We start from the raw sequence: 126638 nt of genomic DNA, 5'->3' as shown, positions 1-126638 counted from the left end.
GAAGGAAAGGCGGCTTGTGGAAGCTGTTGTGCGCAACTCTTACTTATTCCCTTCTCCCAAGTGAATCAAAACAGCAAAACCAGGAAAGCTACGCAGATCTAAAGCTGGAAGAGACCTTAGAGGCCGGCGAGTTCAACTTTCTTGTTTTTCTTATGTGGAAACTGAGGCCCAGGGTGTTTACGTCGCCTAATACATTACAATTGGAAAACACCGAATGTGCTCCCTCCCCAATGAGCCCCGAGATTGAATGCGTGTAATTATAGTGACCCGTCTGGATCCAGAGATGACTTGAGAAAATGTATTCCTCCGCTCTTTGCAGAAATAAAGCAGCAGGAGGATGTGGAACTCTGCCCGCTCCCCATGATGTAGTATTCCGTTTTGCTGACTAGACTTTTTGCTATTTTTCTAAAAAGATCTTATTACAAAGGATAGCTAGATGGAGGGATACATTTGGAAATAAAGGTGATTTAAACAAATAATTTGTCAAGGGAAAATAAAAATACCCAATAAAAGTGTAAGGATTAAATGGAATAATTTATGTCTAGGGGTTTTAAATGCTCCCACCACAAAACCATAAGACGGATTGCATGATTTTTTTTGTCAATGCATAATTAAATACCTAAAATATGCCAATCCTGAGTTAAGCGCTGAGTATACAAAGGGGGACTCTCCAAAATAGAAGGCATTAGAATAAAGGGAATTGGGGAAAGCTTCATTTAGAGCTTTTAAAAAATCAATTTAATTTTTACATCTGAATTCTCTCCCTTCCAAGTGTCCTTCCCTAACTCACTGAGAAAGTAAAGGGGAAAAAAAACCCATTAAAAATATGTATGTTTAATCTGCACTCCGAGTTCATATCTCTAACAGGAGGTAGGCAGCATGTTTTTATCATGAATACTCTGGAACTATGAAACATTGTGCTGATTAAAGTTCTTAAAACTTTCAAAGTCGTGTCTCGTTACAGCACTGTTGTTACTGTATAATTTGTTTACCTGTTCTGATTTACCAAAAAAAAAAAGAAAGATTGCATTTTTATCTAGATTTTCGAAAATGACTCTGCTGATACACATCAGCAACAGTTCGTACGGAGCACTTGGAGGCAGTCAGAGAGACGCAGAGACAGACACACATTGACACTAAGTAACTTGCTTTGGCTCACCTAGCCACAAGCACGATCTGAAGTCTTCCTAACTTCAAGGCCAACCATGCAAGAATACACCATGCTAGAATGTTTCTTTGTTTAAATATTGTCCCCATTTTCTAAATGAAGAAACAGTTCAGGAAGAGATTGTGGTTTGCTTAAAGTCCCATAGCTTGGGATTCAAGCATATGTAACAACTCCACAGTATATATCTTGGCACATATGACCTTTGGCACAAGAATAAAGGCAGCTTCCCAAATTGACACGTGTGCTGCCTTCTTTGTAGTTGTTCAATTGTTTCAGTTGTACCCAATCTTTCCTGACCTCATTTCCTTGGCAAAGAGCGATTTCCAATTTCCTTCTGTAGTGGATTCATTTGGTCAGTCAATTGAAGAGGAAGTGCTTGAGGGGACTGGAACTCAGGTTTTCTTGACTTAAAGCCCATCATCTACCTTTACTCCTTTCTTTAAGTCTGGGGAATGGTAACATGTGGAGAAAGGCACTAGATCAGTATATATTAATTATTTGAGGAGGAGGGTAGAATATCTAAGTTGTGCAATATCCCTCTTCTTGAGTCAACTTTTTGGTCCCAGTGTGATTGTTGTTCAGTCATTTCAGTCTTGTCTAACTCATCACGCTCCTTGATCTCCAAAGTTTGCAACTTAAGAAACTACTAAGAAAGGACTTCCCCTGGATAGGACTTTCTCCTTTTCTCCCTCTCGCCCTCTTACTCTCACTCTCTTTGCATGTCTCTCTCTGTCTGTCTCCATCTCTGTCTCTCATTTTGATCTGATTGGACCCTCATTTCTAAAATACTTGCCTTGGATTTAGATTCTGAAGAGTCCTATAAATTAGGATATCACATTTTCGATTTTTTTTCTATCTTTTTTATTTATTAATTTTATAATTATAATTTTTGACAGTACATATGCATGGGCAATTTTTTTTAACAACATTATCCCTTATATTCACTTTTCCAAATTTTCCCCTCCCTTCCTCTACTCCCTCCCCTAGATGGCAGGCAATCCCATACATTTTACATGTGTTACAGTATAACCTAGATACAAAATATTACATTTTCAATCAACACTCCAAAGTGCAATTTTAAGAATTGGGGACAAAGAAATTCATATGCTTTCTGGGTTACCTAGTAAGTAATTTAGAAAATTGGATTTTAAAAAAAATTGTAAATGGCAGCAGAGCAGACTGTAACTACCTTATAAAAATGTAAGAAACTTAGGGCAGCTAGATGTGGTAGAGAACTTGTCCCTGAAGTCCAGAGGACCTGACTTCAAATCTGCCTTCAGACATCTAACACTTTTTAGCTGCGCAAGACACTTAATCCCAATTGCCTTGCCAAAAAAAGAGAAATAAATAAAATAAAAAAGAAATTCTTTACATGGAGCTTTGGTTTACCCAACTAAGCCTCTGACTAGAACAAAAAGATATTTTCTAAGATGGTCTATGAAGCTCGTTTTCATGCTATCCTGTATCTTTAACCTTAAGTCAGATTTCTGCCTTGTAAGTATATAAAAAACCTTGTTTAGACATAAAATTACTTTCATATGATTAACTAAATGAATGAATGAGTGAGTGAAAAACATTTATTGAGTGCTTACTAAGTGCTAAGCACTAGGGGCATATCACTTTAAAGGTACTATACTGGGGATAAAAACAAACAAAAAGTAAGAAAGGCCCAATCCTAAAGGCTAAGTGTTTGGGTGTTTGTCATTGCTTGCTGGTGTTTGTTTTTGTTTTGCTGAGGCAATTGGGATTAAGTGATTTGCCAGGTCACTTCTCACAGCTAGGAAGGGTTAAGTGTCTGAGACAAGATTTGAACACCACTTCAGGGGTGGTGCTCTATCCATTTTGCCACCTAGCTGCCCCCATTGTTTGCTTTTTAAAGTTTATTATTATTATTATTATTATTATTATTATTATTATTATTATTATTATTATAAAATGACAATCCTGGAACTCAATATCCCCAAAGCATAAATTACTTAGGAAAAAAACTGCCCTTTTGATTAAAAAACTTTTGGGAAACTGGAAAGCAGTCTGGCCAAAATAAGGCTTGGACCAACATCTTATGCTTATAAGCCATAATGCATACATGACCTTAATATTTAAAGATCATTCCATTAAAAATTAGAAAAGATGCAGATCACCTATCTTTCTCCACTACTGGTAGGAGCTGCTAATCACTTTGAAATATAAATATATAAATGAAGTGATGTGCATACCATTTGACCCACAGATTCCACTATGAGACATACCTCAAGCAGGTAAGAATAAAAAATAAGAAGTCTTTATATACATCAAAACATTTGTGTCAATACTTTTTATTGTGGCAAAGAACTGGAAACAAAGCACATGCGTATCAATTGGGGAATGGCTATAAAAACTGTGGCACATGAATATAATGGAATGTTATTGTGCTCTAAGAAATTATGAGTGTGATCAATACAGAGAAGCATGGAAAGATGTATATGAACTAATGCAGAATGAAGATGCAAAATAAAGATATACACACACACACACACATACATACATGCACGTGAAACAAAGGAAATGGAACAACTACCTCAAAATGATAAAAAAAAAAATTAGTGATGCAAAATTACAAAGCACAAATATGGATCGAAAGAAGATATGTATAAATATATCTCCTCTCACTCTCTTTCAGAAGGAGGAAGTTCAATTATTTCAGACTTTTTCCCTGTATTGATTGGTGTTGATCTTTTTTGTTGTTGTTGTTTTCTTCCTCTTTTTCTTTATTTAATTTAATTTTTATTTTTTTATTCTTTTTTTTAAAATTAAAGCTTTTTATTTTCAAAACCTATGCATGGATGATTTTTTAACATTAACCCTTGCAAAACCGTGTGTTCCAATTTCCCCCTCCTTCCCTCACACCTTCCCCTAGATGGCAAGTAATTCAGAATATGTTTAACATGGTAGAAATATATGTGAAATTCAATATATGCATACATATTTATTCAATTATCTTGCTGCACAAGAAAAATAAAATCAAACAGGAAAAAATGAGAAAGAAAATCAAATACAAACAAACAACAACAAAAATGCTATGTTATCAACCACACTCATTTTCCACAGTCTTCTCTCTGGGTGTGGATGACTCTCTTAATCACAAGATCATTGGAATTTTTTCCTCTTTTTCTTAAAAAAATGTATGTAAACATACAGAGAGGCACACATATATCTCTGAAAGAGATATCCTCTGAAAGAAAAAGGATAAGGGGGAAATGTAAATGGTATAAAAGTAAGAGATATCAATAAAATTTTATTTTAAAAAATTAATAATCATTAGCAAATGATATATCCAAAGAACAAAATGCATGACAGCATTTTAAATATGTTGACTTGAATAAGAAAGTGAAATTCTGTTATGTATAGTTAGTTTTTAAAATATCTTTCCTTGTAGCCTACTTTATACTTCCTTTTATGTTCTGTGATTTATTAAATGTTTTATTGCAACTCTTTAAAAAAAATAACAATTGTGCCCATCCACTCATCTTCTCTGCTGAAGCTCTCTCTTTTAACAAGGTTGTATAGTAAAGCATATAGTAAAGCACAAATCAAAACATTGGACATTTTTGAAATTGTTTATATAATTCTTTTCCCTAGTCTATATGATCTTTCTGACAAGTTATAAGAGGCATGCTTCTGAATTATAGCCTACTTTTCTAGGTTTGGATCACGCTACTTCCTTTCATGAACTTCACTTTCCAGACAAATTAGATTATTTGTTGTTGCCCCTCAATTTCCTCAAGGATCTGCAATTGCCTTGTAATGTATATGAGACCCTCAGGTGAGGAATCTCCCTGTATCTAACAAAATACATTGGCATTTATAGCTTTAGAGTTGATTAGAACACTGAGAAATTGTGGCATTGCCCATGATTTCATAGGCATTGTATATCAGAAGCAGGACTTGAACCCAATTCTTTCTGGTTTCAAAAATAGCTCTCTGTACAATTTACCACATTTACCTTTCTTGAGTAGAAGATTGAGTATTAATCACCCTTGTCTACTTAGATATATTTATAAGGTCAAAAGAGATCTCATTTGTTCACTAGATGTGAATAAAACCTGGACATCTCTTTTGGTATGATAGAATATCAGTTCAGATTGATGGAGGATATTGGTCATATCCTCTATCACCTGTATAAAAACATCAGCCTAGTTGGAATTAGATATGAATGCCTGGCAACAAGGTAGAGAGAGTTTTCCAGCTAAACCCCTAAGAAGGAATCTATCAGAGGAGAGAATAGATTCCCCAGGTCTTGGGTTTGGCCTTGGTCCAGGGTGCTTTTACCCTCCTCCTCCCCCCAGCCATTGACCAGAGTTGCCTCATGAACTTTGAATGGGTCTGAAGGATTTATATATATATATATATATATATATATATATATATATATATATATATATATATATATATATTTTTTTTTTTTTTTTTGTGGAGTCTTAGCAATGTCTCAGTTTTCCATCAAATCCTCTCTCCAAATCCTCCCTCTGCTGAACACTTGGTGGCAGTGTCTGCATTGGGAACCAAGGATAGACTAGCTAGAGATTCAAAGCTCTACAAAGAAAACCTAGAAGAAAAAGGGCTACAATAAAAGGTCTTCGAACTGAGTTACCCTTTTGCCACATGTACTCTCTAAACTAAAATTCCCATTCCACTGTGCTCTTTGTTAATGGGAAAGAGTATCACGAACTTTTGAGGGGGAATATTTTATACTCATTGTTCCTACAGTACCACATGGGTAAATAAATACTCTCTAAAAATTAAGTCTGACTGTCTAATTGGTATCAGCTGATAATCATGAGGGAAAATATACTTGTGGGAACTCAAGAACTACTATACTATAGTCTTCAAATTAGAATTTAAAAAAAATCCAACATCTTAGAGCTAATGCTAGATTCTTAGGGAATGAATATCAGCTAAATTTAACATGCCAGTGCAATTTGGAATTAGGAGAGAAAATCTAGAGCCTGTGCTATACAAGTAAAGAAAAACCCATTCTGCCATTCAACCCAGCTGAGGCCATCTAATTTCAGAGAGATCTGTGTAGCAGTGGAGAAAGAAGTCTAAAAGTAAATAAGAGAACCATGAACAAGAGACTGGAAATGCAGTAAAATGGCTGAAAGATCAAAAATCCAAGGGAGAAAAACTGATTAACAGAGAAAAAGATGAGGAGTGAAAAAGACTAAAAACTTAAAAAAACTGATTAATGTGACTACAGATTAATCATGACTACAGAGATATTATGATGAATCACATCTCCAATTCTGTGCCAAAGAAGTAATGGACTACATATACAGAATTGGACATACATTTTCAAGTACGGCTAATGGATGAATTAATTTTGTATAACTATACTTATTTGTAAAGAGAGAGGGAAGATGGGCTTTTATTTTTCCTTTCTGTGGGAACAGTAAGGAGATATTATTAAAACAAAGAAGAAAAAATGAAATTGTGTCAATGAATCACTTTAAAAAACAAGCAGAAGGGAATTCAAAAGGGATACAGACAAGCAAGGCATATTGTAACTACTTATTGTAACACTTATGTCCTGTTGTTCAGTTATTCAGTCATGTTCAGTTCTTCATGACTCCATGCACCATAGCATGCCAAGTCCTTCTATGTTCCACTATATCTCCAAGTCTGCCCAAGTTCTTGTTGTTATTTCTATCATACTATCCATCCTCTCCCACTCCCACCCCCTTTTCTTTTTGCCTTCAATATTTCCCAACCTCGGGATTTTTTCCAATGAGTCCTGTCTTCTCATTACGTGGCCAAAATATTTGAACTTCGGCTTCAGTACTACTTTAGAATTGACTGATTTGACTTCATTGCTATCCAACCAAGGGACTCTCAAAAATCTTTCTACTACCATAATCCAAAAGGGTCAATTCTGCGGCACTCAGCTTTCTTTATAATCCAATTCTCACAGACATACATTGCTACTAGAAAAAACAAAGTTTTGATTATATTGACTTTTGTTGGCCTGGCAATATCTCTACTTTTTAGTATGCTGTCCAGATTTGCTACGACTTTCCTTTCAAGAAATAAACATTTAATTTTATGACAGCATTTGCTGTTTGCTGTGATCTTTGAGCTCAAGAATATGAAATCTGATGTTACTCCCATTTCTTCTTCTATTTGCCAGTAAATGAAGGGATTGGTTGCCTAAATCTTTGGGTTTATTTTTGTTGTTATTGTGGTGGTGGTTTTTTGATGTCAAGCTTCAGGGTGGCTTTTGCACTTTTTTCACACTCATCAAAGGGCTTATTAATTTCTCTTCACTTTCTGCCATCAGAGTGGTATTGTCTGCATATCTGAGATTGATGTTATTTCTCCTAGCAATTTTAATTGCAGCTTTTGATTCATCCACTTGGCATTTTGAATGACATACCTCTTCATTTATAAGTTAAAAAAATAAGGTGACAACATATAGCCTTATTATGCTCTTTTTTTCCCATCTTAAACCAATCAATCATTCTATTTTTGGTCCTAATTATTGATTTTTGACCCTCATACAGAGTCCTTAGAAGATTAGTAACTCCCATCTCTTTGAAGACTTTCCATATTTTATTGTGATCCACATAGTCAAAGACTTTAGTGTTGGCAATGAAGCAGAAATAGATTGGTATTTTTTTCTGGAATTCCGTTGCTTTATTTATAATCTAGTGACTGTTAGTTAGCAATCTGGTCTCTAGTTCTTCTGCTTCTTCAAGAACTGGCCTATTCTTTTGGTAATTCTCAGTTTACATTGTGAAAAAATTTATAATTTTCATACTTATCAATATGATATGTGTAATGAATGTACTACTAATAATCGTGATTTTTCAGAGCTACCATGTCCTAAGCAGATTCTGACTTCGGAGTCAGAATCTCACTTTGCAGTCAATTCTTAACAACAATCTCCATTATATCTTAAGTGAAATGAATCAACAATTGCAGAACCTGTACTGCAACTTTTCCTGCCCAGAAAAGTTTCTAGCTTGCAAACTGTTCTTCACTCTTCAAGTACATAATTAAACCAATACTTGATCTCTAATAACCTGTCTTTAGGCCAGCTTTATGTGGCTCCAGCTATTCGATTTAGAGATCAATACAGTAAAATTCTGTAAACAATATATTCCTGAAGACTATCTTGCACTATTTTAATCATAATCTTGCTGGAATAGAGCAATTGCTCCATAATTTGGACATTCTTTGGCATTGCCCTCCTTTAAAATTGGGGTGTAAACTGATATTTCCCATCCATTGGCCACTATTGTGTTTTCCAAATTTGTTGGCATACTAAGTACAGTACTTTAACAGCATCATATTTTAAGTTTTAAATAACTCAGCTGTGATTCAAATTATTTATATTATTTTAAGTTTCAAATTCTCGCTCTTTTCTTCTTCTTCTTCTTCTTCTTCTTCTTCTTCTTCTTCTTCTTCTTCTTCTTCTTCTTCTTCTTCTTCTTCTTCTTCTTCTTCTTCTTCTTCTTCTTCTTCTTCTTCTTCTTCTTCTTCTTCTTCTTCTTCTTCTTCTTCTTCTTCTTCTTCTTCTTCTTCTTCTTCTTCTTCTTCTTCCACCTATTCAGAAGACACAAAACCCAAAACCCATTACAAATATGGATAGTGATGCAAAACAAATTCACATATTACCATGTTAAAAAAAAAAAAAAGGAAAAAAAAAGAAAATATGATTTCATTTTTACTCAATGGACACCAGTTCTCTGACAGAGCAGAGAATGTTTCATCATAAGTTCTTTGGAATTATTGTTGGTCATTGTGTTGATCAAGTTACTAAGTTTTTCAAACTTCACTTACAATAGTGTTGTTACAGTGTAAACTGTTTTCCTTGTTCTGGTTGTTTCATTTTGCATCACACAAGTCTTCAATTCATACAAGTTTTCTTTTACTTTTATGAAACCATTTCCTTCATCATTTCTTATATCGTAATAGTATTATATCATATTCATATACCATAATTTGTTCAGTTATTCCACAACTGATGGGCATCCCCTTAGTTTTCAATTCTGTCACCACAAAAAAAGAACTGCTATAAATGTTTTTTGTTTGTTTGTTTTGGTAAACATAGTTCCTTTAATCTTTCTTTGATCTCTTTATGTATAGACCTAGATACAGTATTACTTGGTCAAAGGGTCAGGGACAGTTTAATAAATTTGGGGGCATAATTCTAGATTGTTTTTTTAGAGTGGATGAAGTAGTTTAGGGCTCTATCAACAATGTGTTAAGCTACTTGTTTTCTTATAACCTCCTGAACATTTGTCATTTTCACTTTTATGCCATCTTAATTAATCTGATGAGTGTGAAGTAGAACCTTAAAGCTATTTTAGCATACATTTCTCTAATATTGAGTAGCTTAGAGCATTTTTCCCCTGAGGCAATTGGGTTAAGTGACTTGCCCAGGGTCACACAGCTAGGAAGTGTTAAGTGACTGAGGCTAGATTTGAACTCAGGTACTCTTGACTTCAGGGCTGGTGCTCCATTCACTGCACCACCTACCTGCCCCTTAGAGCATTTTTTATAAGAAAAAAAGCTCCTAATGATTAGAATTATTCAAAAGAGAAGACAAATGTTCGAGTCATTGTGTAGAGCAGTTTTTTTTTCATGTCTATTGATAAATTGGAGTCCTTCCTCTGAATTCTGCCTAATTTATATTTTTTGACCATTTATCAATTGAAAAATCAACTGGAAATTTTACTTTTACAAATTTGACACAGTTGCTTATATATCTTTACTAGAAAAAAAGATTTCCCCCTTAATTATTTGCTTCTCTTATAGTTTTACTACATTGATTTTGTTTATTAAATACCTTTTAAATTTTATCTCATCAAAATGTGAACTTTTCTATCTCTTTTTTGGTCAGAAATTCTTTACCCTGTTCATAGATCTGATAGGTAATTTCTTCTACCTTTCATTAATTTGTTAATGATATCAACCCTTATGTTTAAATTGTGTAGCCATTTGGAATTTATATTGATAGATAGTGTGAGTTGTTGGTCTGTGCCCCATTTCTACCAGACTACTTTCCAGTTTTCTCAGAAGTTTTTTTTGAATAATTAGTTCTTATCCCAGTAGCTAGAATCTTTGGGTTTATCAAATGTTAGATTATTGTGTGGCAGTTAGTTGCATAGTGGCTAAAGTTCAGGGGCCTGAAGTCAAAAAGATTCATCTTTCTGAGTTCAAATCTGGCCTCAGACACCAACTGCATGACATTGGGAAAAAAAATCACTTAATCCTTTTTACTTCAGTTTGCTCATCTGTAAAATGAGCTGGAGAAGGAAATGGCAAACCATTCCAGTATCATTGCCAAGAAAACTCCAGATGGAATCACAAAGAGCTGGGCACAACTGAACAACAGATTATTGTGCTCATTTGCTTCATATATTATGTGCCTAATTTGTTTTATTGAACAATTTCTCTTTCTTATCTAGTACCAAATTGTTTTGATGATTAAAACTTTGTAATATACTTTGATATTTCATATTGCTAAGCTGACTTCTTTCCTACTTTTTTTTTTCCAGTGGCACAGTTGATACTCCTAACCTTTTGTTTCTCCAGATAATTTTTATTATTTTTTCTACCTTTATAATTCTTTGGTGGTGTGATTAGTGTAGCACTGTATAATCAAATTAATTGTCATTTTTATTATATTGGCTCAGCCTCCCCATAAGCAATGAATATTTCTGCAATTATCTAGAGCTGTTTCATTTGTATGAAGAATGTTTTGCAATTGTGTTTATATAGTTTCTATATGTGTCTTAGCAGGTAGACTTCCAACTATTTTATACTATCCATGATTATTTTATATATTATATTAAAATTCATGATTATTTAAAAATTTTGGGGTTTTTTTGTTCCTATTTATCTAGTTTGAGGGAGGTAAATTAAGGTTCATCACTATTAAAATTCTACTGTAATTTTTCCTATAACTCATTTAATTTTTGCTTTAAGAGTTTAGATTCTATGCCATTAAGTGCATATATTTTTAGTAGTTATATTATCTATAGCACTTTTTCACAAAATGCATTTTACCTGCTTATCTCATTCAATTAATACTATTTTTGCTTTTGTTTCTGTCTGAGATTATGATTGTCACCACTGTCTTTTAAATTTAGCAAAATAAATATCTATTGTAGCTCCTTATTTTAATTCTGTGTGTATCTCTCTGTTCCAAATATAGTTCTAGTTTAAAAAAAAAAAATAAAACTACTGGATTCTAGTTTCTAATCATTCTAATATCCTCTTTTGTTTTATAATTTAGTTGATCCCTTTTACATTAATAATTATTATTGCTGTGTATTTCCTTCCATCCTATTCTCTTATATTTATCCATCTCATTCCTTCCCTCCCCCTTCTTTAATTGTCTCTTTTACTTCTGATTAATTCTTCCTTTATTCCTCCTCTCTTTTAATCTTCTATTTTCCTATTTCTCCTCTCCTTGCTATGTCCCTTTTGGGTAAGATGTATTTTTGTACTCAAATTGTGTATGTATAATTATCTCTTCCACATCATGGAAGTTAGGGGCAAAGCACCCCCACAATTGGAAAATCCATATAAAATTTTTTGATCTTTCCCTCATACCAGAGAAGAAGTCTGGATTATTATGATATTGAAAATAAAATGTTGATAGAAATTCATAAAATATATCTATAGCATTGTTTACTGAGTTTCCAAACTTTTTTTTTTTTTTTTTTTTTTTTTTTTTTGTCAAAAGCTGGCTTTTGATGTCATCTATGGCATTCACAAAACTCCAAAAAAAAATTCCAATTTAGTTTCTTATGCCAACTCACAATGTTTGGAAACTGTAATGGGGCAAGTCTCAATGTGGAAAGGATAACTGTGTATGTATTTTTTTTCTTCTTTAATCAGCACAAATAAGAGTAAGGCTCAAATATCACCTATTCTATGCCCCCTTGCTCCATAGACTATCTCCTCAATTGTTGTATAAACCAGTGGTTCTCAAAGTGTGATTCAGAGAATACTGGGAGAGGAGTGTCTTTGAAACCTTTTCAGAGGGTCTACAAATTCAAATTTAATTTTTATTTTTAATATGGTAAATATTTATCAAACACAACAGAATTATATCCAAGCCCTCTAATTAGATTTTCTTCTATGATCTTTGGTGATGACATGTTTCATCTCTCCATACAAGAAAGTAAAAAGTTTAATCTTGTTTAGTATGTTATGATTTCTCACTCATGGTAACCATTTTATACTTCTCTTAGTTCCTGTTTGTATGTCAAAATTTATACTTAACTCTTGTCTTATCATGAATGCTTAGAAATCTTCTATTTTGTTAAAGGTTCATTTTCCTCTGTAGGATTATATTTGGTTTTGCTGAGTAGATTATTCTTGTTTGAAAGCCTAGATCTTTTTCTGTCTTTTGGAATGTCACATTCCAAGCCTTCCATTCTTTTATTGCAGTACCTGCCAAATTTGATGTAATTCTGATTGTGGTTTCTGGTATTTGAATTTTGGTTCTTTCTAGCTGCTTTCAGCATTTTTCCCCCTTGACCTGGGAGTTCTGAATTTTGGCCATTATATTACTGGAAGTTTTTATCTTGGGGTTTCTTTCAAGGGGTAACAAATTTCTATTTGGACCTCTGGTTCTAAGATATGTAGAGAGTTTTCTCTTGAAATATGCTATCTAAATTCTTTTTTTTGTTGTTATTCAAGGTTTTCAAGGTAGCCTAGTGATTTTTTCCCCCCAATATTGAAGCCAAGTTGTACTTTAATTACAATAATTGAAGAAACTATTTTCACAGTTTTAATGTCACTTTTAATGGCACAAAATTTATAATCATAAGTTGCACATGAAGGGTTTATTTTAAATATCTAAGGATAGAGTTACATCATAATTACAAAAACTACTTACAGAATTAAGTAACATATTTGAAGTGTTTATACTGGTAAATGCAGGGAACTTTCCACATTGTTTAAAATAAAATGAAAGTTTAAAATGAAACCAAGCTCTAAAGATGAAGTAATTTATCTAATTTTAAACATATATATGAAGAAATGTGAACTGTATACATACCAAGAAGATCCAAATTGCACTACTGATGTAAAGTACAAAAAACCCAGCATTTCCAAAGAACCACAAACTGCTTTAACAATAATTGTTTTCCCTGAAGTAATTTAAATTGTTTTGTTTTATGAACACCTTTATTTTTAAGGATAATTAGCTTAAGAAGGCATGAGCACTGCCATTTATGATTCGGCACACAAAAGAAAAGAAAATTGAAGTAGATTTTTTTTATTATTATTAGATGTAACTGTGATTTTAAATATGCATACATATTTTAACAATGCACGGTCTCTTCAGATGCTGCATGACATATATAACTGGAAATTACCTTCCATTGGCACTATGCTCGCCTCAACTGTACTTTTTAAAAAATTCTACTAACAACCATTAAAATAGCACAGTAAGTAAATTCAAACAGAACTAAAAACAAAACTAAAAAACAGAAAATAAAAAGGCTAAACATTTTAACTTTTGTTTGTTATACTGAACATTCTACTTCTAAGCATGCAAAAAGAATGGTCTGCATGAAAAAAAAAAATTTTTTTAAGCTTTACATGGCAGCCTGATATCACACACACAATGTAACAATGCTATAGCAGTTAATTAAGAAAGCTCAATAAATTTTATACACAGATCCATGGTTTGTATTGTTACAAACCCCATGATATTTTGGAAAATAATGTTGAAGTACTAAAACAAGGAATCAACATTTTGCTTATTAGGATAATACAAGCAGTGCTTGCAGATCTAAAACATGAGTCTGAAACAAAGTCCAAAGTAGATTGGATTAGTTTTAACCTCAATAAAGGTTGTTTAACTGAATGGATGCCCATCAATTGGAGAATGGATGAATAAATTATGGTTTATAAATGTTATGGAATATTATTGTTCTGTAAGAAATGACCAGCAGGATAATTTCAGAGAGGCCTGGAGAGACTTACAGGAACTGATACTAAGTGAAATGAGCAGAACCACGAAATCATTATACACAGAAACAACAAGAGTATCTGATGACCAATTATGATGGATGTGGCTCTCTTCAACAATGAGATGATTCAAACTAGTTCCAATTGTTCAGTGATGAAGAAAGTCAAAGAGAGGCTTCACTGATTGTTGCTACACCTATACCTTTACTTCGGTCTTTCAGAATTTGTAGTTTACTTCAAAAGTTCAGCTTGAGTACCTGAAGTCTTACCTGGTTCCTATTGCTTTTCCCCATGACCTCATATTTATTTTGTGTATACATACATACACACACACACACATATATATATGTATGTATGTATACATATATACGCGTATGTATATATACATATATATGTGTATACATACACACATATATGTATTTATATATACACATACTATATATATATATATATATATATATATATATATATATATATATATATATATATATATATATAAAAAGGGTTGATTCCCTCAGCTATTGGTAAATTCAACCCTGCTTTTAACTACTGAATGGAAGTTGCTTCAGACAAACTGAGTTTAAAAAGACCAAAGTTCCCCATTGCATCTGGAGCCACTGTCGGTCATCTTAACTTGCATCTTGCCACTGGACTCTAATGATTCTGGAGGAAAAAGTAAGGCTGATGACTCTGCACAGCTCTGCCTCACTTAAATCCAATTCACTTGCAAGTCAAGAAATCATGCCCTCTCTTCTTACTCCTCCCCTCCATAAGATCCTTCTTTAAAGCTCAACAAGTTTCCCAATACTAGCAAATTTCCTCCTTAGAGATTTTGGATCATCCTAAGGGCTTTCTTGGAGAATTTTTCACTCTCCTTGCCTTAGGACACAAAGTCTTGCAGGCTCCACATATCTTTTGCAGTGTCTGGTTGTGCAGTAAGATTATCCTGCCCTGATATTGTGGAGTCCTCTCTCCTAATGACCTTGAGTTTCTAGCTGACTTCTTGTGCAGTTCTAGGAAAGAAGAAGTTTTTCTTAATGAGTATTTGGTTGGTGTAAACTATAGTTTTGTTGGAGTTGTCATATGAGAACTGGTGGTATACCTCCCATCTAGCTGTAAGGATCTCAGAATTGTCTAGAAGTCTTTGAGTGGAATATTGAAGAATCATATTAGAAGCATACGTTTTAAAATAAAAATTTAAGCAAGTTTAAAACAATTAGCAAAGGTATAGCACAAACATTTTAGACACTCAGGAAACCCAAGGGATTTAGGGCTCCTCTACTAGGAATACTAGCACTAGAGGAAGCTCTAGGGACATAATTCCTTTCCAACCCCAAGCCTCATTTTGAGGTCAAAAATCTGTCTATTTTGCTTCTAGATATTTATCTTCTAGATACACAAGGGAAAATAAAGAAGGATGAGTTCATAATAAAACAATAGTGTTTTAGGCTTGAGCATTATGGGAAGTACAGTCATACAAGAAATCTTAGGGGTCATCTAGTCCTACACTTTAATTTCAAAGATGAAGAAATAGAAGAGGTTTAGAGAGATGAAGTTACTTGTTCAAGGCTACATAGTGGCAATGACAGAGTTGGGATTTGAAATCAGGACCTATGATTTCATTTAAAGCCAGCAATTTGTCCACTGCACCACATTTAGCATATTTATAAGTCTTTTCTTACTGTAAAATTTAAAAATTTCCCAGTCACCAAATCAATCATCTTTTAGTTCCTTATTCCAAATGTTGGAATTCCAACAAAATAGAATGGAGGGCAGGAGAGAAGAGGGGGGCAGCTTTCTTCTTTGGTTTTCTTTCCTTTTTTTTTTTTTTTTTTTTCCCATAGAGCATTCTACCAACTTGATTGGTTCATCAGCTGACTTTTGTATCATTCTTGCTTAAGGATTTCTGTTGGCCCAAACTCTTTTCTTCTCAGATAATATTTCTATTTTTAAAAAAGTTCCTACCTACCATTTTTGAAGGTATAACTTCTTGTTCCTCTTCTACCCTTTACCATCTATAATCTTTTAACATCTCTAAAGATATAGTTTTAAAATGGGTGATAGGTATGCTGGTAAATATTTAACAACCAGCTCTCTAGTGGGGGGGAGAGAGGAATATAAGCAAAATGCATTTTAAAATTTAGTCAGTGTTGTTAACATTTTCTCCATCACTTTCTTATATCTAGACTATCAACGAAACAATAAAACAAGCTCTCATTAATAGCATTTCCTTATTTTAACAATGTAAATTTAAGTCACCTGAGTGTAGGAAAAAGGAAAATTATTTATTGTTCTATAATAGCAGCTTTCTTTGTGGTGGCAAAGAACTGAAATTGCAGGCATACCTCTCAATTGGGAAATGATTAAACAAAATGTGATATTTGATGTGATGAAATATTACCATACTATAAGAAATTATGAGCTTGATGATTTTATATAAATATGGAAACACTTGCATGAAATGCTGAAGAGTGAAATAAGCTGAACCAAAAGAATGTTGTATATAATAATAGCAATATTGTTTTAAGAACAGATTTTAGCAACCAAGTTATTTTGACTGTTATAAATACCCAAATTAAATTTAAAGGGCTTATGAAGGAAGATGCTATTTGCATTCAGAGAAAAAAATTATAAATAGAAGCATATACTCTCTCTCTCTCTCTCTCTCTCTCTCTCTCTCTATATATATATATATATATATATATATATATATATATATGCATGTCTACTAATGGTAGCCATTTCTAAAACCAAGGAGAGGGAGAGGAAAGGAGAAAAAAGAAATTTATAGGAAAAGAAAGTTGCACATAATAGATTTAAAGTTTCACATGCAATCTTCTTTTTCCTATTTTACTTTGCTTGTTTTATTTCTTAAGTTCAGAATCTAATTAATTTATTATTTTAAGAAAGAAAAGAAACCAGGTTACCCACCCTCAAAATTTGACAATTGACTCTCCAGCAGGAATAAACTGGCTCCAGCATATCCCTCTATTTATACCCTCATGAAATATTATGCATTAAGAAATAACTCCTTTATTATTGTTCAGTAAGAAATGACCAGCAGGATGACTTCAGAGAGGCCTGGAGAGACTTACATGAACTGATGCTAAGTGAAATGAGCAGAACTAGGAGATCATTATACTTCAACAACAATTCTGTATGATGATCAAATCTGATGGAAGAGGCCTTCTCCAACAATGAGAGGATCCAAATCAGTTCCAATTGTTAAGTAATAAAGAGAATGGGCTATACCCAGTGAAAGAACTACGGGAAATTAGTATGGACCACAACATAGCATTTCCACTCTATCTGTTATTGTTTGGCTACATTTTTATTTTCCTTCTCAGGTTATTTTTACATTCTTTCTAAATCCGATTTTTCTTGTCCACAAGATAACTGTATATATATATATATGTGTGTGTGTGTGTGTGTGTGTGTGTGTGTGTGTATAGTATTTAACATATACTTCAACATATTTAACATGTATTGAACTGCCTGCCATCTAGGGGAGGGGCTGGGGGAGAGGAGGGGAAAAGTTGGAACAGAAGGTTTCACAAGGGTCAATGATGAAAAATTGCCCATGCATATGTTTTGAAAATAAAAAGCTATAATAAAAAAGACATAATTCCTTATTTTAAAATATGTAATGGGAAACTTATTGGGCTCAAGAAAACTAGGTTCTAGTTTTTTGTTCCACTACATGATCTCCAAAATTCCTTAATTAATTATTAACAAGTGACCAAAGTTCATATTTAATATTTTTGAAGTTGGTATTGAGTGGTATCAAATAGTAAATAAAAAGCTTACAGAGTATATGCAAGAGTCTGGAGGTAAATCAAGAAGAGAAAAAAAAGGCAAACATCCCTCAAGAATTAACTGGGTAGGTTGCCAGCAGTCACCTTTGGGTTTTGAAGAACATAGGAACGAACTGGATGCAATGTTAAATAACAATGTGTTCAGAATGTTATGCCTAACATTGTTACACAAAACATATATATTATATGGTATATATTTCATACTTCTAATAAGAATATGTACATGAATACATATGTTCTATTGTTCGGTCCTTTTAGCCATTTTTGACTCTTTGTGATTCCATTTGGAGTTTTCTTAGTAAGAATATGGATAGTGGTTTGGCAATTCCTTCTTCAGCTCATTTTACAGACAAGGAACTAAGGCAAACAGGAAAAAAATGACTTAACCAGAATCATACAGCTAGTAAATGTCTAAGGCCAGATTTGAGCTCAGATAGATAAGTCTTTCTGATTCTAGATCCAGCACTGTGCCACCAGACAGACAAATGATTATGCATATATGTATATACCATATACATATACTGATGTATATATGTGTATGCATGTGTGTATCAATAAAATCACAGGTATAGGCCAAATACAAACAGCAACCAGTGAAGAAACTTCTTCCACCAAAGTAACTAACAAGTCTAATAAGTATTACTAAAATAATAATAATAATAAATTTCTTTTTAGAATTCTTGGAACATCTGAGCATAAAATGTATGGTAAGTAATCACAAGAAGAATGTAACATGATGTTAATCTTTGAGCAACAGCACTCTGGGGGAAAAAAGCTTGAGACGTAACTTTAAAAGATCTAGCTGTTATCATTACTCACATATCTGTGCTTATATATCAGAAATATGCAAAAACTCCATTGCCAAAGCAATACAATTCTAAACTTTATTTCTGAAGATGGTTTGTTTGTTTTTTACTTAGTAGTACTTTTTTTAATTACATGGAAAGATAGTTTTCAATGTTCATCTTTGTAAATTTTGAGCTCCAAATTTTGTTTTCTTCCTTTCTTCCCTCATACCTTCCTAAGACAGCAAGCAATCTGATATAGCTTCTACACTGTAAATGTTTTAAAAGCAATTCCAAATAGTTTATAAAAACATTTCTTATAGAACTTGGTGTCTATTGCACTGAATATTGTACTTAATCAAGGTTTGGTACACATTTTCATTAAAATAAAATAAAATGAGAAGTTTCTGCTTTTTCCTTAAGTCAAGGTGAGTGTGTTGTATAGCTCAGAGACTTGAACTATATCACCTGAACTTTGCTAATCACAAATAGTCTTAGAAAAATCACAAATAGTCTTAGAAACCATTTCTATTTACTCAAGATAAAATTCAATCATATGTGTAACTATTGATAGCTAAGAAGTACTATTAAAGGTTCCTAGCTGGAACCAAATATAGAGCAAAAATCTGAATCTGTCTTTTGCATATCCAGTGCCTTAAAGCTTTAGGTTATAGATATTAAAATATACACATACTCACACTCACATATACATATGCTTTTTTATTTGAGACTGGATTTCCCTATTTCACCCATGCTGGAAGTGCAGTGGTCCCTTGTAGGTCCAACCTCAATAATGAAAAACACAAAAGCTTTTACTTACTCTATCTTTCCACCTTGGGCCAGTTAGCCAGTTAGTCCATACTTAGATTGGTGACCTTCCACTTCCATAGGCTTACCATATTTGCATTAGAATTAGTGCAGATACCCCATCTTCTTTAGGTTCATTGCAACTCGATTCTCCTTTTTAAAAAATTATTCTCAGTTGTATTTTTAATAGCATTTTACTTTTCCAAATACATGTAAAAATAGTTTTAAACATTCATTTTTTTATAAAACTTTGTGTTCTAATTTTTCTTCCTTTCTTTCCTTTCTTACCTCCTCTTTCCCCAAGATAGCAAGCAATTTGATATAAATGTGTACAATGCTTTTAAATCTATTTCCATATTTATTGTGTTAAAAAAAAAAATCAGACCAAAGGGGAAAAAAGAAAGAAACCATGAGAAAGAAAAAACAAACAAAAAGATGAAAATACTATGCTTTAAAACACATTAAGTCTCTATAGTTCTTTCTCTATGTAATTGGGTGGTGTTCTCCATCTTAAGTCTATTGGGATTACCTTGAATCACCTCATTGCAGAAAAGAGTCCATCACAGGTGATCATCATATAATTTTGTTGTTACTGTGTACAATGTTCTCTTGGTTCTACTCATTTCACTTAGCATCAGTTCATGCAAGTTTTTCCAGGCTTTTCTGACATCATACTTATCTTTTCTTATAGACCAATAAAATTCTATAATATTCATATACCATAACTTATTCAGCCATTTCCCAACTGATGGTCATCCATTCCATTTCTATTTCCTTGCCACTACAAAAAGGGCTGTTTCAAATGTTTTTTCACATATGGGTCCTTTTCCCTTTTTTATGATCTCTTTGGAATACAGACCCAGTAGTGATACATAGTTTTATGGGCATATCTTCCATCACTTCTAACTAAACTACCATACAGACTAGCCAAACTGAAAGAAGTAGAGAGAGAAGTCTCAATTGTTCAAAACCTTGATTAAATTAAATCTTTAAAATTTATCATGTAAAAAAGCCCACAGGATTTCAGGTTGGCTGGAAGCTTATATTCCAATCTGGTGTCCAAGTAATTATATTATAGATGAGAAAACTGAGCCTGAGGCCTACATAGGGAAATGATTTATTCAAGACCACACTGGTGGTAAGTAGTAAAGCTGATGTTCGAATCCCTGTCTTTTGACTCCAAATCCAGATCAATTTCTCTTTTTACTCCATCAAGAGCCTTAATATGTAATTATGCACACAATAATTTGGCAGCAGCTTTGAGAAGGATGGATCAGACCTGGTATAGAATGGAAACAAGAAGACTTCTTAGGAGACCACTGTAAATTAAGGAGAAGAAAAAAAATAGGGAACAGATGTCAAAAGATATTGCAGAAGTGATTCCACTAGATAGGATTAGCAACTGATCATTTGTAAAGAAGAAGAGTCAGAGAATATGCCAAGATTTCAAATCTGAGAGAATGTGATGCCACTGATAATAACAAGAAAGTCAGAAAGAGAAGCAGGTTTAGTGGAAAACATAGTGTCTGATTTTGGACATGTTTGAAGTACCAAAGCAATATGTAGACAGAGATGAATGAAAAAAATGAAAAAAGTACTTACTTATTAAGTTTTTACTATGTTCCACACACTGTGCCAGTCCTATAGACAATTGTAGCTGCAAATCGGAAGCCCAGGAGGAAAACTTGAGATCAGTTTTAGATCTGGAAGTCATAAAATGGTATAAAAATCATTTTATCCAATCTCCTCATTTTACAGAGGAGAAAACCTTTTAACTTCACTGTTTATATCCATAGGATGAAAGGGTTGGATGAGATGGCCTCCGAGGCCCCTTCCAGCTCTGAAAAAGAATGTCCTTTGAAGAAAACAATCAGGATTGTAATGGAAAGCCAAGGGAAGAGAGAATATTTGAAGGAATGATTAATTAATGATGTCAAATTACTCAAAGGTTTAATGGCATGGAAGTTATCAGTGGCCTTTGAGAAAGGAATTTCCATTGAGGATTAGATTTGGAAATCAGATTGCCCAAAGGTAGAAGCAGTGGATGGCAAAACAGTGAAGGATTAGGCATAGACAACTTTTTCAAGTTTAACAGTGAAACTGATGCATTGTTGGTGGAGTTGTGAAAGAATCCAACCATTCTGGAGAGCAATCTGGAATTATGCCCAAAAAGTTATCAAAATGTGCATACCCTTTGACCCAGCCATACTACTACTGGGTTTATATTCCAAGGAAATACTAAAAAAGGGAAAGGGACCTGTATGTGCCAAAATGTTTGTGGCAGCCCTTTTCATAGTGGCTAGAAACTGGAAAATTAATGGATGTCCATCAATTGGAGAATGGTTGGATAAATTATGGTATATGAATGTTATGGAATATTATTGTTCTGTAAGAAATGACCAACAGGAGGAATACAGAGAGGCTTGGAGAGACTTACATCAACTGATGCTGAGTGAAATGAGCAGAACTAGGAAATCATTATACACTTCAACAATGATACTGTATGAAGATGTATTCTGATGGAAGTGGAAATCTTCAATAAAGAGAAGAGCTAATCCAATTCCAATTGATCAATGATGGACAGAATCACTACATCCAGAAAAGGAACACTGGGAAATGAGTGTAAACTGTGAGCATTGTTTTGTTTTGTTTTGTTTTGTTTCTCTTCCCAGATTATTTTTATCTTCTGAATACAATCCTTCCTTTGCAACAACAACAACAACAAAATTCAGTTCTGTACATATATATTGTACCTAGGATATACTATAAGATATTTAATATGTATGGGAATGCCTGCCATCTAGGGGAGGGGGTGGAGGGAAGGAGGGGAAAAACTTGGAACAGAAGGGAGTACAAGGGATAATGTAAAAAAAAAAAAAAAAATACCTATGCATATATACTGTCAAAGAAAATGTTATAATTATAAAAATTAATAAAAAAAATTTAAAAGAAAGTTTAACAGTGAAAGAGAAATGGGATAGTAACTTAATGAGATAGAAAGAAGTCTTTTTTTTCAGCATTGAACATTTTTTGTAGCTAAATAGAAAAGAAGTAATGAAGAAGGATCCAAAGGACCTATATTCTTAATTCTTAAGAAACTCAAGTTTCTCAAGTAATAGAGATTATTCATATTTTGCAACATTCTTACATGCCCCCTTATTTCACCCATCTCTATTTATAAAGTACATAAATGTTAGTCTCAAGGAAATTTTATTTTTATTACTCATTAAAACATGTCAAATATTAGATTTTCAAAATCTGGAAACTTCAGAAACAAAAATGTTAACTGATATATATTTAAAAATGCACTATATTTAGTTCTTCTATAATTAAAGACAATTATCCATTAGCTTAGTACAGAAAATATTAAATACATAAAACCTTCATATATAGGCATATATTTTTTCAGGTTATATGTTAAAATAATATATACAATTTTTTTACAACAAATATTTTAAAAACATTTTCCATTTTGAATGATTAAATATCTGTACATAAAAGACTATATTTTAAAATAAATATATAATATATATAACATATCTACATATTATATATATAAGTATATAATATATATAATAGCTTTTTAATTTTTTTAAATACATGCACAGATAGTTTTCAATATTTACCCTTGCAAACCTTGTATTCATATTTTCTCCCTTCCTCCCCATTTTCTTTCTACCTTTGACTGCAAGTAATTCAATATATGTTAAACAGCACCTATGAGTAGAATTCCTTCTAAAAAACCCTCCCTTATTCTATTTCCCTTTCCTATCCTATTACCCTTTTATTTTTTCTGAATTTATAATTTTTATACCCTTAAGTATTCCTTAAGTAGGGTTCCAAACTCCTAACCCTTCTACCCCATTTAATCCCTCTGTGTTACTTCTTTTTCTCACATCTCAATTGTATAGCTTAATTATTCTACCTTTTTCTACATGGTTTTGCTTTTTAGAACTATATCATACTCAGCTCTACCCCAGTCTTTCTTTTGAACTGCACAATTACTGACAGTCTTAGAAAAAGACTGTCTTACTTTACATATATAAAACATAAACAATTTGTCCTCATTGAGTCCCTTGTAAATAGTCTTTAATGTTTACTATATATTTCTCTTGCTTCTCGTATGTCAGATTACCTATTAAGATCAGGTCTTTTTGCAACAAAATCCTGAAAATCTGGCAATTCACTGAATATCTATTTTGTTATTATTTTTTCAGGAATATGCTTAACTTTGCTGTATATATTTTTGGCTGCAATCTCTGTTCTTTTGATTTTTGATAGTGTTACAAGTCCTGTGGTCTTTTAATGTAGCCACTGGTAGAATTTGTGTGATTCTAATTGTAGCCATGATGTATTTTAATTGTTTTTTTCTTGTTGCTTGTTATATTTTCTCCTTCACCTGGGGGTTTCAGAATTTAGCTAATATGGTCCTGTAGATTTTCTTTATAGTATCTGAATGAGATGAGGTGAGATCTTTCAAGACAGTTGTGAAAATCGAGTAAGGCTTCATCTACTTCAGAGTTCGAGCAGGCCTGAAGGACTCTGAAGTTCGAACAAAGTTTCATCCAAATATGGGCAACTATGTACTTATTGGTCAAGTTCAATTTCATGGGTAGATCTCGCGTTTAGAATGTAAGACTCTCAGCCAATGAGGATGAGGGTCAGTGGTGGGAGGGGGCGTTTTGCCCACAGGAGGTGCTTCTGATGAGGTAATAAGGAACCTCAAAATGATGAGGTAACTTGAATCAAATACCTAATAATGAGGTATATACCTCAATAGGATTAAGTGAGGTCTAGTGGCAGGATTCGGGGTACAGGGAGTCACATGGAGCTCCCCTGCAACCCCCTTAGGATTCGGCGCAAGGATACAAAGTTAAATCAGGTCTAGTGGCGGTGGGAGTCCCCTGTAAATGAATTTACAGGCCCGAAAACCTAGATGGGTAAAAGAAGTTTATTGCAGGGTTTGGAAGCAAAGTTAAGGTCTGGTTAGTAAAAGGCATTAGATAGAGGAAGATATTTCGGCGGGGACAGAGAATCTCTGATGCAAGCATCTTGGCTGGCATCTTTCAAATCTCTGAACCAAAGATGGTTCTAGCTTTGCTCTTTTTATCTGCTTGAAGAAGTAATGGGCGGAGCTCAGGTTAATTCCTAGAAGGCCAGATTTTTGGCGGGCTTTATCCAAGCCAGCTCAGATCCAGTGGGGGGCTGGGTACAAGCCCAGACTAGTTTGACCAGATCTTGTATCAAAGGTCCTAGTCCCAAAGGAAGTTGTAGATCAAACAAGGAACATCACTGGGCTACCGCCCTCAAGACTTCCTCTCTTCGATTGTCTACTCGAAGGGTGGGACGCCCTTCTCTCGAGAATGTACAATAAACTTTGCTTTTCTCTAGAGCTCTCTCCAGCTTTTTTTATTAAATGGTGTTCCCTCACCATTTCCGAACCACACATATCTCTTATAGGATAGCTAATCAGCATATTTTTTCTGTTTCTACTTGTTTTGTTTTACTTGTTCTAATACTTCAGGACAATTTTCTTTAATTGTTTAATTTATTGTATTATCAAGATTCTTTTTTTTGATTGTAGTTTTCAAATAGCCCAATTATTCTCATGATTTCTCTTCTTGATCTGTTCTCCAGATCAGTTTTTTTTATAACATCACACACTTCTATATTTTTTTCATTTTTTATGTTTTGTTTTGTTTTGTTTTGTTTTGTTTTATTTCTTGGTCTTTTATAACTTTACTGGCTTCTCCTTGCCCAATTTTAGTTTTCAAGGAGTCATTTTCTTCTTTAAGATTCTGTATCTCCTTTTCTGGTTTCTTCTCATTATCTAGTTTTTCTTGAGTTGCTTTAAAAAAAATTTTTTTTTCTCAATCTCTCATTTGATTTTTAAAGCTTTTTTTGAGTTCTATGAATTTTGGGGGGCAAGTGACCATTTGATGTTACTCTGGGGTAAGAGAGGGGTTTTTTTTGCTTCTGTATCCTCAACCAAAGAAAAATCCCAATCTTCTTATTAGTTTATGCAATAAAGTTCTTTTTTCTTCACCTATTCTTTGTTTGTTTAAAGCAGTTTGTTGGTATAATTACCTCTAGTCCTGGTGACTAGGAGAGTCCCGAAATTCTTTCTCTTTCCCTCTCTCTTGAGTTTGTTGGGAATGCTAAACTCTCCCTAGAGAGACCCACCCCAGGGAAATCAAGCATTCTGATGTCTGGGTTGTTCTAGTTGAGTCCAGGATCACTCCTAACCTATTGAGTTGGAAATTAGCCCAGAGACACTCATTCAGTTCCAAGATTTTCTATTCTGATTCCAGCTCAATCTGCTCCCCGCCCCCAAAAAGAGCTGCCCCCAGCTTCTAGCCAAGGCTTCAATTATTATTACTATTCACCCACTGCTTCTGCACTTACCAGGGTGTGCAACTCCTTCTTGCCTAGGGCACAGTTCAACAGCACTATTGCAGCCTGTCATCCCTTGAGGTTCCCTCAATCTTCTCAGACACCTAACTCCCCACATGCTAAGAGAGATAAAAATTCTGGTGGCTAAGACTGAGGTTACCACCCAGTTAGCCCTAGGGTTCATCTTTGAAAGTTTCATTGGTACTGTCTGGAGGTATTTACACTTCAAAGGGGTTTGCCTCTGTCCTGGAGTTGTGCTTTCTTTCTCATATCTTCTCTGATTGCACTAAGAGGCCACTGTTCTGCCCCAAATTTCATTGCTTTTTTACTGTTTTTGCTCATCTCGAGATAATTTGTGTTTGTGGGAACAATCTGGAGAGCTTGGAATTTTTTGATGCCCAGTATGCTTTCCAATTTTTCAATCACTAGTCTTAAGTTTTTTAATTTTCAATAAGAGCAAAATCAGCTAAAACAAATTATCAGCTATTACATAATCAGTTATTACATAAATAATCAAATAATAACAAATAATCAGTTATTACATAACTCAATAGCAAGCTGTTTATTGTAATTGCATCCTCAGATCTCACACAGCACACTAAAAGTCTATCCAAGGGAAAATCCCCAGGTGTCTTACTATTGCTGGAACTTATTCTCCTTTATAACTTCTGGGGGGAAATAGACTAAAAGCCAAAATTTAATCCTAAAACTCCCCACTCACTGGCACAAACCTAATCTGAACCTAAACCTTCTCAATCCCTGGGGCAAATTAAATCCAATTTAAACCACTCAAATTCTTTGGACAAATTTAATTTAAATCTAAACCAACCTATACTCACTGGAAAACTTAATCTAAACCTTATCTTCTCCAATCTTTGCCACAAACTCAATCTGAAACTCAATTTCCCTAATTCTTGAGGTGGACCAAAATCTAAAAATATCCCAGTCCTGGAGGCAAAGTTAAATTTTAACCCTAATCTTACACCATCACTCCCTGGGGCAAACTTAATCCTAACCTATGCTCCTCCCCTAATCCCTGGGACAAACTGAATCTAAACCCAAACTTCCCCAATCCCTAGGGTGGGCCCAAATTTTTACTGCCTTGGTCTCTGGGTAAACAGAACCTAAAGCTAAATCATCCTAGGTTATGGGGCAATCTTTTTTTTTTTTTTTTTTTTTTTTTTTAAGTTTCAGTAGTATTTTATTTTTATTATTAATTTTATAATTATACATTTTTTGACAGTACATATGCATGAGTAATTTTTTTTTATAACATTATCCCTTGTATTAATTTTTCCAGATTTTCCCCTCCCTCCCTCCACTCCCTCCCCTAGATGACAGGCAATCTCATACATTTTACATGTGTTACAGTATAACCTAGATATAATATATGTGTGTAAATCCAATTTCCTTGTTGCACATTAAGTATTGGATTCCGAAGGTATAAGTAACCTGGGTAGATAGACAGTAGTGCTAACAGTTTACATTCACTTCCCATTGTTCCTTCTCTGGGTGTAGTTGTTTCTGTCCATCATTGATCAACTGGAAGTGAGTTGGATCTTCTTTATGTTGAAGATATCCACTTCCATCAGAATACATCTTCATACAGTATTGTTGTTGAAGTGTATAGTGATCTTCTGGTTCTGCTCATTTCATTCAGCATCAGTTCATGCAAGTCTCTCCAAGCCTTTCTGAATTCATCCTGTTGGTCATTTCTTACAGAGCATATTTTATTTTTCTGATCTAATCATTCTGGAAAGCAATTTGGAACTATGCTCAAAAGGCTATAAAACTGCATATTCTCTGATCCAGCAATGTCTATACTGGGTCTATATCCCAAAGAGATCATAAAAGAGGGGAAAGAACCTAGGCGTGCAAAGATGTTTGTAGCAACCCTTTTTGTAGTGACAAAGAACTGGAAATCAGGTAGATGCCCCTCAGTTGGGGAATGGCTGAATAAGTTATAGTACATGAAGGTAATGGAATATTATTGTTCTATGAGAAATGATGAGCAGGCTGATTTCAGAAAAGCTTGGAAAGACTTGTATGAACTGCTGCTGAGTGAAGTGAGAGTTACCAAGGAAACATTGTACACAGTAACAAGATTATATAATGATTAACTGTGATGGATGTGGTTCTTTTCAACAATGAGATGATTCAAGGCAATTCCAATAGATTAGTGATGGAAAGTGCCATCTGCATTGGAGAGAACAAGATTGACTATGGATCAAAGCATAGTATTTTTCACCTTGATGTCGTTTGTTTGCTTGCTTATTGTTTTTTCCTTTTCCTGTTTTTTTCCTTTTGTTCAGATTTTTCTTATGCAGTATGACAAATATGGAAATATGTTTAAAAGAATTGCATATATTTAACCTATATCCGATTGCTTGCTGTCTAGGAGATGGGAGAGGGAGAAAAATTTGGAACACAAAGTATTACAAAAATGAATATTGAAAACTATTTTTATGTATATTTTGAAAAATAAAATACTATTGTAGGGGACACAAAGACTCTTATCAATAATTCCAGAGCCTCAGAATAAGTGTAATAAAAAGAAAAGTTTATTAGTTTTCTCAAGAAAGACACTCTCTGAACAGCAAAGAAAGTGTCAACAAAGAAGTGTACATATGTGTTCATCAAAGCAGACCCTAAACATAAATTCCCACCTCCCTTCTTCCCCTTCAACCCATCTGTTGGGTCTTAGGAGGTACAATCTATTTGTGGAAATCTTAATAAGTACAACAGCAAAGAAAACAATGTTTTTCATAACGTCTCACCAGACGATGAGGTGACAGCCCCCTTTCTTCTAGTTTTGGCTAGAAGATATATGGTTTTTGGGTCCTAGAAAATGAGAAATACTTTCCTAGAATAAACATCTCTTTAACCTTGAGAGTACTTCATTAATATCACTCAAATCCCCCCTCTTATTTCTTACTACTTGAAGTCCTCTCACACCAGTGCTGTCATCCTCATCTCCTTCAGGATCTCTTCTTTCTTCTTGCCCAACTAGGACCCATCCATTTCCCTTTAAAACTATAAGTTGAACAGAATCTTCTGCCTTTTCTTCTATCCTAACCATTTTAGATATAGTGTTTTGGATAATTCAAGTTATTATTATGCAAGGTAAACAAATAGGGAGCAAAATTATTCCATTAACGGCAATCAGAAGGAATTATAAGGCTTGTTTTTACCAACTTGCCCTAAACCAAAACCACTGAAATGGTTTTTTACTGAGACACGAGCTATTTTCCTGATATTTCTGTAATTTCTTTAACCAATTTATTTTTCATGCAACAATTTCATAAGTTTAGCTTTTCACAGACACTCTTTTCTTTGGCCAATAGGTAATCTAATACTAGTCTGTGTTGAATGATTACTTCCCAGGTCTGGGTAGCCTGATCAGCTAACAAAGCCAATGCCTTCAAGGTGTGGTTAGTAATTATTTCCAATACTGTTTGAATTCTAATTAGTCTATTGAGAATATAAATTGGAGTTCTATAACCCCAACTCCCATCTTGGGCTCAGATAACAGGGCCACTGTCCATTTTCGTCCCTAGTAATTGGAATAAGTAATCCTTCACAAATAAAGATGCCTATCACAAAAGTCAACAACAATAGAAATGCTAAAAGAAACAGACATATGCATCCAACAACAGATAGATGACTGGGCCAAATACTCACTTACCTATTTGTTTAGAATATAATGACCATATATTTTCAGATAGGAAACTGGCAAGATCTTACATACTTGAATTGTGCTCATGGTTTCTACTGACCACTTGCTCTCTGATTATAGAAATTTGCTATAGGAGGAAAAAGCAGGGACATGATTATACTACTATTAAAACTGGTCCTTCAGGACTCAGCCTAAGAACACATATATGACAGAATAAAGCATCCTTAGCTCAGGTTGACTTCAGGTCATTGTCAATTTTCAACCAATCATGTAGTAACAATTCTACTTTATAGTCAGACTCAGGACTAATTATGAGGGTTCTTACATCACTGGGAAATTGAGTCAGAAGGATCCCACCTTAAGTAGAGGCCAAAGTTGTCTTCCCAAATCTTGCCCAGATACTAACCTCCACCTGTAAAAATTCAAGATCACATTCTTCTGAATAACTTGTGGCATATTCCTTTTAGATAGTGAGTTACTAGCTGATGATCCATCAGGCAATCATTCCTGAATTAAAAACTCCAAATAATATCAGCTACAGTCCCAAGAGATTTTATCTCAAATAGCAAATCTCATTAATCAAAGCTTCAGGTAAATTTAGCTCTCAAGGATGACATATCCTTAATAAGTATTGACTATAATCTTACAATGATAACAGTAAGAGATTCATCCTAGAAAATTCACAGTTTATCTTTTATATGTAAGTAGATGGTTCTAAGGTCAACATTACACAAATCATTTTGCTTTAAGATGTTCAATAACCAATAATCAAAAATCAAGTTTTAGAAATATAAAAAAATCTTCAGTTATTAATCATGTTCAAAGGGACAAAGGCATAGACTTCTATTCTCAGAATTGCTTTAAATAATAGGTTCAGCTTTAAGATGACATTATACAATCAATTAAACAAAGCTTACTAAACCTCACATACATAAGAGATTCCACTTAACATGTTCGCCCTCCTTTCTTTCTTTCTTTCTTTTTGTAGTAAAAAGCCATTCTGGTGTAATAGATAAATATTAGAAATCATTTTTATATAACAAACTTGTAAATTATCAATAAACCCATTCCTTGTTTGGACTCTATAAAACTCAAACTCTTTTTCCCCAGGGTTGACAAGATGGTTTCAAGAAACATGTAATTTTTCAAATTAGAGAATCAGGGGCCGAGCCTGATGTTCCCATTTGTTCACCCAACTATTCTCCAAGCACAATTAATCCCCCCCTACCAAAACATTCTTAATTGCTCCCAATTTTAGAGATTATAAATTGACTTTAACAGTCTGTTCTTGAGGTTCCAGATTCTTTAACTCTAGTGTAATGAATTCAACCCTTCTCAGCCTCTGGACTGAAGTCTTGGTCTTCAGTAACATCTGATAAGGTCCTTCCCAATCTGCTCCTTCAAAGATTTAAAAGACACCCAGTCTCCTGGAATTAGAACTCCAAAGGTATTTCTGGGCCAGCAGTTCTTGTTTCCCAAGAGCTGAAAAGGATGAGGACACTACCAGTATATAATTCCTTAAAAACTTAGTTTTTGTTTCAAAAGAGAGTATTTCCCTTTCTCATATGGGAAAAGTCCCAGATCTTTTCTGGGGAGTAGTTCTAATTCTTTAAAAAGCAATGGGAAAACATTTGGTCCAAAGCAATTTAGTATTTAACATCAATTTAGTAATCTGGGTTTTATTAATTTATTTTTTTTAATTTTTAAAGCTTTTTATTTTCAAAACATATGCACGGATAATTTTTCAACACTGACTCTTGCAGCATAGTTTAGTAATCTGTTTTTTAAGAACCTGATTAGTTCTTTCTACTTTCCCTGATGAGGGCAATTGCACTCAATTTGCAAACCCCCCCTCCCTTTTTTCTTGTAAAAACCAATAATGTTTCATCATCAGAATTCAATAGTCTTTAGCAATCCATACCTAATTATAATTTGTTCCAATGTTATTCTACTAAACCCTCTTGAGGTAGCAGAGTTCAGGGAAGTGTCCACCCATCCTATTAAATGATCCACTATAATCAATAAAAACCTCACTTTTTCCATCAGTGTCATTTCAGTAAAATCTAACTTGAATATTCTGAAGTCATGTTTCCTCCCCCTAGAGGGATGCCTTCTTAATACGTTCTTATTTGTCTTTAGATATATTACTATACCTTTCACATATTTTGCAATTGTACATCTATATAATATATTATATATTATAAATATACATAATATATATACTGCAAATATATATAATATAAATATAATAATATATATAAAATATACATATAACCAAATTTTCTTAAAAGACATCATACATTGCTTGAGTACCACAATGGCTTCCTTAATACAATATAGTTAAAGTTTCCTTAGTCATGGCTTTATTCAACATTCTTCTCCCATTAGGTAATTACCAATATCCTTCAGGAGGGTGTCTATTGCTCCAGTATCTTCCAATCTTTTCTCCTCTTCTCTAGAAGATACTGGAGCTAGCTTTATTTTAGACAGAGTAGGCAGAAGAACAAACACAAAAATCCTTTCTCCAATCCTCCCTCTCCAAAGCCACTTTCTTTAAATATTTTCCTCATCAGTTAAACAGTTCCCCACTATCTCAGGGGTTTTCTTTTCTGATGCTTTCTAACATGACATTAAATTATTTACTGCCTTACTAAGGTCTTGCATTAATCCATAAGTCTTATCTGATTTCTTAAGAGGCAAAATAGAGATATTGAAAGGGGACATAGAAAGTTCTAATAATCCATCCTTCATAGATCCCTTTATTACTGATTGCAATCTTATTTTTCCCTCCAATGCTACAGGGTATTGTTTAACACATACACACTACATCCTCAGGGTTTTTCAGATTGGTTTTAAGTGGGGAATTTTTAAGCCTCTCTTATTTTTGCCATTCATATGCTAGGGATGAGGATGCATTTTAACTACAACCAGATGGTTCAATACCTTTAATTCCAATACCAATTGAATAATCCAATCTCTGCCTAAAAAATTAATCCCAACCTCTGGGATTTATATCTATCCTTTACTTTTTCCCATATACAGGAAGTGACTTCTATAATAGATATAGAAATCTTTTCCTTTAATCCCATTCATTAATAATTCCCAAAATTCCTTACTAACTTATAGAGCAAGGACTTCTCCACTCCAATAACTATTAAATCTTTCCTTTTTGGGGCGCAGTGGATAGAGCACCAGCCTTGAATTCAGGAGGACCCAAGTTCAAATCTGGTCTCAGACACTTCCTAGCTGTGTTACCCTGGGCAAGTCACTTAACCCCAGCCTGGGGGCGGGGGGGGGGAATCTTTCCTTTTTACCCTTGTTGTACATACACATAGTAATTACCAATTATAGGTTTTAACATAATGAATAATCTTAGAATTTTCAAAAGTCACAGCCAAATGGTCTTAGTTATAATTTCCTCAATTCACAAGCAAAGGCAGAAATACCCAATCTTCTGAATTACATTTACTGAGTTAACAAGGTTGATAAGAACAAAAGATTCTTAAACACATTTTTCACCTCTTGTTAGTTTTTCAGTTTATATTTTTATAACATTCAGGATACTGGATAACAAATCAAATCTGGGTTCTACAATCTCAGAAAGAACCCATTACTTACCAGTTAGTATTCACCGAGTCATTCAGTAATGGACTCAAATGGTAGGATTTTCTTGCCCAAGCTATCACAGCTCTGGAGTTTTCAGGAAACTTTCCCACCTGTTACCTTAGACAAGTTTCCCCTTTAGTTCTGGGAGAAAACAAGACAATTCTTAAAATTCAGATAGAACAGAATCTATCACAACCAAGTAAATTTCCAATTTTAATACACATACCAATTTAAAGTTATTTTAAAATTAATCAGTACTTTAGTTTGGAGATTCCCTAAAATCTACCCTATGTGTTCCATTCAAACAAAATTACCTTGCAGTTGTTTTCCCCAATTCACACAAACCTTTTTCATATGGGTTTTTACCTTTAGATTCTTCCTGACCTGGTTCCATATAACCTGGTTCTGATAACAAAGTTACAGGTTCCTTGCCTGCAGAGGGGTTTTAAATTGATAGCATCCTGCTTTTTCCATTTTTCCAAAAGTTCCCAAACTCTCTAATCCTTTTCAGTCTATGCTCTTCTCATTTCTACATGCTTAAACTTTCTCACTTGCCTTTCTATATGTTTCATTTCTTTCTCACTCTGCCTAAACTCTTCCATTTGCTTTTACCATCTTCATTTTATTAAAAACATTTTCCCCTCCTCTGCAAAGCTATTACAGTTAGCCAGAGACAGAGGGAGAAAAAGAGAAAAAGATTCTTTTCTTGCACTATCCTAATCCCTAAGGAGCTTAGAATTAGCTCCCAACTTACCTTGCCATGATCAAAGACCAATACACTCACCCAATCCAAAGTGACTTCACTTTCAAATGAATCACAACCTCAAAGTTGTTTCCATAGGATAGCTCCCTTCTCCTTCTATGAAACAGGAGAGATAGTTCTTATTTCTAAAAATACAGGCTCCCATTCCCAAAGTTATCTGACATTCCAATCTATTCTCCTATGTTCCCTTGCTCTCCGACATTTCCCAAACTTAGAGTAGTCTCCTATTTAAAGGGAACTAAGAAAACCACTTCCTTCCGCACACACCAAGTCTGAAGTGGAGAAATTTTAGGCCAAGGATTTAGAGCCTTGTCACTAGAGCAACAGGATGATCTGAAACTTCTAAACCTCTTATCTTGAGCCACTCTGAAACAATTACTACTCTGAACAAATTCCAGCAATTCTGATATTTTTTCAGGTCAGCAACATAGAAGATGAATTCTCATTCTCTCTCTCTCTCTCTCTCTCTCTCTCTCTCTCTCTCTCTCCCTTTCTCTCTCTCTCTCTTCTCTCTCTCTCTTTCTCCTCTCTCTCTCTCTCTCTCTCTCTCTCTCTCTCTCTCTCTCTCTCTCTCTCTCTCTTTCTCTCTCTCCCTTCTCTCTCTCTCTCTCTTCTCTCTCTCTCTCTCTCTTCTCTCTCTCTCTCTCTCTCTCTCTCTCTCTCTCTCTCTCTCTCTCTCTCTCTCTCTCTCTCTCTCTCTCTCTCACACACACACACACACACACACACACACACACACACTCACATACAGAGCTTTCCAGCTTTTACATAGATTTATGCTTGACATACCCAATGAGTTCTAGGAGCAACCTCTCAATTTTCTTCCTTTCTTTCCTTATAGGTTGGGAATTCATCCCAATCACTAAGTTTGGATCTCAAGGGGCTATCAGCCAGAATTCTGGTAATGATTCCTTTCTGCCAGATTTTGAATTTACTTTTCCCATCCTTATGGAATCTAACTGCTTACGAGTATTGTCTTAACTGCTTAGGATGACTTACCGGACACCTTATGTATTCCAACCGCTTAAGCTCAGGGACCTCTGGTCACCTAGATCTCACTTACTTGGGTTTGTGTGCACAAACTTACATGACCTCCATTAACAGTTTTGTTTCAGGCAGTTTACAATGGTTTTCTCATTATCAATTTCAAAAAGGGTGGATGGGGGGTATAGAGGTCAAAGAGATGGGGAGGAAAGATATCTTCCATTTTATGAACCTGAGATCTCTCCTTTTCGGGTTCTTCTCTCTTTCAATGGAGGGTCCCAAATCCAGAGCCAAACACAAAAGCCACCAGAAGTTCTGGCATGGCACTTGCTTTTGAATTCTGGTTAGGGGACTCCCAAGAAAGGAGTTGAAAATCCAGAGTAGTCTCCAGTTGTGTGGGACAAAAACCTTTACCAATAATTCCTGTGCCTCAGGATCAGTATAGCAAAAAGGAAAGTTTATTAGCTTTCTCAAGAAAGGACACTCTCTGAACACCAAAGGTAGTGTCAATAGAGAAGTGTGCATGTGTGTTCAGCTGTATTGGGCCAGAACTCTGGAGAAATATTCTTGAGGCAAGGATTCTTACAAGGTGTTAACTAAGTGGAATTGATAAGACAATGGTTATCTAGTTTAGCATGATGATTAATAGTTCTCTAGTTCAGTATGATTGATTTAATCTTACAACAAATAATGGTTCCTTAGTGATATAATGATTGGTTTGTACTCAGTATGATGAATTTATTTAATTGTAATAGAGTATATAAACTGGGGACAAACTCACCCACAGAGAAAGAAGACTTGACCAGTCTCATGGTGGCTCTCCTGTCTTTATCACTTCTCCACTAAAAGACTAAGGACTTGGGCTGGTCCCGAGATCCTCCAGACAGCTAGTCTGGACACTATATTTTAATCCACCACAGTGTGGGGGCTCTAGAAAGCAGGACATTACATTTGGATGTTCAGACTGCTGACTGACTGATTGGCTGAGACTGCTGACGCAGACTGGGAGATTGAAGGAGACAATAAAGACTTTAGACTTTATCCCTGACTATTCTTGAAGTATTTATTCTGCTGAAACCAAGGCCCATTTGGAGAACCTTCAGTAAGCTATCCAGGACATTACATTCAGCAAAGCAGATTATATAGACCTTAACCACAAACTTCCCCCTCCCTTCTTCCCCTTTAGCCCATCTGCTGGGTTTCAGGAGGTACAATCTATTCATGGAAATCTATACCAACACAAAAGCAAAAAAATAATAATGTTTTTCATAACATGTCTCATCAAATGGTGAGGTGACAATCCTCTTTCCTTCTAGTCTGTTTGTTTAAATAACTTTTTAGTTTTGATTAGAGGATGTATAGTTTTCTGGGCCTTTAGAATGAGAGATACTTTCCTAGCATAAACATCTTTTTAACCCTGAGAATACTTCATCTCACTCACTATTAATAAAAAATTAATAAATTCTAAAAAAAAATTCATTTTTCAAAATACATGTAGTTTTCAACATTCATTCCTTTAAGATTTTATATTCCAAATTTTTCTCTCTCTCCTTACTTCCCCTCCTCCAAATAAAATTTTCCAAAAAAACTCACTAAAAATCCATTGGGAAACTAGATCCAAACACTTAAAAGCAAATCTTCTGGGGATACTTAATCCAAACCTACATTTCCACAATTCTTGGAATGGACCCAAACTAATTCTCAAAATAAAACAAAACCAAAAAATACAAACCCCAAAACCAAATTTTAAATTTTACCTGAGCTTCAAAGAAGAAAGGGATGAATAATGGGAGTCCTACTCCAGAGGCAGTCTTCCTCAAAAAAAAAATCCCTCAGTGAAAGATTAACCTGACATTTCTAGGGAATTTTCCTGGAAGGCTGTTGGTGAAGGTTTGGGTCCTGATGACCTAGCATAACTCAACAAAAATTATGGCTGGAAAAAGGAAATGGCTGAGGAAATAAAGATTTGATCTTCTAAGTATATTGATTTATTAGGCCAATTACTCAACAAACCAGAAGCAAACCCCCTCAGTTTAGGCCTGGACCCCAAACACCAGGGACAGACTTTTATACATTAAAAATAATTAATGAAATAAGGCCAATTAATTAAATGGAAACAATACACTTTTTTAGGTAATCTGATTTCTAATTGGATTGAAAGATTAGAGACTTTCCAAATAGAGAGTGGGAGAGTAAACCGTTGTAAATTTCTGAATTAGGAAATTGAGATGTTTTACTTCCCAAAGTTTGTATAAATGATCAAAGGAATATGGAAATAATAACTGATTGATTAGTATGGGGATAGTTTTAAGATAAGACATTTGTGGGGCAATTAGGAGGCCTAGTAGATAGTTATGGACCCTGGAGTCAGGAGAATCTGAATTCAAATCTGGCCTCAGACTAAAAACAAAAACAAACCAACCATGTGGGTTGCCTTAGGTATACAATTGTGAGAAACTCCTATCAATCTTTGGATCAGTATAACCTAGGTACTTGATTAAGGGTCTCTAGGCAATAGGGAGAAGTGGTCAGTTTCCTAACAATGAAAGACTAAATTTAAACAATCCAATAATTCCCACAATTACTAGACAAATAAAATTGAGTCACAAGATTTGGAGTCAGTGTGGTTTACTCAATTCTTACAATAAAGCACTTTTTGTTCAAATCCCCTCAATTCCCTCAATATAAAAGATAGATAAGTTTTTTAAGTGAAAGGGAAATTGTAGAATATGGAGATAGAGAGAAGAAAGAGCACATTAGAGAACACTAAACATGAAAATAATGCATGAAAATCCCTAGAAGTATTCAAAGACAAGCTGTGTAAGATTGGTGGAATGACTTAGTGACTGACCTATAGTTAAGGCCTATGGATCTAGTGAAGTGACCTCATTATCTGGATTCATGCTTATATTTCCATTGGGTTGGACTGAACAACTTGGTTTTACACAATTTCTGATATATTTTGCAAACAAACAAACAAAAAAACCTCACAACTTTTTAATTTAAAGCCAATGTACTGAGGGCAACAAATCTATTGCTATTTAAAATTACATGTAATCTTGGTGGTTCTTAAAACTTTAACTGTGATTCAGGCTTTTCTTTTTCTTTCTTAAAAGCTAAATGGAGATAATAAATGAAATTTCTTTACACACTAAATATTGCACAATTTCAAACTTTAACTACAAGTTTCTTTCTGATTAACTTAATCTTTTATCTATTTCATAAACTGTATAAAGATTATTATGATAGCATAAATATCTCCTTAAACCTAGATTTGATCTATTGCACTAACATATTCCTGAGATTTTGTTTGGTTTTTAACAAAACTTGGTCTTCCTTCCTTCTACCTTTTGTTTTCAAATCACTCTATCCATACTGCAACAAAATAAAATAATTCCCCTGCTTTATCATCTACAGAATATGTAAATGGAGGGAAGGGGGGGGGGCAATATTATTTATGGTAAAAACAAGAAATGCTGTGAGAGAAATCAAGTTTTTAGATTTTGTTCAATATTCAACTGCACCTCTTGTTTTAAATACGAATGATTTGGAATCAAAGTGCAGAATGACATGGAATCAGAATGTAGAGATTTGTTTTATGGGATTTTAATAATCACCTTCTTCCCTTAGTGGACAAAATACAGGAAGGAGGGGGAAGGGGAAGAGAGGGAGGAAGAGAGAGAGAGAGAGAGAGAGAGAGAGAGAGAGAGAGAGAGAGAGAGAGAGAGAGAGAGAGAGAGAGAGAGAGAGAGAGAGAGAGAGAAATTTTTTTAAAAAGGGTAATTAAAATTTTTTTTTCATATACAGAATTTAACAGAAAACAGATTGGAAGAAAACAAAGACAGAGGACAGCTTTGAAAAGTTACAAGTAAATTATTTACTTAAAAGGAAAAGCAAGCTGTACATAATAGAAATTTACAATTTCATGTAAAATCCTCTTTTCCTGTTCTACTATACATATGTCAGTGACCATTTATATTGATGTTGATTACATTCAGAATTTTTTTAAACCCCCAAATTTAAATCACCATATGAGAAATTAACGAAAACTTCTTGGGCTGTGGATTGAATTCAAAACAAGTGTAACTTTACAAAAGCTCAATTCACAGATCACTTTTGTTCCCAAAGTAACCGGGTGTGGGTCAAATGAGGAGAGAAAGGGCTGGGAAACAGAAATTTAAATGAACACAAGAAAGTTCCACAAGCAAACCATACATCAAAGTGAGAAAAGGATATTTTTGCGATGAACAAGTACTGATTCCAATCTCTTTGTATTTCCTTTCACGTTTTCTAATATTCATGCCAAGAAATAGGATTAAATGGGATGCTAAATCCTTGCTTCAAGTCTTATTCATAATACTTCAAAGGCCTATTATTTCATTGGTGTGCTTATTACCTTCTCTGATACAGCCTGAAAACTTCAGTGATGGCACAGCTAGGTGATGCAGTAGATAGAGCAACCAGCTCTGAAGTCAGGAGGACCTGAGTTTAAATCTGGCCTCAGACACTTAACACTTCCTAGATGTGTAACCCTAGGCAAGTTACTTATCCCCAATTGCCTCTGGAAAAAAAAAAATTAAATTAAAAAATGAAAACGTCAGTAATTAGTTGCCATGGCCAAAAATTCATTACTCAATAATTAATGGGCCTCTCCAAACTGAGTTCAGTAATATAACTTACTATGCACCAGGCATCATGTTAAGCACTTTATATTACCACACCACAACCCTAGAAAATAGGTGTCTGATGGGAATTTGAACTCAGGTCTGACTTTAGACCTTCTGTGCCAGGTAGCTGCATGACAAAAGATAAATATCACTGGGCTCATACTTAAAGCTTGTAAAACCTTCTAGAGCTTCTGTTTGATGGCAGGGATTTTGAGAATGCAGGATGATCTCCACACCCAAATGAAGCAATCAAGTAGGACTTTGGAAAAGGTCTGGCTTATTTTAAATCCATTTAATAGATTCTAAATAGGGAAGAGAATTATTAATGGCTCATCTAATGTTATTATTCAGTCATGTCAAACTCTCCATGGCCCCATTTGGATTTTCTTGGCAAAGAAACTAGAATGATTTGTCATTTCCTTCTCTAGCTCATTTCATAGATGAGGAAAATGAGACAAAAAAGGGTAAGTGATTGCCCAGCATCATACAGCTATTAAGTGTCTGAGGCTAGATTTGAACTCAGGAAAACTGACTGCAGGCCCAGTACTTTATCTACTTGCTACCTAAGTGCTTTAATGTAGCACAACATATTCTAATTACCTTAGAAGGCCAGCCAGAATCAGGAAGACTGACAAATAACTAGCTGTGTGATGCTGGGTAAATCACTTGACCAACCAATTCTTTAAGACTAAAAATTTCAGGCGCTACCAATGTCTTTTGATAGGAAGGGGCTTCCTCCCCAAGAGTTCCCTACATAGTAAAACCACAGTATTAGTAATTGGCCTCAAGTTGTTCCCCTCTTTAATCAATGTTCTATCCAGCTGACAAAACAGCACATATGCATCCACTCCTCAGCATGAAAAGCTTCAGGGACACCCCTGCCACTAGGATGAAATACAGTCTCTGCTTGTCATTTTAAATTCTTATCAGCTTTATGGTATTATTATTGTTTATTATATCCATAATACATTACATATTCTTTTATATAATTTTATATGAGCTTATAATAGATTATTATTTATTATATTATTGATGTTCATTTATTCCAAAGTTACCTACTTGCTATTTCCCTTTCAGAACATCAAATTTTCCATCTACAGATGCTGTTGAAGAATGAATTCTTTTATGAACTCCCAAATTTCATTTAAAACTCAGCTCCAGAGGCAGCTAGGTGGTGCAGTGTATAGAGCGCCAGCTCTGAAGTCAGGAGGCCTTGAGTTCAAATGTGACCTCAAACACTTACCACTTAACCAGTCCTAGCTGTGTGACCCTGGGCAAGTCATTTAACCCCAATTGCCTCAACAACAAAAACCCTCTAAAACCAGTTTTCTCTTAGGAAAAAAAAGTCTTCCTCATTGCCCTCCAGATTTGATAGTACTAACACCCTTCAAATTAATTTGAATTTATTCATATAGGAATGTTATTTTCCTCAAAGAAAGTAAATTGGTCGAGATCAAGAACTTTCCTTTTTGTCGTTTTTGCCTGGAAAGTCTACCATAAAATAGTTCCTTTTTTTTTTTTTTTTTTTTTCCCCCCTGAGGCTGGGGTTAAGTGATTTGCCCAGGCTACAGGGATGTGATGGCCTTGAAAGGTTCCTTCTTGTACAATGAATGTCTCGTCATCATTGGAACATTGTAAGAAGTATTGATGTGGCTCCGATTAGGAGGAGAATAGAATGGAAGTGAAATCATATGGTGAGTCCAGATGTAAGTGTTAGTGGAAGTAGGAAGTGTTAAGTGTCTGAGACCAGATTTGAACTCGGGTCTTCCTGAATTCAAGGCTGGTGCTCTATCCACTGCGCCACCTAGCTGCCCCCATAAAATAGTTCCTTAACAAATACTTGTTGATTAATTAACATCTTGCTTTCTTAAGGAAATGGATTCAAATCCAAACTTGTGAAACCTAGAGTAATATAGTTAACATTTTCTTTCTACAAAAAGCTTAGGTATCACTTTCATGATTTAGTGGACTGGACAAAAATTTCAATAAATCTATCCACAGGATTAACTAAAAAACCACTATAAGCCATTATGGGCAATATGCCTGTCTCATTAATTCAGTCAGTATCTAGATTCATCAGTCAAAAAAAATTAGTTTAACAAAAGAACTGGCTTCCCTAAGAAGCCTAACATTTCTGAAATCTCAAAGGATCACAAATTTTGAAACAATTAAGGAATAATTACTTTAATATTCTTCTAAAAGTACTCACTTGGAAGATGGAGAAAAAGTTCAAATGGAAGCAGCAGGACGAGCTACTCGAAGATGATTTTTTTTGTTTGTTTTTCCTAATTGAGGTTATCTCTTGCTGCTAGTTGGTAGTATGATGGTGTGAATAATAGAAGGCACAACTCCGGGGCTTGGAAGAGGAAGTTAAATATTAAAGGCTCAAAATGATTATGGTTTAATTTAGATATATGGCTGGTATTGAATTTCCTGCTAAAGGATAATGAAAAAGTAGCAAGAGATTGAGGCTGAGGATTTGGGCTAGAGTTGGAAAGTTTCAGAATCTTGCAGCTTTTCCATGGGGCGTTCCTCCAAGTTTGGGAAAAAAGATTCCTTGGTAAAGAGCACTGGCTTCTGTTTTATCCATAGAGAATTTTCTGGCTGGGAGCTTCTGATTGGGGGCTTTCTGCAGGAGGACTTCTAATTGAGGGTTTTCTGATTGGAGGAAGGTCTTCTAGTTGAGGGTTTTCTGGTTGGCTACTTTTTGCCTGAGCGCTCTCTATTTGGAGGATTTCTGGGGGGGAGCTTTCTGGATGTTGGCTTTCTAACTGGGAGTTTTTTAATTGGGGATTCTCTGATTGGAGGTCTTCTGGGTTTTCTCTTTGCGGGGCTCCTGGCTGAGAAGTATTGACCGTCTTCAGGGTTAACTGCAGGGGGACTCTGTTTTTAGTCTTCTTCTTCTTGGTGTTCCTCTGCCTAGAGTACGTTAAGCGTTGGCTAATGCTATTTCGAAGGGTTTGGAGGTAGCTGGAAGACCTCAGTTGGAGCCGTTTGCTGGGCAAGAGGGAGTGGTCCGGCGGAGCCTCAACATTGCCAGTATACCAGAAGACCCACCAAATGAGACTGAGGAAAATGATGATGGAACCCGCATACAGCAGCAAGTCGTAAAAAAAGACCTCGGAGAAGACTCCCGTTATCAGTACCGCCAGCCCCACCAAGTCAAAACTCACAGCCAGCCAGAAGGCGAAAGTGCAGCGGCCCAGTCCCAGGTGCCACGCGGTACCCTGCTTGGATACGATGATGTGTCTGGGGAAGGTGTCGTCTCGGATCTCGTAATCCCGGCCGGGCATGGGGCCAGTGGTCTGCAGGGATACAATCTCCGAGATTTTTGCAGTCTCGGCGGCCTTTGCAGCCTCCGCGGCAACTGCAGTGGAGGCAGCCACTGCAGCTTCCACAGCCTCCGCAGCTTCTGCAGTGGCCACAGCCTCGGAGCTAGAATTCGCTGCAGAGACTCTGGAGCTCCGGGGCTGGAGGCGCCGCCTACCTGGACTCAGGTAAGGCCTCCGCGTTCCCATGGTAACGCCCTGAAGGTGTGCTTCAGATAAGGGGGCGGGGACAGCGAGCTGGAGAGGTTGGGCGTGTGTCCAGTTTCCAGGATTTAAACCTGCCCGGAAGAAAAGAGTCTTAAGGCCGGGTTTTAGGGGCGCGTCCCCCTGCATCTCTCTCCAGAGAGTGTTCAGAGCACATCTGGACCTCAGAATTCGGTTCTGCACGCCACGCAGTGACAAAGGGCTTTGGCTAGAGGATCAGCGTCTTGAGCGAGGGGAGTGGGGTACCGAACGGGTGACTGCCGTGCGAAGATCGAAAATCGGTAAAAGGAACTGAAAAGAGACTAGGAAGAGGAGAAAGAAGGAAGAGGAATCAACTCCTGTCTTCAAGTATTTTGAAGGGCCGTCCTGTGGAAAAGGAATTAGCTATTCGACTGTTTTCCTCAGAAGACCGAACTAAAGAATGGGTGGGAGTTTGGTTTTAGAGAAGCAAATTTTGTCTTGGGAAAATTTGATAATTTAAAAGGCAACTGCCTATAAAAAAGAATTTCTGCTGTGGTTCATAGAACTGTTTTTGTTTGTTTTTTCAAGCGTCGCATAGACAACTTTCCTCATAAACTTGAAAGAAGGTCCGAAGTTTGGAGGTGGGGGGAAAGAGGAGGAATGGGATAATTTTGGGGGATTGGAAGCACTATTAGTTCAGGAGGGTGATAGAGCCAGAGCTTCTTGTAAGAGGATATTGACTTTTGATTTGAGTTTTGAGGGGAATTAGGGAGTCTGGCAAGATTGGTTAAAGTGATGTTGAAGGAGATGTGAAAAAAAAAAAAATTGGACCACTAATATATTGTTGGTGGAATTGTGAACTGATCTAACCATTTTGGAAAGCAATTTGGAATTAAGGCCAAAGAGTTATAAAATTGTGTATGTTTTTTGACCCAGCACTATCACTATTAAGTCTCGTTCTCAAGATGACTGGGGGGAAAAGAAAAGAACCTATATGTTCCAAAATATTTATAAGCAGTTCTCTTTGGAAAGAGGAGACTGGCAAGTGAGAGGGGAATGCCCATTAATTAAAGAATGGTTAAATAAATTGTGATGTACTGTACTGTAAAAGAACTGAGCAGATTGATTTTTAGAAAAAAAACAACATTGCACGAAATAACGCAAAGTGAATTTTTAAAAAACCTAGAGAAGGTGGTATTTAGTAACGACAATGTAGTTCTTAGTGTAATTGGGAATGACTAAGCTATTCTGAGTTAGTGATATTGATCTTGTCCCTGTCCTGAGGCAGATTTTTTCCCTTCCTGCTTCAGATCTGTAAATATCCCCAACTCTTCCCTCCCCAGATTCCCTTACTTTTCTCATTATTTTGTGAAACCTTGGATTGTTCCAATTCTCTGCACCTGAAGCCTCTTACCCTCTGTCCTGATACTTTTTAAGAACTCAGCATCCTTACTTGTTGCTGAGTGGAACTCCAATTGCAGCAACTTCCTTGCTCCGACTAAAGATCCTAAATTTTGCTCCATTTGCTCTTTAATTCAGGTTGATACAAACAAGGATTTAGGAAGGAAAATGGCTATCCATCTCCAGAGAAAGAGCTGACATATGGAAATATGGTTCCATATATGTCTGTATAAAATGTTGGCCTTCTTTAAGGGGCTGGAAGGAAGGAAGACAACTTAAAGCTCAAAATATAACAAACATTTTAATAAAAAAATATATGTATATATATGTATATACCAGTATCCTTTCAATATTGTGACTTTCCCATCTAGAATTTAGATATAGTGCTGGTGTAAGAAATTAAATATTTAGAATATTTAGGGAATATTTAGAGAGTTTTGCTACAGATTGAAAAGACCAAAACAGAAACAGAAAAAGTTTAGAAATTCAGAAATGCATAAAATATATGTATAGTGTTCTATAGTGTCAACATTTTATTTTTTTAATATCATAATTCAGGTTTCTCGAGTACAAAGGAAGGGACAAAATTTTTTACTCAGATTTTCCAGATTGGGGTCTGACTGTGTTGATGCAGAAGGGAAAACAATAAAAAAGAAGTACATTTGATAAAAGAATACTTTTTTCCAATACCTATAGCTGGAAGATGTGATATCATGTAAGGGGAATAGCAATTGGGTGAGGTTGACTATAATCTTGAAGTGAAAGTTAACAATGTACAACAAAGCTAGGAGCCAGATTCTAAAGGGTTTTAAATGCCAAGTAGAGAAGTTTGTATTTAATCCTAAACAAGAGGATTTAATCCAGTGGCAATAGGGAAATAAACAGTTGAAATAAATCACTGTTCCTCCAGCCAAGCTTCTCTACAACTCTGTGCTAAATTTGAAGTGACTGTGTTTAGGAAAAAGAGTAGGAGAAAGACCCATGTAGTTGTTTGAGTTGGGCTTCCTCTTCTTTAATGTCAGCAACTCAAACCTGTCTTACTATTCCCTCCCTCTTATCCTCTCAACCTTGCCTCATTTTTTTTCACACACAAAAAAATTGAGGCCATTTGCCTTGAACTCTCTCTTTGCCTTTCTTCATTTCCTGTTATTCATATTGCTTCTGCCACTATCTCCTCCTTCACCCCTGTCTTATGAGATGATTCTGGCCTTATTCCTTTCCAAGCTAACTCTTCTACTTATTCAAGCAAATACATTTCATCCCATTTCATTCTGTTTCCTCCAACAGATTGTTCCCTCTCTATCACTTAATTTTCTCTTTCCTATCTTAGAGAACCTTTACTCAAACCTCTCATTCCTGCTATTGTACTATATGGCCTTCTGTGACTAAATTCTTTGGAAATGCTTTGTAAGACAGGTGCCACCATTTGCTCTCAACTTTCATTGTTTTTAACTTTTTGGGTTTTGGCTAAAGGGATTAATTTTATTCTCTTCATTTCTTTTTTAAGAGATTATTTTGGTATAATATTTTATTTTCTCCAGTGACACATGAAAAACAATTTTTAAGCATTAAAAAAAAGTTTTGACTTTAAAATTCTATCCTTCTTTTCCCCCGTCTTAACTTCTTAAACAACCCAGTTTCCAACCTTATCATTCCAAGGAAACTACTCTCTCCAAAATATCCAGTGGTCTCTTAGTTGGCAAATCCAAAGGTCTTTTTTCAGTTCTCAAACATACTCCTTGACCTCAGCACCTTTTGACAGTCATCCTTTCCTTGATATTCTCTCCTCTTTAGGTTTTTAGGACACCACTTTCCCTGGTTCTCTTATCTATCTGAATGTTCCTTCTCAGTCTCTTTTGCTGGATCCTCATCCAGATCATACCTTTAACTATAAATGTCTGACAAATTTCTCCTGGATTTTTTTCTCCCTTTCTCCCTCCATCTCTCCCCCAGCAGCCCCCAGGGACTTAGTTACCATTTCTTTGCTGATAATTTTCATATGTACCAATCCTGCTTCAACTTCTGCTAACTTATAAACTCATATTTCCTGCTTCCTTTCAGATGACTTAAACTCAACACAGCCAAAAGGAAACTCTTCTTATTTATTTCTGTAAATATCTTCCATACCTCAGGCATAATATTTGGAGTCATCTTTAACTCACTATCTCTTCTCAGCCTCCCCTCACTGCCACACCCCCACACACCATATTCAATCTGTTCCCAAGGGCTGTTGATTTTGCCCTTGCAATATCTTTTCAATATATACCCCCCTTTCTCCTCATATCTCACAACTCTAGTGCAGGCCCTCATCATTTTATGCCTGGATTATTGCAATAGCCTGCTGGTGAGTCTGGCTGCCTCAAGTCTTTCCTCAGTCTAATTCATCTCTATTTAGCCACTAAAATGATTTTCCTAAAGTGCAGGTCTGATCATGTCACCTCCACCATACATACTCAAGCCCTTGTGGTTCCCTGTCACTTCCAAGATAAAATACAAAATCCTCTGTTTGGCACTGAAAACCCTTTTTAACCTCTCTCCCTCTACTTTTCTAGTCTTTTTTTCCACCTTATTACCCATCATGTTCTCTTCTATTCAGTGACATTGCTTCCCTGTGGTTCCACTAATAAGATACCTCATGTCTCAACCCCAGGCATTTTCTCTAGCTGTTTACAAGGGCTGGAATGGTCACCCTCTCTCCCTCTTGTACCTCCTGACTTCCCTGGCTTTCTCTAAGTTCTAATTAAAATCTTATATTCTATAGAAACTCATCTTAATTATAACACTTTCCCTCTCTTAATCAGATCCTCTTTATCTTGTTATCTTGTATAAGATTTAGTTGTGTTTATCTCTTCGTTTTTGTCTCTCATTAGATTGTGAGTTCCTTGAGGGCAGGAACTGTCCTTTGCCTTTTTTTTTTTTTTTTTTTTTTTAATTCCCTAGTACTTAGCACAGTGGCATGTAGCAGGCTCTTAATAAATATTTATTACATTGAAGATGTATTAGTATTATTAATTTGTACTTCTCCAATAAATAATTTAGAGCATTTTTATATGAATATAAATTGTTGATTTCTTCATCAGAAAACTGCCTGTCCATTTGGACATTTGTCGATTGAGAAATGATTTCTGGTAGATTTGTCAAAGTTCTTTGCATATTTTGAGATATTTAGCTCTGTATCTGAGAGAATATAAAAATTTTTCTTCTGATCTTGGCAACATTGGTTTTATTTGTATAAAAGCATTTTAATTTAATGTAATAATTATCCACTTTATACTTCACAGTGCTCTCTATCTCTTGTTTATTCATAAATTGTTTACCTATTCATAAGTCTGATAGCTTCTTGTAACATTTCTCAAACTCTTTTTTTATCTCATTGCCGTATAAAACATTGGTTTATGCCCAATTTCTGCCAGGGTGCTCTCCAGCTTTCCCAACAATTTTTACAAAATAATGAAATCCTGTCCCCAAAACTTGTCTTTATATTTATTAACCACAAGGTTACTATAGTCATTTATGGCTATAAATTGTATAATCTGTTTTATTGATCTATTTTCCATTTCTTAGTACTAGATAGTTTTGATAATTACTGTTTTATAGTATAGCTTAAGATCTGGTACTGATAAACCTCCTTCCTTTATTTTTTTTTCATTAGTTTCTTTGATATTCTTGAACTTTTGCTCTTCTTAATGAATTTTGTTACTGTTTTTTTCTAACTCAATATGATACATTTTTTTGTAATTTAATTGAGATAATATTAAATATATAGATTAGTTTAGGTAAAAATTGTCATTTTTATTATATTGTTCCTGGCTCCCCAATTAAGATTTTACTAATTATTTAAATATAAGGTTTTTAAAAAATTATGTTCATATAATTCTGGGGTTTGTTTTGGGAGGCATCTTCCCAGGTAATTTTTACTGTCTACAGTTATTTTAAATGGGGTATTACTTATTATTTCTTCTTTAAGGTTTTATTTGTGGTAGATAGAGGAATGTTGATGATTTACATGGGCTATCTTTATATGCTACTACTTAGCTAAAATTATCGTTTCAACTAATTTTTAATTGAATATTTGAAATTTCCAAAGTATAACATATTGTCTGCAAGAAGAGACAGTTTTATGATCTTATTTTCTATTCTGATTCATTCTATTTCTTTTCTTATTGCTATTGCTAGGATTTCAAATATAGATGACACTGGGCATCCTTACTTCACACTGATTTTGCTAGTTAAGGTTCTAGCTTATTCTCATTTCAAGTAAGTCTTGCTGGTGTTTCAGGAAAATTCTTTTTACCAATTTTAGAAAAAAATACATTTATAGCTATATTTTCAAATGTTTTGAATAGAAATGAGTGTTATACTTTATCAAAAGCTTTTTATGCATCCACTGACATAATCTTAAGACTTTTGTTATTTTTATTATTGATATAATCAATTATGTTGATAGTTTTCCTTACAATAAACCATTCCTGTATTGAAAGTTATGCTGATTCAGTTATACATTGTTCTCAGCCCTGCTTATGAAATAGTGTTGGAGGAGGCTGTGGTGGAGGAGACACCAAATTTGCAGCTTTTCGTATTATCTGCTTTTTGTCATGTACTTGTCTCTTTGAATTGGCACATTTTTGCTCTCTTGGAGAAGAACTGAGTTATAATGGCCCAACCTCTTTTGCTGAAGTGGACCTATGTGGATTACCTAAAAGTTAACTATAAAAGCTTGTCCCTGTCTTGAAGCTATTGTTCATAGCCAGTGACCAGCTCATCAATGTGTTGCTTCCTTACATTGTGATTAAAAAGTTCAAGAGATATAGTTTCTGGGTAATTAATTGTTTTATTAAAGATGCTTGCATTATATTAATAAAAAGAATGTTTTTTTTAGACATCTCTTTTGGAGCAAAGCTGAATCATGGTGGTGGGCTCATAGTTTACATGCCTGTGAAAGAACTGGGTATTTCTGAGGGTGGGTAGCTATCAATTCTGACTGGTTAACAATGAGAAAAGTAAATATTACAATGATAGGTGAACCTATTCTAATGAAGAACTAGGGATGTGATTTGTTATTTAATATTTTTATTCTCCCCAGTTACAGTTTTTTTTAGATTTGCTTTTAAAACTTTGAGTTCCAGATTCTCTCCTTTCCTCCTCACCCTCAACTTCCTTTAAAAAGATACATGTGAAGTTATGCAAAACATTTCCATAAAACACATTGCGAAAGAACACATAGATCTCTAACTGCTCCCCCCCCCCAAAAAAAAACTCTCAAGAAAAATAAAGTAAAAAATATATATATTTTTTCCTGGGTATGGATAGCATTTTTCATCATAAAGTCCTCCAGAGTAGTCATGTGTTGTGGCCAGTACAACACAAATGGGCTAGAGACGGGGTTGCTGATGATTCAATCTTTTATTGAGACTTTTATTGAGAGAAATTATGTTGCTTCTATATCTTAAAACCATACCTTATGAAAAGCATTGTTTTGTGACCAACCCTGTTTTCTGTGATCTAACTCTGAAGCATGTTAGTTTCTAGAAATTCAATCTTATGTAAAGTTAACAATGCCCTAGTAATTGTGCCAGAATCTTAATTTTCCCATGATTTCAAGCTTAAATGCACTCGTGATTAATCTTTGGAAGAGGGGACCATCCCAGTTATCGAAGTTTCTAGCTTCCTGGAAGTTCTCTATAGTCATAGATCATTATATTGCTAAAATTAGCAGTCATTCACAGCTGATCATTCTGCAATATTGCTATTATTTTGTACACCTACATTTCACTTTGCTTGAGTTCATGGAAGACTTTCCAGGTTTTTTCCCGAGAGCACCTTGCTCATCATTTCCAATAGAACAATAATATTCCATCACAATCATTTACCACAATTTATTCAGCCATTCCCCAGTTGATGGGCATTGGGAATGTGACTTTGTTATATCTATTCTAAATTGCAGTGTTTTGGGCAATCTAATAAAAGAATTTATTCCAACCCAAACTTACGAAGACTAATGGGCTTGCCCACTTTTTTTTTTTTTTTAAATTAAAAAAAAAAAAAAAGTTTGGCACAACCTTTTCTTCCATTATTCCAAATGATTTATTTAATATTAAAATTAATTGATCTTCAAATGTTTGATATGATTAATTTGTAAATCTGTCAGGTTCTGGTGCTTTTTTTTTTTTTTTTTTTTTTTTTTTTTTTTTTTTTAGGAAATGTATTTATGACCTGTTCAATTTCCTTTTTCAAAACAGGTCTACTTAGATATCCTAGCTCCTCTTCTGCTTATCTATCTAGGTAATTTATGTTTTTGTAAATATTCTTCCATTTCACTTAAATTATTCACTTCATTGACATAAGATTAGGCAAGATAACTCCTTATAATTGATTTTATATTATCTTAGTGTTATATTTATCCTTGACATTTTAAATAATTGTGATTTGATTTTCTTTGTTTAATCACATTAATCAATGGTTTCTCAATTTTATTACTTTTGTTATATGAACTAAGCTTCTTGAAAGGAGAGACAGAAAGACTTGATAATTTAAAATTGTTCCTTTTGGAAACTGAATAACTACCTGACTTTTGAAGTTCTTCCAAGTCCTGGACACAAACTCCAATCACAACCACAACCTAACTTCACCTCTATTCTGCCTATTGTATAACAATTGTAGAAATGACCTGAGGCCCCACTACTAGAGAAGACAAACACATTTCTGAGCTTGGAGAGATAGTCAAGCCCTAAAAATTCTCCCCCATTCCAAAAATGGGGAATTTAGGGAAATCATATTTAGGTAGAAGAAAAACACTACAGATTCAGAAATATTTATTAAAAAGATAATTTTAATGTTTAAAACTTCTTGCAAGAGTTTTTCCAAAATTTCAACAAAAAGCTTTCATTTGATGTCACAGGTCCTGCCAAACTGGAAATGACACTTCTGCACTCAATGCAGTCTCCAGGTGGGCAGCAGCTGTAGTGGTTGTGGTGGCAGGTACAGTGTGTCTTAACAGAGAGGGGATTCATGGAAAGTGAAAACTTTAGATAAAATGCTTCCAGGAAAGAATGGAAGAAACAAGAGAAGGCACAGGTAAAACACATTAAATTCTAATGATGGAAAATATAAGTGGGAAGATTTGGTTACAGTCAGCTGGAAGATGATCTCAAAGATGCCTGCTCTTCCACCTCCTCATCTGGCTGAGCATCTAGCTATGGCCCAGGGTTTAGCCTCAAGTTTTAAAGTCTATATCAAAGCACAGAACAAAGCAAACCCTTCTATGAGCTGCAGCCCAGCCATGGCTGGAAACATGTGGAGGAGCTGGAGAATATAAAAATGTACATAATACTTATTGGGGAAACAGTTGAAAGGATGGGAGCCCCATCTCCCTTCCTGGAGGCAGCACCATGTGTAGTAGCCGTTTCTCAACCTTAGGATTCTGCAGGAATCTTCGTATTGTATGTTCTTTCAACCTTTTCTTGAGTCTCTAAATGAAGAACTAGACCCACTTCCTAGAAGTAGGGCAAATATCTTTAGTTTGATTCCAATTCTATACAAAGTTGGACATTCCTGCAAACTTAACCACAATGAAGTTTCTGTATATTTAGATTGTCATGAACTTAAGATGTACAAATGATTAAACCTCAGTAGTAGCTTCAGTTATATCCCGAGTTGTGGTAGAGGTTGGGACTAAATTCTGCATCATGATAGAGGGTTGGGTTGGGTTCCGCCTTCTGATAAAGGTACGAACTCTATTCTGTCTTCTGTAAGTTCTATTCCAAATCATGACTGGGTCTTCTGGTTTATTTAGCTCCTCAAATCTCATCTTCATTTGCTGTATGAAAATAACCAGTGTAAATCCAGCACCTATAAGAGAGATGCTATTGCTTAAAAAAGTTGTTCCCAAAAATGGGTATTGAGGGATATAGCCCATGATAGTACATATAAAAATAAATAATCCAATTGAATTTAATATTCCTCCCACTAACATCATGATGATTGGTTTTTTGTATATGACTAAGATAGATTCTTGTGATCGCTCTTCAGAAGTGAGAGGTGGAGAACCAAAAAAGTCCATGTCTTCTTTGGATCTTGTCTTACTAAAAACAGGATGAATTTTATGCCTAGAAAAAGAAAATTCAATAAGTTGTGAGAAGTAAAATTATAAGGTTTTATTTTCACAACTGAAAAGTCTCACATCCTGGCTGAATTAAAGAACATCCTAAGTCAACAGAAGTAACCTCAAGTTATGGATTACCAATGACTTGGATTTATGCCCAGCAAGCAAAATTTAATTAAAGATGCTTAATAAGCCTCATATATATTGCTTTCTCCTCCCTTAAGGAGGAGACATGCACTTTTTTCCCCTCACATATGATGATGTGGCAACAGGAGGAGGAAACATGGAAACATCAAGGAATACATGTAGTGGGAATTCATGTAATATTAGATTTCAGAAGGGTCTCCTCCAGTAGAAATTCTGGGGAGGGGATGAGAAAGCAGGGAAATGGTTTTGGCTGTAGAGGGCTGAAACTCCAAAAAAGTAGGTTTGAATCGACTATTAGCATATATTTGGATATGGCTCTTCTCACCATTGGTGCTTCCTGAATGTTAAGATAATCATAGGCAAGGATTGAAGGTGAGGGGAGGCCAGAGGCATTCTTATAGGACTAACAGGCTTTTTCTGTAATTGGCAGTAATCCTGCTTCTTGCTAGAACACATTTAATTTCATCCAACTTGAATGTAATCAGATGGTTATATCCCATCTGGGATTTTTTCCTGAACTATGGCACTGAAAAAAATGACTTTGAATTATTCACTTTCAGAGTTCATATGAAGATGTTGTCAGTAAGAATAGCCAGGAAGTTGCATACTGATGAATACCTAACTTCACTAATTTTGCTTTTCACTGTACCTTTAAAAAAATATATCTATCTATCTACATATCTATATATGTTGGGGGGAACTATTCTCAAAGAAGTTTCAAAAAGTTTTTTTTTTTTAAATGGTGACTATTTAATTATTGTATATAAAAAAAAGCTGTAAGAGAGGGGAGGATTTTGTGGAGGAAGGAATTTATGGCCAAAGAAGAACTAGGGTATTTATGAAATGCAAAATAGATAATTGATTATATTAAGTTAAAAAGTTTTTGTCCAAAAAAACCAATGCACGTAATATTAGAAGGGAAGTAGAAAACTGGGGGAATTTTTTTTATATCTAAAGGTTCTGATAAAGGCCTTATTTCTAAAATAGAGGGAATTTACTCAAATTTATAATTCAAGCCATTCTTCAGTTGATAAACTGTCAAAGGATAGAAGAGAATTTTCAGATGAAGAAATTGAAATCCTTTCTAATTATACAAAAATATTCTAAATCATTATTGATCAGAAAAATGCAAATTAAGACAATTCTGACATACTACTACACACCTCTTAGATTGACTAAAATGACAGGAAAAGATAATTATAAACATGGGAGGGGACGTAATAAAACTGGGACACTAATGTATTAACATTATTAACATTATTGGTGAAATTTTGAACTTATCCAATCATTCTGGAGAGCAATTTAGAAATATGCCCAAAGGGCATACCCTTTGATCCACACAGTATCCCAAAGAGATACTAAAAAGTGAAAAAAGACATCAGTTGGAGACTGGCTGAATAAGTTATGGTATATGAATATTATGGAATATTATTGTTCTATAAGAAATGATCAGCAGGATGATTTTGGAAAGAACTGGAGGGGTGGGAGGAAGGAAGGGGAAAAAAATTTGGAGCTCAAGGTTTTGTAGAGGTGAATGTTGAAAACTATCTTTGCATGTGTTTTGAAAATAAAAATATGTTTAAAAAAAGGAGAGGATTTGATCCCTCTATCTTAATGTGATTAAGAAATATAATCACAGATTAGGCATTAAGTATATTTTAAAATCTACTCTATCGCATCCTTTAAAATATGACCCTCTCTGGCTGAGAAAGAAAGAAAGCAGTATCTTTGTCAGAAAAGTGATTGTGACTTTTAAGGGTCATTTGAGGTCAATCTAGTCAATCTGATGCGGCTGATATAGAAAATACTGTGGTACCAAGTGATATGATTTAGAAGAAGCATAAAATGTTGGGGTCCCATTGTATGAAGAATTCACAATGACCATTCTCTTTAGCAAAAGGAAGGTTAACTTAGGGAAAAGTTACAAATAAAATAAGTGATGCAATAGACACTAGGAATAGTAAATATGAAATAGAGTTGGAAAAAGCATAAAAAGGGATTTTATGTAAAATTCCATTAGGGAACTTGCCATTTACCAGGTAAAAGGAAACGTCCCATGAGATTGGGGCATGCCTTTAGTTGACAGGTCAAATGAATGTTATTAATATTACTTATGAATAGTTATAATGAATATAACATATGAATATATGTTATTCTATAAGGAATGATTAGGGCATATCCTAATCTAAATCCTGAAAGGAACTTAGTATCCTAAAAGAAGTGGGGTCTGAGAGAAGAGGTAACCGAATGGCATGGGGCAAGGGTAAGGGGAAAGACCCAAGAGGGATTAAACTTTTCTTTCTAATTCTCTCAAGCACTTAGTAAAATGGTGCAGAGCCTTAGGAATAGTATAATATAACCCCAAGGCTACCTGGTCTGGGGATGGTTCCACCCTTTGGAGGTGATCTAGTAAAAAAATCCAAATTATGTAAAGTCCCTAAGGCTAATTTTCCTTATGAAATAGCTTATGGGACATGGCTTCCCTACTGCCTTCCTTTGAGTCAGTCCCCCCAGCACTCTGCTTGCTGGTGTCTCTCCTTACCATAGCTCAGGCTGCATAGTATCTTCTCTAACCCTACTATGTTTCTCAATCCCATTTCTTCTCCTTATAGCTATCTCTTTTAGGGTGCTAAATTCCTTTCAGGATTAGCCTGCCAGCTAAGGGCATGCTCCAACTTATGAAATTGTGAGTTCCACTGAGGAACTTATCTTTCATATGCGCTCTCACTTTATTTCATATTTACCATTCCTAGTGTCTATTGTATCCTTCCATTTTGTCCATAACCTCTTTCTCCTAAGAAAACCTACTTTTTGCCAAAGAGAATGGCCATTGTGAATTCTTCACGTGACCGAACCCCAACTTTTGGGGCCTGTCATCATCCAGTGTCTATATCAGCCACATGAGAAGCAGGTGAGGCAGGAAAGAAACCCAAATACTCCAACTATTTGAGCTTTCCTGAAGGGAAAGATCACTTTTAATACCTTGAAATTTGCTTTCTGTTCGTCTGTGACTGAACTGGCATCAGCATATCATAAAAGTACAAAAATTAATATCCAAAAACATTCTTGGGATACTAAGAAGAAAGGAAGCTAATAATTGAGGATTATAATTTGCATTATAAATGGCCTCTAACATTATATGTAGGTATCATCACTAGAAATTCCTGCATTAGACAAGGAGAATCATGTTGGCTCCTACCCCATCTCTGTCAGCCTACACTATAAATCTTCAAGCAGAGCCTTGATGATTACTTGCAGAAGGGAAAGAGAGTACAGATTCTTTTTGTGCCTTGGGTAGACTAGATGGCCATCAGGATTCTATCTATCTGAAGTTCTGGTGTCCCTTCAGCCTCTTCCTAAAATCAGACCTAGTCCCAATTCTCCACCTGGCTGTCATATCCCACACAGAACTGGACAAAAATGGTGCTCAAATTCACACCTACTCCTGATTTCCCTGTTTCTTTTAGTGGCCCTACCCCCTCCAATCAACCAGGTTCATAATCTTTAAATTACCTTCTCTCAGGAACTGGATTGAACCACCTTTATAGAATCTCTTAATCAGAACCTGTTCTGTTCTTTAACAGCTCACCCCATTTCTCTTTTATTCTAGACCATTGGTTTTGAGCTCAATCAGAAATAGAGCCTTAAATCACATATAAAGATCTCTGGGATGGAGGACACATATTGAAGTCATTATATTTCAGTCTTATTCAGACCACAGTGGAGACCTCGGTCCTAAAGACAATTGTAATGCTGCCCATCTGTTAATCCCTCTGCCAGTCCCATCCTTTCTTCAAACCACTGCCCAAGTTAATATACCCATTGCATTGCTGGAATCATGCTATTCCTTCCCTCAAGAGTCTTAAGAGGTTCCCTCTTATTTTCTTTGTTGGTTAATTTGTGATTCTGGTACTCAAAGCCAATATACCTCCTCATATTTCTCTACAATCTACTTTTCTCATCCCTTTAAAAATATCTTACATTTTAGCCAATATATCTTACCTTGCCCCATTTCGATGTGTTACATTGTCCCACAAACCTAGAATGTATGGATTCTCCTTCCTCTTTCCCCATTTTCCCCTCTCCTTCTCTCTCCCACCCCATGAAATTTCTTCCCTTCTTCAAAGTAGAATTTAGTTATTATATCTTTGAAGAAGTTTTCCTGGAGTCAAAGTATTTATACCTCAAATTTGTCACAGTATTTCCCCTGACCCTCTTTCTTTTTCTTCTCTACCTTTTGGCCTAGAGAAGGTTAATCCATGTCTTTCCTTCTTTACTGTGCAGGCTAATAAAGACCAGGGTGGTTTTATTTATCACTCCCTTCCCAGGGACTTACAAAACAGTAGGTGGAATTCATGGAATTGATTCAGCACTCCTCAGAGAAGTCAAACTGAAGCCTAAGTTATCTACAAGCAGAAAATTTATTTTGTGTTTCAGTACTATTTATAGGTGGTGGTTTGGTAATTAAATAAGTTTCAGCATGTGAGTCTTAAACCTTGAATGAATATACTTGAATAAATACATTGTCATACAGAAGTGAAAATATTGTGGTCCCTCATTTAATACCCATATCATAGAAGGAAAAAAAAATACTACCTTTGGAAAGCATTCATGTTAAAGGAATCTCCATTTTGCTAGTTTGCAGCTCAATTTAGCTAGTTAACTAGTTTGCTGGGTTTTTTAAACATTATAAGACCTTAAAAATAACCAAAGCAGCCATTTCCAGCTCATTTAAAATAAGTCTGGAAATAGTTCATTTTTGTCTGAATCATTTACAAAAAAATAGAGATATCCTCATTCAAGTAGGAAACAGCACATTGGTACCATATTTCATTTTGTACCAAATAGATCTTGGGGAGGATGGGGAAGTAAGTGGGTGTCTAGTAGGAGAAGAAAATAAAACAGGTTTTCTTGTTAAATATCAGTAGGAAACTATTGGGCAGTAGAAATAGTTTCTGAGGAAAAACAAACATCATCATTGAGGAATCATGAATCAGATCAACCTAAAAGCAGAAACATTTTAAGAATGCTTCTGAGATGGAGCAGAGAGGGCAGAAAAACCTAGAAGAAACAAGATGTTCATTTATGGAACAATTTCAAGTTTTTCTTACCTGATTTATTTTTGGAGGTGACTGGGTGACAAAAAGTCAGGGATCTGAGAGAGCAGCGAGGTATCTTGTGAAACATCCAGCCCAAGGAAAGATACTCTCTTTAGTGGATCCTGCATTTTCCTACTTCTTTTATAGGAAACAATCCTGATTAGATAATTAGAATATCATGGATCCTCAGGTGAATCTCTGGAAAGAACAAATGGATTTTTTTAAAGTTAAGCCAATGATTTCATTCTTCAACTGACAACTGATGAAAGAATTCTTCTCAAAAGCAAACTCATTTTTCTAGCTGGCAACTGATTATGAAAAAACTTACTCATAAACTTGCAAACTGAGAAATCCCTTCAATAGTTTCATTGGCTTTCAGTTAAGGACTAAAGATATTCTTCTATTAAATGTTACTGTCAGGGCAAAACTATTCTCATGGTCTTTCCTAACTCTTTAGATTAGCACCTGTATGGTACCTGTTTGAATTCTCTCTGGTATCCATTGAGAAAAGGAGTTGGAAGAGGTGGGGATATGGAAACCTAAACTTGTTATATATTTATGCAAAAACAAATTCATGAATTACTTATGTCAAGAAAGAAAGAAGAAAAAAGTAAAGAACAAAGGAAGAAAAAAGGAAGGGAGGGAGGGAGGAAGGAAAAAATAAAAAAAGGAAGAAAGAATGGATGGAGGAGGAGGAAGAAGGAAAGGAAAGAAGAAAAGAAGGAAGGCACAAGAATGGATGGGAGAGTAGAAGAAGGGAGGAAGACAAGGAAGAAAGTTAGAAAGGAAGAGAACAAAGAAAGTTTTGGGGCAACGAGGTGGTGCAGTGGATAGAGCACCAGCCCTGAAATTAGGAAAACCTGAGTTCAAATTTGGCCTTAGACACTTGATACTTCCTAGCCATGGACCTGAGTTCAAATTTGATTTAGACAATTAACACTGCCTAGCTATGTGACCCTGAGCAAGTTACTTGATCCCAATTGCCTTAGGAAAAAAAAAAAAGTTTGTGAATTTAAAATTCATCAGTTTTCTCTATGCAAGTGGATAGCATATTTCATCATTAGCCTTTTGAAATTATTGTTGGTCATTGTGTTGGTTAGAGTTCTTAAGTCTTCCAAAGTTTATTTTCTTGACAATATTGTGCTTACTATATAAATTGTTCTCCTGGTTCTGCTCATGTAACTTTGGACAAATTAATTAGATTCTTCCCAAATTTTTCTAAAACCATTCTCTTCATAATTTCTTAAATCACAATACTGTTCTATCATATTTACATACAACTTGTTCAGCCATTTCCCCAGTTGATAGGCCCAAATATTTCTAATTCTTTGCCATCACAAAAAGAGCGCCTATATTTTTTGTATATTTGGATCCTTTTCCTCCTTTTTTTGGTCTCTTTGAGATATACATTTTGTACTAGTATCACTGGATCAAAGGATATCTGCAGTTTAAATGCTTTTGGGGAATATTTCCAAATTGCTTTTCAGAATAGTTAAATCAATTCACAATTCCAACAATGCATTAATGTATTTAGTTATTGTTACTGTTTTTACAGCCCCCTTAAGCATTTCTCATTTTCTTTTTTTCCCTGTCTACTTAATCTAAAAGGCTTGAGGTTATATCTCAATTTTTTTTTTCAATTTTAGTTTATGTAACTACTAGATTTGAGTATTTTGCTTTTGATAGCTTGGATTTCTTCCTCTGACCACTGCCTATTTATATCTTTTGACCCCTTATCATTTAGCTGTATATCTTAGAAATGAGACTTATTAAAAAAAAAATACACTACACCTCTTGCAAATATTTCCCTAAATTTTCTCCTTTTTTTTTTTTTTTTAATGTTAGCTGCATTGGGGATTTTTTTGTGCAAAAATCTTTTAACATTCTATCATGAAAATTATTTTATTTCCTCTGAACCTATTTCTTATTTATTCATGATCTTTTCCACTATACATATTATGGTTATTTATGTCAGTATCCTATTCTTAATAATATTAATACTTTCTTAGCTCTCTTAGGGAAAGGACATCTTATTTCTATTTTGTATTTTTTCCAGTGTTTAGTACCAAGCTTTGCAGCTGGAAGAGGCTTATAAATTTGGTGGAAGAAGAAACTACATAGAATTGTTTGCTTTAGAAACTTAATTATATAACAACATTTAGTTTCTGTATGTCTTCAACCTTAGTTCATGGCATTTTAAACTATCTGTTGAAAAATGTTCTTATATTTCAGACATTGAGAATCTAATTCACAATCTTTTATGATAGATTTGCAAAATGATAAGTTTTAAGGTAGAACTGAGAGAATTAAAGTTTTTAACATGTACACTTTGATTTAGTGAAACTAGGCTCCTTGACATTCTGCTAACAGAACACTCCATTTCCTAATTTTTTCTTTGTCTTCAATGCCTGGAATACTTTCCCTCCTCATCTGCATCTCTTGGCACTGTAAAAGGACAGAAATGAGTAACATATGGAGTTTGGGAGCTAGATCAAGAGGCAGGTGGATCTGGCACTGATATTGATATTATTGATAACTAGAAAACATACCCCCTAAGTGGGCAGTGATGGTATCATTATAGTCCCTATCAGGTACTTTACACCTGGGGAACTACCATCTATGAGATGGCAGTGTCCTAACTTCCTATTGGAATTACTACAAACTTGAGTTCTTTGTCCAGAAAACAGTGGCCTAGCTGTTGGAGCCGAATATGAAATTGACTCCAATCTTTTGGGTTTTTCCCCCCATTCTTCTAGACTATGGACTCCTTGCTGTAAGACTTCAAAATCATACCCCTGTGCAAGTGGCATTTTCTCCTCAAGCTCCCCTTCACACTTTTTAGCTCCAATATGTGTCGTCTTTCCCTAAGAGGACATAATTTTCTTGAGGTAAGGAATGTCTTCTTTAATGCTTGTATTTTTATCCCTAGTACTCAATTCAGTGTGTGACATGTAGTAGGCATTTAAGAAATGTTTACTAAATTTAAATTGAACCAGTGTATCAGGTAGCAATTATAAGACCACTTTCCATTCTCATTTTGTCTTTATCATATTGCTGAAAAGTACCTTTGATATTTTCATTGAATTCCATGGAAATTGATACAGGTTATGTGGCCAGGAATCTGGGCCATTTGAACTCAGGTCTTCCTGACTCTAGAGCCAGCATTATCCTTTGGACCAACCAGTTGCCTCTTATTTTACTGGAACCTCTTTTTGCCTCAAAGTTGGACCTTTTCCTTAAGTTTACTATACTAAAAGATCAGATTTGGGCAGCTCAAGCTTAGAAAGTAGAAGTTTCAAAGACATAGATCTCAACTACTTATAAGGAAGGATTATATAACAATTTGAAACTGTTCCTTCGGGAAGTTGAATATCTGACTTGTGAAGTTCTGAGCCCTGGGTACAAAACCCCCCCACCCATATAACTGACTTCACCTCTATTCTGCCTGTTGTCACAGTTGCACAAATGACTTTGAGTCTGTCTACAAGGGAAGACAAGTAAACATCTTAGAATTTAGACACCCAAGTCCTAAAAGTTGCCCTCCTCAAAATGTAGAATTTAGGGAAATCTTGCTTAGGAAGAAGAAAACTACTGCGAGTGCTAGAGATTGAAATATTTATTAAAAACAGACAATTTTAATGTTCAAAACTTCATGTGAGAAATGTTTTTAAAAATTAGATGAAAAGCTTAAATATGACATCACCAGGTCCTGCCAAACTGGAAGTGTTACACTTCTGCACTCAGTGATGCTTCTCCTCAGCCTCTGGGTTGATAGCGGTTGCGTTATTGGTGGTAGGTACAGTGTATGCCTTAACACAGAGGAGAGATGAAAAGGTTTCATGGAAAATGAAAACGTTTCATGGAAAATGAAAACTTTAAATGAAATCCTTCAGGAAAAGATAAGGAAGAAGTCAGAAATAAAACATTAAAAATTCTGATAAAGGGGAATCTAGGTGGGATTTCCTTTTAGAGAAGTTGAGAGATCATCACTTAGAGAATTCACTTAGGAATTCACCTTTATAGGAAGGTAAATTCTATGGAAGACAGAGATGAAGGTGACTCCTTGGCCATCAAATAACCCCAGCAAATACAAGGGCAAAAAGCTCATCACAGGAAAGATGAGGAAAGAAAAGAGAAAAGTACGCCACACAGACAATCAACCAAAAGTATCTGAGGCAGTTTCTAGGACTAGCCTCAGTTGCTTTAGGATGGGATGGGTAGCTCCGAATAGCATGACTCTGGACAAAAGGCAGGCAGCTCTAGGATAATTGGTTCTGATCCAGGGCAGATGATTACGGGCCTTCATGAATCTGTAGGGAGAGAAGACAGAGCAGCTGTAGAGTCTATTCAAATATAGTTGACTGTGTAATAAAGACATCCTTTCATTCATACAGGAAAAAAAAAAGCAGACTATTGACTTCTGAATGAGAATCTATCTTTTTAAATATTTCCATCCTACTACAGGAAGAGAACACTTTATACAATGTAACCCCAATGGTTACAGAATGAGGATCTGGCTCTAAGAAAGAATCAGAAGAAAAAGGAGATAGGAAGTAATTCTGAGGAAATATCCAAGTAATCTGCTGAAGAAGAAATGAGTGAAGATTGAGAAATATAAAAGGGAAAGCATGGGAGAGGGAGACAGGGACAGGAGATTACAATCCAACTCTTCAGCCTTATCTCCCATTGAGGGAGGCAGGAGCTCCCCAAAAACCTGCTTCTTCCTCCAGAATTATCAGAACATATCGAATATCCCAGAATCTGAACAGGAATGAAGAAAGCACATATGCCCTGATAAAACAAACCAAAGGATAGTTTAAAAAAAACAAAAACAAAAACAAAAAAAAAAAAAAACCTGATGAAATTGTGTTTCTGAAATGGTTGGAAATAGAAAAGAAGAAAGAGGGCTTTCCTGACTATCTCTGGGAAATCAGTACCACCTTGAAAGCTCAGCACTCAAACATTGTCACTGCCCAGGAAATAGTGACGAGATCTACACCTTGATTAATTGGGTGGAGGTTAATCTCTGAAGGCTCCTGGAGACAATGAAACAGCCCTTCCACTGGAAGTGAAGGCACTGATAGTCCAGCTTCTGTGAGGGTGAAGCATCTTCATGACAATTAGCTCTTTCACCAGGAGCTGAAGATTTTCAGCCTGCTCCTCAATGGACAATTTAAAAGTTGGTGATTTGAGGTTGGCCAGAGAATATAGTCTCTACATTAAGAACTTAGAAGCTGGTGCTAGTGACTTTGAAGTACCATACCCCAGAGCTGTTATTCAGAGCTAAGAAAAATTCTACTTCAGTAGATGTGGCTGGTGACCTATATATTTGCAGAGTTCTTAACTTACAAGCTGCTATTTGCAAGGAAATCAGAGAATGACTAGATCAACAAAATTTTAAGGACCTAGAGACTCCAAGTGAGAAGATTTGGCCTGATCACAATGTTGAGAATGAGTTCTACAGTCAATCTCCATGATAACTTGCAGAAAAGATTAAGGGCTCTCCTTTTGAGCAGGGCTTCAACCTGGTGAACCAGGTTTGCTCCTGATTGGAGGAACAACACAGAAGGTGGTCTGAAGCATTGAGTATTTCTGAGAACCCCTTCTTTCCTCTGTCCCTTCCACATGGCTAGCCAAGAGTGAGAAGCAGAGGGTTAAGAGTCGCATCAACTCCTCTTCCACACTCCCAGCCCATTTTCCGGAAAGAAGACTGTTACAGCCAGCTAGGGGAAGATGATCTCAATGAAGCCCTCTTCCATCTAAACAACACTAATGAAGGAGATCCAGGGCTGGTTGAAACATTAGCTTCAAGTTTTAAACTCCACAGGAAGTCACAGAGCAGAGCAAACCCAGACTGAGCTGCAGCCTACCTATGGCTGTCAACATGTAGATGCTTTGGGTGTGGAGGGGTTAGAGGGCATAAAAGCATATATAATATTTATTGGGAATCCCACTTCCTCTCAAACTCTTTATTTCCCCACATCTCCTTCCTCAGGACAGTATTTTCTGTAGTGTGGTCTCCATCTGTTGCCCCAATTTAGGTATAAGTCAGATTCTTCAAACTTTGGCTTTCAAAAGGAACAAATAGACTCACTTCCTATGAGAGCATCAGAGAGTTTAGTTTGATTCAGATTCTATAAAAATTTGGATTTTCATGCAAACTTAGCCAGTGTAGGTTTTATATGTTGAGACTATCATGCATTTGAATACAAAAAAAGTTTAAACCTAGTTAGTGTCTCTGGTTGTACTCTGTGGTCTGGTAGAAATGTTATCGGGCTATATTTTGACCAACTCTTGAAGATCTCAACCGCTCCATTTCTTCTATAAGAATCATTAGTATAACTCCAAGAGTTATAGCAGAAAGACCAATGCAAAGAAAAGTTGATCCCAATAAGAAGAATCCACTAATGTGGCCAGTAGAAGCAAATAATGACATAAAGAATCCAATCGAAAACATCATTCCTCCCAATGAGATCATGATTATTGATTTTTGGAATTTGTTCCAGTAAGTTTCTTCTTGTGCTCTCTGTTGAGAAGTAAGACGTGGAGAACCAAGGGCGTCCATGCTTCTTTGGACCTCGTTTTCCTAAGAACAGTATGGACTTTTTGCCTGGGGAAAGAAAGTTAAAGAAGTCATTATTTATTTGTCCAGGAATAGAGATTTTTTTTTTTTCCTAGTTTCTTCTTATGCTTCTTGCTAGAACACATTTGATTTGTCTATCATCCAATTTGAGTGTTATTAGTCAGGTTGTAATATTCCATCTGAGATTTTTTTTTCTGATCCGTGGCACTTAAGAGATTGTTTTCAGAATTTACAGAAGGATATTGGCAATAATAGGAAGTTGAACACCAATGAATATAGGACTCATTAATTTTGCTTTTCACTTTAACTTTTTTTTAAACTTTTTTTCCCCCCCTGGAACTACTCTCAATGAAATAATTCTCAGAAAGTTAGGGGTTTTTATAAACCTATATAATACTTATTATTTATAAACCTATATAAACCTATTGGTGACCAATTATTGTACAATACTACAGTTGGAAGAAAGGGGAAGATTTGATCTATCTTTATTAATGTAACTATAAAATAATCATAGATAGCTGTTAAGTATATTTTAAAATCTACTTATTCTTTTAAATATGACCCTCTCTGGCTAACAAAGGAAAGCAATGTCATTGGAAAGAAAAATGATCAATTATGCTCTCCTCAAAATGTCTAAAAGATACAATCCAGCCAATCTGAGGAAGGAGCTACTTCAAGTGAGGACCCCTTTTTGACTAATTAAACTTCTTTCTTATTCTCTCAAGGGCCTGTGTCTCACCTCCTAAAATGATCCCTTAGAATGGCTGCATCTTTTTTTTTTTAAATTTATATTTTAATATATCCTTATCAATCCCATCTCGGTTTTAAGTCCAGGGTTTTCAATCCCTTTTGGATCAAAAAAATGTTTCTTGACTTTTATGACAAATTGGTGCATATGGTATGTAGGTAAATTTGTGAACAGTGTATAACCTTGTCAATAGCTTCTTTTATTACAGCTCATTTCTGAAATTTGTCAGAAGTCAGCTTCATTATGACACCTTGGGAATTAGGCAGCTCACCATAAAGAAAAAATGTAGGGAAGGGCCCTAAAAACTTATACTCTCTTCCCAATTGATAGTGTCCATAGGGTCAGGTTTTATTAAAACCACTGGTGATACAATTGCAGGCCCATAGGCAAGGCTCTCTGCACCCAAAGAATTCTCAAGTTCATAAATCTCCATTCATAATGGAAAGGCATTTAAAGAACATGTAGCAAATTACTTTAGGGTAAAGAATGAAAATTAATATCAAAATAAAGACAGAACAACTGGTGAGAAAGCTGAAAAACTATTTTCATATTCACACCTACCCTTCAACTTGACTATTGTTAGTAGCCCTATTCCCCACCAATCAGGTTCATAACCTTCAAATTATTTTCTATTCTCTTCTGTCTCAGGAACTGATTGAGCTACCTCTATAGAATCTCTTAACCAGTACCTGTTCTCTACTTCTACAACAATCCACCCTATTTCTCTTCTAGATCAGTGTGTGTATGTGTGTGTGTGTGGGGGGGGAAATGGCAGAGCAGGAGAGGAAACATGTCTTTTTCTGAGCTCTCCCCATAATCCTCACACTATTAGCAAATCCAGCCTTGGAATTGGTTTTGGAGTGACAGAACTCATGAATATTGGGAGTGTAACAAATTACAAGCAGAAGATAATTTCAAAGATAGCTCAAAAAAGGAATGTTTCAATGGGCATGGAAGGAGGTGGGCCAAGGACAAGCAGGTCGTGCACAGATGCTAAGTGCAAACAGCACAAAGACCTAGGGTGCACCAAAGAATCTGCCGAGAGGAATCTATAGCAGTGTTGCTTACTCTGCCCTGGTTACAAGTCAGTAGATCAGCAGACTAGTAATAAGACATCCAACATAAATACAAAAGACAAATAGTGAGCCCCTGAATGCCAGAATTTCATGGGACCTGGCTATACCCACTCAGTGCAGTCAGGCAGGAAGCTTGAACAATCTCCCCCTTGCCTTAAAAGCAGACCTTAATTTTTTTTTTAAAATGAGCAAAAACTCCAAAAAGAACTCCAACTATAGATAGTTCTTATGGTGAGAGAGAAGAACAGATTCCAAACCTTGAGGTCACTAAAAGCAGAGAGTCTCCAGATGAAGCCCCAAAGGCTGATATATATTGGTCCCCATCTCACAAGGCTCTCTTGGAAAAAATTTAAAAGAATCTTAAAAAAGAGCTAGGAGAAAAATGGGGAAAGGAAATGAGATCTTTGTAAGAGGGTTTCAAAAAGGAAACCAAAATTATCTGAAGAATAGATTTGACAAAATGGAAAAAGAAAACACCATGAAAAATAGAATTTGTGAAGTGGAAAAAAAATCCATAGAACAAAACAATTCATTTAAAAATTCAATTGGTTAAATACAAAAAGAAACAAAAAAGGTAACTGAGGAAAATAATTCACTAAAAATCCTAGATTTGAACTCAACCAGAAATAGGGGCCTTAAGATATATAAAGATCTCTGGGATGAAGGACACATGTTGACTTCATTACATTTCAGTCTGACAGACCACACTGGAGACTAGTCCTAAAGACAATTGCAATGCTGTCTAACTGGACATCCCCCCTATTAGTATCTCTGAATTGCCATCCTTTCTTCAAACTATTGCCCAAGTATATGCCCATTGCACTGCTGGAATCATGTCATTCTTCCACTCAAAAGCCTCAAGAGGCTCCCTCTTCTACTTTCTTATGCTGGTTAGTTTGTGATCTTGCCACTCAAGGTCTTCTATAATCTATCTCCTCACATTCCTCTACAATCTGCTTTTCTCATCTTTTGTAAATATTCTGAATTCTAGTCAATATATCTAACCTTGATATGTCTCTTTGTTTTGCCTCATTATCACCAGGTTTGCAATGGATTCTTCCCTCTCCCCTACTGTAGTGAAAACTCTTCTCTCCTTCAAAAGGGAACTTAGTACTTACTTTCTTGAAGAAACTTTCCCCGAGTCCTAGTACTTTAACTTCAAGTAAGTTATAGTATTTTCCCCAACCTTCTTTGCTTTTTCTTCTCTACTCTTCTGTCTGAGGAATGTTAGTCTATGTCTTAACTCCTTTACTATGTAGGCTACCAAAGACCAGAGTTGTTTTATTTATCACTCCCTAGGAACTCCCATAATTCCCATGAGTATAGTAGGTACTCAATGGTTGTGGAATTGATTCAGTGCTAAATTGAAGCCCAAGTCAGCTGCAAGAAGAAAATTCACTTTGCTTTTGTGTCACTTATAACCTATGATTAAAATAAGATCATCATCTGAGTCTTAAATGTCAAATGAATACACTGTCATAGGGAAGTAAAAAGACTATGGTTCCTCATCTGATACCTACCTTAGGGAAAGAAATACATATTCATAGATCTCAATTTTGCTAGATGCTACGATATATTTTTGGCATCATAATATCTTAATAATAACTAAAGCAGCTTTTCTCAATTCATTTAAAGTTCCCAGTTCATTTTTATTTGAATCATCTACAAAAATAGTGACATCTTCATTCAGGTAGAAAACAAGACATTGTCACCATAACCCATTTTGGGCCAAATAGACCTTAAGGAAGATGGAGAAAAAAAGTGATGGCTAGTAAAAAAGAGAAAAAAAAATAAAACAGGTGGGAATTTGTTTTCTTTTTAAAAATCAGCAGGAAACTGATGATCAATAGAAGTGTAGTTTCTGAGGAACAACAAGCGTCATCATTCAGGATATGAAAAGAAAGTTGCAAGTCAGTTCAAATTAAAAGCAGTAAGAGTGCTTCTGGGAGGAGGGGCAGAGAAGGCAGAAAAACATAGTAGAAACAAGGTATTCATTTATGAAAGAATCTCAAGTTTCACTTACTTGCTTTATTTCCTGGAGGTGACTTGGTGACAAAAAGTCAAAGATCTGAGAGAGCAATCAGGTATCTTGTGAAACAGTCAGCTACTCTTTCTAGGAGAACTTGCCTTTTCCTGTTTCTTTAATAGGAGATAGAATCCTGATTAGATAATTGAAATATCATGGATCCTCAGGTGGATCTCTGAAAAGAACAAGTGAATATTTTTTAAATTAAGTCAATGATTTAATTCTTCAAGTGGGAACTGAAGAAGGAACTTTTTAAAAGAGTACTTCTAAGCAAACATATCAACTTTCTAAATGGCAATTGATTGTGAAAGAACTTAAACATAAAATGAGAAAATTTAAAACCTTTTCTGTGGTTGTATTGGTTCTCAGTAAGAACTAAGGATGTTCTTCCATTAAATCTTGGGGACAGGGCTCAAAAAAAAAAAAAAGATGCTAAACAAAATGACTATCAGTTTTTAACTTTCTAGATTAGCAAGTTCTTATCCGGCATCACTTTCTAGTTTTGAAATTCAATTTCATTTTTTTTCCAATTCTCCCCTTGTGGAGCATATATGTTACAAATATGGATATTTATGCAAAACAAAAAGAAAGTTAAGAAAGAAAGAAGAAGGGGAGGGAGGAAAGAAGGAAGGATTGTAGGATGCAAGGAAGGAAGGGGGAAAGAAAAAAATTAAGCTGGCATTTCTCTATCTGCAGGTGGATAGCATTGTTTATTATGAGTCTTGGATTTGGGCTTGGTCATTGTGTTGGTCATAATTCTTGAGTCTTCTTCATTATCTTTATAATATTGTGGTTACTATATAAATCATTCTCCTGATTCTACTTATTTCACTTTGCATCAATTCATAGAAGTATTTTCAGTTTTTTCTGAAATCAATCTCTTCATCTTTTCTTAAAGTATAATGTTATTCTATCACATTTACAAGTCTTAAATTTGTTCAGCCCCCCCCCATTTGATAGGTAGCCCATCAGTATCCAATTCTTTATCACCTCAAAAAAGAGCTGCTATATTTTTGTATATTTTGGTCCTTTTCCTTTGAAATACAGAACTAGTAGCAATATCACTGGTTCAAAACTATTTTTTTTATATAATTGTAGTCACAATTTCAATGTTTTTGGCATAGTTCCAAATTGCTTTTCAAAATGATTAAATCAATTCACAAATCTGCCAACAGTGTATTAAAGTACCAGTTTTCTCACTGCATTTCCAGTATTTGTCCTTTTTTGTCAGCTTAACCAGTTTGAAGGGTTTGTGGTGATATCTCTAAGTTGTTTTAATTTAAATTTCTGTAATTATCAGATTTTTTTTTTCATGTAGCTATAGGAAGTTTGGATTTTTGCCTCTGAAAACTGCCTATTTATATATCATCTGACCACTTATCAATTGGAAAATAGGTCTTATTCTTATAAATCTGAGTCAGTTCTCTTATTTACTATGGAATGAGCTCTTTCTCACAATTTTTTTTACAGATTTCCCTGCAATTTCCTGCTTCCCTTCTAATTTTTACTACATTTCTTTTGCACAAAAACTTTAAAATTTTATATCATTAAGATTATCTAATTTATTTTCCGTGAACTTCTCTACCTCTTATTTAGTCATGATCTTTTTTACCCTCCACATTATGCATATTATATGTGTATTCTATTCCATCAATATATTCTTAATGTTATGAAGTCAAGAACTTTGCCTAATTTCCATTTTCTATCTTTTCTAGTGCCTAGTAGTAAAATGCTTTATTCCTAGAAGGTGCTTGTAAATTTTTTGGAAGATAAAAACATTAATCCTTCTTCACAGCAGTTTGCTTGAGAAATTTAAATATTTAAGTTTTGTTTAGAAACGCGAGTGTAATAAGAATATTTTTTTTGTAAATCTTTAATTTCAGTTCGCAGCACTTTAAACTACATGTTGAATAGTTTTTGTTTTTCCATTTCAAACTTTGGGGAATTAATTCACAATTTTTTCTGATAGACATGTAAAATGGTAAATTTTAAAGTAGAGCTGGGAGAACAGTTTATATAATTATAGTTGTTACCATGTACTGTTTGATCTACTGACTCTGGACTCCTAAAAGACACTCAGTTTCTTAGCTCTGATAGTTTTTTGGCTGTCTCCAATGTTCTCTCATCCAATCTTCAAATCCTGGCTTCCCTGCCTTTCTCTAAGGAGGAACTAAACAAAATCCTATCTTCTACAGGAAGACTCTCCCAATCCTTTCTTAATTTTAATACTGTACCTCTTGATAATTTTCTATTTATATTTTTTATACTTTATTTGAATATAGTTGTTTATTGATTGTTTCCACTAACATTGTGAATTCCTTGAGGGCAAAAATGTATTTTGCCTCTTTTGGAGTCTCCGAGACTTAGAACATGATAGGCATTTAGTGTTTATTATTTGATAAGAGATTTAATAAATTTCAGAATGTATGAATATCAAAGTGAAATATTTGTGACTGCTAGCAAGATTAAGAATAAGTTCATATTCATGTGTAGATAAAAAGGAGTGGAAGAACTAATTTTGGAAATTAAATAGTCTGAAGAATTAGAAAATTAGAACATGGGTTCCTATGTTGAAGTCTGCTAGCATAAAGGAATTAGGGTAAAAAGACTATAAACCAGACATTGAACTCTTAAAGGAGGGGAAAAGATCCCCTAGAGGGGACCAGGAGATAATGACCATTAGGAATTGACTTGGTGATAAATTTGGATATATATTCCTAAAGGAGAAGTAATGCAGAGTTTGGCTTTGATAATGTAAAACAAAGAGTTTTCTGAGTTCCCCATTTCCACCACTGATTGGGGAGTAGGAAGTAGAAAATGCATCTAGCAATATAAAGGATGCCCAGGAGGGAAAGCTTTCAGGAAGAATCCTTGTTTCATTTACATTGTAAAGTGTGATAGAACTGAAATAAATTGGAGTGTAAGGCTTGTTAATTCATAACCAGGATTCAATATTAGTGGAATGAGAAGAGTAAAAAGGGATAGCAATATGACTCATTAAGAAATGAGTATAGGAGACATAGCAATATATGAGGAGAAGTCTGCTAAGAGAAATGATTACACTGTTCAAATCCCTCTCTGAAACGTCAACCATGTGGCAGGAGGTAGTGTTATATCCTCTGAGGTCCAAGAAACCAGACTCAGAAGAGAATGGCAGGAAGGAACATGACAGGGAATTTGGGAACCAGATCAAGAGGAAGGAGGATCTGGCACTAATGTTGGGATTAGAATACAGGGCACCTAGAAAGTGTATTCTCTATGTGAATTAAGTGTTTGAATCACCTGGGTTACTGCCAGAAGAGGTTTTTTTAGGGGACAAACGGGAGATGTGTCTACTTCCTATTGGAATCACCACAAATACAGAGCTCTTTATCCAGAAAAGAGTGGCCTGGCTATTGGAGCCAAACCTGTTTTGACTCCAATTTTTTTTTCCTTCATCGGGCCATAAGATTTCAAAACTATGCCCTGAACAAGTGGAACATTTTTCCTCAAGCTCCCTTTCACTCTTTGTAGCTCCCTTTTGTGTTGTCTTTCCCTAATAGAATATAAATTCTTGTGCTTAGGGAATGGCCCTGCTTATTGCTCACATTTTTATCCTCAGTACTTAACTCATAGCTTGGCACATAGTAGGTATTTAAATGTTTACTAAATTCAAAGGGAACCAGAGTATTAGGTAGCAATTATAAGATTACTTTGGACTCTCAGTGTATCCTTCCCATAGTGCTGCGCCATTGATGTTTTCAGTGAATTGCAAGGATGCTGATACAGGTTGTGGTCAGAAGTCTGGGTTCCATTTGAACTCAGGTCTTCCTGACTCTAGAGCCAGCATTATCTTCTGGGCCAACCAATTGCCTCTATTGTTTTATTGGAGCCTCTTTGTCTCAGATAGTTGGGCCTTTCCCTTAAGTTTGCTATACTAAAGGATCAGATTTGGGCAGCTTAGGCCTAGAAAATACAAAAAGGAATGGAAGTTTCAAAGAGATAGATCTCAACTTCTTAGAAGGAAAGATTAGATAATTTGAAACTGTTCCTTTGGGAGGATATATTTGACTTGTAAAGTTCTTCTAAGCCCTGGCTACAAAATACTCCCTACCCATACCATCTAACTTCACCTCTATTCTGCCTGTTGTATCACAATTGTATAGATGACTTGGGGCAAAGGAAGTCAAGTAGAAATCTTAGAGTTTAGAGAGGCATTCAAGCCCTAAAAGTCCCCCTCCCCAAAATGTTATATTTAGGGAAATTTTGTTCAGGTAGAAGGAAAACACTGCAAGTGCTAAAAATGGAAACATTTATTTAAAATACCCAATTTTAATGTTCAAAACTTCATATTAGAAAAAGTTTTTAAAACTTAGATGAAGTTTAAACCTAACGTTACAGGATATGCCAAAATGAAGGTGATACTTCTTCACTCTATACTGCTTCTCTGGGTGGGCAGCAGATGTGGTATTGATGGTGGCAGGTACAGTATGTGTCTTAACTTAGCTGGATGATGAAAAGGATTCATGGAAAGTGAAAACTAGGTGAAATGCTTCAGGAAAACCGACAAAAGAAACAAGAGAAGGCAGAGATAAAGCATGAATTCTTATGGTAAATCTAAATGGGATTTCATTTTAAGGGAGGAAGCCAAGAGATCATATGGAGGAAAATAATTGGGAATTCATCTTATAGAAAAGCAGATTTTATGGAAAATAGAGATGAAGGTGACTCCTTGGCCATTAAATCACCCCAGAAAATGACACAAGAAAAAAAGCTCATCACAGGAAAGATGAGAAAAGAGAAAGATGAGTCTCCCAGTCAGTTACCAAAATGAAGCCTGCCAGGATGAAAATAATAATGAGTACATGAACTGGGACAAAGACATTGAGAGAAGCAGAATAAAACTTGATAGGACTGGGAAAGGCAGAAAAGGAGGGAGATGGCTTGAGAAATTTCAGGAGGAAGAGGGACCATCTTGAGCAGCAGCTCCAGAACAGAAGGTGAGGGAGCAGAAGAAAAAGGAAGGTACTAGAAGGAATGGGAGAGACCTTTGAAAAGAGGCACAAAGAGCAAGAGACTAGAAGAGAAGTTTCTGCTCATTACAGATCAGTGCAAGAGGACCAAAGAAGGTCATGGCAGGAAGCCACTTGAAAAAAACTCGGAAAGGATACTCCTTTCTGATTGATGAACTATCTGCAGTAGTAAGAAGACCCACTTAGGTGAGCACTCATCAGCAGAATGAGTATATGGCTCTGAAGAGGAAAAAGAGCAGCAGTGAGGAATCAGAAGAGGAGACAGGAAGTAATTCTGAGGAAGTGTCTGAGTAGTCTGCTGAAGAAGAAATGAGAGGAAGAGCAGGAGAATGGAAACTCTTTAAAGTGTCAAGCTTTGACTGAGATTTGAGAGAGACAGAGGGACATACTGCCATCTAATACCATGGGAGTAGGAGATTACATTTCAATTCTCCAGCCTTGTCTCTCACCGAGCTGAGACAGGAGCTCCCCAAATACTTGTCTGCCCTCCAGAGTTATTAGAGTATAGAAGAATCCTAGAGTCTGAACAGGAATGAAGAAGGCACATATAGTGTGGAATACAAAGCAAAGTATTATAAAAACTGATAAAATAGCATCTCTGAAATGATTATCTCTCCTTAGGGAAGTCAACAGCATCCTGAAAGCTCAGCACCCAAACACTGTCACTGTCCAAGAGATCGTGTTAAAATCTACATCATGATGAATTATGTGGAGAATTATCTTAGGAGCCTCCTGGAGACAATGAAGCGGCTCTTCCTTCCACAGGAAGTGAAGATACTGATGGTCCAGCTTCTGTGAGGATGAAGCATCTTCATAACAACTGGATCCTTCACCAGGAGCTACAGACCTCCAATCTGCTCCTTAATAGGCAATTTAAAAGTTGGTGATTGGAGTTAGCCAGTGAATATAGTTCTGCATTAAAAATTTACATGGTAGTGCTGGTGGCCCTGAGGTACCACACCCCAGAGATATTATTCAGAGCTAAGTAATATCCTGCAGCAAATGTGATTAGTGAGCTGGTTGTATTTGTAGAGTTATTAGGTGCCTCCGTTTCCAATTAGAGATTGACCAGATATACTAAGTTTTTAAGGCCCTGGGAACTCCAAATGAGAATTGGCCTGGTCACAATGACATTCCAGCAATGATGAAAGAAAGTTTTGCAGCCCATCTCCATTATAACTTGCAGAAAAGATTTGGGGTCCTCCATTCTGAAGATGGCTTTAAACTGAAAAACAATTTACTGACCTACTTTTTGGCTGGGGCAGCAATGCAGAAGATGGCCTGATACATGAGTATTTCTGAGAAACCCTTCTTTCCTTTGTTCCTTCCCTATTTCCCATGGAACCAGCCAAGAGTGAGCAGCAGAGAGTTAAGAGTGGCACGAGCACCAGTTTCCTCTCCAACCGCCCACCCTGTTCTGCAGAACAACTTGGTTATAGTCACCTAGGTGACAGTGATCTCAAAGACACCTGTTTCCATCTTACCATCACCACCAATCAGGGAGCATCTGGCTCTGGCCCAAGGTTTAGCCTCATGTTTCACACTTTATACCAGGGCACAGAGCACAGCAAACCCTGCCTAAGCTGAGCCATAGCTAGGAATATGTGTGGAAGGGCTGGAGAACATGAAAATGAATATAATACTTATTGGGACTTCCATCCTCTCAACGACTCTATTTCCCCACCTTTCCCCTCTTCAAAGCAGCACTTTCTCTGTTGTATTTTTTATCTGTTTCTTCAGTCAAGGAATCAGTGGAATCTTCATGTTTTATGTTCTTCAAGCCTTAGTTTTAAGTGAATAACTAGGCCCACTTCCTGGAAGCAGGCCAAATAGTTCTGGTTTGATTCCAGTTCTATACAAAGTTGGACATTCCTGCAAACTTAACCACAGTGAAGATTTTTGTATATTTATATTGTCATTAATTAGATTTTAAAATGTACAAATTGTTAAACCTCAGTAATAGAACTTGCAGGAGTAGAGGTTGGGGCTAAATTCTGTGCCTCGATAGAGGATTGGTTTCTATTCTGCCTTTGAGCTGTGTATCGTGCTCTATGCCTTCTAGTAGACATATAATCTCTATTCCATATAATGAGTGGGTTTTCCCTTCTATTGAGCCCCACCAGTCTCAAAGGTCTCAAAAGTATCACATGGTCAATGACAATCATTAATATCATTCCAACACTAACAAATGAGAAGCCAATGCTATAAAACATGGGTCCCACTGTGGAATATTGAGGAAAGTAGCCAGAGGCAGCAAATGCTGAAACAACAATTCCAATTACAATGACTATTGCTCCCACTAACATAAAGATGACCGATTTTTTGTATTTGGTCAAGCAAGATTCTTCCAATTGGTCTTGAGAAGTGAGAGGTGGAGAACCAGGGACATTCATATCTTCTAAGGACTTTATTTTCCTAAGAACAGGGAAAACTTTACGCCTGGGGAGAGAAAATTCAAGAAGTCATGATATTTTTTTTTTTTTTTTTTTTTTTTGTCTAGAAAACTTTTCCTCTAATTGGTTATCATTATACTTATTGCTGGAAGATATTTGACTTCTCTACCACCAACTTGAATGGAATTAATCACATTGATACATTCCATCTGGGATGTTTTTTTTTTCTGGACTGCAGCACTAGAAATTATTTGTAATTACTCTTATTTTCAAAGTTTATATGAGAATGCTGACAGTAAGAAGAGATACACTAATGAATACCTAATTCACTAGTTTTCTTTTTCACTGTAACTGTAAAGGAAAAAACCTAATTATTTTGAGGGGAAACTACTTCCAACTAAGTCATTCTCAAAAAAGTAAGGCCTTTTTGGGGGAAGGAAAAAGGTAACCATTTAATTATTAATATACTAATAAAGCCGTAGAAAGGATGGATTTTATGTCTCTATTGTAATTATGTAGTTGTTAAATATGATCACAGATTAGGTGCTAGGTATATTTTAACACCTATTCACTCTTTTAAATATGACCCTCTCTGGCTGAGAGAGAAGGAAGTCAATATTTTTGGATAGAAAAATGATTGACTATACTCTCAGAAAGATGTTTAAAAGTCAATCTCCTCAGGCAGAAGCTAGGTTTACTTCAAGTGAGGGTCCTTTCTTGACTGATTAAACTTCTTTTTCTAACTTCCTCAAGGGACTCTGTCTCACCTCCTAAAAATGATTCCTTGGACATGGCTGTATTATTCCCCATATATTCAATCAACCCTATCTATGTTTTGAGGTCAGGGTTTTTCCCACTCCTACCTCAGTTTGAGCTTTCCTAGGAGAAAAGATTGCTTTTAATATCCTGAAGTTTACTTTTTATTCACCTGTGACTGAGAAGGCCTCAACTTATCACAAAGACATCCTTGAGGTACAAAGGAGAACAGAAACTTTAGATTTTCCATTGCCTAGCTATCTGTTGAAATACTCCAAAAGTCACTTGACCCAAAACTAGGAGAAGATATCAAAGACCCCTGGTTTGTAGCAGATGTGATCAAATGGTTTCCTTTCTTGATGGTAAAGCAATATGGCTCCCATACTAAAGCAGTTCAGGAGCTAATCGGTCTTAAAGGCCCATTATAAATGGATCCCTAGAGTCAGCAGCATAGGATACTTTGAACCCCAGAATTCTAGCAGACAATAAGATCAATGTTAATAATCTTAGAGCTAGGTTTTCTGCTTTGTAGATTTGAAAAGAAAAGTGGTATGGATAGGTGTAAAAGAAAGGTCACAGGAAAAAAAGTGGGAGTCATTCAAAAGCAACTGTATTTTCTGTAACCAACAATTTAAGGAATAGAGCAATCTTAGTTCCTTCTAACCCCGAGCATCTTCCATGAGACAGAATAAAGAAGTAGCAAAGCTGAGTGGCAATCTGTTCATTGGGCTGTTGAAGTTTTTAGCTGAGAATTTATTTCTATTCTAGTTTGACAGATTCACTTTTTCTACTATCTGAACTTCCCAATCAAAAGTAGTTCTGTGACAGGGAGCCTAAAGTCCCTAGATGGCTTAGGACAGAGTTTAAATACAGCCTTAGGCCTGTCATCTCTGTCTGCCTCAGCTGCTTCATCTATAAAATGGGAATTATAATAAAAATCTACCTCCTATGACTTATGAACATATATATGGTTGAGTTATTTTTCGCTCATATCTGACTCTTGAACCAATATGGAGGTTTATTGGCAAAGTTACTAGAGTATTTTACTATTTCCTCCCGTCCTCAATTTGCAGATGAAGAAATTGAGGAAAATAGGGTTCAATGATTTGCCCAAGGTCAAATAGATAAATGTTTAAAAGCAGATTTGAACTCAGGAAGGTGATTCTTCCTGATTGAAGTCTGGGTAATCCACCCACTATACCACTAAGTCCCTGAATAAAGTGCCTTGCAAAGTTTCAGTTGCAATTCATTCATATACATATATATTTCCAGGTGTCAAGACAAATAAAAAGTGACTGCATTAGACAAGGAGTATGATGTTTCCATAATGCTTTTATCCATTCCCATGACATCATTATTTCCTTCTATACAGGACACTTTTTAGAACTGTCCAGAAGACAGGGCTGCTTTGGGAGGCAATTGACTCTCTGCCAACCTAAACTGTGGATCTTTAAGCCCAGACTTGATGACTGTTTGTAGGAAGGAAAAAGAGCATGGGAATGGGAATGGACTAGATGGCCATCAGGATACTTTCCATCTCTGAAGTTCTGGTGTTCCTTCAGCCTCTTCCTAGAATCATTCCTAGGCCAGAGTCTCCACCTGGGAGTCCTACCTCCCATAAGACAGGACAAAAAGGTGCTCGTTCACACCCACTCCTCACCCACCCTTTCACTTGACTAGTATTGTTAGTAGCCCTATTCCCCACCAGTCAACCATATTCATAATCTTCAAATTATCTTCTATTCTCTGCTGTCTCAGGAACTGATTAAGCTACCTCTATAGAATCTCTTAACCAGCACCTGTTCTCTACTTCTACAATAACCCACCCTATTTCTCTTCTATCCTAGATCAATGGGGGTTTTCAACTCAACCATATATAAAGATCCCTGGGAAAGGGGCATATGTTGACTTCTTTACATATCAGTCTGACTCAAGCTTCACTGGAGACCTCTGCCCTAAAGACAATTGCAGTGCTGCCTAACTGGACATCCTCCTGTCACTAACTGTATTGCCATCCTTTCTTCAAACTATTGCCCAAGTTATATGCCCATTGCACTGCTGCAATCATGGCATAACTTCACACAAAAGCCTCAAGAGGCTCCTTGTTCTATATTCTTCTGCTGGTTAATTTGTGATCCTGCCACTCAAGACCCTAATCTTTTTCCTCATATTCCTCTACAATCTACTTTTCCTTTTTGAAATACTTTACATATTGGCTAAGATATCTAGTGTGGATCAGTCTCTATGCTTGGGGTCATTGTTTCCAAGTCTGGAATGGATTTTTTTTTTCTCCCATGTTCTAGTGAAATCTCTTCCCTTATTCAAAGGGGAACTTCACTGTCACTACTTCCTTGAAGGAGCTTCCCCAAGTAAAGGTATTTTTACCTCAAGTTTGTCACAGTATTTTCCCTGACTCTCTTTGCTTTTTCTTCTTTACTCTTCTGCCTGAGAAGGGCTGGTCTAGTTTATGTCTTTCTTCCTTTACTGTGCAGGCTACCAAAGACCAGGGTTGTTTTATTTATCATTCCCTTCCCAGGGACTTACAAACAGTAGGTGTTTAGTATTTATGGAATTGATTCAGCACTGTTCAAAGAAGCCAAACTGAAGCCTAAGTTAGCAGAAAATTTATTTTGCCTTTAAGTGTCATTTATAACTGGTGGTTACGATGATTAAACAAGTTCTGCATCTGAGTCTCAAACTTTGAATGAAACACTGTCATACAGTAGTGAAAAGTAGTGAAAAGACTCTGGTCCCGCATCTGATATCCAACTCATGGAAGGAAAAAATGAATACTCCCTTTGGAAAGCATGCATGTTAAAGGGATCTCAATTTTACTAGTTAGTACAACAGTCAGTATTTTTAAATTTTTACTATTTAGTATTAGTATTCATAGTATTTAACTAGTTAGTACAATAGCATTATTTTATCAAAGTTAATAGGATAGATTTATCCATCATAGGATCCTGAAAATAACCAAAGCAGCCATACCCAGTTCATTTAAAGTCAGTCTGGAGACAGTTTGTTTCTGTCTGAATCATTTACAGAAACAGCGACATCCTCATTCAGGCAGAAAACAGGACGTCAAGATCATAATCCAGATAGACTTTGGGGAGGATGGAGAAGAAAGTTATACCTCTTGGAAGAGAAGAATGCAAAACAGGTGGGAACTTGTCTTCTTTTTAGTGTCAGTAGGAAACTGTTGAAGGGCAATTTTTGAGGAATAGCAAGCTTCATTCAAGATATGCAAAAAAAAAAAGTTGCAAGTCAGTTCAATCTAAAAGCAGCAACATTCTAACTGTTGCTGGGTTAGGAAAAGAAGGCAGAAAAACATAGTAGAAACAAGGTGTTCATTTATGAAAGAATCTCAAGTAGCACTTACCTGTCTTATTTTCTGGAGGTGACTGGATGATAAAAAGTCTAGGGTACAAGAGAGTGATCAAGTAACAACCAGCCAGCTCAGAAAAAGCTACTCTCTTTAGTAGGTCTTGCATTTTCCTGTTTCTTTTATAAGAGACAATCCTGATTAGATAATTGGAATATCATGGATCCTTGGGTGAAATCTCTTGAAAGAACAAGCAAATATTTTCTTGAATTAAGCCAATGATTTAATTCTTCAACTGGCAACTGATGAAGGAACTCTTCTCAAGTGCATGTCTAAGAAAACATGTGTCAGTTTTCTATCTAGCAACTAATTATGAAAGACTTTGCACATAAATTGACAAATTGAAAAACCCTTTCTGTGGCTTCATTTACTTTCAGTAAGAACTAAAGATGTTCTTCTAATAAGAGAAAGCTCAGAGAAAGAAGCTGCTGAACAAAAACACTATCATAGTCTTTCCTAACTCCCTAAATTAGAAGCTGTATGATGCCACTCTAATTGTGGTTATTTTTCAAATTCCATTTCAATTTTTTCAATTGTCAATTCTCTTTTCCAACTATTGTAGGGCAAGTAGGACTCTAAATCTATTGCAAATATTGATATTTATACAAAACAAATTCTTGCAGTGCCCTGTATAGAAGAAAAAGAAGAAAGAAGGAAGGAAGGAAGGAAGGAAGGAAGGAAGGAAGGAAGGAAGGAAGGAAGGAAGGAAGGAAGGAAGGAAGGAAGGAAGGAAGGAAGGAAGGAAGGAAGGAAGGAAGGAAGGAAGGGAGGGAGGGAGGGAGGGAGGGAGGAAGGAAGGAAGGAAGAAAGGAAGGAAGGAAGGAAGGAAGGAAGGAAGGAAGGAAGGAAGGAAGGAAGGAAGGAAGGAAGGAAGGAAGGAAGGAAGGAAGGGAGGGAGGGAGGGAGGGAGGGAGAGAGAGAAAAAGAAATTAAGCTTCAAGGTTATTTTGAGTCCATCATATCTCTATCTGTAGGTAGATAGCATGCTTCACTGTGAGTCTTGAAACTAGGCTTAGTTATTGAATTGCTCACAATTCTTATGTCTTCCAAAGTTCATTATCTCTACAATATGGTGATTACTGTACAAATCATTCTCCTGGTTCTGTTAACTTATCTGCCTCAATTCATAGAAGTCTTTCCAGGTTTTTCTGAAACCATTCTCTTCATCTTAAAGCACAATACTATTCCATCACATTTACATGCTTTCCTTGTTCAGCTATTCCCCCATTTGATATTCCCCATCAGTATTTTATTCTTTGCCCCCTCAAAAAATAAAAGCTACATTTTTATACATTTTGGTTCCTTTCCTCTTTCTTTGATCAATTTGAGGTACAGATTTAGCAATGGTATCACTAGATCAAAGGATATCCACTGTTTAAATGCTTATTTGGGCATATTTCCAAATTGCTTTTCAGAATGACTAAAGCAATTCAAAACTCTGTATTATACCTCTTTTCTTACAATCTTTCTAGTATTTGTCATCTTCCTTTTTTTTTTTTTTTTTGTCAACTTAGCCAATCTGAAAACTTTGAGGTACTGCCTCAAAGTTGCTTTAATTTAAATTTCTTTAATTATTAGATTTGAGCATGATTTCATATGGCTAATGAAAGCATGGATTTCTGCCTCTGAAAACTGCCTCTTCATATCCTTTCACTACTTATCTATTGAAAATGGGTCTTATTTTTATCACTTTTGACTCAGTTCTCTATTTATTGTGGAAATGATATTTTTATCACAGAAATTTTTAATAAAGATTTTTCCACAGTTTCTTCCCTTCTAATTTTTGCTACATTGCTTTTGTGCAAAATTTTTTAAATGTAATATTCTTAAAATTGTCCATTTCATCTCCTGTGAACTTCTCTACTTCTTGTTTAGTCATGATCATTTTCACTCTCCATTTTATGCATATTGTGTAGTGGTCCTATTTCTTTAATGTATCCTTAGCTCTCTGAAGTAAAGGACTTTGTCTTATTTCCATTTTCTATCTTTTTCCATATCTACTAGTTCAATTCTCTGCCCTTGGAAGGTGCTTATAACTTTTGCTGGATATTTCGTTGAGCAACTCAGGTTTGAATGTATGTTTGAAAACTCATTATGTAATAAGAGCATATGGTTTTTGTAATTTTTGTCCCACATCATTTTGAATTATCTGTGGAATTTTTTTTCTATTTCCAACATGAGGAATTAGAGATTCATAAATTTTTCTTATAAACTTGTAAAATGGTAAAAAAAAAATTAAAATTCCATTATTATTCCATTATTCCCAGTCACATGTAAAACAATTTTTAATATTCCTATTTAAAACTTCCTGATTCTTACTCTTCCTCCTCTACTACCCTCCCATCACTAAAAAAATACATGTGAACTCATGCAAAAACATTCCTTAAAAATCACTTTGTGAAAAAAGAAAAACATAGACTTCCCCCAACACTGTGCAAAAATAAATAAATAAATAAATATTTTTTTAAACTCTGAAAAGGAAAATAACATTTAAAAAGTATGGTTCAGTCTGCTCCGACACCATTAGTTCTTTTTCTAGGTATAGATAACATTTTTTGATGATAAGTCCTTCAGAGTTTTCTTGGATCATTGTATTGCTGAGAATAGTCAAGTTATTCATAGTTGATAATCTTAGGATATTGCTGTTACTTTTTACTTAGTAATGCCACTTTGCATGAACTCACAGAAATCTTTCCAGGTTTTTCTGAGAATATCCTGCTCATTATTTCTCACACTGCAACAGTATTCCATCACAATCACATATCACAGTTTGTTCAGTCACTCCCAACTGATAGACATCCTGTCAATTTCTAATTTCTAATGCCTTCAATTGTTCCCAGAAAAGAGTAGCTATAAATATCTTTTGTACATAACATCTCCTTTTCCTTTTTTAAAAAAAATGTCTTTTGAGATATGTACAGGATAGTGTTATTCCTAGGTCAAAGTTTTGATTTCATACTCTTCAACAGAGTTGCAAATTCCTCTACAGAATGGTTGGATCAGTTCACAATTCCATCAATAAGGCATTACTCTCAGGCAGCTAGTTGGAGCAGTGGATAGAGCACCAGCCCTGAAGTCAGGAGGGCCGGAGTTCAAATCTGGTCTCAGACACTTAACACTTCCTAGCTGTGTGACCCTGGGCAAGTCACTTAACCCCAATTGCCTCAGTAAAAAAAAAAAAAAAAAAAATCCTATTTCCCCCACATTCCCATCAACATTTGATATTTCCCTTTTCTGATCTATTAGCCAATCTAGTAGGCATGAATTAGTCCTTTAGGATTGCTTTAATTTGCATTTCTCCAATCAAATGTGAAAGTATTTTTTTCATGTGGCAAAATGGTAAATTTTAAGGCAAAACTGCAAGAATAGTTTATATAGTGGTAGTCCTTACCATAGACTATTTGATCTAATGACTATCTTACTTAACAAACAAGAGACTCCATTTCTCAGCACTGGGAACTTTTTTGGTTGTCTCCAATGCTCTTCCATTTCATCTGCAAACCCTGGCTTCTCTGGCTTTCCCTAAGGAGGAACTAAATTAAAATCCCATCTTCTAGAGGAAGCCTTTCACCCTTCTTAATTTTAGTATCTCACCTCTCAATTATTTCCTATTTATCCTGTTTATAGCTTACTTGGATATATCTATTTGTTGCTTATTCCCTCACAATATATGTTGAATTCCTTGACAGCAGGACCTGTCTTTTGCCTTTTTTGAAGTCTCTAAAACTTAGTGCCTGGAACATAATAGGCACTTAATTAATGTATATTGATTGGTAAGGGAGAAATAAATTTCATAATTTATGAACATCAAAATGGAATATTTGTGACTGCTGTTGAGATTAGAGTGGGTTAGTCTCCCTGTATAGATAAAAAGGAATGAAAGAGCTAGTTTTGGGAATTGAATAGTCTACGTGATGTAATATAGCTTCTAGGGGAGACAGCAATAATTTTAAGGTCCCCTGATCTTAGAGGGCTTCTGTTCTAACAATTTGCCAGTGATTCTAAATCTTCTGGCTTTGGAATCTGTGATCCCGAGGCCCTCTGATCTAAGAATGCTATTGTTCTGCCAATGATTATAAAAGTCTTCTGGCCTAGGAATATAACAGTATTCCTTTCTTTAAACTTTAGGGAAGATATATTAGTGATCATGAGACTCTCCAACTATTGTTCTGACAATCTTATGTGTCAATGATTCTAAAGTCTTCTGACTTTAGGAGAGTCCTAGATCTGCTGGTCTGTGATAACCAAATTCCTGAGACCACGCCTCAGTTCTACCTCTAGGCCATAAAATTAGCATATAAATAACATGAAGAACTAGATAAATGTTTCTCCTGATTTCTAGTTCTTTACTTGGACTTTAGCCCACTTCAATTGCTGCTTCAATTGACATTACAATCACAATAAACTTTGCCCCTTGGATATGGGGTCAAGCCTGAAAATTCTTTTGAGATATCTTATGACATCAGTCTGTGACCCCAACCTTTTGGGATCCCTTCCCAATCTCAACATGAGAAAATAGGAAGTTGGGGTATTCAAGGAACATGTGTATCTATGCTGAAGTCCCCTAGCAAAAAGGATTTAGGATGGTAAGATTATTGAACTCTTAAAGAGTGAGGGCTAAAGTCCTGGTCTCCTGACCAGGAGATAATAGACTACTAGGTCTTGGTTATAAATTTGAATATATGATGCCGAAAGAGAAGTAAAGGGAGAATTTGGAAGTGACAATGTGAAGTAAAGCATATTCTGAGTTCCCCATATCTATCACAAGAGTGGGAGTGGGAGTTAAGAAAATACATCTGATGAGAGTATAACTACCTGAGACAGCCTTGTAAAGTTAAGTAAAATCACCAATAAAAAGTTATACAAACTCAAATGGTCTTACATCCTCTGGCAAAGGAAGATGAGTCTTCAGAAAATATCTTTTTTCATATACAAACTCAAATGGTCTTACATACAGAATGTCAATTCTTAGATTCCTGGATAAAATAAATCTTCAGAAAATATCTCTTTGCAACTCACTTCTCTCTTGAGATTGATATTGCCTGCCAAGGAAGTCTTTCTCTTGGTGTCTCTTTAACAATAAAAGCCTTTTTTATCACAGCCTTTGAGTTAGTGAATTTCCTTCTCTGTGAACTCCTGCCTTAGAAAAAAAGGGAACTCTCACCATTCCTGTCACACTTGTCCTTCAGTACCGTGCCCTCATCACATGCAGCATCCATACCAAAGGAAGCAATGCTTTCAGGAGAAATCCTTATCTCAGTGAGAATCAGGAAAATTGGAAAAAGCAAAAATACATAGATAGATAGATAAAAAGAAGCTAAGATACAAGAAAATTTGTTCTTTATGGAGCACGTATTCCAGAGAAAGAGGGAGTGAATCTGGGAAGTAAATCTGGAATGGAACTGTCGTTATGCCACAGTTCTCTTTTATTGTCCTGACTCACTTTCCCTAATTATCCTGACTCAGTTCTGCCTCAGTTTCCCTGCTTCTCAGTTCTGCAAAACCTCCCCTCCCTCTTTATCAGAATACTTGTTAAGGATAAAAGATCTTATGTTTTAGAATATCAGAATGCCTTTCCCCATCCCAAGCTATTAGAATATCAGATACTGTCTCATCAAGATGCCTCTCCCCATGTCCATGGAACCTCCCCCTGATTGTCTTCCTGATGAGTTCTAGAATTGGGGTACCTAAATGAAATTAGGGGTTAATTGAGGTCTAGTGGCAGGTTCAGGTACAGGGAGTCAAATGGAGCTCCCCTGCAACCCCTTTGGATTTGGCACAAGAATACAGAGTTAAATGAGGTCTAGTAGCGGTGCAAGAGTTCCCTGTAAAGGAATTTACAGACCCCAAAACCTAGATTGATAAGACATTTATTTTGGGGTTTGAAAGTAAAGTTAAAGTCTAGTTAGTAAAGTTGAAGGTAGAGATAAGAGGACACCAGGACCAGGGTTCCAGTGGACAGAGATCCTTGGCATGCCAGGCATAAGGCTGCTATGTTTAGAACCTCTGCAAAGAGAGGGCTCCAGTCTGGCTCTTTTATAATAGGGGTTTTTGGCTACAAACTGAAGGGGGCTTGTGGGTAAAGTCCCAGTTTGGCTCCTGGCTGGGTTTCAGCCAGGTTCAGAATTTGAATTGAATTCAATGGGTTTTGGGACTGAGCAGAACCCACCCAGATAACAAAGATGAAACTGTGCTTGGGGTGGAGTCTCCTCACTGAGGCAGAGTCAAAGAAGGTTTTTCTCCTTTAAGGATTTTTCAGAGTTTTGGGGTTTTCTCTTCAATCCCATCTTCTGTGGCTCACCCCAGCCTGTCAGAGTCCCCTTCCCCCCCCCCCCCCCCCCCCCGCTTTCAGCACCCTGCCTCTGCTCCTGCCTCAGTCTACCCCCTGCATCTGAGCCACATGTATATATGTCTTTGAAAACTCACATTGTTTGCTGGATTCTTGGAGATGCTAGTCTCATTCAGTCCTGGGACCAAACCATGGATCCCTTTGGTCCCAGTAAATCTCTCCATTTAATAAATTATTAAATACTCCCTAATCTCTATCTTGCTCAGTTTCTTCACCATTACACTGTGAAGTACATTGGAATAAGAGTAGGGTTTATTCATTGGTAGCCAGGGATCCCTGGAATACTGAGAAGTGATTGAAGAGAATAAAAGGGGATAGAAATATGACTCCCTGAGAAATGAGTATAGAAGACATAGCAATAGATGGAAAGAAGTGAGCTAAGAGAAGTGATTACACTGTTCAAGTCCCTCTGAAGTCTCAGTCTTGTGACAGGAAGTAGTGTTGCATCCTCTGAGGTTACAGAAACCAAACTCACAAGAGACAAGGACAAGAAAGTGAGACAGAGTTTGGGAGCCAGATCAAGAGACAGGTGGGTCTGCCACTGGCCTTGAAGTCAATCAGAATACAGGGCACCTAGAATGTGCATTCTCTATGTGGGCAGTGGTGGTATCATTACAGCCCCTACCAAGTGTCTGAATCCCCTGTTACTGGCAGAAGAGGTTTTGGGGGTGGGTGCAATGGGAGATGATAGTGTCCCTACTTCCTATTGGAATCACAATACATCAACATTCTTTGTCCAGAAAACACTAGTCTGGCTATTGGAATCGACTTGATATTTTGACTCTGATCTTTTTTTTATTTTTTCCTTGATGGAAGAGTCTTCTCCATTTTGTTCCTTCTCCTGGATGTCAGACTTCAAAACTATGCCCCTGTGCAAGTGGCACATTTGCTCCTCAAGCTCCCTTTCACTCCACTTTGTGTCGTCTTTCCCTAATGTAACCTTCTGGTGCTTAAGGAATGGCTTTGCTTATTGCTCATATTTTTATTCCCAATACTGAATTCAGAGCGTGGCACATGGCACTTAAGAAATGTTAACTAAATTCAAAAGGAACCAGAGTATGAGATAGCAATTATAAAACTACATTCTCTTTTTACCCTTCCCAAATTGCTGGGAAGCACTACTGTTATTTTCAGTGAATTACAAGGATGCTGATACAGCTTATGTGGCCACACAAGCTGCCAGGGGTCTGGACTCCATAGAGCCAGCACTATCCTCTGGGCCAACAGATTGCCTCTGTTGTTTTTACTGGAGCCTACTTCTGCCTCAAAAGGTTGGGCCTTTCCTTTAAGTTTGCTACTATTAAAGGATCAGATTTGGGTAGCTCAGGCCTAGAAACCGAGGCAATGATGGAAGTTTCAAGAGACAGATCTCAACTTCTTGTAAGGAAGGATTAGATATCACAATTTAAAACTGCTCTTTTGGGAGGCTGAATAACTACCTTAAACCTGGGTACAAAGTATATTCACTGCCCACACTACCCCACTTCACCTCTATTGTGCTTCTTGTGTCACAATTGTTCACTTTTTTGTACAACTTGGGCCCGGACAATATGAAATTTTAGAGCTTAGGGAGACATCCAAGACCTAAAAGTTCTCCCCCATCTCCCAAAAAAATGTAGAATTTAGGGAAATCTTTAGGTTGAAAGAAAACACTGCAAACGGTAGAGACTGAAATATTTATTAAAAATAGACAAGTTTAATGTTCAAAATTTCATATGAAAGAGTTAAAAACAGACAAGTAGTTTCTGCGCCCCCCCCCCCCAATTCAGCCCGGTTCTCTTCCCTTGACAGTCTCTACCTGACGTAATATTCTTTGGAATGTTGTACCTTTTATGAAAATAATGATATTCCAGAAAATAATTAGAGTTAGAGCTGAGATCTGACATCATCAGATCCTGACAAACTGAAAGACACTTCTGCACTCAGTAGTGCTCCTCCACAGTCTCCTTATTGGGGTGGGCAGCAATTGTGGTATTGGTGGTGACGGTGTATATCTGGTTGATGAAAAGGATTCATGGAAAGGGACAATTTTAGATGAAATGCTTCAGAAAAAGAGGATAAAAAAAGAGAAAGCAGAGCTAGATTCCCCAATTTTTAATAGGTTTTAAGTGGTGTTTCATCTGCGAAGGGAAGCCAAGAGATCATGTGGAGATAACAACTAGGAATTTATAGGAAGGCAACTCCTTGGCCATTAAACCACATCAGCAAATGTTACCCAAGGAAAAGATCACCACAGAAAGGATGATAAGAGAAAGTTGAACCTCACAGACATTTAGCAGAATGCAGCCTGCCAGGATTTTGAGAGTGAGAACATTAGCTCTGAGAAAGGCATAAGGAGGAGCAGAATAAAGTGTGATAGGAATGGGAAAGGCAGAAAAGGAGGGAGATGGCTTGAAAGCATGGAAGGAGGGAGAAGGATCATCTTGAGCAGCTACAGTACCAGAAAAGACTGGGATTTGGGATAGAAGAAGGGACACTGCCATCCAATATCATGGGGAAAGAGGATTACATCTCAACTCTCCAGCCTTATCTCCCATTGAGGTGAAGCAGGAGCTCCTCAAATACCTGGTACCCTCCAGGGTGGTCTGATTGTAGAAGAATCCCAGAATCATCCCAGAGTCTGAACAGGAATGAAGAAAGGCTCATATGCCCTAGTATATAAGGCAGAAGATATAAAGACTGATGAAATCATGTCTCTGCAATGGTTGGAAATAGAAATGATTATCTCCTTGAGGAGAATATACCTCATCCTGAAAGCTCAGCACTCAAACTTTGTCACAGTAGTAGCAAGAGGAAGAACAGCTGAGCTGTGACCTCATCATTAGGGTCAACATCTGGCTATGTGGAGGACTAAGACAGTAGCAATGAGGAATCAGAAGAGGAGATGAAGTAATTCTGAGAAAGTGTGAGCAGTCTGCTGAGAAAGTGGATAAATAAGAAATGAGTGAATAGGAAGAGCAGGAAAATGTAAACCATTTCTGAGTTGTTACAGAATTAAGATTTAATTAAGATTGGAGAGAGACAGAAGTGGTAGAGGGGATGCTGCAATAGAAGCACCACAATAGAATATTACATCCCAACTCTCCAGCCTTATCTTCCATTGAGCTGAAGTAAGAGCTCCCCAAATGTCTGCCTGTCCTGGAAAATTGTTAGAGTATGGAAGCATCCCAGAATCTAAATAGGAATGAAGTAGTAACATATTGTGGTGTACAAACCAAAGAATAGAAAGACCGATGAAATTGTGTCTCTGAAATGGTTGGAAATAAAAATGCTTATCTCCCCCTCAGGGAAATACCACTCCAAAAGCTCAGAACTCAAACGTTGTCATTGTTTGGGAGATCATGGTGAGCAGCAACATGGTCTTCACATAATTAGGTGGGAGATGACTTCAGCAGTCTCTTGGAGACAATGAAGCAGTCCTTCCTTCTAGGCAAAGTAAAGATTGATGATTCAGCTTCTGCTAAGGATGAGTACCTTTATGAGCATCCTTCACTAATACTTGATGACCTTCAACCTGCTCCTCAGTGGCAATGAAAAGTGGTGATTTTAGGCTGGCCAGAGAATATAGCTCCCCCTTAAAAAACTTACATGTGGGTAGTTTTGACCCTGTGGTACCAGGCTCTAGAGCTGTTATTAAGAAATAAGGAATACTCCATTGCAATATCCCTGGGGACAGTGCCCTAAATACTTGCAGAACTGAACTTAGGAGCCCCTGCTTTCAAGATAATTAGAGATTGAGCAGATGAACAAAGTTAGACGCTCCAGGTGAGAAGAATTGTCCTGATCATGATGATATTCCAAGAATGATGAAAATGAGAAGATTTGGGATCCTTCTTTCTGGGCAGGTCTTTAATCTGATGAAAAAATTCTTGATCTGCTTCTTGACTAGAGGAACAGTGGAGAAGATGACCTAAAGCATGAGTATTTCTGCAAAAGCCTTCTTCTCTTTGACCCTTCCATATTTCCCATGTGGCCAGCCATGTGTAAGCAGCAGGAGGTTAAGAATAGCACCAGCTCCAGCTCTCCCTCTATCCTCTTCACCCCACTCTCCAGAAGGAAGGCTTGGTTACAGTCAGCAGGGGGAAGATGACCTTAAAGATATATTAACAGATACCTCAAAGATGCTTCCTTCTCATCACCATCAATGATGTAGCATTTGGGTAGTCCAAGCATAAAACTGTTTTGAAATGTCACACGAGGGCACAGAGAAGAGCAAACCCAGACTGAACTGCATCTCACCTGTGGCTGTGAACACGGTTGGGTTGGGTGTGGAGGGCCCGAGAGCATGAAAGTATATACAGTACCATTGGGGCATCTAAGTCTCTCAAACTCTTGTGTTTGTTTTCCCCCACCTCCCTCTCCTCAGGGCAGCACTTTCTTGCAGACATCCTCTTCATGTTTTAGAAAATCAAGACTTGAGAGATTTTAAAAGTGAACTCCTAGACCCACTTCCTGGGAACATGACAAAGAGCTTTAGGTAGATTCAGATTCTATACAAATTTGTACTTTCTTGCAAAATGAGCCACAACTAAGTTTTTGTATGTTGAGATTCATAGCTTTTTATATAAAAAAAAAATTTTAAACTTCAGGAGAAGCTTCTGTTGTATTCCATGTCCATAGTCTGGGACAGGTTTGGACTCTATGCAGCATCATCATAGCTGTTATAAGACTGTATTTGTCTCCACAACTCTTAAAGGTTTCAAGAACTCCATTTGATCTATGAGAATTATTACCATAATTCCAACAGCTATAGTTGAGATGCTAATGGAAAAAAAAGTTGGTCCCAATAAGACGTAATGATTAATATAGCCAGTGGCAGCAAATACTAAAACAAAGAGTCCAATTAAAAGCATTATTCCTCCTATGAAGATTAAGCCGAGTGGTTTTTTATATCTAATCCAGTAAGCTTTTTGATGTGATTGCTCTTGAGAAGTGACCTGTGAAGAATCAGTAACTTCCATTTTTCCTTTGGATCTTGTTTTCCTAAAAAACCAGGATCTTTATATCTAAGGAAAGAAAGTTCAAAAGTCATGACTTTTTTTTGGTCCAGGACTACTCAGTGACATCATCCTCAGAAAGCTAGCAGCTTTTATAAAGGTGGGGACTTTATTGTTTACTAATACAGTTTCAAGAGATAAATGATTCCTCTATTATATTTAATGTGGTTATAAATATAACTATAGATTAGATTTATTTTAACACCCTATTATCCTTTTAAATATATCCCTCTCTGGCCAAGAGAGAAGGGAAGCAACATCATTAGACAGAAAAATAATTGATTATTATCTCAAAATGATCCTTAAAAAGACAATCCACTCAGTCTACTCAGACAGGAGCTAGGTTTCATGTGATAGTCCCTTCTAGACCAATTAAAGTAATCTTTTCCAATTCTCTCAATGGACTTAGTCTCACCTCTTGAAATGTTCACTTGGCATGGCTGTATTTATAAAAAAAAACAAAACAAAAACAAAAAAAAAAAAACCATTATATATCCTCATAAATTCCACCTATGCTTTATGTCCAGGAATTTTAAATCCCTTTAAGATCAGTAAATGTCATTTCTTGGCTTTTGGGCCAAGATGGTAGATATGGTATAAAGGTAAATTTGTGGACAGTGTATAACTTAGTTAACAGTTTCTTCCTTTAAAGCTTGTCAGAAGTCAGATTCACTATTTAACATCTTGTCTATTTAGAGTCGTAGAAAAATCAACTAAAACTTCTAGAAATACTTAACTATAGCATAATTGCAGGATATAAAATAAAGCCAAATAAGCCATCAAAATTTTTAAATGCTTACCAATAAAGCCCAATCACAAAACCTACAAAGAGAAATTCCATTTAAAATAGTTGTTGACAATATAAAATATTTGGGAGTTTACCTGCTAAGACAAAGCTAGGAACTATATGAATACAATTAAAAAACACTTTTTACACAAAGTTAGTTCTAAACAGCAGGAAAAATATCAATTGCTCACTGGTAGACTAAGCTAAAATAATAAAATGGCAATTCTACTTAATCTACTTATTCAGTGCCATACCAAACTGCCAAAAATTGCTTTAAAGAGCTAGGAAAAATAGTAACCAAATTCATTTGGAAGAACAAGTCAAGAATACCATACCAAGGGGATTAATAAAAAAAATGCAAGGAAGGTAGCCTAGCTATACTAGACCTAAAACTATATTATAAAGCAGTGGTCATCAAAACTTTTGGTACCAGATAGGAAATAGAGTAGTAGATCAGTGGAATAGGTTAGGCACAAAAGACAATAGTCAATGACTATAGTAATCTAATGTTTAATAAACCCAAAGACTTCAGATTCTGGGATAAGAATTCACTATTTAACAAAAATTGCTGGGAAAATTGGAAAACAGTGTAGCGGAAACTAGTCATTGACCAACATATTAACACCATATATCAAAATAAGGTCAAAATGGGTTCATGATTTAGTAACAAAAGGTGATACTATAAGCAAATTGGGAGAAGAAGGGATAATCTGTCTGTGTCTCTCTCTCTCTCTCTCTCAGATTTGTTGAGAAGGAAAGAATTTATGGCCAAAGAAGAACTAGAAAACATTATGAAATGCAAAATGCATAATTTTGATTACATAAAGTCAATGCAGGCAAAATTGGAAGGGAAGCAGAAAGTTAGAGAAAATTTTTTTTGTCCCCAGTGTTTCTGATAAAGGCTTCATTTCTTAAATATATAAAAAACTGACTCAAATTTATAAGAATACAAGTCATTCCTCAGTTGATAAAAGGTCAAAGAATAAGAACAGACAATTTTTAGATGAAGAAATTAAACCCACTTTTCAACAATGAGATGATTCAGGTCAGTCCCAATAGACTTTTGTTAGAGAAAGCCTTGTTATTTACTTGCTTTTTGTTTTTTTCCTAATCTTTTTCCTTTCTGATCCAATTTTTCTTGTACTATACATGTGAAAATTTTATATCTATATCTATATCCATATATAGATATATATGAAATGTGTGTGTGTGTATAAAAATTGCATTTGTTTCACATATGGTGGGGGAAGAAAGGGAGAGAGAAAAAAATGGAAACAAGGGTTTTGCAAGGGTGAATGTTGAAAACTATCTGCATATATTTTGAGAATAAAAAAGCTAGTATTAAAAATAAAAGCCATTTTAAGTCATATGAAAAAAATGCTCTAAGTCACTATTGATTTGAGAAATTCTAATCAAGACAACTCTGAGGCATTACCTCATACTTCTCAGATTGGCTAAAATAACAACAAATGATAATAAATGTTGGAGGGGAAATAGGAAAACTGAGACTAATATATTGCTGATGGAGTTGTGAAATGCTTCAACCATTCTGGAGGGCAATTTGGAACTATGCTATCAACTGTGCTTGCCCTTTGATCCAGCAGTCTCTCTACTAGACCTGTATCCCAAAGAGATCGTAAAAAAAGGGAAAAGGACCCACATGTGCAAAAAATGTTTGTAGCAGTCCTTTTTCTAGTGGCAAGGAGCTAGAATTTAAGTGGATGCCCATCAGTTAGGGAATGACTAAGTTATGGTATATGTGAATGTAATAGAATATTATGTTCTATAAGAAAATTAGCAGGATGATTTCAAAAAAGCCTAGAAAGACTCACATGAACTGATTTTGAGTGAAATGAGCAGAACCAAGGGAAAATTATACAAATAACAAGAAGATTATGTGATGATCAACTGTGATGGACTTTATTCTTTTCAACAATTTGGTGATTCAAGGCAGTTCCAATAGACTTATAATGGAAAGTGCTATCTGCATCCAGAGATGCACTATGAAGATTAAATATAGATCAAAACAAATTATTTTCATCTTTTTGTTATTTTTGCTTGTTTTTTTCCCCTCTTATTTTTCCTCCTTTTGATCTGATTTTTCTTGTGCAGTATAGTGAATATTGGAATATGTTTAGAAGAGTTGCATATGTTTTAACCTACATTGAATTGCTTGCTTTTTTGGAACACACGATTTTGTAAAATGATTATACATGCATAACCTTTGTCAAATTGCTTGCTATCTTGGGGAAGGGAAGATAAGGGAGAAAGTTTGGAACTCAAAATCTTACATGTAAAGATAGCTGCCCACATTTATTTTTGTATTTCAAAATAATGTTAAAGATTTTTAAAAAGAAAATACATAATTTTCCCCTGGAGAGATAAAAAAAGAAAAGAAAAATGAATGATAAGCAGACTGATTTCAGAAAAACCTGGTAAGATCTCTACAAATTAATGCCGAGTACACTGAGCATATCTTAGATGACATTGTACCACTGTACCAAAAGATAATGTGATGATCAACTGTGATGGACTTGTCTCCTTTCACCAATGCAGTGACTCGAGGCAATCCCAATAGACTTGGGATGGAAAATGTCAATGACATCCAGAGAGAGAGAGAGAGAGACACAGAGAGAGAACTATAGAGACTTAATGTGGAAAGGAACCTAGTACATTTTCATCTGTATATTTGTTGTTTTCTTGTGTGTGTGTGTTTTTTTTTTTTTTTTTTGCTTTTGGTCTGACTTTTCTTATACAACATGACAAATATGGAAATGTTTAAAAGGACAGCATATTTAACCTATATCATCAGATTGCCTGTTGTCTTGGAGATGGGGGAGGTGAAGGAAGAAGAGAAAAATTTGAAATATTAAGTTTTACAAAAATGAATGTTGAAAACGTCTTTATATGTATTTGGAAAAATAAAATACTATTGAGAAAACCAAAACAAAACAACTATAACACCTTCGAGATTTCAGGGAGGGGCCCAGAAATCTTGTACTTCTCTATCCAATTGATAGTCTCCACAGGGTCATCTTCTGCTAACACCAGTGATGGTGCAATTTTACAATCACATCTAAGCTTCCTGCACCCAAAAAAATTCCTAAATAAGTTCATACATTTCCAATCATGATGGAAATGCATTTAAGGGAAAGTACAGTACATTAGTTTAGCTGGTCACAATGAAAATTGGAAACAAACTAAAGACAGAACAATTGGTGAGAAAGCAGAAAAATAAACAATTGGAATCTAGGAAATTAATTAGGAGGTGGAAATAGGTGAGGCAGGAAAGAAACCCAAACACCCTTCCCTTAGTTTGAGCTTTCCTGGGGGAAAAAATTGCTTTTAATACCCCGAAGTTTGCTTTCTATTCACCTATGACAGAGCTGGCCTCAGCTTATCCCAGAAGTACAAAAGCGAACTTACAAAAACCATTCTTGACTAATAAGGGAGGAATGCCAAGATATGGGACTCTGCCAAGAGGGAAGCCACCTTGACCTTTGGTGCACAACAAGTTTTCTGCCACGTTGCAGAAATGCCCTTTCTGCAATGAGTTGTAATCATGGGAACAGGTTTCACTGAGGGTCATAGCTAGTGGCTCATAAGCAGGGCTGCCTGGACAGGGCCTCTCACCTGTGAGTGAGCTGCTGAATTCCTGGATTGGGTATCCTCCCTTTGGCAGATACCATGCATATGCAAAGCCGATGAGCTTCCTCTCTGAATGGTGATTGGGGATTGCCTACTGTTCAAGGTCTGATTACACTTGCAAAAACGTATGTCAACAAAGCAGTTTGATAACTTTTTGGGCATAGTTCCAAATTGCCTCCAGAATAGCTGGATCCATTCACAACTCCACCAACAATGTATCAGTGTCCCAGTTTTCCCACATCCCCTCCAACATTCATCCTTATCTTTTCCTGTCGTCATAAGCCAATCTGACAGGTGTTTGGAATACTCTTAAAAATCAGAACTTCAAACTTTTTTTTTTTGAGGCTGGGGTTAAGTGACTTGCCCAGGATCACACAGCTAGGAAGTGTCTGAGACTAGATTTGAACTCGGGTCCTCCTGAATTCAAGGCTGGTGCTCTATCCACTGCACCACCAGCTGCCCCAGAACTTCAAACTTCTTAACCAAAACCAAGATTGGGGAGTAGATGTAGAAGATACCTTCGTTGCAGTGATAGTAATTTGGCCACCCTATTAAAGCAGTTCACAAGGTAATTTGTCCTGAAGCCCCATTAGAAGTGGATTCTTGGAGTCAGAAGTAAAAGATACTTTGAACGCCAGAATTCTAAAAGGTTTGAAGGCCAGTATTTAATAGTCCTAGCATTAAGTTTCCAACTTTGTAGATTGTGAGGAAGAAATTGCAGGTTGAAGGAGAAAATTCATAGAACAAAAACATGGAGTTGTTCTAAAGCAGCTGTACTTTCTGTAACAAAGAATTCTAAGGAATAGAGCAACCCTCAGGTGACTGAATCATGACCTCAAAGGTCCACAGATGCCAAAGAGAATTTAAAAGACTGGCAGGAAAAGTTTGTTGCACCTGGGCAAGAGTGGAGAACTATCCAGTGCAGGCTGCACCAACTCAGCCTTGGCCCCCAAAATCGTTCTCAGAAACCACTAAATTAGCAGCAGCAGGAACTCTCAGCCCATAGATGGTAAGGGGGGGGGGGTTGAGCAACTGGTCAAAAGGAGATTACAGGGCATTTTTTGCACATACTGTCAGGATTCTGTTGCTTTGCCCTTACCACAATCCAAGTCATAGTCCTGGATGGCACTCTCAGGGTAAGGAGGAATACTAGCACTCCAAAGCTTGCTATCACAGTGAAGCAGAGATCTTTCTCATAGTTCTAGGGCAAAAAAGAGTGCTTATGGTTATTCACCAACCAGAGCACAGACTAGGAGAGTAAACATATCTCCGTTTTGACCATCCCACCTTGGAAGAACTGAAAATTTACATACCTCTAATAGCATCTCTAAAAACAACTGCACCCAACTTTTAAAACTTGGAATTCTGTTAAAGTGGGATTCTAGATGGAAGATACAAAGGGTTAAGTCAAGTTAATAGGCTGGGGAAAATGATCAAACAACAGAAAAAGATTATGACAAGGAAAGCTTCTACAACCAAAGCCTTCAAGAAGAATATGAATTGATCTCAGACCATGGAAGAACTCAATAAGGATTTTAAAAATTAAGAGTCATAGAGGAAAAAATGGTATGAGAAATGAAAATGATGCAAGAAAATAATTTTTTAAAAAAGTGAATAGCTTGGTAAAGAAGACACAACAAAATATTGAGTAAAACAACATCTTCAAAAACAGACTAGGCCAAATGGTAAAGGAAGTACAAAAATCCAATGAAGGGAAGAATTCCTTAAAAGGCAGAATTGGTCAAATTAGGGAATGGAGAATCCACTGAAGAAAGAAACTCCTTTAAAAGTAGAATTTGAGAAATGGAAAAGTAGATGCAAAAGCTCGCTGAAGAAAAAAGTTCCTTAAAAATTACAATTGACATTATTAGAGAAATGCAAATTAAAATAACTCTGATGTACCACCTCATACTTCTCAGACTGGAAAAAATAAGGATAAATGTTGGAGGAGATGTGGGAAAACAGTGCATTGTTGTAAAATGATCCAATCATTCTAGAGAGCAGTTTGGAACTATCCCCAAAGGACTATAAAACTGTGGATACCCTTTCCAGAAGTGTCATTATTGGGTTTGTATCCCAAAGAGATCATTAAAGATGGAAAAGGACCCACATGTACAAAAATGTTTGTAGCAGTTCTTTTTTGTAGTCGCAAGAAATTAGAAATAGAATGGACGCCCATCAGCTGGAAAATGATTGATTAAGTTGTGGCATATAAATATAATGGAATTTATTGTTCTATAAGAACAAGCCTGGAAAAATCTGTGAACTGATGCAGAGTGAAGTGAGCAGAACTAGAAGATTGTATACAGTAACAGGGAGGTTATATTCTGATCAACTGTAATAGACTTGGCTTTTTCTGCAATGTGCTGGCCCCAAACAATTCCAATAGGCTTGGGATGGAAAATGCCATCCACATCCAAGGGGAGAACCATAGAAAATGAATGTGGATCTTAGCACAGTGTTTTTACTCTGTTTGCTTCTTGTTTCTTGTGCTTTTTCACCTTTTGTTCTGATTTTTCTTTCACAATATGATAAATATGGAAATATATTTTAAATGATTGTACCTGTGTAACGTATTTCAGCTTGTCTTGTGGAAGGAAGAAGAAAAAAAATTTTGGATCACAAAATGTTATAGGAATGAATGTAGAAAACTATCTTTACTATATTTAGAAAGAAAATACTATTGAGGAAAAAAAGAAAAAAGAAAACTAGCTTTACTTGTAATTGGAAAAATACTATTGAGGAAAAAAAATTAGTATTGAGCAAATGGAAGGTAATTACTTTGAGAAATCAGGAAACAATAAAACAAAACTAAAAGAACGAAAAATAGAAGACAATGTAAAATATCTCATTGGAAAAAACAATTGACCTTGAAAATGGACCCAGGAGAGATAATATAAAAATTATTGGACTACCTAAAAACAATGATTAAACAAAATGAACCTGGATATCTTCTCACAAGAAATTACTAAGAAAAACTGCCCTGATATTCTAGAACCAGAGGGTAAAATAGAAATCGAAAGAATCTATTACCTCCCAAAAGAGATCCCCAAATAAAAATGCCCAGGAATATTATAGCCAAATTCCAGAGTTCCCTGGTTAAGGAGAAAATATTGTAACCAATCAAAAGGGAACAAGTTAAATATCATGAAGCCACAGTCAGAATAACACAAGATTTAGCAGCTTCTGGATTAAAGTTTCAGAGGGCTTGAATAAGATATTCCAGATGCCAAAGGAGCTAGAATTACAAACAAGAATCACCTACCCAGCAAAACTGAGTATAATCCTTTGGGGGGGAAAGATGAAAATTCAATGAAATAGAGGACTTTTGAGAAATCATGATGAAAAGAACAGAGCTGAATAGAAAATTTGATTTTCAAATACAAGAGACACATAAGGAAATAATCAAGACAAGGAAATCATAAGGAACTTAAGGTTAAACAGTGGACATTCCTACATGGGAAGATGATACTTGTACCTCAGAACTTTCCCATTATTAGGACAGTTTGAAGGAATATATAGAAAAGGCACAGCTATTAATTGAATTTGAAGGGTTGATGTCAAAAAAAATAAATGCAAGGGGTGAGAAAGGAACATACTAAGAGAAAGGGAAAAGATATAGAATGGGGTAAGTTCTCATATGATAGAGACAAGGAAAAGCTTTTTTAAAGAAGAGAAAAGGGACTGAATGAACCTTACTCATTGAATTGGCTCAAAGAGAGAATAATATTGGTATAGAAATCTATCAGCCTACTGGATAGTAGGAGAGGAAGGGAAATGAGGTGTAATAGAAAGAAAAGGTCAGTTGGGGAAGGGGGTAATAAGAAACAAAATACTTTTGAGAGGGGACAAGGGGGAAAAAAAATAGAATAAGAATGAGGAGGGGAAGAGAGACATTTAACAAGAATAATTCTGAAAAAAAATGTTGAAACATTAACAAAGGCCTCATTTTTCAAATATATAGAGAACTAAGAGCCATTCCCCAATTGATAAGTGATCAAAGAATAAGACCAGTTTTCAGGTGAAGTAATCATACCTATTTATAACCATATTAAAAAAAAATGCTCTCTGTGTTGATTGGAAAAATGGAAACTGAAACAATTCTATGGTACCACCACATACCTTTTAAATTGGCAAATAAGACAGAAAAAGAAAACAATAAATATTAGAGGGGATGTAGGGAAAAATAAAATATTAACGTACTGCTGGTAGAGTTTGAATTACTTTGACTATTCTGCGGAAAAATTTGGAATTATGTCCAAAGACTTATAAAACCGTGCATATCCTTTGACCTAGCAAGACCACTGCTGGGGCTGTACAAAAGCTGAGGGGGGGGGGAGGAGGGGAATAATTCATATATACAAAAAAAATCTCTATAGCAGCTCTCTTCTACAGGCAAAGAAAGGAAAACTGAAGGTACATGCATTAGTTGGGGAATAGTTAAATGAATTGTGGTGTGTGATTGTAATGGAATACTAATGTGCTACAAGAAATGACCAGCAAGATGCTCTCAAAAAACCTGAGAAAAACTTCCAGAAACAAATTAAAATGTGGTTTGTATACAATAAGATGATCAATGTAAATGATGTAACTATTCTCAGTAATACAATGACCCTAGACAACTCTGAAGGATTTATGATGAAAAATGCTATCCATACCCAGATAAAGGACTAATAGACTGAATGCAGATCCCCACTTTATTCTGTTTTCCCCTTTTGATATGTTTCTTCTTTCAAAAGTATGACTAATATGGAAATATATTTAAAACATGTTAAAACATATCTGGATCAAGTGGCCTCCATTCTTTGGAAGAGAGGAAGGGAGCAAAAGTGGAAGGAAGAAAAATTCCAAACTCAAAATATTGTAAAAATGAATGCTAAGAATTTTCTTGTAATGTATCTGGAGAAAAATACTATTATATATGTATTTTTTAAAAAACTGAGGCCAACAGGGTTAAGTGACTTGCTCCGGGTCAGGCAAACTGATAAGGAATGTCTGAGGCCAAGTTTGAATTCAGGATTACTGACTCCAGTCTCAGCATCATATCCACCGTGGTATCTAGCTGCCTGTATTTACATGAAATAATGGGCCTTGTAAACTTTCAATTACAAGATATGTAATTGAATTATGTAAATTATGAAAAATGCAATTCATTTACAATATATGTAATTTATACAATAACGTATACAGGCCAACTATAAGGTTTATGAGAATGGTTAAATTGTTTGGTCTTTCCTTTCTTCACACCAAGAATTGAGGACATTGTATTATAACACATGGCCTCTAACATTATTTTACCCTCAATAGTATTTATTTTTGTACTTACATGTATAGATAGTTTTAACATTCATTTTCATAAGATTTTGCATTCCATATTTTTTCTTCCACCTTCCCCTTCTTCTTCCCAACTCAGCAAGCAATTTGATATAGGTTATACATATACAATCCTTTTAAATGAATTTCCGTATTTGTCATACTATGAAAGAACAATCAGAACAAAAGGGGGAAAATATTTGAAAGAAAAAAAACAAACAAACAAAAATGGTGGAAAATACTATGTTTTGATCCACATTCAGTCTCCATAGTTCCTCTGGATGCAAATGGCATTTCCATTTTAAGTCTATTGGAATAGTCTTAGATCACAGCATTTCTGGGAAGAGCTTAAACCTATCAAACTTATCACATAAACTTGCTGTTATTATGTACAATGTACACTTCACTCAGCATCAGTTCATGTAAGTTTTTCCAGGCTTTTCTGAAATCAGCCTGCTCATTATTTCTTGGTATCATGACAAACAAAAAGTGACTGCATTAGATAAGGAGAATCATATTTCCATAATGGTTTCATCCATTCCCATAGCATCACTACTTTCTTCTATGCCGGACACCTTTTAAAGTTGTCCAGAAGACTGGACCATCTTTGGGAAGCAGTTGGCAGAAGGCGAATACAGAATTATTTAGTGCATGGGGTGGACTAGAGGGCCATCAGAATACTTTCCTTCTCTGAAGTTCTAGTATTCCTTCCTTCAGCCTCGTTCTAGAATCAGCCCTAGCTCTCTCTCTCTACTTGGGAGTCCTACCTCACACAGGATAAGACCAAACGGTACTCATTTTCATACACTCTTCACCCTCCCTTTAACTTGGCCATTTCTGTTAGTGGCCCTACCCCCATCAATTAATAATCTTCAAATTATCTAGGTTTATACCCCACAGTCAGTCTATCTCTGTATTGCCATCCTTTCTTCAAACCATTACCCAAGTTATGTGTCCAGGACCTAGCTAGAATCATGCCATTCCTTCACTCAAAAGCCTCAAGAGGCTGGTTAATTTGTGATCCTGCCATCCAAGGCCTTCTACAATCTACTTCCTCATATTCCTTTAAAACCTACTTTTACCTTCCTTTTTTTTTGGGTATTCTTTATTCTAGGCAATATATCTTACCTTAATCTGTCTATGCCTTGGGACATTGTCCCCAAGTCTGGAATGGATTCTTCTCTCCTCTCCCTCCAACTCTTTCCCTTCCCCCCCCCCCCCACTCTTCCCCTCCTTCCCCTGCTCTCCCATCTCATGTATGGGTGTGTTTATAGACCTATCTTCCCTTCTTCAAAGGGAAATTTAGTTATGATTACTTCCTTGAAGTTTACTCCGAGTCAAAGTACTTCCTCATTTGTCATCTTATTTTGTCCGATCCTCTCCTTTAATTTTTCTTCTTCACTCTTCTGTCTGAGGAAATTGTGTTTGTCTTTCCTCCTTTACTGTGCAGCTACCAAATATGGAGGTTGTTTTACTTATCACTTCCTTCCCAGGGACTTGCATGCAATAGGTGCTTAAAGTTTGTAGGATTGATTTACTAATATTCAGAGTAGGCAAACTGAAAGCCATGTCAGCTATAAAAAGAAAATTTACTGTATCTTTAAGTACTATTTATTGCTGGTGGTTATTATGATAGAAATTAATTAAGCATCTGAGTCTTAAACCTTAAATGAATATATTGTCATACAATAGTGGGGACTGTGGACCCTCATCTGATACCCTTCTCATAGAAGTTAACAGAATGTTTGCTTTGGAAAGCATTCATGCTAAAGGGACTTTACTGATTTTGCTGATTGTTGCAAAATAATTTTTAACATTATCTTGAAAATAATTAAAACAGCAATTCCTACTTCATTTAAAGTCTGTAAGAGCAATTCGTTTTTATCTGAATCATTTACCGGCACAGAGAGATTCTTATTTAGGTAGAAAACAGAACATTGGTTCCATAACCCATTTTGTGCCAAATAGGCAGAGGGGAGGGGAGAGAAGAAAATGATGGCTAGTAGGAGAAGAAACCAAAACAGGTGGGAACTTGTTTTCTTTTTAAATACCAGCAGGAAACTGCGGCCAGTTGAAGTGTAGTTTCTGAGGAACGGCAAGCATTATCATTCAGGATATGAAAAGAAAGTTGCAAATCAGTTCAACCTAAAAGCAGCAACATTTTAGGATTGTTACTGGGATAGAGCAGAGAGGGCAGAAAAACACAGTAGAAACAAGGTGTTTCATTTATGAAAGAATGAAAGAATTTCATTTACCTGGCTTATTTTCTGGAGGTGACTGGGTAACAAAAACTCAGGGATCAGAAAGAGAAACCAACCACTCTAGCCAAGAAAAGCTGCTCTCTTTAGTAGGTCTTGCGTTTTCCTGTTTCTTTTATAGGAGACAGAAGCCTGATTAGATAATTGGAATATCATGGATTCTCAGGTGGAATGATGTTTGCATCTCTGGAAAGAACAAGTGAATATTTTCCTGAATTGAGCCAATGATTTAGTCTTTCAACTGGCAACTGATGAAGGAGCTCTTCTCAAGAGCAGTTATAAGGAAGCATGTATCAAGTTTCTTGCTGGCTACTGATTGTGAAAGAACTTATGAATAAAATGACAGGTTGATAAACCCCTTTAACAGTTGCATTGGCTTTCATTAAGAATTAAATATGTTCCTTCTTTAAATACTGAGGGGATGAAAGAAAGAAGCTGCAAAACAAAATGACTAATTGTTTTCCCTAACTTCTTAGATTAGACTTCACTTGCACCTGTTTTTGGCACTTATCCTGCATCATTTTGTATTATATTGATTCAATAACATTCACTATGAATCAATTCAATAATCTATTATAGATAGATCTAGGTATATATAAATGCATCACCATCTACACTATGGGCATTTTAAAAATTCAATTTCATTTTATTTTAAATTCTGAATTCTCTCTTTCCATCCATTCAAAAGGGTGGTGCTGGTAGTAAAATGTAAACTAGTTTGCAAATATGCACATTGATGCAAAACAAATTCTTCTATTAGCCAAATCAAGAAAGAAAGAAAGACAGAAATGGAGCAAGGGAGGAAGGGAGGGAGAAAGGAGGAGGAGGAGGAGGAGAAGCTGCTAGATTTTTGTAGATTTGGATCTTTTTCCTATTTCTTTGAACTCTTTGGAATACATATCTAGTTGCAGAGTCATTGGGTCAAAGAATATCCATAGTTTAAATGCTTTGGGGTCATAGTTCCAAATTGCTTTTCAGAATGGTTAAATCAATTAACAACACTGCCAACAATGTATTAATGTGCTTTTCTTTTTTTTTTTTTTCTTTTTTTTTCAAATGCTCCACTATTTGTCATTTTCCTTTTTTTTTTTTTTTTTTTTTTGTCAAATTAGTCAATAATGGATCTGAGGTACCTCAAAGTTTGATCAATTTTTACTTTATGTAATTATTACATTTCAGCATTTATATTTTGCTTTTGATAGCTTGGATTCCTTCCTCTGAAAACTGTATATTCATATCCATTGGCCATTTATCAATTAGAAAATGAATCTTATTCTTGTACTCGGTTCCCTGTATATCTTAGAAAAGAAACTTATTTAAAAAAACATTTGTTGAAAATCTCTACCCAGTTTCCTGCTTCTCTTCTAATTTTGGCTGCATTACTTTTTTTCATGCAAAAAAATCTTTAGTTTTCTATCATCAAAATTGTTCATTTTATCTCCTATGAACTTCTCTATCTATTCTTTATTCATGATCTTTTCCATAGTCTATATTTTGCTTATTTATGTATATATCCTATTTTTTAAATACATTCTCAGTTCTCTGGGGTCAAGGACTTCTTATTTCCATTTTCTTTTCCCAATTGTTATGGGTCAGAAGTCTGTACTTAAAACAAGGATTTCTTACAAGGTGCTAATTCAGTGGAATTGCTGAGAAAATGGTTATTTAGTTTAATGATTATTAATTTAATGTAATTAGTATGATTGATTTCATCTTACAACAAATAATGGTTTCCTAGTGATATAATGATTGGTTTATACTCAAAATAGAGCATATAAAGCTGCCACAAACTCAGCCAGAGTCAGAGCCAGAGACGCACTAGGAAGGGCTCTGAGAGAGACATACAGAGAGAGACACACAGGAGCTGGACTGAGAGCTGGAGAGCCGAGTCTATTGGGCTGTTGAAGTTTTTAGCTGGGAATTCATTTCAATTCTAGTTTGACAGATTCACTTTTTCTACTATCTGAACTTAGAGTACTTCCCAATCAAAAGTAGTTCTGTGACAGGGAGCCTAAAGTCCCTGTGTGGCTTAGGACAGAGTTCTGATCTTAGACTCATAATGCTCAGGTTTAAATGCAGCCTTAGGCCTGTCTTCATCTTTGTCTGCCTCAGCTGCTTCATCTATAAAATGGGAATTATAATAAAAATCTACCTCCTGTGACTTATGAACATATATATTGTTGCATTATTTTTTACTCATACCTGACTCTTGAACCAATATGGAGGTTTATTGGCAAAGTTACTAGAGTATTTTACTATTTCCTCCCGTCCTCAATTTGCAGATGAAGAAATTGAGGAAAATAGGGTTCAGTGATTTGCCCAAAGTCAAATAGATAAATGTTTAAAAGCAGATTTGAACTCAGGAAGGTGATTCTTCCTGATTGAAGTCTGGGTAATCCACCCACTATACCACTAGGTCCCTGAATAAAGTGCCTTGCAAAGTTTCAGTTGCAATTCATTCATATACATATATATTTCCAGGTATCAAGACAAATAAAAAGTGACTGCATTAGACAAGGAGTATGATGTTTCCATAATGCTTTTATCCATTCCCATGACATCATTATTTCCTTCTATACAGGACACTTTTTAGAACTGTCCAGAAGACAGGGCTGCTTTGGGAGGCAATTGACTCTCTGCCAGCCTAAACTGTGGATCTTTAAGCACAGACTTGATGACTGTTTGTAGGAAGGAAAAAGAGCATGGGAATGGGAATGGACTAGATGGCCATCAGGATACTTTCCATCTCTGAAGTTCTGGTGTTCCTTCAGCCTCTTCCTAGAATCAGTCCTAGACCAGAGTCTCCACCTGGGAGTCCTACCTCCCATAGGACAGGACAAAAAGGTGCTCATTCACACCCACTCCTCACCCACCCTTTCACTTGACTAGTATTGTTAGTAGCCCTATTCCCCACCAGTCAACCATATTCATAATCTTCAAATTATCTTCTATTCTCTGCTGTCTCAGGAACTGATTGAGCTACCTCTATAGAATCTCTTAACCAGCACCTGTTCTCTACTTCTACAATAACCCATCCTATTTGTCTTCTATCCTAGATCAATGGGGGTTTTCAACGCAACCATATATAAAGATCCCTGGGAAAGGGGCATATGTTGACTTCTTTACCTATCAGTCTGACTCAAGCTTCACTGGAGACCTCTGCCCTAAAGACAATTGCAGTGCTGCCTAACTGGACATCCTCCTGTCATTAACTGTATTGCCATCCTTTCTTCAAACTGTTGCCCAAATAATATTTCCATTGCACTGCTGCAATCATGGCATAACTTCACACAAAAGCCTCAAGAAGCTCCCTCTTCTATTTTCTTCTGCTGGTTAATTTGTGATCCTGCCACTCAAGACCCTAATCTTTTTCCTCATATTCCTCTACAATCTACTTTTCCTTTTTGAAATACTTTACATATTGGCTAAGATATCTAGTGTGGATCAGTCTCTATGCTTGGGGTCATTGTTTCCAAGTCTGGAATGGATTTTTTTTTTCTCCCATGTTCTAGTGAAATCTCTTCCCTTATTCAAAGGGGAACTTCACTGTCACTACTTCCTTGAAGGAGCTTCCCCAAGTAAAGGTACTTTTACCTCAAGTTTGTCACAGTATTTTCCCTGACTCTCTTTGCTTTTTTTTCTTTACTCTTCTGCCTGAGAAGGGCTGGTCTAGTTTATGTCTTTCTTCCTTTACTGTGCAGGCTACCAAAGACCAGGGTTGTTTTATTTATCATTCCCTTCCCAGGGACTTACAAACAGTAGGTGTTTAGTATTTATGGAATTGATTCAGCACTGTTCAAAGAAGCCAAACCGAAGCCTAAGTTAGCAGAAAATTTATTTTGCCTTTAAGTGTCATTTATAACTGGTGGTTACGATGATTAAACAAGTTCTGCATCTGAGTCTCAAACTTTGAATGAAACACTGTCATACAGTAGTGAAAAGTAGTGAAAAGACTCTGGTCCCGCATCTGATATCCAACTCATGGAAGGAAAAAATGAATACTCCCTTTGGAAAGCATGCATGTTAAAGGGATCTCAATTTTACTAGTTAGTACAACAGTCAGTATTTTTAAATTTTTACTATTTAGTATTAGTATTCATAGTATTTAACTAGTTAGTACAATAGCATTATTTTATCAAAGTTAATAGGATAGATTTATCCATCATAGGATCCTGAAAATAACCAAAGCAGCCATACCCAGTTCATTTAAAGTCAGTCTGGAGACAGTTTGTTTCTGTCTGAATCATTTACAGAAATAGCGACATCCTCATTCAGGCAGAAAACAGGACGTCAAGATCATAATCCAGATAAACTTTGGGGAGGATGGAGAAGAAAGTTATACCTCTTGGAAGAGAAGAATGCAAAACAGGTGGGAACTTGTCTTCTTTTTAGTGTCAGTAGGAAACTGTTGAAGGGCAATTTTTGAGGAATAGCAAGCTTCATTCAGGATATGCAAAAAAAAAAAAAAAAAAAGTTGCAAGTCAGTTCAATCTAAAAGCAGCAACATTCTAACTGTTGCTGGGTTAGGAAAAGAAGGCAGAAAAACATAGTAGAAACAAGGTGTTCATTTATGAAAGAATCTCAAGTAGCACTTACCTGTCTTATTTTCTGGAGGTGACTGGATGATAAAAAGTCTAGGGTACAAGAGAGTGATCAAGTAACAACCAGCCAGCTCAGAAAAAGCTACTCTCTTTAGTAGGTCTTGCATTTTCCTGTTTCTTTTATAAGAGACAATCCTGATTAAATAATTGGAACATCATGGATCCTTGGGTGAAATCTCTTGAAAGAACAAGCAAATATTTTCTTGAATTAAGCCAATGATTTAATTCTTCAACTGGCAACTGATAAAGGAACTCTTCTCAATTGCATGTCTAAGAAAACATGTGTCAGTTTTCTATCTAGCAACTAATTATGAAAGACTTTACACATAAATTGACAAATTGAAACACCCTTTCTGTGGCTGCATTTACTTTCAGTAAGAACTAAAGATGTTCTTCTAATAAGAGAAAGCTCAGAGAAAGAAGCTGCTGAACAAAAACACTATCATAGTCTTTCCTAACTCCCTAAATTAGAAGCTGTATGATGCCTCTCTAATTGTGGTTATTTTTCAAATTCCATTTCAATTTTTTCAATTGTCAATTCTCTTTTCCAACCATTGTAGGGCAAGTAGGACTCTAAATCTATTGCAAATATTGATATTTATACAAAAGAAATTCTTGCAGTGCCCTGTTAAGAAGAAAAGGAAGAAATAAAAGAAGGAAAGAAGGAAAGAAGGAAGGAAGGAAGGGAGGGAGGGAGGGAGGGAGGGAGGGAGGGAAGAAGGAAGGAAGGAAAGAAGGAGAAAAAGAAATTAAGTTCAAGGTTATTTTGAGTCCATCATATTTCTGTCTATAGGTAGATAGCATGCTTCACTGTGAGTCTTGAAGCTAGGCTTAGTCATTGAATTGCTCACAATTCTTATGTCTTCCAAAGTTCATTATCTCTACAATATGGTGATTACTGTACAAATCATTCTCCTGGTTCTGTTAACTTACCTGCATCAATTTATAGAAGTCTTTCCAGGTTTTTCTGAAACCATTCTCTTCATCTTAAAGCACAATGCACATTTACATGCTTTCCTTGTTCAGCTATTCCCCCATTTGATATTTCTGATCAGTATTTTATTCTTTGCCCCCTCAAAAAAAAAAAGCTACCTTTTTATACATTTTTGGTTCCTTTCCTCTTTCTTTTATCAATTTGAGGTACAGATCTAGCAATAGTATTACTAGATCAAAAGATATCCACTGTTTAAATGCTTATTTGGGCATACTTCCAAATTGCTTTTCAGAATGACTAAATCAATTCAAAACTCTGTAATATGCCTCTTTTCTTACAGTCTTTCCAATATTTGTCATTTTCCTTTTTTTTTTTTTTGTCAACTTAGCCAATCTGAAGACTTTGAGGTACTACCTCAAAGTTGTTTTAATTTAAATTTCTTTTAAGTATTAGATTTGAGCATGATTTCATATGGCTAAGGAAAGTATGGATTTCTGCCTTTGAAAACTGCCTCTTCATATCCTTTCACTACTTATCTATTGAAAATGGGTCTTATTTTTATCACTTTTGACTCAGTTCTCTATTTATTGTGGAAATGATATTTTTATCACAGAAATTTTTTACAAAGATTTTCCCACAGTTTCTTCCCTTCTAATTTTTGCTATATTTGCTTTTGTGCAAAAACTTTTAAATTTAATATCCTTAAAATTGTCCATTTCACCTCCTGTGAATCTCTTTACCTCTTGTTTAGTAATGATCATTTGCACTCTCCATTTATATGTATATTGTGTAAGGGTCCTATTCCTTCAATGTATCCTTAACTCTCTGAGGTAAAGGACTTTGTCTTATTTCCATTTTCTATCTTTTTCCATATCTACTAGTTCAATTCTCTGCTTGTAACTTTTGATGGAAGATAAAACTATATAAATTAAGTATTCTTCACAGAGATGTTTGCTTAAGAAACTCAAGTATGAATGTATGTTTGAAAACTCATATGTAATAAGAGCATATGGTTTCTATAAATGTTTAATTTTAGTCCCACAGCATTTTGGAATTATTTTTTTTTCTATTTTCAACATGAGGAGTTAATGATTCATAAATTTTTCATTTAAACTTGTAAAATGGTAAAAAAAAAAAAAAAAAAAAAAAAAAAAAAAAAAAAAGAAAAGAAACATTATTTAGTATTTTATTTTTACCAGTCACATGTAAAACAATTTAACATTCCTATTTAAAACTTCCAGATTCTTACTCTTCCTCTCCTATGATCCTCCCCTCAATGAAAAGATACATGTGAACTCATGTAAAAACATTGTTTAAAATTCACTTTGTGGGAATATAGGATAGTTTACCTCTCAGACTTGTGGAGGAGGAAGGAATTTGTGACCAAAGAAGAACTAGAGATCATTATTGATCACAAAATAGAAAATTTTAATTATATCAAATTAAAAAGCCTTTGTACAAACAAAACTAATGCAAACAAGATAATAAGGGAAGCAATAAACTGGGAAAACATTTTTGCAGAAGGCCTCATTTCCAAAATATATAGAGAATTGACTCTAAATTATAAGAAATCAAGCCATTCTTCAAATGATAAAGTCAAAGGATATGAACAGACAATTTTCAGATGATGAAATTGAAACTATTTCTACTCATATGAAAGAGTATTCCAAATCACTATTGATCTGAGAAATGCAAAGTAAGACAACTCTGAGATACCACTACACACCTGTCAGATTGGCTAAGATGAAAGGAAAAAATAATGATGAATGTTGGAGAGGATGTGGGAAAACTGCGACACTGATGCATTGTTGGTGGAGTTGTAAACAAATACAACTATTCTGGAGAGCAATTTGGAATTATGCTCAAAAAGTTATCAAACTGTGCATACCCTTTGATCTAGCAGTGTTACTACTAGGCTTATATATCCCAAAGAGATACTAAAGAAGGGAAAGGGAGCTGTATGTGCCAAAATGTTTGTAGCACCCCTTTTTATAGTGGCGAGAAACTGGAAAATAAATGGATGCCCATCAATTGGAGAATGGCTGGGTAAATTGTGGTATATGAAGGTTATGGAATATTATTGTTCTGTAAGAAATGACCAGCAGGATGAATACAGAGAGGCTTGGAGAGACTTATGAACTGATGCTGAGTGAAAGGAGCAGAACCAGGAGATCATTATACACTTCAACAACAATACTGTATGAGGATGTATTCTGATAGAAGTGGATATTTTCAACAAAGAGAAGATCTAATTCAGTTCCAATTGATCAATGATGGACAGAATCAGCTACACCCAGAGAAGGAACACTGGGAATGAATGTGGACTACTTGTATTTTTGTTTTTCTTCCCAGGTTATTTTTACCTTCTGAATACAATTCTTCATGTGCAACAAGAGAACTGTATGATTCTGCACACATATATTGTATCTAGTATATACTATAGCATATATAACATGTATAAGACTGTCTGCCATCTAGGGGAGGGGATGGAGAGCAGGAAGGGAAAAGTTGGAACAGATGTGAGTGCAAGGGATAATGTTGTAAAAAATTACTCATGGATATGTTCTGTCAATAAAAAGTTATAATTTTTTTAAAATTCAATTTGTGAAGAAAAAAAACAAAACCATAGACCTCCTCCAATCCTGTGCAAAAATAAATAAAGACAAAAACAAACAAAAAACCCTGACAAGGAAAATAACATTTTAAAAGTATGGTTCAGTCTGTTCGGAAATTAGTTCTTTTTCTGGCTATAGATAACATTTTTTGATGATAAGTCCTTCAGAGTTTTCTTGGATCATTGTATTGCTGAGAATAGTCAAGTTATTCATAGTTGATAATCTTAGGATATTGCTGTTACTTTTTACTTAGTAATGCCACTTTGCATGAACTCACAGAAATCTTTCCAAGTTTTTCTGAGATTATCCTGCTCATTATTTCTCACACTGCAACAGTATTCCATCACAATCACATATCACAGTTTGTTCAGTCACTCCCAACTGATAGACATCCTTTCAATTTCTAATTTCTAATGCCCTCAATTGTTCCCAGAAAAGAGCTGCTATAAATATCTTTTGTACATAACATCTTCTTTTCCTTTTTAAAAAAAATGTCTTTTGAGATATGTACAGGATAGTGTTATTCCTAGGTCAAAGTTTTGATTTCATACTCTTCAACAGAGTTGCAAATTCCTCTACAGAATGGTTGAATCAGTTCACAATTCCATCAATAATGCATTACTCTCAGGCAACTAGTTGGAGCAATGGATGGAGCACCAGCCCTGAAGTCAGGAGGACCTGAGTTCAAATCTGGCCTCAGATACTTAACACTTCCTAGCTGTATGACCCTGGGCAAGTCACTTAACCCCAATTGCCTCAGTAAAAAAAAAAAAAAAAAGCATTGCTCTCCTATTTCCCCCACATTCTCATGAAAATTTACTATGTCCTTTTTCTGGTCTATTAGCCAATTTAATAGCTATGGTTTAGTACCTTAGAATTGCTTTAATTAGCATTTCTCCAATCAAATGTGAAAGTATTTTTTCATATGGCAAAATGGTAAATTTTAAGGCAAAATTGCAAGAACAGTATACATAGTAGTGGTCCTTACCATGAAATGTTTGACCTAATAACTATCCTCCTTAACAATGCACTAATAAGAGACTCCATTTCTTAACACTGGGAACTTTTTTGGTTGTCTCCAATGCTCTTCCATCTCTTCTGCAAACCCTGACTTCTCTGGCTTTCCCTAAGGAGGAATTAAATTAAAATCCCATCTTCTAGAGGAAGCCTTTCCCAACTCTTCTTAATTTAAGTACCTCTCAATTATTTCCTATTTATCCTGTTTATAGCTTATTGGATATATCTATTTGTTGCTTGTTCCCCCACAATATATATTGAATTCCTTGAGAGCAGGAGCCTTTTTTGGAGTCTCTAAAACTTAGTGCCTGGAACAAAATAGGCACTTAATTAATGTATATTGATTGGTAAGGGAGAAATAAATTTCATAATTTATGAACATCAAAATGGAATATGTGTGACTGCTGTTGAGATTAGAATGGGTTTGATGTGGGTTGTGCTCCCTTTAAACTAATTCTTTCAGATGGGTTTATTCCTTTCTGATTCCCAGCCCTTCTTAGCTGATTCATTATCAATTCAAGAAACTAGGACCTTTGATTCACAAATCCTGTCAAAAGCACCCTTTTGAATTCCAATAGGAGATCTGGGCTCTCACAACCCCACCCAGATCTGAGCCAACTTGGGACATCACCCACAGGCCCCTTTGGCTAAATCTCTCATTATAAAAGAGCCAAGCTGGAGCTTTCCCTCTTTGCAGAGGTTCCTAATATTGCCTGATGCCTGGATGCCAAGGATCTCTGTCCACTGGAATCCTATTTCCGACGCCCCTTTGTTTCTACTTTCACCTTATACTAACTAGACTTTAACTTTCCTTCCAAACCCCATAATAAACCTTTTTATTAATCTAGGTTTTCAGGCCTGTAAATTCCTTTGCAGGGGACTCTGCTCCATCACTAGACTGCATTTAACTATGTATCCTTGCATCGAACCAAAAGGGGTTACCCCTTAACCTAACTCTCATCAGGTTCATCTCCCTGTATAGATAAAAAGGAATGAAAAAGGTAGTTTTGGGAACTGAATAGTCTGAGTGATGTAATATAGCTTCTAGGGGATACAGCAATAATTTTAAGACCCCCTGATCATAGAGGACTTCATAGACTCCTTGAAGTCATACTACCTCAGTTACTCTGCCCCAAAACCCCAGACTATGATCATTCCCTCTTAATGTTTGATGAGATAAAGGTCTTATCTTCTAGTGGTCCTCAAACCTTTAAAATAGGGGGCCAGTTGACTGTCCCTCAGACTGTTGGAGGGCCAGACTATAGTAAAAACAAAAACTCACACTGTCTCAGCCCATTTGCCATAACCCAGCTGCCTCATCGGGCCAGCGGGCTTTAGTTTGAGAACCCCTGTCTTAGACCAGCTTAAGCTATAGTCATTCCCTTTTAATGTTTGATGGGATAAAGGTCTTTATCCATTTTAGATATCATTAGAATATCAGGAGCCTTTCCAGTACCTTCCTCCATCATGTTATCCTAGGTGCCTCCTCCCATTAGGTCATTGTTCTTCTTACCCTATAAAAGAGTTTTGCATTTTGACATTCAGGGCTGGCTACTTTGAGAGGAGAGTCTGATCCAGTCAATTGATTTACTTCTCCACTAAATTAATTATCAAGTTGTTCTCTAATCTCTATCCTGCCTCAATTTCTCCAGCATTATACCCTTAAGCTTTAGGGAAGATATAATGATGATCCTGAGACTCTCATTCTATTCTGACAATCTTGTGTGCAATGATTCTAAAGTCTTCTGGCTTTAGGAGAGTCCTAGGTCTGCTGGTCTGGGATAATCAAATTCCTGAGACCACGCCTCAGTTCTACCTCTAGGCCATAAAATTAGCATATAAATAACATGAAGAACTAGATAAATGTATCTCCTGATTTCTAGTTCTTTACTTGGACTTTAGCCCACTTCAATTGCTGCTTCAATTGGCATTACAATCACAATAAATGTTGCCCCTTGGATATGGGGTCAAGCCTGAAAATTCTTTTGAGATATCTTATGACACCAGTCTGTGACCCCAAACTTTTGGGATCCCTTCCCAATCTCAACATGAGGAATTAGGAAGTTGGGATATTCAAGGAACATGTGTATCTATGCTGAAGTCCCCTAGCAAAAAGGATTTAGGATGGTAAAATTATTGAACTCTTAAAGAGTGAGGGCTAAAGTCCTGGTCTCCTGACCAGGAGATAATAGACTACTAGGTCTTGGTGATAAATTTGAATATATGATGCTGAAAGAGAAGTAAAGGGAGAATCTGGCACTGACAATGTGAAGTAAAGCATATTCTGAGTTCCCCATATCTATCACAAGAGTGGGAGTGGGAGTTAAGAAAATACATCTGATGAGAGTATAACTACCTGAGACAGCCTTGTAAAGTTAAGTAAAATCACCAATAAAAAGTTATACAAACTCAAATGGTCTTACATACAGAATGTCAATTCTTAGATTCCTGGATAAAATAAATCTTCAGAAAATGTCTCTTTGCAACTCACTTCTCTCTTGAGAATGATATTGCCTGCCAAGGAAGTCTTTCTCTTGGTGTCTCTTTAACAATAAAAGCCTTTTTTATCACAGCCTTTGAGTTAGTGAATTTCCTTCTCTGTGAACTCCTGCCTTGGAAAAAAAGGGAACTCTCACCATTCCTGTCACACTTGTCCTTCAGTACCGTGCCCTCATCACATGCAGCATCCATACCAAAGGAAGCAATGCATTCAGGAGAAATCCTTATCTCAGTGAGAATCAGGAAAATTGGAAAAAGCAAAAATACATAGATAGACAGATAAAAAGAAGCTAAGATACAAGAAAATTTGTTCTTTATGGAGCACGTATTCCAGAGAAAGAGGGAGTGAATCTGGGAAGTAAATCTGGAGTGGAACTGTCGTTATGCCACAATTCTCTTTTATTGTCCTGACTCATTTTCCCTAATTATCCTGACTCAGTTCTGCCTCAGTTTCCCTGCTTCTCAGTTCTGCAAAACCTCCCCTCCCTCTTTTCAGAATACTTGATAAGGATAAAAGATCTTATGTTTTAGAATATCAGAATGCCTCTCCCCATTCCAAAGTATTGGAGTGTCAGATACTGTCTCATCAAGATGCTTCTCCCCATGTCTGGGGTACATTCCCCTGATTGTGTCATCCCATCTCCTCTGGCTCGCCCCAGCCTGTCAGAGTCCCTTTCCCCACTCTCAGCACCCTGCCTCTGCCCCTGCCTCAGTCTACCCCCTGCATCTGAGCCACATGTATATATGTCTTTGAAAACTCACATTGTTTGCTGGATTCTTGGAGATGCTAGTCTCATTCAACCCTGGGACCAAACCATGGATCCCTTTGGTCCCAGTAAATCTCTCCATTTAATAAATTATTAAATACTCCCTAATCTCTATCTTGCTCAGTTTCTTCACCATTACACTGTGAAGTACATTGGAATAAGAGTAGGGTTTATTCATTGGTAGCCAGGGATCCCTGGAATACTGAGAAGGGATTGAAGAGAATAAAAGGGGATAGAAATATGACTCCCTGAGAAATGAGTATAGAAGACATAGCAATAGATGGAAAGAAGTGAGCTAAGAGAAGTGATTACACTGTTCAAGTCCCTCTGAAGTCTCAGTCTTGTGACAGGAAGTAGTGTTGCATCCTCTGAGGTTACAGAAACCAAACTCACAAGAGACAAGGACAAGAAAGTGAGACAGAGAGTTTGGGAGCCAGATCAAGAGACAGGTGCGTCTGCCACTGGCCTTGAAGTCAATCAGAATACAGGGCACCTAGAATGTGCATTCTCTATGTGGGCAGTGGTGGTATCATTACAGCCCCTACCAAGTGTCTGAATCCCCTGTTACTGGCAGAAGAGGTTTTGGGGGTGGGTGCAATGGGAGATGATAGTGTCCCTACTTCCTATTGGAATCACAATACATCAACATTCTTTGTCCAGAAAACACTAGTCTGGCTATTGGAATCGACTTGATATTTTGACTCTGATTTTTTTTAATTTTTTCCTTGATGGAAGAGTCTTCTCCATTTTGTTCCTTCTCCTGGATGTCAGACTTCAAAACTATGCTCCTGTGCAAATGGCACATTTGCTCCTCAAGCTCCCTTTCACTCCACTTTGTGTCGTCTTTCCCTAATGTAACCTTCTGGTGCTTAAGGAATGGCTTTGCTTATTGCTCATATTTTTATTCCCAATACTGAATTCAGAGCGTGGCACATGGCACTTAAGAAATGTTAACTAAATTCAAAAGGAACCAGAGTATGAGGTAGCAATTATAAAACTACATTCTCTTTTTACCCTTCCCAAATTGCTGGGAAGCACTACTGGTATTTTCAGTGAATTACAAGGATGCTGATACAGCTTATGTGGCCACACAAGCTGCCAGGGGTCTGGACTCCATAGAGCCAGCACTATCCTCTGGGCCAACAGATTGCCTCTGTTGTTTTTACTGGAGCCTACTTCTGCCTCAAAAGGTTGGGCCTTTCCTTTAAGTTTGCTACTATTAAAGGATCAGATTTGGGTAGCTCAGGCCTAGAAACCGAGGCAATGATGGAAGTTTCAAGAGACAGATCTCAACTTCTTGTAAGGAAGGATTAGATATCACAATTTAAAACTGCTCTTTTGGGAGGCTGAATAACTACCTTAAACCTGGGTACAAAGTATATTCACTGCCCCCACTACCCCACTTCACCTCTATTGTGCTTCTTGTGTCACAATTGTTCACTTTTTTGTACAACTTGGGCCCGGACAATATGAAATTTTAGAGCTTAGGGAGACATCCAAGACCTAAAAGTTCTCCCCCATCTCCCAAAAAAATGTAGAATTTAGGGAAATCTTTAGGTTGAAAGAAAACACTGCAAACGGTAGAGACTGAAATATTTATTAAAAATAGACAAGTTTAATGTTCAAAATTTCATATGAAAGAGTTTAAAATGTAGATGAATAGCCCCTCCCCCCCTGCCCCATTCTTCCTCCGAGGTGTTTTCCCCCCCCCGGCTCTCTGCCCTTGACAGCCGCGCCCTGACGTTCCCCGCCCCTCCTCCCTGGCTTCGGGGTTGGCACTGCTTGGGCTTTATTAAGGAGTGTGTGGGAGCGCAGAGGAGGCTCCTCTAAGGTGACTGCCCCTTTTTACCTTGGGGAAACCCGCTTTCCTCCCCCCCAAGGCCATTGCTGACCGGATCAAATCCAAGGGGCTCGGGAAGCTGCAGGTGTATTGGCAGATGTGCCAGAAGCAGCGCCGAGATGAGAACGGTTTTAAGTGCCGTCGCGTGCCCGAGTCTCAGAGACAACTCCTTCTGGCTTCGGAGGATCCTCAGCAAGTTTTGGATTCTTTTTCCGAGCAGTTCCGAAAGGCCTTTTTAGAACTGCTCAGAAGAGGATTTGGCTCGAAGAGATTCCACAACAACGTCATTTATAATGAGTACATCAGTCACCGAGAGCATGTTCACATGAATGCCACCCAGTGGGAAACACTGAGTTCACCAGCTGGTTAGGCAGAGAAGGTTTATGCAAAGTGGCTGAGACAGCCGAAGGCTGGTGGTAAATTCAGTACATTAATAAAGACCTAGAAACTGTTCGGAGACAAGTACGGGAGGAAAAAAAGAAGCAGCACCCCATGATGAAGAAAAAACTGCCAAGTTTATTGAAGAACAAATAAGAGGAGGTTTAGAAAGAAAAGAACAGGAATGTCCAGTCTTCACCGAATGAAGGAGGAAAAATGGTGAAGAGAAAGTTGCCTTCAATTTGAATAAAGGAGCAAGTACTTCAGGTGCATCTTCCAAACCAAGTTCTCCAGGTCCTAGTGCTTTGAGAATGGTGGGAAATATAGCATCAGTGAAACGGAAAGAACCATCCCACAGCTCGTCTCAGCCAAAAGAAAAGAAGAAGAAATCAGCACTTGATAAAATCGTGGAGCTTGAAGAACTAAAGAAAAAAAAAAGTGCTCCATCAAATTATTGGTTGTACCCTGACATTATTGTGAAAATTATAACCAAAAACTTGGAGAGAAACATAATAAAAAAGGAGTTGTCCAGGAAATAATGGACAAATACACTGCAGTGCTAAAGATGATGGATTCCGGAGCCTTGACCAGATTCATTTGGTGACAGTCGTACCAGCACCTGGAAAAAAGAGTTTTGGTTTTGAAGGGAGGGTACAGGGGAAATGAAGCAATCCTGGAATCCATCAGTGAGAACACTTTTTCTGCCACTGTCATGATTGAAATTGGCCCTTTAAAGGGCCAAAGAGCTCAAGGTATTCAGTATGAGGATCTCTCTCAACTTGCCTGAGGATGGAAATTGGCAAAATTAAAAAATGATGTTTTCTACAAAAACACATGACTCTACCATGTTAGGATGCTTTTTTTGTATGTGACAAAAGAATCTATTTAAACACTGCTGTTTAGAATCCATTCAGATTCATTAATATTTAAGCTGTACAATTCTCAAATTTTATTCTTGCTTGTATTTCCTTTTGTAATATGCTTTGGAATGTTGTACCTTTTAGGGAAAGAATGATATTCCAGAAAATACTTAGACAAATAGCTGAGCTCTGACATTACCAGATCGTGCCAAACTGAAAGAGACACTTCTGGACTCAGTAGTGCTTCTCCACAGTCTCCTTATTGGGGTGGGCAGCAATTGTGGTGTACAACTGGTTGATGAAAAGGATTCATGGAAGGGGATAATTTTAAGTGAAATGCAAAATGTTACCCAAGGAAAAAAGATCACACAAAAAGGATGAGGAGAGAAAGTTGAGCCTCACAGAGACATTTAGCAGAATGAAGTCTGCCAGGATTTTGAGAGGGAGAACATTAGCTCTGAGAAAGGCATGAGGAGAAGCAGAATAAAATGTGATAGGAATGGGAAAGACAGAAAAAGAGAAAGATGGCTTGAAAGCATGGAAGGAGGGAGAAGGATCATCTTGAGCAGCTGCAGCACCAGAAAAGGTGAAGAAGCAGAAAAGGGAGGAAGGTAATGGAATGAGAGAGACCTTTGAGGAAAGGTCAGAAGAGAAGTTTCTACTCATCACAAATCAGTGCAAGAGGATCATGGAAGAGTGGCAGACAGCCACTCAAAGAGGAGTAACTAAAAGATATCAGCATTAACAAAAAGGAAGCCCAGCTTAGCTGAGTCCTCACTAGCAGAATGAGGATCTGAAAAAAAGAGAGCAACACTGAGGAAAACAGCAGCAGAAGAAGGAGGAGAAGGAGATAGACAGTAGTAATTATGAAGAAATATCGGAGCAATTGGCTGAAGAAATGAGTGAAGAGTAAGAACAGGAGAATGAAAATTTAGCTGTTACACAGTCAAGATTTGACTGGGATTTGGGAGAGGAGAGGGGACACTGCCATCCAATATCATGGGGAAAGAGAATTCCATCCCAACTCTCCAGCCTTATCTCCCATTGAGGTGAAGCAGGAGCTCCTCAAATGCCTGGTACCCTCCAGGGTGGTCTGGTTGTAGAAGAATCCCAGAGTCTGAACAGGAATGAAGAAAGGCTCATATACCCTAGTATATAAGGCAGAGGATATAAAGACTGATGAAATCACGTCTCTGCGATGGTTGGAAATAGAAATGATTATCTCCTTGAGGAGAATGTACCTCATCCTGAAAGCTCAGCACTCAAACTTTGTCACAGCAGTAGCAAGAGGAAGAACAGCTCAGCTGTGACCTCCTCTAGAAATTAGCCACAACAAAGTTTTTTTGTTTTATGTTGAGACTCATGGATTTTGTTATTAAAAAAAATTTAAATTTCAGTAGTAGCTTCTGTTGGATTCCATGTCCATGGTCTGGGACAGGTTTGGACTCTATTCAGCATCATCATAGCTGCTACAGTTGTATTTAGCTCCACAACTCTTAAAGGTTTCAGGAACTCCATTTGATCTATGAGAAGCATTAACATAATTCCAACAGCTGTAGTGGAGAGGCCAATGCAAAGAAAAGTTAGTCCCAATAAGAGGTACTGATTAATATAGCCAGTGGCAGCAAGTAATATAATAACGAGTCCAATTAAAAGCATTATTCCTCCTATGAAGATTAAGATGAATGTTTTTTTGTATTTAGTCCAGCAAGCTTTTTTACGAGATTGCTCTTGAAAAGTGACTTGTGAAGAATCAGTGACTTCCATTTTTCCTTTGGACCTTGTCTTCCTAAAAACAAAAACAAAAACAAAAACAGGATCTTTATACCTAGGAAAACAAAGTTCAAAACTCATGACTTTTTTTTTTTTTTTTTTTTTGTCCAGGACTACTCAGTAACATCATCCTCAGAAAGCTAGCAGCTTTTATAAATGTGGGGACTTTAATTATTGTTTACTAATACAGTTTCAAGAGATAAATGAATCCTCTGTTATATTTAAAGTGGTTATCAATATAACTATAGATTAGATTTTACAACACCCTATCATCCTTTTAAATATATCCTTCTCTGGCCAAGAGAGAAGGCAAGCAATATCATTAGACAGAAAGATAATTGATTATTATCTCAAAATGATCCTTAAAAAGACAATCCAGCCCATCTACTCAGACAGGAGCTAGGTTTCATGTGATAGTCCCTTCCAGACCAATTAAAGTAATTTTTCCAATTCTCTCAATAGACAGTCTCATCTCCTAAAATGTTCACTTGGCATGGCTGTATTTTTCTAAAAAAAATTAATATATCCATATAAATCCCATTTATGCTTCATGTCCAGCAATTTTAAATCCCTTAAGATCAATGAATTTCATTTCTTGGCTTTTGAGCCAAGATGGTAGATATGGTATGTAGGTAAATTTGTGGACAGTGTATAACTTACTCAACAGTATTTTCCATTATAGCTTATTCCTGAAGCTTGTCAGAAGTCAGCTTCACTATTTAACATCTTGTCTATTTAGAGTTGTAGAAAATTCAACTAAAAAACTTTTAGAAATATTTAACTATAAAAAAATTATAGGATATAAGATAAAGCCAAATAAACAATCAGAATTTTTATATGCTTACCAATAAAGCTCAATCACAAGACCTACAAAGAGAAATTCCATTTAAAATAGTTGTTGACAATATAAAATATTTGGGAGTTTACCTGCTAAGACAAAGCTAGGAACTATATGAATACAATTACAAAACACTTTTCTAAACAGCAGGAAACTCAATTGCTCACTGGTAGACTAAGCTAATATAATAAAAATGACAATTCTACTTAATCTACTCATTCAGTGTCATACCAAAAAATTGCTTTAAAGAGCTAGAAAAAATAGTAACAAAATTAATTTGGAAGAACAAGTTAAGAATACCAAGGGGATTAATAAAAATTTTTTTTAAAAAATGCAAGGAAGGTAGCCTAGCTATACTAGACCTTAAAGTATGTTATAAAGCAGTGGTCATCAAAACCATTTGGTACTGGATAAGAAATAGACTAGTAAATAAGTGGAATAGGTTAGGCACAAAGACACAACAGTCAATGACTATAGTAATCTAATGTTTGACAAACCCAAATGCTTTAGCTTCTGGGATAATAATTCACTATTTAACAAAAATTTCTGGGAAAATAAGGATATATTAATATTAATATGGAAATATATTTAAAACATGTTAAAACATATCTAACTCAAGTGGCCTCCATTCTTTGGAAGAGGGGAAGGGAGCAAAAATGGAAGGAAGAAAAATTCCAAACTCAAAATATTGTAAAAATGAATGCTAAGAATTTTCTTGTAATGTATCTGGAGAAAAATACTGAAAAATATATATGTATTTTTAAAAACTGAGGCCAACAGGGTTAAGTGACTTGCTCTGGGTCAGGCAAACAGATAAGGAATGTCTGAGGCCAAGTTTGAATTCAGGATTACTGACTCCAGTCTCAGCATCATATCCACCGTGGTATCTAGCTGCCTGTATTTACATGAAATAATGGGCCTTGTAAACTTTCAATTACAAGATATGTAATTGAATTATGTAAATTATGAAAAATGCAATTCATTTACAATGTAATTTATGTAATTTATACAATAATGTATACAGGAAAACTATAGGACAACTATAGGGTTTATGAGAACTATTAAATTGTTTGGTCTTTCCTTTCTTCACACCAAGAATTGAGGACATTGTATTATAACACATGGCCTCTAACATTATTTTACCCTCAATAGTATTTTATTTTTCTACTTACATGTAGAGATAGTTTTAACATTTTTATAAGGTTTTGCATTCCATATTTTTTCTTCCACCCTCCCCTCCTTCTTCCCAATTCAGCAAGCAATTTGATATAGGTTATACATGTACAATCCTTTTAAATGAATTTCCATATTTGTCATACTATGAAAGAACAATCAGAACAAAAGGGGGAAAATACTTGAAAGAAAAAAAGCAAACAAACAAAAATGGTGGAAAATACTGTTTTGATCCACATTCAGTCTCCATAGTTCCTCTGGATGCAAATGGCATTTCCATTTTAAGTCTATTGGAATAGTCTTAGATCACAGCATTTCTGGGAAGAGCTTAAACCTATCAAACTTATCACAAACTTGCTGTTATTACGTACAATGTTCTGCTCACTTCACTCAGCGTCAGTTCATGTTAGTTTTTCCAGGCTTTTCTGAAATCAGCCTGCTCATCATTTTTTGGCCTCTAACATCATTTCTTGGTATCATGACAAACAAAAAGTGACTGCATTAGATAAGGAGAATCATATTTCCATAATGGTTTCATCCATTCCCATAGCATCACTACTTTCTTCTATGCCGGACACCTTTTAAAGTTGTCCAGAAGACTGGACCATGGGAAGCAGTTGGCAGAAGGCGAATACAGAATTATTTAGTGCATGGGGTGGACTAGAGGGCCATCAGAATACTTTCCTTCTCTGAAGTTCTAGTATTCCTTCCTTCAGCCTCGTTCTAAAATCAGCCCTAGCTCTCTCTCTCTACTTGGGAGTCCTACCTCACACAGGATAGGACCAAACGATACTAATTTTCATACTCTCTTCACCCTCCCTTTAACTTGGCCATTTCTGTTAGTGGCCCTACCCCCATCAATCAATAATCTTCAAATTATCTAGGTTTATACCCCACAGTCAGTCTATCTCTGTATTGCCATCCTTTCTTCAAACCATTACCCAAGTTATGTGTCCAGGACCTAGCTAGAATCATGCCATTCCTTCACTCAAAAGCCTCAAGAGGCTCCCTCTTCTACTTTCTTCTGCTGGTTAATTTGTGATCCTGCCACCCAAGGCCTTCTACAATCTACCTCCTCATATTCCTTTAAAACCTACTTTTACCTTCCTTTTTTTTGGGTATTCTTTATTCTAGGCAATATATCTTACATTAATATGTCTATGCCTTGGCTCATTGTCCTCAAGTCCGGAATGGATTCTTCTCTCCTCTCCCTCCAACTCTTTCCCCCCTCTCCACACTCTTTCCCTTCCCCCCCCCCCCATTCTTCTCCTCCTTCCCCTGCTCTCCCATCTCATGTATGTGTGTGTTTATATACCTATCTTCCCTTCTTCAAAGAGAAATTTAGTTATGATTACTTCCTTGAAGTTTACCCCGAGTCAAAGTACTTCCTCATTTGTCATCTTATTTTGTCCGATCCTCTCCTTTAATTTTTCCTTTTCACTCTTCTGTCTTTCCTCCTTTACTGTGCAGCTACCAAATAGCTACCAAATTTGGAGGTTGTTTTACTTATCACTTCCTTCCCAGGGACTTGCATGCAATAGGTGCTTAAAGTTTGTAGGATTGATTTACTAATATTCAGAGTAGGCAAACTGAAAGCCAAGTCAGCTATAAAAAGAAAATTTACTGTATCTTTAAGTACTATTTATTGCTGGTGGTTATTATGATAGAAATTAATTAAGCATCTGAGTCTTAAACCTTAAATGAATATATTGTCATACAATAGTGGGGACTGTGGACCCTCATCTGATACCCTTCTCATAGAAGTTAACAGAATGCTTGCTTTGGAAAGCATTCATGCTAAAGGGACTTTACTGATTTTGCTAATTGCTGCAAAATAATTTTTAACATTATCTTGAAATAATTAAAACTTCATTTAAAGTCTGTAAGAACAATACATTTTTATCTGAATCATTTACCGGCACAGAGAGATTCTTATTTAGGTAGAAAACAGAACATTGGTTCCATAACCCATTTTGTGCCAAATAGGCAGAGGGGAGGGGAGAGAAGAAAATGATGGCTAGTAGGAGAAGAAACCAAAACAGGTGGGAACTTGTTTTCTTTTTAAATACCAGCAGGAAACTGCGGCCAGTTGAAGTGTAGTTTCTGAGGAACGGCAAGCATTATCATTCAGGATATGAAAAGAAAGTTGCAAATCAGTTCAACCTAAAAGCAGCAACATTTTAGGATTGTTACTGGGGTAGAGCAGAGAGGGCAGAAAAAACACAGTAGAAACAAGGTGTTTCATTTATGAAAGCATTTCATTTACCTGGCTTATTTTCTGGAGGTTATTAGGTAACAAAAACTCAGGGATCAGAAAGAGAAACCAGGTGTCTTGTGAAATAACCAACCACTCTAGCCAAGAAAAGCTGCTCTCTTTAGTAGGTCTTGCGTTTTCCTGTTTCTTTTATAGGAGACAGAAGCCTGATTAGATAATTGGAATATCATGGATTCTCAGGTGGAATGATGTTTGCATCTCTGGAAAGAACAAGTGAATATTTTCCTGAATGAAGCAAATGATTTAGTCTTTCAACTGGTAACTGATGAAGGAGCTCTTCTCAAGAGCAGTTATAAGGAAGCATGTATCAAGTTTCTTGCTGGCTACTGATTGTGAAAGAACTTATGAATAAAATGACAGGTTGATAAACCCCTTTAACAGTTGCATTGGCTTTCATTAAGAATTAAATATGTTCCTCTTTTAAATACTGAGGAGATGAAAGAAAGAAGCTGCGAAACAAAATGACTAATTGTTTTTCCTAATTTCTTATATTACACTTCACTTGCACCTGTTTTTGGCACTTATCCTGCATCACTTTCTATTATATTGATTCAATATATTCAATAACATTCACTATGAATCAATTCAATAATCTATTACACATAGATCTAGATATATATAAATGCATCACCATCTACACTATGGGCATTTAAAAAATTCAATTTCATTTTATTTTAAGTTCTGAATTCTTTCCTTCCATCCATTCAGAAGGGTGGTGCTGGTAGTAAAATGTAAACCAGTTGCAAATATGTATATTGATGCAAAACAAATTCTTCTATTAGCCAAATCAAGGAAGAAGGAAAGACAGAAATAAAGGAGGGGAGGAAAAGGAAAAGAAGGAAGAGAGAAAAGGAAAGAGGGAAGGGTAGAGGAAGAGAAGGAAGGAAGAAAGGAAGGAAGGAAGAAAGGAAGGAAGGAAGGAAGGAAGGAAGGAAGGAAGGAAGGAAGGAAGGAAGGAAGGAAGGAAGGAAGGAAGGAAGGAAGGAAGGAAGGAAGGAAGGAAGGAAGGAAGGAAGGAAGGAAGGAAGGAAGGAAGGAAGGAAGGAAGGAAGGAAGGAAGGAAAGGGAAAGTGGGAGAAAGAAAATAAACTGATGTATTTTTGTAGATTTGGATCCTTTTCCTCTTTCTTTGATCTCTTTGGAGTGTATATCTAGTAGCAGAATCATTGTGTCAAGGAATATCCACAGTTTAAATGCTTTTGGGGGCATAGTTCCAAATTGCTTTTCAGAATGGTTAAATGAATTCACAACAATGTATTAATGTGTTAGAGGTTGTTTTTTTTTTTGTTTTTGCAGCTCCTCCAACATTTGTCATTTTCCTTTTTTTTTAGTCAAATTAGTCAATATTGGATCTAAAGTATCTCAAAGTTCTATGAATTTTACCTTATGTAATCAATCAGCATTTTATATTTTGCTTTTGATAGCTTGGATTCCTTCCTCTGAAAACTGCATATTGATATCCATTGGCCATTTATCAATTAGAAGATGAATCTTATTCTTGTACATTTGACTCAGTTCCCTGTATATCTTAGAAAAGAGACTTATGAAAAAAAAATTGTTGTAAATCTTTCCCTCCAGTTTCCTGCTTCTCTTCTAATTTTAGCTGCCTTACTTTTTTTGTGCAAGAAAAGTTTAAATTTTATATCATCAAAATTGTTCATTTTATCTCCCATGAACTTCTCTATCTTTTGTTAATTCATGATCTTTTCCATGGTTTATATTTTGCTTATTTATGTATATGTCCTATTGCTTTAATACATTCTCAATTCTCTAGGATTAAGGACTTCTTATTTTCCCTTTCTCTTTTCCAATGATGAGTTCTTCAATGTTGGGTGTAGGTAGCAGAGAAATTGATAAAAATT

At 36.0% G+C, this 126638-nt stretch overlaps 1 protein-coding gene, 2 long non-coding RNA genes and 6 pseudogenes across 6 annotated transcripts; 6 read left to right on the top strand and 3 right to left on the bottom strand.

Annotated features, from left to right (window-relative positions):
* Positions 1-28459: 28459 nt before the first annotated feature.
* Positions 28460-43686, bottom strand: LOC141550213 (uncharacterized). 4 transcript variants are annotated; one of them, XR_012484547.1, is made up of 3 exons: positions 35751-36396; positions 33235-33363; positions 28460-31098 (listed from the first exon to the last, which is right to left on the bottom strand). XR_012484547.1 is itself a non-coding variant. In XM_074280602.1 (3 exons), exon 1 carries the CDS (start codon positions 43296-43298, stop codon positions 42219-42221), a length of 1080 nt encoding a protein of 359 aa, XP_074136703.1. In that variant the 5' UTR covers positions 43299-43686; the 3' UTR covers positions 28466-31098; positions 33235-33363; positions 41846-42218. The 4 variants fall into 4 exon arrangements, 3 of the variants coding, with proteins under 3 accessions (XP_074136703.1, XP_074136704.1, XP_074136706.1); XM_074280602.1 differs by lacking the exon at positions 35751-36396 and adding an exon at positions 41846-43686 and having other exon boundaries at positions 28466-31098; XM_074280603.1 differs by lacking the exon at positions 35751-36396 and adding an exon at positions 41846-43686 and having other exon boundaries at positions 28468-30028.
* Positions 43687-51342: 7656 nt separating this feature from the next.
* Positions 51343-58011, bottom strand: LOC141550212 (uncharacterized). Its single transcript, XR_012484546.1, has 2 exons — positions 57891-58011; positions 51343-52636 (listed from the first exon to the last, which is right to left on the bottom strand). It is a non-coding gene; the product is annotated as an uncharacterized LOC141550212 (long non-coding RNA).
* A 3916-nt stretch (positions 58012-61927) lies between these two features.
* On the top strand, positions 61928-63615 carry LOC141550332 (cyclin-dependent kinase 11B pseudogene; annotated as a pseudogene).
* Positions 63616-71403: 7788 nt separating this feature from the next.
* On the top strand, positions 71404-73441 carry LOC141550329 (uncharacterized; annotated as a pseudogene).
* A 95-nt stretch (positions 73442-73536) lies between these two features.
* On the top strand, positions 73537-74210 carry LOC141550324 (cyclin-dependent kinase 11B pseudogene; annotated as a pseudogene).
* Positions 74211-74252: 42 nt separating this feature from the next.
* Positions 74253-74910, top strand: LOC141550317 (cyclin-dependent kinase 11B pseudogene; annotated as a pseudogene).
* Positions 74911-75571: 661 nt separating this feature from the next.
* LOC141550211 (uncharacterized) lies at positions 75572-79949 on the bottom strand. Its single transcript, XR_012484545.1, has 3 exons — positions 79852-79949; positions 79606-79700; positions 75572-75762 (listed from the first exon to the last, which is right to left on the bottom strand). It is a non-coding gene; the product is annotated as an uncharacterized LOC141550211 (long non-coding RNA).
* A 6832-nt stretch (positions 79950-86781) lies between these two features.
* On the top strand, positions 86782-89887 carry LOC141550308 (cyclin-dependent kinase 11B pseudogene; annotated as a pseudogene).
* A 27596-nt stretch (positions 89888-117483) lies between these two features.
* On the top strand, positions 117484-118731 carry LOC141550305 (DNA/RNA-binding protein KIN17 pseudogene; annotated as a pseudogene).
* The last annotated feature ends 7907 nt before the right edge of the window (positions 118732-126638 follow it).

Source organism: Sminthopsis crassicaudata, chromosome 1 (assembly GCF_048593235.1).
Source record: "Sminthopsis crassicaudata isolate SCR6 chromosome 1, ASM4859323v1, whole genome shotgun sequence".
NCBI classification, from domain to species: Eukaryota; Metazoa; Chordata; class Mammalia; order Dasyuromorphia; family Dasyuridae; genus Sminthopsis; species Sminthopsis crassicaudata.
This window is presented reverse-complemented; position numbering and strand designations above follow the sequence as displayed.

Bases quoted from the DNA above. Each gene is read 5' to 3' on its own strand.
- LOC141550213 (XM_074280602.1), bottom strand. From the start codon at position 43,298: ATGCAGGGGGACGCGCCCCTAAAACCCGGCCTTAAGACTCTTTTCTTC.